The 143,425-nt window shown below is 40.4% G+C and overlaps 8 protein-coding genes across 15 annotated transcripts in view; 5 read left to right on the forward strand and 3 right to left on the reverse strand.

The window, feature by feature from the left end:
* The first annotated feature begins 752 nt into the window (after positions 1-752).
* Positions 753-8,411, forward strand: dram2 (DNA damage regulated autophagy modulator 2). Its single transcript, XM_022742237.1, has 8 exons — positions 753-971; positions 2,635-2,841; positions 4,009-4,076; positions 4,337-4,479; positions 4,565-4,742; positions 5,280-5,362; positions 5,803-5,895; positions 6,713-8,411. The coding sequence occupies exons 2-8, from the start codon at positions 2,711-2,713 to the stop codon at positions 6,845-6,847; spliced, it is 831 nt and encodes a 276-aa protein (XP_022597958.1). The 5' UTR covers positions 753-971; positions 2,635-2,710; the 3' UTR covers positions 6,848-8,411.
* A 636-nt stretch (positions 8,412-9,047) lies between these two features.
* Positions 9,048-14,566, reverse strand: cunh6orf89 (chromosome unknown C6orf89 homolog). The gene is made up of 8 exons (XM_022742241.1): positions 14,431-14,566; positions 13,143-13,415; positions 12,638-12,803; positions 12,330-12,478; positions 11,920-12,071; positions 11,596-11,731; positions 11,198-11,321; positions 9,048-10,890 (listed from the first exon to the last, which is right to left on the reverse strand). The coding sequence occupies exons 2-8, from the start codon at positions 13,329-13,331 to the stop codon at positions 10,808-10,810; spliced, it is 999 nt and encodes a 332-aa protein (XP_022597962.1). The 5' UTR covers positions 13,332-13,415; positions 14,431-14,566; the 3' UTR covers positions 9,048-10,807.
* A 1,615-nt stretch (positions 14,567-16,181) lies between these two features.
* On the forward strand, positions 16,182-23,760 carry nfs1 (NFS1, cysteine desulfurase). Its single transcript, XM_022742157.1, has 13 exons — positions 16,182-16,540; positions 17,551-17,627; positions 17,760-17,876; positions 18,131-18,214; positions 18,808-18,960; positions 19,058-19,151; positions 19,342-19,476; positions 19,845-20,002; positions 20,213-20,318; positions 20,515-20,596; positions 20,912-20,995; positions 21,444-21,533; positions 22,234-23,760. The coding sequence occupies exons 1-13, from the start codon at positions 16,435-16,437 to the stop codon at positions 22,295-22,297; spliced, it is 1,350 nt and encodes a 449-aa protein (XP_022597878.1). The 5' UTR covers positions 16,182-16,434; the 3' UTR covers positions 22,298-23,760.
* A 1,515-nt stretch (positions 23,761-25,275) lies between these two features.
* LOC111219386 (copine-1-like) lies at positions 25,276-51,766 on the forward strand. 5 transcript variants are annotated; one of them, XM_022742043.1, is made up of 16 exons: positions 25,290-25,375; positions 43,525-43,653; positions 43,757-43,936; positions 45,179-45,253; positions 45,417-45,488; positions 46,031-46,114; positions 46,248-46,337; positions 46,430-46,528; positions 46,614-46,700; positions 46,914-46,973; positions 47,241-47,374; positions 47,661-47,715; positions 47,874-47,928; positions 48,515-48,648; positions 48,732-48,968; positions 49,070-51,766. In XM_022742043.1, the coding sequence occupies exons 2-16, from the start codon at positions 43,525-43,527 to the stop codon at positions 49,184-49,186; spliced, it is 1,608 nt and encodes a 535-aa protein (XP_022597764.1). In that variant the 5' UTR covers positions 25,290-25,375; the 3' UTR covers positions 49,187-51,766. The 5 variants fall into 5 exon arrangements, with proteins under 5 accessions (XP_022597760.1, XP_022597764.1, XP_022597761.1 ...); XM_022742041.1 differs by lacking the exon at positions 25,290-25,375 and adding an exon at positions 40,411-40,679; XM_022742044.1 differs by lacking the exon at positions 25,290-25,375 and adding an exon at positions 40,436-40,479.
* Positions 51,767-57,084: 5,318 nt separating this feature from the next.
* On the forward strand, positions 57,085-81,275 carry LOC111219430 (fer-1-like protein 4). Its single transcript, XM_022742108.1, has 50 exons — positions 57,085-57,163; positions 58,724-58,779; positions 61,159-61,247; positions 61,356-61,455; positions 61,763-61,857; positions 62,318-62,362; positions 63,055-63,222; positions 63,330-63,390; positions 63,885-64,016; positions 64,129-64,191; positions 64,305-64,389; positions 64,470-64,638; positions 64,721-64,901; positions 64,995-65,181; positions 65,803-65,882; positions 66,368-66,493; positions 66,620-66,690; positions 67,039-67,126; positions 67,468-67,576; positions 67,924-68,131; positions 69,011-69,143; positions 69,271-69,371; positions 69,542-69,629; positions 69,723-69,839; positions 69,950-70,102; positions 70,192-70,384; positions 70,576-70,700; positions 71,234-71,368; positions 71,562-71,735; positions 72,029-72,139; positions 72,269-72,430; positions 72,524-72,698; positions 72,939-72,947; positions 73,139-73,245; positions 73,381-73,497; positions 73,805-73,844; positions 74,591-74,691; positions 75,321-75,455; positions 75,539-75,658; positions 75,968-76,095; positions 76,186-76,356; positions 76,560-76,714; positions 76,980-77,161; positions 77,276-77,361; positions 77,449-77,547; positions 77,805-77,922; positions 78,688-78,811; positions 79,651-79,958; positions 80,708-80,808; positions 81,095-81,275. Exons 1-50 carry the CDS (start codon positions 57,085-57,087, stop codon positions 81,273-81,275), a joined length of 6,141 nt encoding a protein of 2,046 aa, XP_022597829.1.
* Positions 81,276-84,483: 3,208 nt separating this feature from the next.
* On the forward strand, positions 84,484-96,444 carry LOC111219520 (arf-GAP with SH3 domain, ANK repeat and PH domain-containing protein 1-like). Its single transcript, XM_022742218.1, has 24 exons — positions 84,484-84,609; positions 86,242-86,314; positions 86,425-86,570; positions 87,301-87,375; positions 87,628-87,677; positions 88,262-88,391; positions 88,815-88,900; positions 89,012-89,087; positions 89,710-89,790; positions 89,883-89,980; positions 90,059-90,128; positions 90,719-90,806; positions 91,449-91,497; positions 92,113-92,285; positions 93,054-93,187; positions 93,553-93,644; positions 93,733-93,919; positions 94,313-94,398; positions 94,516-94,631; positions 94,853-94,920; positions 95,008-95,115; positions 95,510-95,783; positions 96,030-96,197; positions 96,330-96,444. Exons 1-24 carry the CDS (start codon positions 84,484-84,486, stop codon positions 96,395-96,397), a joined length of 2,622 nt encoding a protein of 873 aa, XP_022597939.1. The 3' UTR covers positions 96,398-96,444.
* Positions 96,445-101,045: 4,601 nt separating this feature from the next.
* Positions 101,046-132,151, reverse strand: LOC111219521 (CMP-N-acetylneuraminate-beta-galactosamide-alpha-2,3-sialyltransferase 2-like). Of its 4 annotated transcripts, XM_022742219.1 has the most exons (11): positions 132,068-132,151; positions 126,351-126,420; positions 125,054-125,236; positions 115,177-115,543; positions 114,434-114,560; positions 114,208-114,346; positions 112,559-112,752; positions 112,298-112,477; positions 105,165-105,210; positions 104,398-104,517; positions 101,046-104,143 (listed from the first exon to the last, which is right to left on the reverse strand). In XM_022742219.1, the coding sequence occupies exons 4-11, from the start codon at positions 115,325-115,327 to the stop codon at positions 103,976-103,978; spliced, it is 1,125 nt and encodes a 374-aa protein (XP_022597940.1). In that variant the 5' UTR covers positions 115,328-115,543; positions 125,054-125,236; positions 126,351-126,420; positions 132,068-132,151; the 3' UTR covers positions 101,046-103,975. The 4 variants fall into 4 exon arrangements, with proteins under 4 accessions (XP_022597940.1, XP_022597941.1, XP_022597943.1 ...); XM_022742220.1 differs by lacking the exon at positions 125,054-125,236; XM_022742222.1 differs by lacking the exon at positions 112,298-112,477.
* Positions 132,152-134,698: 2,547 nt separating this feature from the next.
* Positions 134,699-143,425, reverse strand: part of LOC111219486 (protein SSUH2 homolog) — an 18,025-nt gene continuing 9,298 nt past the window's right edge. The window contains exons 7-12 of the mRNA XM_022742173.1: positions 143,054-143,116; positions 142,801-142,880; positions 141,710-141,802; positions 139,506-139,611; positions 139,126-139,233; positions 134,699-137,956 (exon numbers count right to left, since the gene is read on the reverse strand). Of these exons, the coding sequence (XP_022597894.1) occupies positions 137,816-137,956; positions 139,126-139,233; positions 139,506-139,611; positions 141,710-141,802; positions 142,801-142,880; positions 143,054-143,116 (591 nt within the window). The 3' untranslated portion in view covers positions 134,699-137,815. The remainder of the gene's footprint in view (positions 137,957-139,125; positions 139,234-139,505; positions 139,612-141,709; positions 141,803-142,800; positions 142,881-143,053; positions 143,117-143,425) is intronic.

Raw genomic sequence — 143,425 nt, forward strand, 5'->3', positions numbered from 1 at the left:
AAGTTGAGCCCTATTTGGATGGGATTTTCATTACTGTGCTTCTCATTAATTTAACTCATCTTTCTGGGCGGTAATTTTACCTTTCCAAAATTACAAGGATGGACATTTTGCAGCACAAAGCAAAGAGAGAATACCATGGCTTACAGTTGTATGCTAAAGGGCCTAAGAACAGGACCATGTAAGAGCTCATCAAATGGGACGATGTAATGTCAGGTACAGGGACAGTTGTATGAAAGTGTGAGGGCAAATACATATTTTGTTGATTTTTGAAGTGGAAAGAAGTAAATATAACCACTGCAGCCAACTAGAAATGAACTCAACAGGCCTAACTCAGATTGGGCAAGCAGAAATTTTACAAAAAAGTGTTTGCAATCTGTTTGCCACAATTACTGTTCGATTCGACTTGCAAAAATGAGCACTCGCTGCGCTGTTGATAATTTAGTGTAAATTGTTCAACATTGTAGCTGAATGCTTTAGTGTTTATCTGCTATAAAAATGTAAAAGCGACTTCATCTGTGTTCACTCTATATCTTATATGTTTAGATTTTACTTTCTAATTGTGCAAAATTAGTTTGTTGTGACTCACTTAAACACTCGAGCCTTGGGAACTAATACCTACATCTGACCTGCCTCTGACCTGCAGTTCCGACTGCGGCCACAAGTGCACAGAGTGGCGCTGTTCCTACAGGTTCACCTGCGAGACAGAATTCAGGACAGATGGGTATAATTTTTTGTCTTGTCATTGACCGGCGCATGCGCACTTCATCATTGACTAAACTGCAACTTCGCTGTGACAACTTAAACGCTCTAATATTTTTTAATGGAAGTTTGGCACACACGCGCTGTAGTACACCGATGATTCTTTACTTGTAACGGAAGTATAAACACAAAATTTGTGTTTTGAAAGAAGTGATTCGGGTGTTTTTTTTGTTGGCGCAGCAGGATTATGGTCGCTGGAGGACTTCAATAACGTGAGTGTCATTATGTTGAGTTAGAGTGACCGCTTCACCTAACCTTATTTCCTCAGTCTAGCAGCTGTGTCCAACTGACAAAACTTTGAAAAAACTGTTGATTTATAACGTTTGTAGACGACGAAGGTTATCGGACGTAGCTAGCTAACGGTATCAAGCTAGTAACTCATTTTTTAAATAAACTAATTGGTCCGTGTTCGTTAACCATTTAGCTCAATGCTACTGTGTATTTGGTGAATGAATATGTTTGTATGTTCACTGGGGGCCGTTATATGTATGTTTGGTGTATGATATTTTCTTAATTGGTGAAACATGGTATTATACGATATGTGTAGCTTAGTTTTTGCTGGATTTTGGTGTGTGAGAATAACAGCAGAACAGTTTTTTTTTTTTATAAACCTGTCTTGTTTCACTTCCCCAGTGAGAAAACGAGGGGACTTTCCTGAACTGATCTTTAACCCCAACATTTTTATGACTTAAAGTTACACAGTAAATCTCTGATGAAGCTGTGGCTTGGCTTCTTTGGGCTTGTGTGGGATGAATTTTGCTGTCCAGGAAATCACATGATCACATCCCGTATTGGTAAATGTTATTTGACTAATCTGTCCTCCCAAACGTGGTGCTTTGACCGATGTTCCGGGATGTACTGATAATTATGACAGGGTTTATTCCTTAACCTTCATATTTATTTAATGGCAGACATGTAACTAACAATTATTTTCATTATTGACTCATTTAAGATAAGATAAGAATAGATATTCCTTTATTAGTCCCACAGTGGGGAAATTTCCTACGTCACAGCAGCAAAGTGGACAGTACAAAGAAAGAAAAACAGCTTGCCACTTAAAGAGAATAAATAATATAATATAATAAAATAAAATATAATACATTATTGTACATTATTTTCTTGAGGAATCGATTAATCGTTATGTCTTGGTTTTGGGAAATGGTGAAAAACGTCCAAACTGACATTGTCAGATATTTTGTTTTGTCCAAAACCCAAAGAGATTCAGTTTACAGAGATATAAAACAGAGCAAAGGAAGAAATACTCAAATTTAAGAAAAGTGAGAACTTGCCAGTATTTGGTATTTGTGCTAGAAAAGTGACTTAATCAATAATTAAGTTATCAAAGTAGTTGCTGATTAACTTTCTGTCAGTCAGTTTATCAATTTATCAACTAACTAAACTAATCACCTACACATAGAGGAAAAGTTATATTCATTGTTCTGTCAGACACAAGTCTGGATTACCAACTAGCCACTGCAAAGGAACCTCAGACTCCCAGGTTTACTCAATATGATTTGGGTCTGCAGGATAATATTATTACAAATTTGTTATAAAATTTGCACTACTGCGGTAGAATATAAACTATTACAGGTCCTCCATCTTGTAGCCTGGTACTGTAGAGGTAACCTGTGTCAAAATATAGTTTAAGACCTTAACTGTTTTCGTTTATGTTATGGTCTTATGACGGTAACGCACTGTCAAACTGCTGAAACTGGAAATAAACATTAATGTTTGCATCAATATTCAACACTGATAATTCTTTATTTATGTCATGTTCTTGAGATGGCGATGAAACAGCAGTACAGATGTTGGTTGTCACTGTGTACAATACATCAGTGTGTTTCAGTGTCTGTGTAATTGTGTTTGTCACTCTAGGTTTGTTGTGTACAGGAGAAAGTGAACCAACAACACACACACACACACACACACACACACACATGGTGAGGAGACCATGTGGTGGTTCCAACAGGGTCTGTGCTTCCTGCCAGCTGCTCTGGTCATCTGGACAGCGGCGTCTTTCGTCTTCGCTTATATCACAGCGGTGTTGCTGAGACATGTGGATCCTCTGGTGCCGTACATCAGGTCTGAGTCTGGACACACGCACACATCACACACACAAGTCTCCTCTGAGTTCTGAACATTTTTCATGTCTGTTATATTTCAGGGTTTTGAAAAGTCTTAGAATTATTATTGTCATTCTTTCACCTTCCTTGTCAGGAGACATTATACACCTGTTGTGACAGTGTTTATGTGCAGGAGGAGGTTCAGTCAGCACCATCAGACCTGTATCAAACACTGTCTCATAATGAGCAAGTGTTGAATCACTGGTTAATCCAGTCTGCATTTATTTAAGTAATTGTACCTAAGAAATGATTGTTAAATCCTGCTGAGAGGTATTGAAAAAACTGTGATATAATAAATAATTGTTGTGCTCACTGCTTTTCCAACATACTTTCAATATTAGGCGAAACAGGTATTAAATTGCATTCTGTTAGGAGGTGAAATGATTTGTTAAGTGTCTTGATAATAAAAGTAATTGATTCTGTAATTTCTGAAGTGAAAATAATGAAAAAATGTCAAAAATTCTTGTGATTCCAGCCTCTCATATTAGAGGATATGCTGTTTTTCATGTATTATTTTTCATATATCATATATTAGCTAAATATTTTGTGGTTTTTGGAGTTTTGTTCAAACAAAACAAGAGATTTAAAGACGTCATGTTTGGCTCTGTGAAGTCAACAATGAAAATAATTAAGTTGCAGCCCCAATTCTGTGTGGTATCAAGACATCTTAGTAATTCTTTGTGAACCTTACAGAAACCAGTGTAGTCAGTGGTTCCCATCTGTAGTGTGATTTTGGTCTGCACATTAAAATGAGCAAATTTGTATTTTTGAATCAAAAGTTTACAATTAAAGTTACTGAAAACAGAGCTGCTATCAATTTTTAATTAATCAACTTTTTTTGATAACTGCAGATTTACCATCAAATTCATACAACTTTTTGAAACAATGGGTCCATGATTTCAGACAAAAGTGCACAAAAGCAGCTTCTCATTTTTAGGTGTCATTTGAATGTATTCAACCTCTGATGCCAAAATATGGTACAATTTTTTCAGTGCCGAAACCAACATGACACTCTGTCCATAATTTTACATTACAGAAGATAAACATTATTTAATTTCACCAAAATCTTTTTTCCCTGTTCAACTCAATGAGCCAAATTTCTCTTTCCCTTTGTTGTGTGTTGCAGCGACACAGGAACAATGGCACCAGAGAGGTGTGTGTTTGGCATCATGTTGGATGTGTCAGCTTTTTTAGGTAACACACACACACACACACACCCTAAAACCAAGATTTTACAGAATAAAACTATTTAAACAATAAAATATATCATTAAATGAAATGGTGCAGGAAGTACAAAGATCAGCAGATGGAAATGTAATCTGTGTAATTTAGTCGCTTGTTACTAAATTGGTTAAGAAATAATGTTAAAATTTTATCCATTTATCAATATTGATCGATAATTTAATTTTTAAAGCCATGTTTTGATTGACTGCTGTTTGTGTGTGTGGTTGCAGGTATGGCAACGGTGTACGTGCGTTACAAACAGGTGCAGGCTCTGACAGGTGTGGACAATGTCAGACTCCACAGACTCAACAGCTTCGGGCTGCTGCTCGGCGTGATCAGCTCCTTCGGGATGTGCGTGGTCGCCAACTTCCAGGTGAGTGCTGCCGGTCCTGGATCCGTTCATCCTGTACAATGTGTGAACACGTCAGCAGTGAATTTGTGTTTGTGTGTCAGAGCAGAAGACCACACTGTTCTCCATGCACCTGGTGGGGGCGGTACTGACCTTCGGAGTCGGGGCTCTCTACATCCTGGTTCAGACGCTGCTCTCGCTCAACATGCAGCCTCACGTCCACAGCAAGGCCATCTACCTGGTCCGCCTCGGCATCGGAGTCTGGACACTGTGCAGCATCATCAGCAGTATCCTTTAACACAGTCCAGCTGTCATGAAATTAATTTTGTTAATTAACATGAGAGTAAGAGCAGAGTCATAGTGATCATAATTACTGAGGAAAGAGAAGTTTTAATAATTAAAGGAATCGTCACTACATTTCTGTTAATGAATAACAGACAAATTCAGGTGTGTGTTTCCTGATCAATCTCTTAAGAAACCTGATCACTGCTCGACTCTCTCCAGAATCAGAAAACAGGGAGGTGTCAGCTAGAGAACAGATTGCAGGAAGGATGCAGCATAATCATTTCTGCCAGTTTTTTTTTTTATGCAAATGAAAATTGAAAAAAATGTATTAGTTTGATGAAAACATAATGAGAACACAACCTGAACATTAGAGAGAAATGTTGTTGAAGCAAACACGTGATGGATTTTCTGAATCTGAATTTCTCTTGTGTATTGAAACAATTCCTTGCAAGGCTTATCATGTTGTCAGACATGCATCCTGCTTTATTAATGCTGTGGTTTCTCTGAAAATAAGCTGTGATCCTTAACAAGGTCGTCAGTGTTCATATCATCAGTCATCATGTACAGCAGTCTGCCAGGAGTGGACGTAGCTCACAAACTACACTGGATTCCTGGAGAGATGGTCAGTGGTTTGTTTGTGTTTGTGTGTGTGTGTGTGTGCGTGTGTGCGTGTGTGCGTGTGTGTGTGTGTGTGTGTGTGTGCGCGCGCGCATCAGAGCTTTGTTTCAGTAATGATACTAAAATTGGTAAAATGAAGTAATGTGAAACAAGTTCTCAGAAGTTAAACACTGTCTAACCACAACCGGCTTTACAGGAACTTTATCTAAATAAAATCCAGTCCAAAACTGAAAGTTAAGACTTAAATCACAAAATATCTGTTATAAGACAAAAAGATTAGACTCTGAACAAACATTTAATGTCAGCTTTCAGTGCTTGAAGTTTAGTTTTTGATAGTCAGCATTACACATTTCAGTCAGTATCACACAAGTATTGAGGCTGGATACACAGCCCTTTGCAGCATCACTGCAACATTTAGGTTTCTGTTTTTAATTATTTTTCCAGGGTTACACGGCTCACATCATCAGCACCGTGTCTGAATGGTCACTGGCCTTTTCCTTCATCAGCTTCTTCCTCACCTACATCAGAGATTTTCAGGTATTTTGTCTCATCTTTTCACCCACAGCTTCAGCTGAAGGTCTGGTCTATTTTGTTTTGTTTCAAGCCAGATTTACTGTAAATCAAGATCTGGTCCAAGATCTGGACCAAGGTGTTCAACACTGCATAGAAAATGTTCTGAAGTGGCTCCTACAAACAAAAGCTTGTTTAAAGGAAATCTTCACATTTTATTTTTAAGTTTGTCCAGATGTATAAAACTGTGTAGGTTAATGACTTAAAGGAAAAGTTTGACTTATTCTTCTTTGGCTTATTTGGTATCTACAGCCGGACTCCTGTTAACCTGCATTTACCATAAATCTGACTTAAATATGAAGCCACAGCCAGCAGCCAGGTAGCTTAGCTTAATATAAAGACTGGAAACAGGGAAACTGCTAGTCTGGCTCTGTCCAAAAGTTCAAAAATCCACCTACCAGCACAAGATCAGTAATTAAAACATTATATCTTGTTTGTTTAATCCATACAAAAAACTAGCTAAAAGAAACTGGCAGTTCCAGCTCCTCTTAAGAACATACGTTTTCCATTTTCCATGTCTGTTTTTGTAGGGATTAACTAAACAAAGTATGTGTTAAAAGAATTCAAGGTGCTGCAAGGCTAGCTGCTTTTATGCTAAGCTAGGCTACCCACGTCCTGACTCCAGCTTCATATTTAGTGTATGGACACAAGAGTGTTATCGATCTAGAATAATCAAGAATAAGACTGTTACTCTTAAAGTCAGCCTCTTCCTTTAAGCTCTTCTTAAAGATCTGGGCTGACAAACATTTCCTAATTATTTTTTAAATCTTTTTTTTTAATAAAGAAAATTAACTTGCGAGCAGAGGTGGATTTGCAGAGCAGCCACCTGTATGACTGGCCACATGGAGGTGTTGTCGCATCACATCATCTCAAACGTGAGGCCAACGAGTCCTCTCCACTGCTGGCAGGAGGAACGTGACCAGCAGCAGCCGCTTTTACACCAATTTTCACTTTTTCTAAACTTGTTTAAAAGCTTTTTATAGAGAATTTCTAAAAGCTGTGGCAGCTCTTAAAGGGTCAGTTCACCAAAACATATCATCTGTCCTTCCTCTTGTGGTGTCTATCAAGACAGATAGTTGTGGATTTATTTCATATCTGCATCAAAAAAGGAGAAAGTTTTCATAGTGAAATTCCATTCAGATCCTCTGTACTGGGGTGCAGATATCTCCAAACCTGAACATCTAAAACCAAAACTATGTGATTGTGCCACTAGAGGTAAGGGTTTTTATTTCATATTTTATCATTTGGATGAACTAACCATGTAAATCCAAATGTAATGCTTTTGGACTTTTCCCTCCAACTATATCGCTCCTTCTCAGTGACTTGTTCCACAAGCTGCACTTTATATCATTTAATTTTGAAGAGCTTTCACTGCCGTTATAAACACCACCTGCTTTTTGTTCTATCACGTGTCTGTGAAGCCCGCCGAGCTTCATTTGGTGGAAATAAAACAATAACTTTAGAATCATGTTTAAATGTCAGCTAATGCATTGATTAACTCTGAAGGGGAAACACTCAGGAGCGCTGAGTTTAGTCTGTCAAGTTCAGCAGACAAGATGCTTTAATATTTTAACTGTTTCTGACCAGTTATAAGTCTGCTTTTATTCCTTGTTTACGAGGGTGTTTGTAAGACTTACACTTTTTTTTTTTAAGAGTTCCCCATTTTTATTGATGTGGGGGAAGTAGAACTGACGATAAGTGAACAGCTCCCCCTGCTGGAGAATCAGAAGTGAGTTTGTGCTAACCTGAAGTGTCTGCCACCAGAAAAATTATACATTTTTACAGTGTTTTAATCATAATTGATTCATAAATTAAAATTTTAATTTTAATATGGATTTGAAACATACATTTAAATTTTTTATTTTACATTTAATTATTTAATTTACTAATGTATGTGTTTCATCTTTATCTCACCAAGGAATTTGTTTTCTTTCTGTAACATCTTGTAAACAAAGTTTGCATTCATTGCTACATCGTTTACATCTGTGTTTACTAGCTAACAGTCCTTTTCTTCACTGCCTTTGTTGGCAAATTACTGCCACCAACTATCAGGGGAACAGCACTAAACTAGCTACAGGAATTTTATCACATTGCAGCAAAACGAGGACACACTCATAAAAACATCTCTATATGGTCACAAACACCTTTAATTTAAAGCAGCTGTTGAGTTTGAAGAGGTGAGGCAGAAGAGCTCTTCTTGGTCAGATTTCTCTCAACACACAATAGTTGCGTTTTAATCATATCATTCATAAATAGAACTGTCTTTAAATTAAATCTCTCAGCATTTTTAAATTGACAAATCTATTATCAGGAAAACAGTCTTAATTTTTCTGATGGCACACTTCAGACTGTACAGGACCTGCCGTCAATTAACTGAGAACAAACTGTATCTACAAATAAACATTAATTAATCAGATAAAACCTACTTACCCTAAATTGTGTATATTATACTGTTTGCTGCAAATAAAAATGTATTTCTTGTTTGTGGTTACTGGTCATATTTTGTCTGCATGTCTTCGTCTTCATGTAGGGAGGATTATTTGCAGGAGTGTTGTATTAGATTGCATTAGGTTTTATCTGTTAAACAATCTTTGTTATCTTCAACACCCTTTTACTTTATGTTGACAAAATTGTTTGTTCCAATTATCTATGCAAAAAAAATTATTAAAGAGTGCAAGTTAAGATAGAATTTATTAACTGGCAAAATTTATACTTAAAGTCGCCCTACATTAACATAAAAACATAATTGGTTAGACAATATAATGTAAACACCTATAAGGAAATGAAGTGTTCAATGTACAGTATTGGTCAACAATTATAACTTCTCCTGTAAAGACATTTTACATTATTACAGTTGTGTTTTACTATATTGTCATTCATTATATGTTTAATTATGGGTGCCCACAGGTTATAACTGTTGGCAAAGACACTAATGGAGACGTATTTTCTTAAAACTACATTATAATGCATTTGAAATGCTCCATTTATTATAAACATCGGGACTTTAAGTTGAGTGTTGCCTATTAACTTGACTGTACGACTTTCCTTTTTTTTCTCCAAACCACATTTTCAACCACTCGCATTTATCACATCTTAAAAATCAAAATCCCACACAGATGGAAGTAAATACATGACAAGTTTTAATTTTCTCAAAACTATGACATTTCTATGCAAAGCGTACATTTTTTAAAGATTCACCCCGATTTTTTGTAGCAGTGATGTTTGGACATTTGAGGATTTTTGGATCACTAAAACAAAATTAGGGAGTGCGTCTTTAAACACACAAATTTGACAGGCTTTTACTTTGGCAAACTGATTTAATATTAGACTTTTTATACGAGCCATGGATGATGGTGTCTCATCAATCCTGATCATGCAGAAAATATAATCTCTACCTCTCAGAATCTGTTGAAGATGCTCTGATGATGATGTTAACTTTTGTCTGCACCCTGTACTGATAATCACAAGTGATACTCAAAATGATAATATTACAACACATTATTATTAAAATTAATGGCTTGAACCTATATACATACAATCATAACAATAAATAATGACACTGAAATAGAGAAGCAGCTTTGTCCATAAAATCTCAAAAATCAAAATTAAAAACGAATCTGAAGCTGATAAAACGTTGGATGAAAACAAACAAATATTTTCAGCATCTGATAAGTTTGAGAAGTAACTGGTTGTTAAAGGGTTAGTTTACCCAAAACCTCTAAATTAAAAAAAAAAAAAACACTCTCTTCCTTCCAGTGGTTTGTTGACAGTTTTATCTGTCCAACTTTTGAGAAATCTGTCACTGCTTTCATCTAAATGAACGGTGGTGAGTTTTAGGAATTCAGTGCCTGTGATGATCCACAGAAAACACTGGAGACAGTTCATAGTTTTCAAATTTCAATTTAAAAATATTGCAGTTTTTCAGTAGCAAGAGCTGAGATTTTAAAATAATGTAGATCATTATGTCTTAATGAGTTTACACAAGATTCATTAAGACAACAAATTTCCCACCGACCAGGGTCACATCCGTTTTGTCTGACCATCTGCCCAAAATCTGATCAACTAATCAATTAGACTAATTGTTGCAGGTCGTTAACATTTAAATCACAATATGCATCACAAAAATTTTTTGTTAAATTCCAATCTAAGTTCCAAGTGTGTTCTCGATACCACCAGAGACACCCAGGATTAAATTTAGGTGTTCGTTGTGTGGGTGAACTGGCCCTTTATCATGGGAGGAGAGAATCAGATGAAGAGCAGAAGGGGGAGATGCAGGTGTGTCTCAGAACTTCAAGAGGTAGTGAACGTCCATGCATGTATTATAAGAACTGGATACCAGACTCAAAGATGGCGACCACCTGCAGACCTGCATATCAGAGAGAGTCACTTAACAAATTAGCACGCAGTGATTCAGAGGTCTGGAACCAGGCTAATGCAAACGCACTCAACAGTGACTCACTACCTTCTGAAACAGAGACACGCCTAATGATTTCATGAAAAGTATTATGTTTGTTAACTGCTAGAGTCCTGCTTGAAGCCATGGCACGAGCACATCCAGAACATCTGAGAGCTGTTAACGCAGAGGGTTTAGAGACTGACGACATTCTGACGTTAAACACAAGGACAAAGCCATAAAGTCATTTGTCAAACCTCTGACCTCCACCCTTGAAACCCGTAGGAAATCCATCTTTTCCAAACTGAAGTCATGTGTGCAGTGGTTTCCAGAAAAAAGACCAGAGGGTTATAAGGCATCAGTGGGCGGGGCCATAAGAAGGCCGACAACCTCCGATACACCTCAGCAGGAAGTCGAACATTCACAGCCGATCTGCATGCTCCCAGCCCTGAACTCTGTCCGCCTTCGCTTCGCTCCACCTGAACATTAAAAGGCCGATCCGTCACAGATGATATTCTGGCCTCGGCCGGGGAACAGCTCCATCTGCCAGTACCGAGGATCAGCGTACACTACATAGGTCAAAGGTCAAAGGGAACAACTGTCAACTGAGTGTTCAGACCAGATAGCTTCAGCAGCCACATGAGATGTTAAAATGATTGATTCTAAGGATCAGGAGAGCAGATTCTGCCGACAAACACCTCAAAGACTACAGGTACAGTTTGAGCAGTGTTGCTATATTATTATTATTATTATTATTAATTATTATTATTATTATTTATTATTATTATTACATATCGGAAAGCAGCCTGAAATTAAGCAGCTGTGAGTCAATGTGTTCAGCAATTTTAAGACAATTTATTATTTATTTATTGTTACCCATGTCTCCAGGTGTCAGCCACAGGTTGAAGGAGCTGCAGTGTTTCTGACAGCGTTGAACAGGCAGAACTCGAACTGTTGGCAGCCCCTCACCCACCACCAGCCAGCCCAACACCCCGACGCCCTGTAACACAGGCAGCAAGTCAGAGTTACAACAAAGCCTGAGGGCACGTGAGTTGTGTATCTTGTTGTATGAACTGACATCCAGGAATGTCTGCAATGTGAAACCTCACTATACCAATACCTGTTGCAAAAGGGTATTGTGTTAAACTTGCCCCAGTAGAATTACAACATGGTCTTTTTTTGCAGTTTTCTCCATCATTCTTGTCAGTAACAGTATCTCTGTCCTCCAGTCTCTCAGTGTGGAGATGTCTGGACGTGAACTCAGCTGGACTCACCTTGCTCTGGGAGTTTGTGCTGTGGGTGACCAGGCAGCGCTGCAGGATGGTCCCTGCACTGTCCAGCAGGGGGCAGAGCTCAGCCTTCGGGAAGAGCCACCTCAACACCTTCTCCCTGGTTCCAGAGCTAAACCTCCTACAGAAACAAATACAACACGCACAGTCAATCAGCAGTCACTATCAAATACTACTTTGTCCACGGATGGGGTACAGATGTTATTTAGCAGATAAAACAGAGCTACATGTTATCCACATTAACCCACATAATGTACAGTTTTATGTTCTGATAACCGTTCAGTGTTTACTTTGAACAGAGTTGTGTACCAGAGCAGGGTGAAGTTGGCGGGTCCCTGAGGGAGGCCGAGGTTGTGGTTCTGCAGCCCGTCGTCCTCCTCCAGCAGAATGGACATGGACCCTGAATGGGCCAAGTAGAGCTCCTCGAGCTGCTGCCGCTGGATGCTGAGGGACTCCCCACCCTGCAGAGACCAGTATGAACAAACAGAAACCAGCATGAACAAGCATGGAACGGTTGGTCCCATACAGACTGACTGGAGACCGTACACCCTTCACCTGAGATAAAACATTCAGCAGTTTAAATCAGTTCACTTTCTGATTCTGTATCAGTGTGGGATCAATTTTATTTTTTTAAAGATGCTGTTTACACAGTCTGCACCCATGGGTGTGACACAGGGATGCCCTTCAGATAGCCAACCCTGGCTTTGTTGACCTCTGACCTTCAGCAGGACGAGCTGCGGCCCCCGTCGCAGGGTCACAGTCCCTCTAAGGCTCTCTGGGACTTCCAGCACCGAAGAGATCTCTGCACAGCCCGAACAGTTGACCAGGCTCTGCCTGAGAGAGCCGGCACTCCACCATTCATGGAAACCTACAACACAAACACACATTTACTACTATGACACTACAAGTCTTAATGTTAAACTAACATTACTTTCTCATTCATGAAAAACTGTGCTTATGCTTTTATGTGTGTGTTTCAGAGAACTGTGGAAACAGAACTAAAGACAAAGAGTGATCATGTTCAGACCTTGCAGGTTGTACTTCTTGGCGATGGGCAGGGACAGCAGACGGACGTGGCTGAGGGGGGACGACCAGTTGTAACAGCCCAGGTTGACGAGACCCAGCTGGGGAGCACTCTGAGGGTAGGTGAAGGCCAGCACCACCACCAGCAGGAAGCCCACTGCCACCACAAACTGCAAAGACAACAGAGGCATTACTAACACTGAGAGCTGTCTCCTTCCTCAGACCACACAAAATTATGAATAAACCTTAATGCACTGTATACTCTACAACAAATAATTAGTATTTTCAAGAAATAAATTCCACTAGCAATTATATAATATAATATATAACAATGATATAATATAATAATGAGGCTTTGCTCAGCTGCAGTGGACAAAAACATTATTTCCACAGTGGAAACATCAGGGTCCACTAAAAAACACCAAAAAAGAATTTAAGTTACAACAATAACAAGTAACAACATTTTCTGTCAAGGCGATGTAATAAGTACGATGTAATATCTGCCTGACCTTGATGGTGGCTCTCAGGATGGGGAACTGGGGGGGCTCTCTCCTGGGCTCGTTGGTCTCCAGGACCTGCTTGATGAACCTCTCGATCTCCCTCTCTGACATGCCGTAGCGGTAGCCCGACTGGCGGAGGATGTCGATGCTCTCCGACAGTTTGTCGTAGATACACGGCTCACTCATCGTCGTTCCCATGGCAGCGGCGACAGTAGTAATGGCGGCTTCTCGATCAAACAAGTCGATTTTCAGCTGCTGTGGGGTCTAGGAGCATGGTGTCACCTGGGAAGTCATCTTGGATGTTAACTGCCACTTCATTACTTTCAACAACACACAATTATCACAACCGGGGAAGGAGTTTGATAGAACTTAATTGAATCTGAATCCAGTTTTAAATCCCTTATCAAATCTTCTTCTCGCGTTTAGTAACTCGTTCATCATCGGGAAACCACAGACGAGAACAGTTTGGCCTGTGATTGTCTTGTGTGAAGGGATGGCAATGCCACAGACATTCCTTAGATTCTTTACTTGTAGACACTGTCTAAAGCTTTGTAAGTAATGCAATTACATCATGGATAAGCAAGGCTGACGTGATGAACGTCATGCCTTTTCTGGCCCTACAATTATCATAAAGCGCTGAATGTACTTTGAGCAAAGTTTGACGATTAACACTTACTGTGTGCCATCTCACAAGATATCAAAATGTTATTTATTTTTTCTTTTACATTGATAGTGACAGTAACATACTATTTGATGTGGCACACAGCAGCGGCACACACCACATAAGCCACTGGAGAGTGGTGTAGGCAGTGGATCATGAGCGATGTGTCGTTTTCATGTGGCAAAAACACATCACACTAAAACCAAGGTGGGCACACCGGCAGCAGTGTCTGTCGGTGGACTGGAGAGATACGCAGTTTATGAATTACACTTAGCATCAGTACATCCCAATTTGAAATGGCACATACCAATATGAATCGGTGTATGGAAACATATACGGAAACATCAGTAATATACCGTTTACAAGTGCTATTAGCCGGTAAAAAGGCATTTAGATGTTATTCACAGGTTACGTGAAGAAAACAGTGAGATGACACGATACTTAATAACACGATCATTTGACTATAGACATTAGCAAAGGCTTAATTATAGTAAGGTATATGATTTAGCGAGGACAAAAAACAGTAGTGGTGTTTAACGTACTGAAAACAGTTCACTGACAGGTTAGCTTGTCTTTGCTAGCCATAGTTGACGTCACGTCCAGAAATAAACTCCAGAAACAAACTGAAAATCTCACCTCAAAGTGAGATCCACCACCGTAGTGTAGAGTCTCTCATTTCTCACGATGCACTCTAAAATAAAAGTTGTTTTGTTTTTTTAAAGATAAACTCAGTTGCTAGTTGCTAGGCATGGCTACCACAAATGAACGGTCTTCTTCTTCTTCTCTTTTTAATGTTTTTTGGCAGTTTTGACGCTACTGTGCGATTTACTGCCCTCCAAAGGATGAAAAATTACACTACATCGATCACAAATCATATTCTTGAATACTGCATTACTACTTACTATATTACTATATTACTCGTGTAATAACAATGAATATATATTATATATAGCACTTTTAAAAGCAGTCAACTTCAAATCACCTCTAGAACAACTTGTAAAAAATTTACAATTTTCTGTGTTGAAATTTTCCTTCTATATTATGGTTTACAGTCTTTTATCGAATGTTTTTATGTTGGTTTCTTGTTCTTTTGTGGGCTATTAACCTATGTTATGCTGTACAGAAGTCTCTATTGAGTGACACATATAATTAGCTGAGGTTATGCTAATTCTGAATATATGCAGCACTTGGTGAAACCCTTAAAAATGACAATTTTACTATGAAAAACACAAAGGTATGAAAAACTGAAAAAGTTTAATTGTGGGCCTAATAGGTTCAAAGAATGAATAGAAAGAATACATGTTTATATAAGAATATATTTTTTTAGTGAATTGAATATCGTGAATGTACACGTCAACATTCTGGTTCAGTTTATTATGCTGAGGCATTCACACTATTGTTCTTCAAATCTTTATATTTAGGTCTATGGGTTTAACCCACGTTTCATAAACTCCTGTTTATAGCCAATTCAAGGACATAGGAAAGCATTGGCCCCGCCTCAAACCGAACCAAAACAACACATATTGGCCAATGAAAGCGGAGATTGTCCACAGGAAGCCACACAGCTTGTTTCCGTTTCTTGTGCAACCATGAAACAGCATCGACACCGAGCTGCGTCAAGTTACAGAATTAAGCTGCAGAGAGGTCAAAACACAGTTAAAGTAAAGTAAAGTAAAATGTTTTTTTAAACTGTTTTTATTATTTTATTCTCTCTTTTATTCTGTTTTTAACAATTAGAACATGGAAAACACAAGAGACAATGCAAAATATAAAATTATAGTAGATACTATATATAATGCAAAACAATTATACACTATTCAAGAGAGGTTTTAAACCAAACCAACAAAAATGAAAACAGCAATGAATAAAACCAAATGAAAACAACTTAATAAATAAAGAAATGAAACAATATAAAATAAATAAAACAATAAAACTTTAATGAAAATTTTATTTTCTTTAAATCTAAATGCATCATTACTTTTCTCATTCAAATTACATGGGTAGGAGCTGCTGGTTAAGTAAAATTAATCTACATGCTAGACTGACAAAAGTTATCATAAACTTTTTTTTCTGAAAGTCATTTTGAGTATTTACTTTACATTTATTTCAAGAGTTTGCCTAAAAATCTTAACAACAATGCACTTAATAACTTTTAATATTTGTATTAATTGGGGATGTGTTTTTTTCTTTGTGTATTTTTATTATTGGGCATGTATTTTTATTGGGCTGTTATTGCAGAGATGCCACTTGAAGTTTCGTTATACTTTGTATAATGACAATAAAGACTATTCTATTCTACTCTATATTTTTTACTTTGAATTTCATGCTCGTCATTTCAAAAATCATTTATTTTGAAAGTCGTGATCGGAAGTGGCCGTTGTTATCGTGTCTGCCTTGACACAGACCAACTCTGTTTTGACCTGGATGTAACTCACAGGCGGCAGCACTTCTCAAACCAAACCAAACTTCACGCACATCAGAATTTTCCTGAAATTGGGAATTATCTTCCTAATTTTTCTCCACAGAAATCCGCCGCTGTAACTGGTTCAAACCGGTTAACATTGGTCGTTTGGTTGCGGTCAGCGTGTTGTTGTTACCGGAGGTCAGCGGGTTTCCAGGTGAAAACAGAGCGCCGTCGAGATGCTTTCCTCTGGCAGGACCGTCTCCTCCCGCCTGCTCAGGCCGGTCGCATGGTTCCCTCTCCGGCTGGGCTCTGACGGGAGAGCCGCGAGCTCTCTGCATAAAGGTAACAGTAGTCCGGAGCAATATAGCCGGTTTATAAGCCTCAGAGCAGCTAGCACAAAGCTAATCCTAAAGTGACGCAGTTTAGTAAGGAGATTGATAACTTCACGGCACCCATGAACTGAGTGATGAAACATTGGGTAATGACATGTGAGAGATTATAAAATACAATGATACTCTAAAATTACTTCAAAAACATTAAGTCCTCAGGACAGAGGGAAAATGAATAGTTATCAAGTTTGATAATACATTAATTATTATTATCATTATTATCATTTATCAAGCAGAAGTGTCTAACAGTCCATGGCTCCAGTTCTGTTTATATATTTATATTGTTTTGTTGCCTTAATTAAATGTTTTAATTCTTTTTTATTTTCTTTTTTTATTTTCTTTATATTTTAAAAACGTGTTTTTTCTGAATATCTGAGTAATTCTTTGGGTTTCAACTTTATGATAATTTTGGAGGAGTTAGTTTGTGGTGCTGTTGAACTGTATTTCATTATACAGGAACCGTTTCTGTAAATGGGGTGGACAAAATAATAGAAACATCTGCCAGTATAACGCAATACATTTCAACAGCACGGCAATCTGCAGCCTCAGGAATGACCATACAATTGAGTCAGCACCTCTCTGAAATAGTTTCAATAAATACTGAACTTTATAACCCTGATGGAAGATATTTTGTTTCTTTTTAAATAATATAACAATATATATAATGCTGCTCTAATAATTAGAATTGACAAAAATAGATTAAATATACATGGGAAAGGTAAGACTAATAATACATATGTAATACAAATATGTTTTGATATCACCATGATATAGTGGTAAATTTTCAGTACTTTAGTTTTCTAGACTCAACTCTACAGACACAGTTGATGAATGACTCAACAAGTGCTGACTAGCTTTTCACAAAAATCTGGCCCAGTGTTTGAGTCCAGGATGGCACAGATTTGATTTAGCTCTTGATTCAAACCAGCTGACTGTCTGCCTGTCTGTTGTTTTGTGTTGCAGAGATGATTAAGAAACATGAACTGGAGGTAGATGAGCTCCGCCCCCTCTATATGGATTTCCAGGCCACCACACCCATGGTAACTGTTACTTACCATGTTGTCACGGTTACAAGCTTTACCAGCTGATGTCGGCCTTAGCAGTGGAGTTTTTTACACTTGTACTCACCTGCACTTACAGTCGAACGTGCATATGTGTTTCTGTGTATGTAGGACCCCCGTGTGCTGGATGCCATGCTGCCCTTCCAGGTGAATTACTATGGTAACCCTCACTCCAGGACCCACGCCTACGGCTGGGAGAGCGAGACTGCCATGGAGGCCGCCAGGAAGGTAGAGAGACAGTGTGTTCAGAGAGAAAAAAGTTTTGAAAAAAAAACTTAAGTACATCTCAACTTGTCATATAGATTCTTTTGTCTCCTTTATTTCAGTGCACTGAAATGTTTCTATTAAAAATGAAGAATTATTATTTCTATAGTGTAAACGCTGTGTGTTCTTTCATGTCCATCACTCCATTAAGTCTGAATTTTAGAGAGAGACATGACTGTGTGTTGTCTTGCTCTCTCTCTCTCTCTCTCTCTGAGCAGCAGGTGGCTGATCTGATTGGAGCTGATCCCAGAGAGATCATCTTCACCAGTGGAGCCACTGAGTCCAACAACATGGCCATCAAGGTCTCACTCTCCACTTCCTCTTCATCACTTCCCCTTCTCTTCTTCACCTTTTCTCCCACCTCCTCTCACCACTAGCTCCTCCTCTTGTTTTGGTTTTTAGTGAGAAAAGATCAAGAACAGAGGGAGAAAGTGTTAAGAATAGATGAGAATGCAGTGTTAACTCACCGAGAGCACTGTAAAAGCAAAACAAGCACACATTTAGAACATAATAAGAACAGAATGTGAATGCAGAGAAAATGAAAACACATCAATGCCATGAGAACATGTAAGAACACAATAAGAACAAATTAAAAACAGAATGAGAACATGTGAGAATGCTCTAAGAGCAGAACAAGAACACAATGAGAACACAGTAAGAACAGCATAAGAAGCGAATAAGAACACATTCGAAATTATTTGAGAACACAGTAAGAAAATGATCATAACTCACTGAGAACACACTTGAAAATGTTCCCTAGAACAGTGCAAGAACAGAACGAAAACATGTAAAGGACAGAAAGAAAATGCAGAAGGAGAACACTGTAAGAACAACTCTGAGTTAGAACCCAGTTTGTATGAGATCAGTAGTGACCCCGCCCCTCCCTCTCCTGCAGGGTGTGGCCAGGTTCTACCAGGCCAAGAAACGTCATGTGATCACTACGCAGACAGAACATAAATGTGTTCTGGACTCGTGTCGAATTCTGGAGGCGGAAGGATTTGACGTCACGTACCTGCCAGTTAAGCAGAATGGGTTGGTGGACCTAGAGGTACATACACACAACATACACACAGTACACACAGAGTGAACACATACTGCATGTACAAAGAACATGCAAAAATCTGTGTGTGTGTGTGTGTTTTCAGCTGCTGGAGGCCTCCATTCGTCCTGACACCTCTCTGGTGTCGGTGATGACCGTCAACAACGAGATTGGAGTCAAGCAGCCTATCAAGGAAATCGGTAACCATGACGATGCAAACATTATTTACTCCCCATTTCATTTAGTTTCATCCATGTTACAATGATTCAGAATAAATCATAACACTGTGACCAGGTTTCTGATCTTTACTTTTCCACAGAGGTCTCTGATCTGATTTAGTTTTCTGATCAAAACTACTGATTTATTGAGCTTTACCCTTCCTGTCCACAGGTAAGATTTGTCGTTCTAAAGGAGTCTTTCTCCACACTGATGCTGCTCAGGCTGTTGGAAAGGTTCCCATCAACGTCTCCGACTGGAAGGTTGACCTGATGTCCATCAGTGGTCATAAGATCTACGGACCCAAAGGTTAGCCCAAGCATTACTCGTTAACTGACCTGAAGAAGCTGAAGAATATCTAACGGGGGGAGTTAGTTTTGATTGTTGTGATATTCTGTAAGTCAGACCTGGTTGACCTGGTAGTGTGTTAAATTTCCCGTGTGTGCGGGGCGTCGTGTGACGTAGTGGTCTTAAGCAGGCGCCCCATGTGTAGAGGCTACAGTCCTCGCTGCAGTTGGCCCCGGTTCGAGTCCCGCATCGGACGGCCTTTGCTGCATGTCATTCCCCCTCTCTCTGCCTCCCCATTTCCTGTCTCTCTACTGCACTATCAATAAAGGCATAAAAAGCCCAAAAAATATACTTAAAAAAAAAAAAAAAAAATTCCCGTGTGTGAACAGGTGTGGGGGCTTTGTATGTGCGTCGCCGACCCCGAGTGCGTTTGGAGCCGCTGCAGAATGGCGGCGGGCAGGAGAGGGGGCTGCGCTCTGGCACGGTCCCCACCCCGCTGGCTGTTGGGCTGGGAGCCGCCTGCAACATTGCCATGCAGGAGATGGAGGTATAAACAAACGTACCCAAACATCCAAAGACTCAATAAATACACCCAAACATTCTGGCAGTTAATACATATATACACACATACATACATACATAAATACATATCTATATATATGTGTGTGTGTGTGTGTGTGTGTATATAAATATATATACATATATATATATGTATATATGTATTAATTATATATTATGTGTGTGTGTTTTTGTGCAGTATGATCACGACAGAGTGTCCATGCTGGCAAATCGTCTGGTTCAGAAGATCATGTCTGCGATCCCTGATGTCATAATGAACGGAGATCCTGAACAACGCTACCCTGGTACAAACACACACACACAGAACTCTTGCAAAAAACACACCAGTCATGTACTTCAATTTCAACCAACATAACATTCAAAGTCCTTCAACTTGATGGTAGAGGTTTCTCATGGAACTCTGTTTCATATTGATATACAATTATTACTGAAATGGATGAGGCAGATGGACTTATCTGACTGTATCTGTGTTTTTCTCAGGCTGTGTCAACCTGTCCTTTGCCTATGTGGAGGGAGAAAGTTTGTTGATGGCACTGAAGGATGTCGCTCTGTCATCTGGCAGGTCAGACACACACTCTTGTTAAAATTTAAAATCCAAAAACAGGACTGAAGCTTCACTTGAAGCAAGTTCTCCTGATGAGTCAAGCAGACACAGATGTAAACAATCAATCTTTTAATTGCAAATAGTTTTTTGAGGAAGGAAATGCATTCAACATGTTTTTAGACTTATGATACACATTGAATTTTGGTGAAAAACACTGAATGTACTGAATTTAAATGTAACTTTGTAAATGTAGCTTCAATTTTGATTGGCCAGACATTACAGATTGGGTCTTTGAAGATGAATTAATATTTGTGTGTGTGTGTGTGTGTACAGTGCATGTACATCTGCTTCTCTGGAGCCCTCATATGTCCTCAGAGCAATTGGAGCAGATGAGGACCTGGCTCACTCTTCCATCAGGTACATCTTTACTGTAATCCAGATACTGATCATAATCCTGATAATAATTATGATAATAATCCAGATTAAAGTCTTGATTCATTCTGATCACAGTCTCATTTTTTAAATCAACTTTACTGGCAACTTTATTTGTCATCTCAGTGAAATAACATTTCTTCATGGGCAGAGTATAAATTTTGATCCTGCTAGTAGTCCTGATCCTAAACAAGTTTAAGATAATTTGTTTTAAAATGTAAAAAAAAACAACAACAAAATAACATTTGTTAGGAGTGTCAATTATATAAATTATAATCAGGTATAATCAGGGATAATAACCCTGATATTAATCCTGTAATACTCCAGAATCCAACAGCAGAGACTCACAGACAGGAAGAGGTTTTTTATTTGTTTTCTGGTTTGATGTCAGTTGACTCACATGTTGATTAATGTAAACCTGTTCGTCTGTCAGGTTTGGTATTGGCAGATTCACCACAGAAGATGAGGTGGACTACACAGCAGAGAAATGTATCCATCAGGTCCGCAGACTCAGAGAGATGAGGTGAGTTCAGCTGTGTTCTAACGTTAGTCTTATTCTGGTATTTTTGTCTAATTTTTAACAGTAATAATAACATTGCACTCACCAAGTTAGGACAAAGGCAAACGGTAAAATTATTACTTCAGATGTCATTGTAAACATCCATCATAGATAGTTCACAAACCTACTTCCTGTTTCAGCTTTGAGTGACCGTACTTACTGTAGTTGTGTGCATAACATTTTCCCGTACTGTACTTACTACCAACCTGGGGTCTGACAGGCCTACTGGCGGAAGTGGGGTGAAGCCTTGTTTGTGGGCCCTCTTCAGTCACTGAATGACATCATCATTAATATTATTCATAAACACAGTATAGAAATTGCCAAGAGTAGGCCCACTGAATCATGACAAATTAGAGCACTAGTTCACAGGTTCACTCACTTTCATTTGTTTCCAACCAAGTCAGACTTATTTTTAGTGATGTTACCATGTCCCCAATTGGAATCTCATAGACAAAACTATAAAAAATAAGACCCAAGTTGTAATAAATTGGAGTCAATCTTTGAAACTGACTCAGTAACTTCATACATACGTGCCTGTCTCTGTCTAACAACGTTTAAAAATGGTAATATTGTTATGGCAAACATCGAATAAACTGTTGATCTGTCTGTCTGTCTGTCTGTCTGTCTGTCTGTCTGTCTGTCTGTCTGTCTGTCTGTCTGTCAGTCCTCTGTGGGAGATGGTTCAGGATGGCATCGACCTGAAGAGCATCAAGTGGACGCAGCACTAGACTCCTCCTACTACTTGCCCGCTTCCTAGCTGATGATGACGACGATGATAGTTCCTAGTGAATTCTGGGAACGGACCAGCTTTTTCTTCCTGTACACAAACACGCACAAACTTCCTGTCTGACTTGAAGTCTGTTTGTAACTGTAGCTCTGTGTCTCTGTAGATCCTCCTGTAGTTGCTCTCTCGGGAGATATTGCTCAGAGAGTTGACCAGCACATGGCAACCTCTGGTTGTTGTGATAACTCTGTTGTACATTAGTCTGCCTGACTGAAAAGTTGTCAGGGGTTATAAGACCTGGGTCCTGTATCACAAACTCAGTTCATCTTACTGTGATTTTCGTTGGGTTACCTGGCTTCAGTGATCCTAATGATGGTATCAAGAAGCTGGTTTTTATCCGGCTCCTTTAGCTCAGAGTTTACTAATTCAGCTCTGAGCACATTCATTTGAAAGTGGAGGGATTCTTGGTATGATATGACACAGCAGTGATACCTGTATGTACATTCTGTTACTGAGGAACCAAAAAGTGAAATTTCAAGAGGCGATGATAACACAACAATAATAAAATAAGAAACTGTAGTAGGAATAACATCCAGATATTGAAAGTGAGAGGGCCGTAGGACTGGAACATTTATCAGCAGTTTGCAAGTGACTGTTATTTTTTGTGTGAGAAAGTGGTGATCAAAAATCTTTCCATGGTGATTTGCTCCGGTTAAAAGTGAGCCAGCTTCATGATACCAGAAAAACCAAAGTTAAACCCAAAGACAGCTGTCGAAACTGCTAATCCCACTTCATGATACAGGCTCTTGTCAAGGTGTCAGGCCACCAAGATGGACAACAACCATCTGTGACAAAGAAAATGGGAACAAAGGGTAGTTTTGCTTCGGCGAGGCTACAGGTGGCAACTGGAAGCAGCAGACTTACTGTACATTCACTGAGTTATCTGAAGATTTGATGATTCACTAAAATATCAGAAGCTTTCACTTGATTCACAGACAAATATATCCTGCTCTATTCACGGGTGATACACTGTCCTATATCTGTCTTCAAATCAGAACTCAGTCTTGTAGTTTCTGTTTCTCCTCCCACATCAGTTTTAATATCCAATCAAACAGTGTTAGCAGCTGCAGTTTCACTATTGTGTTTAAGTCTGGAACACTCTACAAGAAGCAGAAAACAAAGTCGAAACAGCTCCAGTCCAGTTCCTCACATACTTACTGGGGGTCACACTTCTGTTACATACATGAGTCTGAGGTTGATGAGACTCTCAAGGTGATCCTGAGGTCTGTACACAAAAAAATTAGGAAGTAATTTGATACATGTCTGGGATGATTTAAATTCTTGTATTGTGTTCCTCGATGTAGTCGGCTGAGCCTCTAATTCATATTTATAGCATTTACTGTCTTTTACTGATGCTCCCATCATATGCACAATATTATTTTCCAATAAAGTACTGCTTCATGATTATGCAATAAAATTATGTTTCATTTTTATTTAATGTTTGTTTTTACACAGACAAGTATATTTCATTGACCAATGCTACATACCACTGCATTTAAAGTGTAACGTGAGCTAGTTTGCTACGTCAGTCCATAGTTGGGCCCTTATACAAATATACAATTCAACATAAACAATTTCAAAAAACATGATATAACAAAAATACCACAATGAAATAATGATGCATAAAATGAAATAATTTAACCAAAAGCACCTAATTCAGTATTAATTAGTTATAGAAGTGTTACAGGGTTAGTTAAAAATATGACTACTACTACCGCCCACTAAACACCAGCAAAAGTAATGCACATAAAAAAATAGAAAATACATAAAGCAGCAGATTACCTGAGAAGCAAAGTTAATTTTTATTTTACTTATATTTATGATCATTATATAATATGTAGCACACACATATACAGCACACAAGTGTACTACTAATGTTAGTGCAGTAAGTTAGTATTGTATATATAGTCTACTATAGTACTAATACTTTATAATACCCATTATTACTTATTTTTACCCATGTATAATTATTTTATGAGGTCTTACATGTTCAAAATCACCTGGTTGATAACCCTGTGTCAAAAATGAGGTGTGGGTTCTTTTTGACTACCAACCACTCGTGTTAGAGCCTTGACAATGAAGTAAACAAAAAGCTTAAGCTAGATTTTGGCACAGGGCCTGTAGTAGTGGGGGATCAGGCTGCAGGGATTCTCTCCCATTTAGCCACAAGAGAATTAGTGAGGTCCAACACTGATGTTGGGTGGGAAGGTTTGGCTCACAGTCAGGGCTGGATTAACCCCTGTGCAAAAATTTGCTGTGTGCCCTCACTGACCACTCGCCTACTGCCATCTAATCGTTGTCTGCTGAATATGTTACCCTGCTGCCACGAAGTTGTGCAACCTGACTTCGTTTTATGAAACTTAATATGGATTCATTTGTGGTAATTTGATTAAACACAACTTTAATTAGGAATATACTCCACACCAGAACAATATAAATTGAAATTAGCCTAGTAAACATCTTGAACTAGAGTTAAACATAGGGCACCTCCACAAAGCAGGCCAGATGCTTAGCTAATAATGTAGGACTCACCTTAGTTCAGATTGTATGTAAGTGGTGCAAATAACACATTTTGAAGTTATCAAATAGCCCAAAGCACTTTTGTCTGGTTGATTTTTATTTTCTGTTTATTTAATGGCCAAAATGGCAGCATAGATTACATAAGTGTTAATAACAACATATTGTATTAATTAAATAATTGTAATACAGGCTTACCCACAGTTCCTGTTCATCCCAACGGTGTTGGATGGGGTTGAGGTCAGAGTTCTGTGGAGCAGAATGTCATCATATTTTTTTAGGATGACCACATATCTTTCTAGTGTAAACTCACTTCAACCGGCAGGAGGCGTTACCACTCTTACGTCAGGAAAACGCTGTCCGCATCTTCTCGCGTCTGCACGTCTGTTATCGCGGTGTTTACGCCGACATTTCGTGCAGAAACAGCCTTCAGAGAGACGAGCACAGAAGAAAAGGTCCATCGTTCATGAGCTAAACCTCATTGTGTTTGTTGACAAATTTCTCGGTAAGAATCCAGCAGCGGCAGCCCGCTCAGTAACGCACTCACACCGGGAGCCGAGCGCGAGAGGAGCCGTTAAAAGCGCGCATCCTGCTCGCTGCTCTGCTCCGACACACACAAAGCGAGGCTCACGACCAGCTAGGTGGCTAACGTTAGCCTCAAGCAGCTAAGCTAGCAATATCAGCTAGTTAGCCATGACTGTTAGGGTCTCACTGTCGAGACTTATTGTCTGATATTTGTCTAAAAGAACGACTGCTTTGTTAAAACATTCAGACAGTTTTTTTTACAAAATGGTGTCTTCTCCGAAACCACTCGTCACTGTTAGCTAGCTAGCTGATACATTGTTAATGTTTTTATGTGTTTTTCTTTCGCGGTTCAGCTCGTTTTCTTGTTTCTTCACTGTGGGGACTGACGAGGAGGTAGGAGGTGTGTAAGTCTGGTCTCTGATCAGTTGTGTGTTCATCTCAGTTTCGGCTCTACTGCAGCCACTGCCCATTAGGTGACCACGAGTCACGCCCCTGTGTTGTGACGTCACACCCATCACAACTACATCACTTGTTGATATGAGCAGGTAGATGGTGTTGTAGATGAGTGACAGTTGTCATTGAAACAGTTTGGGTTTATTTCAGCCGTGGTTACACACCCTGTTGGTTTACGGATTTTAGCCCTTTTCAGACATGAAATCTGCAAAAATAACGGCTTTCAATAAGAGTAAAGTCAGTCCAAAGGAGGACTGATGGATGGCTGCAGTTCCAAGCTTACTGTTTCACTTTAAAACCATCATCGGGAGCAGGCAGAAGTGATATGGAACCACAGCTGATAAATACATGTTTTTAAAGCAAAACAGAAAGCTTGCAGAAACTACTGGCAGCTTTTTTGTAGCAACTTTACTCTTTTATGTGTTGAATGTTTGTGGATCTCCTGGTTTCTGGAACAAGCTCTGTAACAGTGGCCGTTTGCAACCCGAAACAGGGCTTTGTTATGTAAATAGTTAATATTAATGGTAATAACTTAATGGTTCTATTAAATCACAATAGAACCAGTACAGATAGCCCCGAGGGAGCAGATCGATAAGTGATGGATTTTAAAATGTATTTTGCAGTTTGAACATCTGTTTATCTCTTTGAAGGCCATTAAAGCCCAGACAGTAAGTTGATGTTGGCTCACTGAAGAACCGCATGCAGTTCTGTGCAAAGGTTTTAGGCACTAAAAGTGAGCACCCTTTGAAGACAATGCCATAAATATTTATTAACAAAAGTCATACAAAGTGCATTAAACAGAGAAACCTGAAATCAAATAAACGTTTGGTGTGACCACCCTTTGCTTTTAAAACAACAGGTTGCTCCAGGATCTTGGGAGAACTTGCCACAGTACTTCTGTGGATTTAGTTTCTCAGTGTCTTGTGTCTCATCATGCGATCCCAGACTAACTCCATGATGTAGAGATCAGGGCTCTGTGGAGCTCGACCATCTGTTGCAGGACTCATTTTTCTTCTTGTCTCTAACGATATTTCTGTATGACTCTGCCTGTATGTTTGGTCTCGTTGTCCTGCTGCATCTATCTAACAAATGTATTGTTAGATAGATGTTACAGGTCCGACCTCAGATTGTTGATGTAACTATTTCATAAAAGTAACTGGAGTTTATTCACACAAGAGACTGACATATAAAATTGTCTGTAAGTTAAGTAACAAAGTGCATGTCTGAAAGGGGCTATAGTTGAGTCAGTGAATGATTTCCTAGTATGGTGAATTTGATTCTGTAGTACAGTTTTTCTGTTCTGCTGTTTCTGTTTTTGTTCTTTCTGGGTGACAGTGGAGGATGTGCAGGTCAGTGGATCTCTGGACCATCAGAATCAGAGATTTTATCGGACACTTCTGAAATAGATGGACAGAAAGTGTCTGGAGCACACAGCTGTAGGTGAAGAGTTTAATAAGGTGTAGGAAAAAGGCTGTGTGCTCCAGACCTGCTGCAGATTCTGTATCATTATCCTGTCTATTGAGATTTGAGCTCCAGGTTGGCTCATCCTTGTTGTGAAATCAGTTCTGTCTTTGTTTAGGTTGTTTAGTCCGTGGATGGCGTTCCACCCATCTTGTTCAATTACACTGTTTGCTGTGTTTTGAGGTTGACAACAGGATGTGGACGGTTACTTATTCCACCTTCTAACTGAGAAATCAAGGCCGTCTTTTGCTCTTTATTCCTGGATTTGCTGCTTAGATTTCTTCGTTTTTCTGACTGTTTTTGATGGAGGTTCCTTTCAGTCTCCTTTCAGCTTCATTGTGAGTCTCTGTTTATGTGAGTGTGAACTGCAGCTTCACTCAAACGTTTTAACCTCACTTTGGATACTCTGGTTGTCTCTCTGACTTTATTAGCTGTTGTCGTTTCCTCTCCTGCTATGTTTTATCCTCTTGCTGCTGTTGATGCTTTACACAGACCTTTAGCAGGCTGACACTCAGAAGAGAGGAGTGGATTACCAGGTTGAAAAAATAAATCTTGAAGTATGGAGTGAACTGCTAATCATGTCAGTGTTGGTGTGATTTGTCTGTGCTGAGGTTGAGCACTGCATTCATTGATGGTGATAATTTTGATGTTGTCAGGCATCGTGTTGAAAGGTGTGGTGAACTACATTTTTCAGTAACTAATTTTATGAGCCATAGAGTGGCTAAAATTCGTAAAAAGTTTAGTGAGAAATTCATCCACAATCTTGATGTATTGTGTGACAGTCCAGGATCCTGGGTAGTTAGAGCACAGAAACCTGAGGATGATGTCTGAGGATCCAGAGATGGTTGTGAAACAGAGGATTGCTCAGTTGGACGTGTTTTTATCAGTGTTAGCCGACCTGTTGCTCTGCACCTCTCTTCTGTTTGCTTTCTCTTCTGATCAGCTGCTGTCTTTGTTGCTGTGCTGGCAATCAGTTGCTGATGTTGCTCTGGTTTACATAATGCTAATGTTGCTCTGGTTCATATAATGCTAATGTTGCTCTCGTTGACATGATGCTAATGTTGCTCTGGTTTACGTTTACCTGACATTGCTTTTGATAAAATGTTGGATGATGTTGCTCCTCTTGCTCTTGTTGACAAGTTACTGCTGTTGCTCCTGTTGACATGATGCTAATGTTTGTTGACAATGTATTGCAGTTTTGCTTTTTGACATGTGGCTCGTGTGGTGGTGTTCTACAGCCAGTTTCTGAAAAGCTGCCGGCTGATGTGCTGCTTGAGGATTCACTTCGTTGTTGTTGCTGGTTGCCTGATTGCTGGACAGGTGCTGGGTTGTTGGCTAATTGTTTGCAGGGTGTTGCTGGCTGGTTGTTGAGGTCAGTGGAACATCTGTAGCTCAGCATGTCCAATCTTCAGTTTGCTGCTTTTCTTGTTCTGAGGAAAGTTTGGGTCTAGTTTGATTTGTTGTACACTGCCAGCTTCAGTTGTGATGGGTTTTGGTTTTTGCCAGGTGTGTCTCTCTGTTGTCAGGTAGAAAAGCTGCAACATCTGAGATTTGTTTTCCTGCTGCTGGTCTTTTGTGGTTGGTCTTGGTTGTTGACATTCTTGAGTTTTGCAGTTTATTTTCTGTGTTGTGTTGAGCTTAAAGACAACCTTTCAGTAGTAGGATCGAAATCATACTTCGCCCAATGCTTTGTTAATGTTCAGCACTTTGTTGAGTCTTAATGAAAGCCAGTGATTAAGCACAAACTGATTAAGCACAACCTGCCAACTGCTGAATACACCAACAGATGTCAGGCACTGGGAATTAATCCAAAAGTCACTGTCAGTCTATTCTGCAAACGCTTAAATTCCATCAAGGTGTCTTGAACAGGAATGTTTGTTTTCTTGACTTTTTCACCAGGTTTCAGTGTCCAGAAATCATCTGTCTGGTATACAGTGAAACTATTCATACAGCTTAGTAGCATTGGTGAGTTGCAAGTTGCATGAGATTCATGAAGGTTTACTGTTGCACGAAATATTTCACACTGAGCCAAGTAATTACTTTGTACTGCATGGTAGAAACAGTAATGGTTACTTAAAAAAAACTAAAATGCACACAATTTCTCAATTATATATATGGGCTGATACACATCGCAATTCTGTTGAGATTGAAAGCCTCAGTAATCTTTAAACTAATTGGATTGTATATCATGTTTAAATCCAACATTTCCTCGTCTATTTTAAATTCTAAAAAACTGTTTATTCCACCTCTGGGAATGGGGGTTTCACATGATAGATATCCGACAAGCACTTAGTTTGAAGCGTACTGTAGACTTTAATTTCCAACAAAATAAGTTGCATGAAAAAGTTTCCATGTAAGCCTGGCATTAGTCTGAGCACTTTTAATCCCACAAGATATGGCAAAGGTCTGCAGAAACCTAAAAACACTTGTTGGGTAAAATAGAAACTGAGAGTCATCACTTTATAAACCAATCAGAATTCTCTGGGAGGAGTTAGAAAATAGGACTTGGCCATGGTGCATGCTTGCTTCAGAAAAAGGAAATGGGTATATTTAGCAAACTGACTCAAAAATAAATTATATTAAAAATGACAAATGTTTTAGTCTGTTTTGCACTGTGAAACACGTTACCCTGTTTAAATTGCTCATAATTTGCAATGAATAACACCAGAGACAGCTGAGGAGAAAATGTACCATGTGTCAGTGCAGCATGAGCTCTGTCAGTTTGGAGATCTGTGTGTCTGAGTGTTTGTTCCTCTGGAGACTGTCTCTTCTGTAAGGTCTTTCTTGTTTGTATCCTCTCTAAGAAATTAAGCTCATTATATAAATATTTGCCTGTTGACATCAATGTCTTTCCTTAATTCCTTTATTCTTTATCATGTATGTCTTTTCTATTCTCTTTTAACACTTGAAAAATTTATGAACACTGAAGCTATGTTAATGCTTAAGGTTGCTTCTATTGGGGTCTAACAAAAAGTCTGATGTGCAGCATGAGCTCAAAATTTTCAGTTTATTATACTTATTAAAAGCTGCAGATGGTTGGAGACTGTTTCAGTTTAGGGTTTCTTTACTAGTTTTCTGCAAATTTTGCAAAAAATTAGACCCCCAAACTCCTTCCAAACCCCACTGGTTTCCAAATGTTCGGACCCAAAATAGGTGCAATTTAAAAATTGTTCTTTGGACATTCTGAGGAAACTTAAATCTAAGCAGTGCTGGCTAAGCTTTTATTGGCAAGAGTTACATCTGAGTTCTGAGAAAACATCTGGAAACCACTGGTTCCCCTCTGTCTGCTCTTCATCTGACAGTAGTGTTGCTTTCTCCCCAGGTTGTAGGGCTGTTGTTTAGCAGTCAGTATGGCGGTAGTCATCAGGCTGCAGGGTCTGCCCATTGTGGCCGGCACCATGGACATCAGACACTTCTTCTCTGGCCTCACCATCCCTGACGGGGGAGTGCACATCGTGGGGGGTGAGCATGGCGAGGCCTTCATCGTCTTTGCCACTGACGAGGATGCTCGGCTGGGGATGATGCGTACTGGTGGGTCCATTAAGGGCTCCAAAGTGTCACTGTTGCTTAGCAGTAAGACAGAAATGCAGAACATGATTGAACTCAGCCGTCGCAGGTTTGAGGCTGGCGCAGGTGGTGTCGAGACAGCTGCCCCTACAGCAGGAAACCGACAAGGAGGCGCTGCCCCAATACCCACAGTGCAGCCAGGGGCAGGTGGGAGAAGTGGTAGCCATGGAAACCAGGGTTTCGGTAACACCTCAGCCTCAGTGACGGCAGCAAGCTCATCTCAGGAGCAACAGAGCAACAAGGCAGCAGCCAGCTTGGCCAGCGTTGTGCCCTGCTTCCCCAACAGCTACAGCTCCACACCCACAATCACCACAGCTCTGGCATCGCTCAATGCAGGCCCCCCACCCATCCCTCCACTTCCCAGCATGCCTTCCATGCCCCCCATGCCCACGCTGCCCACAATTCCAGTTCCCCCTCCAGTCTCCTCCCTCCCTCCTGTCCCTACTGTTTCCCCCCTGTCCCAAGGACCTCCAGTGCCTCCTATGTCCCACCTCCCTCACATGTCTTCCCTGCCCCCCTTCAATCCCTCCCTACCTCCCCCTGCAGGACTGGGCTCTGGCCTCCCTCTTGGAACACCCAACCCCATGCTATTTAATCCTCTCTCCCCCTTGGCCTCTCTTGGCCTTCAGGCCCATATGAAGGTTGCCGCTGCTGCAGCCACCGGAGCGGGAGGAGTTAATCCTGATGAGTTGTTTGTCCTCCTACAGAACCTCCCATTCTCCTGCTCAGAGGTGGAGGTTAGGGAATTTTTTCGGGGTCTGGGGGTTGATGGAGTTCGCCTGCTGAGGGATGGGCAGGGTCGGCCAACTGGCAGGGCTATGGTCAAGTTCTTCTCAGCTCAAGACAGCTTCGAAGCTGTGAAGCGTGGAGGTGGTATGATGGGTCAAAGGTTCATTGAGATCACCCCTGCCTCTGAACGGCAATGGGCCAGCCTCAATGACAACGCAACAGGCCATGGTCCTCACAACAGCGGCAAATCAAATAACAGCAACGAATCACAGGACCAGCTGCACCGCCGTGGTAATGCTGGGTCAGGAGGCAGGGATCAGCGAGGAAGGTCACGATCTCCCCACCGGCAGGAGTTCTGTGTCTACCTGAAGGGCCTTCCCTACGAAGCTGACAAGAAACAGATTAAGGACTTCTTTAAGAATTTGGCCATTGTGGAGGACAGCATCTACATTGCGTATGGGCCCAACGGGCGAGCCACGGGAGAAGGCTTCCTTGAGTTCAAAACAGAACAGGACTACAAGACTGCCCTGGGCGCTCACATGCAGTACATGGGTACCCGCTTCATCCAGGTCCACCCAATCAGCCGGAAAGGAATGCTTGAAAAGATTGATACCATCCGCAAACGAGAAGCAGCACAGGGTGATGGCAAAAATCAGGATGGCTTGAAAGCTCCCAGGAATTGTGCCCACATCACCAACATCCCATACAACGTCTCCAAGAAGGATGTCCGTGCCTTCCTGGAGGGGGTGGGGCTTTACGAGGACACCCTGAAGGTTCTGACAGATAGCCATGGTAACGGTTTAGGGCAGGCTATCTTCCAGCTGCGGACTGAGGAAGACGCCCGCAAAGCTGAAAGACTGCACCGTCAAAAACTCAATGGTCGTGATGCCTTTGTCCACCTCGTGACATTTGAGCAGATGAAGGAAATTGAAAGGAATCCTCCTCCCCAGAACAAGAGGGGGCAACGCAACCAGAACCAGCAGAACCAAAATCAGAATCAGCACCAGCAAACCCAGCCCAGTCCCCAGCAGCCCCAGATCAACCCATTTGCTGGGATTAGTGGGGAGGAGTTTAACTTTCTCAGAAACACTATGGGGAACCTCAACAGTGCCCCCTTTGTGACTCCATTCTCTGCCCCAGGAAATGGGCTAGCAGGCCCTCCTCCTCTACCTCCTCTGGCAGCAGGGCTAGGGGATGTGAATTTGGGTGTGGCTCCTCCACTAGTTGCAGGTCTTCCTGGAGCTCCAATCCTAGAGCCCCCAGGCTTTCGACCCGGAGCTGGGGGAGCAGCGTTCAGTCAGGATGGGCTGAGAGGCTTGGTGCCCTTTGACAATACCAACAGAAAAGGAGGTGGAGGAGGACAGAACAGAGGGGGAGGAGCTAACAACAATCAAGGACGTTCAGGGGGTGGGGCTACTGGTGGGCAGCAGGGGTTCACTCCAGGAGCTGATGGTCTCCGTAACCAGCCTGCCCCGGGAGGATCCAACAATCCAAATAGTCAACGTAGTGCCGCTGGCCCAACAATTGTAAAACTTCAGAACATGCCATTCACTGTAACTGTGGACGAGATCATGGACTTCTTCTATGGCTACCAGGTCCTGCAAGGCTCAGTTTGCCTGCAGTTCAGTGAGAAAGGCCTTCCAACTGGTGAGGCCATGGTTGCCTTTCAGAACCACGAGGAGGCTGCTGCTGCCGTCATGGACCTCAATGACCGACCTATTGGAGCCCGTAAGGTCAAGATAAGCCTAGGCTAAAGCCTCACTGAAAACAGACTGACTGTAGATAAAACACGTTACACCGACCTGGACCAACACTCCAGGTGAAAGCCAACACAAAAACCATATTCGAACAATTCTGGACTCAAAACTTAACTTTCAAGTGTTGCCCAGTTTAGACCTTGCCCTGTTCTGTGTGTAGACAATGGCAGGTAAGCCCCGCCCCCCTGCAGTTTGTCCAGTATGACTCTGATCCAGACTTTGTTCTTTCTTACAGCTCCTTCACTGACTCTAGTAGCACAACCTGATGATGATGATGATGGTGATGATGATGATGATGATGATGATGGTGGTGATAGGATTTCGGTCTTTTCTTACCCCTTTTCCATGACAGTGCAGCTTTTTGTGAAATCATGTCCAGAGTTGACACACTGAACATACTCACCTGTTTTGTTGCTATGGTAACATGATGATTATGATATGGAATTGTTGCTGTGTGCGCTTAAATGTGCTGTGTTGCTGTGGTTTAAAATGACTGCTCCTTTGCTATGGTAAAATCTTTACATGCTCTGTTGCTACGGTAAAATTATGATGAAAAGCCAAAGTATGTTGCCATGATAAAATTTTTATGCTCTGTTGCTATGGTAAAATCTTTACATGTCCTGTTGCTACGGTAAAATCTTTACATGCTCTGTTGCTATGGTAAAGTCTGTTGCTATGGTAAAACATGCTGTAGATGAAAAGCTTTTCTACCACCAATGTTGGTGCTCTGTTGCTATGGTAATGTCTTCACATTCTCTGTTGCTATGGTAAAATTATGATATAAAGCTATGTTGCTATGATCAAATGTTTATGCTCTGTTGCTATGGTGAAGTGTTCTCATGCCCCGTTGCTACGGTAAAAATTATACTGATATCAAGCTCTGTTGTAAAAGGCTGACACTCTGCTATGGTAACATGATGATGAATTTCTTGTCACAACAGTGCTCTGTGGATGTGGGATGGACAGATTGCTGATGCGTGTTTTATTTTGTAAATAATGACTTGGGGCTCCTGAATCCTATCAACCCCACCCCCACCTCCTTTCCACAGCACATGCTCAGTAGGTGTTTGGACTGTAGAGTGCTGAGATTAAGTCTAGCATTTTTAGTTGGGTAGCTTTTTGTTTTATGTATGTTTGACAATGTTTGACAACAACCTTAAAATTAATTTTTCTTTCTATTGTCAGTGTGAACAAACTTGTATGATCGTATAACCATACATGATGTGGAGTCTCCTTTGCTTTGGCTAATAAAAGGACATTCCTGATGCACAACTGCTCACCTGCGATCAGCTCTCTCTGATTGTTTGCTCTTCACTGTCTAATGATGGAAACTTACTTGATTCATGCTTTCATTTTTTACTTACTGGGCCACTTGTTTTTATTTATTTTGATAAACCTAAAGAGTGGGATGGTTTTGTTTGGGATACAGATGACCTTCATGTAGATATTTTCAATGCAATGAAGTACATAAAATTAAACTTTGTGCCTCAAGTAATCATTGCTTTGATATCTTGGACTTAGCCACATATTTAATCAAGGAAATACCATCCCTTTCTTTTTTTATTTGACTAAAACAGTGGCTGTCTGGTCTGTAGGATCATGAATCTGGACAGAAGCTTTCATACATTTCCACAATGACATTAAACATTAGATTTGTGTTGTGTTTGGTCCTGGTCTATTGCTCACCAAATGGAGTGGTTTTCACCTGTACTGTCTCCCAGCATTGGTAACCACCTCCTTATTGAAGCTAACAGCTAGGCTACTGCACAGGTTAACAGTTTTACTAGCAGGGAAGTTAGCACATTCTCATTGGATTAATTTGGCATGATTTAGTGTTTTGTGTGTCAGAAAAACTGAAAAAATGCAGGAGCTCATCAGTATTTCTGGTGCTCATGCTACAGCTGAGAGTTGGGGTTGCTAATAAGTTCTTTATATCCTTTGAGTCAATGGTAGAAACTTGTTTCTCGTCTACCTTTGCTTTCCCTTACAAAACTTCTTACTAATATTCTCTTGCAATACTTTTGCACCAGCTCGTCTTGTGGTCACAGCAAGTGGCTATTGCTACTGTCGAAGCTTGGGCTTCCTGTAATGCATGGTGAGGTAAAGCAAAAGTAGCCTACTGCAGGTGAATGTAAGAGTAGTTCACTAAAACTTTCAGAGGGCTCAATGGTGAGCAAATTAATCATCCAATTTTCTAAAGACAGTGCTCACATAGAGAAATGATGCTCATATTAAGGTTTTTCGGTCACTTATCCCGAGGTAAGGATTTAATGATTGGGTATATGTAAACATAGTTTATTGGTTGTTGGGATGAAACAAATGTCATCTTATAAGAATAACAGGTTCTGTCCCTCTTATTCAATTGAAGTGGGTTCGTTGTGGAGTCCTTCCTGTTTCTTCATCTCAGAACAAAAAGAATGAAGCAAAGATGACAGAGGAGAAAGGAAGAAGGGCATTACAGAATGTAACTTAACAACATTATTTAATCACAGATAATTATAAGGGTATCATAAACAATTAAAGTTTTGATTTCATTGATTAATGGTCCTAATCTTATTAGTGACCTCAGCTGCTCTCAGTGTATGTGATGTGCAGATTTAAAATAAGGCCTCTCTATTTAGTGCACACATGAAGTCTTTTATATTAATATTTTAGTACTGAACCATATAGCAGAAACATCCATAGAGGTAGTTTTGTCTGAAGAGGAAACATCTGCTGCTTTCAGGAAATGGTTAACCTCCAAACTGGTACACTGATACCAAAGCACTGGTTGTGCATGCAATGTTGAAGTGTGTGTTTGTGTGGGCGAGGTCTCAATAAAGTGAAATGAAACACTGTCTGATTATTGGTATAGTTGACTGTGTGTGTGTTGTGGACCTTGTGTGTGGGGAAAAAAGGCAGAAAAAAATGTAGTAGAATAAAAGAAAAATCCTGATGACAGATTTTGGCCTCTGCAAAGGACGGGAGTGTGAAGCGAGTGTGTGGGACAGAGGTAGAATTATTGCTGAATGACTCACACTGTCAGTCATTCACCTGCTGAGGTCCCCTCTCCTACTGATCAATAGACAGACAGGAAGCAGGACTTACAGGTGAGTGACAGACACAGAGATATTCCATTTCAAACATTAGAAAAATGATGGGTAGCATAAAAACAATGGCCTTTAAATGTTCACTAGCCTGTAGACCATCATCATCCATAATATTAGATTCACCTTGAATGGAAGAAATCTTGAGTTGGTAGATGATACCCTGTAGACAGTAGATAATGCTCAGTTATTTTGCATGTTAACTAGTGGATTCTGGTCTGTAGATGGTAGCATTTGATTGGTAAATAGCACCCTGTGGGTAGTACATAGTAGCAGAGGTAGTTCGGTCAAAGTTAAAGTACTGGAGTACTTCCTTTTAAAAATACTTAAGAGTTCAAAAGTCATATTTTTATGTAAATGCATTGTTGTATTGTTCCACAGTGGATTTACAGAACTTAATGACTCAGAAAAAACCTGAAGAAACCGCACAATGGAAAGCTTATAGAATAAGCTACAAATCCTGTAGAAATGGCCATAAAAATACAATTGAATCAACAAAAGTACAGCCATTGTTGTTTTTGCCATACATTACATTTACTCATGTGGCAGACGCTTATCCAAAGCGACTTACAAGGGAGGGACATCACTAAAGCTTCAGTGCAATAGGAGACCTTGGCGAAAGTATTAAGTACTACATCTATTTAATAAGTGCAGGAGGAGCGCTTGGAAGAGATGAGATGGTGAAGAGATTCTTGAAGACAGAGAGGGACGCCGCTGCTCTTATAGCATTCGATGGCTTGTTCCACCATCAGGGAACCACCGATGAGAACAGTCTGGACTTCGTTGCTTTGTGTGCAGGGATGGCAGTGCCAGACGACAATTCCTTGGAGGAACGCAGTAGCTGAGAAGGAGCATAAGCATGTATGACTGAATTCAAGTAGATGGGTGCAGACCCAGGACTTACACTGAAGGCAAGCATTAGTAACTTGAATTTATATTTCTTTTTGTTAGACAGTGATGAAGTTTGGCAAACACAGCAAACGTTTAAAACAAGAGGAATCTTTCCTTTTTTCTAAAATTTCAAACATGGATTTAAGATAAGGCCGTTGGTGCTCTGGTGAAGAGTCTTCTGCCTCATCTTTATCTAACGAAGCCATCGTTAGACCTGAGCTGTTCAAAAATGCAGCAGCACAACATGACTGACGGAAAGAGAGGTGCCTGTAATTGGTTTGTCTCCTGTGACAAACACAGCGTGACGAACACAGCATAGTAACAGCAAGTATGCCATAGAAATGTAGTGGATTCAAAAGTACAATATATTGGAGAGAAAGTAATACATTTCCAAAAAAATAATACTTCATTACTGTCCACTCCTGCATAGTAGTCAGTAAGTGGTAGCCTGTAGAGAGCAAATGGTGGCCTGTAAATGGCAAATGGAAATATTAGATGGTGACATGGAGATGGTCGCGTTTAGATAGTAGAGGATGGCCTGTAGCGTTTATGTCGAGGTGGTGGTCAATAGATGACAAATGGTGGCATGTAAATGGTGGATAGAGGCCTGTAGATCATAGCATTTAATTGGTAGATGGTAACCTGTAGATAGATAGACTATAGACAGTACATTGTAGTCGGTAGATGGTAGCGTTTAAAGGACAGATAATGGCCATTATTTGTTTGGCTATTTAATTCCAAGCATATTTTAGGCTAAATACTTTGGTCTGATTTTTAATTTCTTCTCACCATAGCTTCAGTGCAGGTCCCGACCTGTGCAGTAGCTCAGTATTGACCTGTAGTTTGTGCCTTTCCAACTAAACTGTTGATAAATCAGATTATTTGATCGTTAATGCGATATAGTGTTGTTTAACTTTTTTCATGTGGGACCTGATTTCAGCACTACGGGCTGTCCACACGCTCTCAAAGCACAGGAGGAGATTGTTCTCCACATTATAGGCTGAGAGACCAAATTATGATGAATTACTACTCTCTGCTGACTTGTGCAGATGTTGTAGTAGCTGATGGACCATAGATATAATAGATGATTGTCATTGCGCTACTTATCTGTACTGAAATACAATTATGATGCACTTGTACTGTAGTTTACTAGAGTATTTCCTTTCTGTCAAACTTTTCCTTCTCCTCATTTATCAGGCAGATGGATGGTTACATGATGAATATCGAATAAAATAAGTATGAAGAATTGAATAACACACAGCTTCCACTTAAGTAGGTTAAGGTTGTTAAAATCAGTTAGACATTTTCATATCCTGTGTATGAGTTTTTTTCAGTCCTTCAATGAAACTGTATGTTGTTATTCAGATCCATTGTATCATTTTACACACATTTCCCCAAAAGGTCATAGGTTATATGGGGTTAAGTTTAGTTTAGCCAAACAAAGTGAGTTGGTACAGATGGAGAAAGGAAAGTTCAGAAGAACTTAAGAGCATGAGAGCAGTTTTTTTTTCTGGGAGGTGGATCTTAAGACGATGAGGATGAAATGATGATGATGATGATGCCAAAGACGACCAAGACAGGAGCTGAGTGTTTCTGTGTGTGTGTTAGTGATTTTCAGGGTGCAACATTACAGTACATCATTACGTTATGCTCCTTTTTTCATTCTCATAATTGTACTTTCTTCCTTTCTTCTGTGTTTTGGTCTTTCCTTTTCTGTTTCTCATTCCTGATGTGATGCTCTGCAGCTTTTTTTGATTCCACTGTGGTTTTGCTGCAAAGGATGAATAAAATTAAACTGTGTTGTTCTCTGTGAGGAAGATGGCTTGTTCTGTGTTCGGTTTATTCTGTTTTTCCTCTGCTCTAAGAAGGTGAAGGTTCATTCTAGACACTGAGAACAGTAGGTTTCTCTGAAAGAAATCTTAATGAAGGAGTCAATCTCAGCTGACATTGGGCCAGAAGCAAAGGGTCTTACAAATACATAAAAATAAGAAATATACAAAGTTCTATTTTACACATGTAAAGCTGTACATAGGCTGGAAATCAGCCGGCCAGCGCAGTGTCTAAATTGAACACAGTACAGTTAATTTTGTTTTGTTAATGGACAAATCAAATGTACAAAAATGCTGCTGGTCTATATTATGGACATCTATACTATATCATTAACCTACTGTACCTTGTAAAGCTGATGTGGATACGAATCATTTGTCAGAATACCTGTAGTTTAATATATATGTATCATGGTGTGTTTTCTTAGCGACAAGATTGAAATTATCTCATTTTGGACTGTAAATCATGTCATTCCTCTCATCTGTCATTACATCTGATCTCATCAGTCTTTCCATGACTGGAAAGACATGAAGGACCATGGATTAACTAGTGTCATTAAAAAAATCTGCCACTTTGATCCTACTTCCTGTTGGCCTTTTCTCTGTTTTTTTCTGTATTCTTGTTTTTGTGCTCTCCTTGGCTTTATGGCCCCAGTAGCTTGCTTTGCCTTGTAGACAGCATTCCTTATTCAGAGGCTAATGAAATAAGTTGTAGACGCACTGATGGTTAAGGTTGGTAGACTCCAGTAGCCTCTCTTTTTGCCACTGTTGTTGCACCCACCCCACCTCCTGATAGATTTTTTTTAAATACTGGCCTGTAGTGTGATGCAAAGTGCTGGCTAGAAGGAGTTTGTGATGCATACATAACAAAAATACATCTTCCATGCCTAAATAAATGCAATTTTCTCATATTTTGTGTATTAAGGATCATTGACTGTGTGTTTTATTTTATATATATATATTTCATAAACTGCCATTTATCCTAAGTAGCAAAGTACCTCCCTCAAGCTGATTTATTACATCAATCCTGCTGTAAGGAACGATGCTTTATTTATGCTTGTTAATTTGTTGTTGCTGCTTTTATTCTGAAGGAGTCTAGTCGGAAGTTGTACCGTAATTGCTGCTAGTTTTGAAAAACTAGAAAACCGTCAGCCAGTCTCTGAACCCAGAGGGCGTGACTGACAGTCATCTGGTCCAATCAAGACGCGGTTATGGGACTGCCTGTCCAATCAGAGTGCACTCTGTTTGTCAGCCGCTCCCTGTTAGCTAAAGCTGCTGGACGGTGATAAACGGCGGTTTTCTGCCTCAGTGACAGTTAAGTAACAATTTTCAGCTTTGGTGAATCTTTGTATTAAGTCTAACAGAGTGGTCAGGTGAAGGTTAGTGTACTCTCAGGCCAGTTTGCTCGGACTGAAAAGGTTTCGCTTCCTGTGTCGGACTCTGAGCAGTTGTCCTCCGCCTTGCTGTTTGTTCCTGGTGGTCTGAAGCGGATAAAATACAACGACCCTGAAAAGGTGATTTACAAAGTTTATATTGACACAGTGCTCCATCTGTGTGTTTGTGTGTGTGTGCGTGTGTGTGTGTGTGTGTGTGTGAGAGAGAGAGAGAGAGAGCACTGGTGTGTGTTTGGCAAACTGTGCTGGTTGAACTGGCTGACTTGTTTTACAGCTTTAGTTAATCTTCATTCAATCTCACGGTGGTCATCCCCTCAGGTGCTGCTCACTCAGTACATTCAATTTGAGAAGAAAACCGTTACAGGTACGCCACTAGCGCCATTTCAGCAACTCTTCATCTGTCACCTGAAAGCATCGAATTTGATTTGATCAGTAAACTGTTAGGTGTACTTCAGGATCCCAGCAGAGCTTTTGCCAGAAAATAGGAAGTTTGGGTTAAGGTGAGTGACTAAAAGTCCATGATGGCTGTGTTTATATCAGGGATGATTGTGGTTTGCTGAAGGTGAGGTGTGGCTCACACTTGGAAACACAGGAAATTGAACCATTAATATAATGAACTACAGCCACGTCCACTGCAGAAACTGTCTTTCAATCTGTTGAAAGAAGAATAAATTGTTGATTAAAAGTAATTTATTAAACAAAACTTAAATCATTCTCTGGTTGTAGTTTTCTCTAATGTGAGGTTTTGCTGTTTGTCTCCGTTTTTATATAATTTTAAACAGAAGATCTTTGGATTTTGGAGTGTTGATCAGACAAAACAAGATATTTGGAGATGTCACCCTGTGATGGACAATTTTTACTATTCTTTTACAGTTACTTGAGAAAAGAATGGTCAGATTATTAAAAAATTATTGTCAGAGGCACTGCTTGGATCTAACAACTCAAAGCAGGTGCTCATGGTGCGTAGGTAAACATACGACATCCACAGGAATGGGAATGAATTCCTAAAATGAATGCACTCTGCGCTGTTGAAGCATAAAAGTGAAAAAGCCTAAACCTAAAGTTGTTTGCTCTGTTCATCCAGCAGTAATTTCAGCAGTAATAGAAATATTCAGATTTTTTACTCAATTAAAAGTAGCTTTTTAATTTTAATTAAAGCAATTGCACCACAATTTTAATTAAAAAATGTAAGAATTATAAACAAAATATACTTACAGTAAAAAAGTAAAATTAATTTCACAAAATAGGCTCTGTTATTTTTACATTATTATTCATTGGACAATTGGATTATTAGTACTGATGCAATGGAAATGTAATGGAGTAAAGTATAATACAAATAACTTAACCACTGGTTGTTGGGTAAATTAACTTCAGTTGATTGTGATGATTGTCTTTATGTTTAAGGACAATAATGCAATAATAATCAATTTTTGTATATGTTATATAATCAGATATATCCTTATCAGTGATTTACAATTTAAGTATTTTCCATCTCTGTTTTTGGTCAAATTTAACTTGTATTTATTTACACATAAGAACACTGACCCTATCCTGTCTCCATATGAGAGTTCATTTCCCATAACATCATACAGAGAGCACAGTCCTGGTTTAAAGCTGCTGTCAAAAGGAGATTCTCTGAGGCGGCAGCTGTGTCCGTTGGAGGATCGGCAGCTTCCTTTGCATGTGGAGAGGATAAATTTGTGTAGTCATACAGTTTTATCTCAACAGACTGTCAGGGAGAGTGAGTGACACATTGTAATGTTAGGTAAAATTCAATGTAGAAGGGCAAGCTGAATGGGAGGAAGTGAAAAGAACAGAGCTCTTCTGACTCCAGATCAATATTTTCTACCTCACGACTCTGATTTTATTACTGTGGTGCAACGGTGAAGTGACGGTGACATGAGTTGGTTTAGTGCAAAGTGAAGGTTGAAGAATCATAAAGAAGTTTGTTTGGATTCATTGTTGAGCAGGTCACACTGCAGTGATGGTCTGTGGCTGTAGTTCTTGGTTAATAAATGTCGTTAGAGAGGCAACGATTAGTCAATGAAGTAACTAGCTGATAGACAGAAAATAAACCAGCAACAATTTTGACACTGTGATTAAACATTCACTGGGTCCGACCTCTCAAATATGATGATTTGCTGCTTGTCTTTGTCATACATGTATAATCCAATAACCCTCAGGTTCACCGGATTGTCTCTAACTCCATCTGATGTCGCTCAGGACTCATCTGTTACACATGTGGTAGTAAATGCTGGTTTGTGTTGGTTGTTGTTGTTGTTGTGACATGATGACATATTTATAGGACCACTGTAGCTGGTTGCGCAAGTACTTGGATGTGGTTTCACCCGAGCAGAGCAACAAGCTGTGTCTCAGCTCAATTAGTATTATTCAGGTTTTTAGTCTGTTACGTGTTCACACTGGGGAAAATAAGCACTTGATATTTGAACTTGTTGTTGATGAGCACTTTTTTCCTGTAATGTGCAACGGAAATGTTTATGAGGATACAATGCTTATGTATATATTGCATAATTTCCTGTTAGTATTTATTGAACAGGAAGCACAAGCCCATCCTTTTAACCTAATTGCAAAAGCAGTACTATTATAACTTGTACATAGTATTTACAGTAAGTATTATGGAATTATTTGAGCCATGGGTGAAGCTTATCTGCAGGATGCTCCATCACTGCAGAGAACAAAGGCGATAAAACAGTAGCAGTGTCAGTGACTGCATGTTGTACCTCTCTTTCTCTTCAGTAAAAGACGTGAAGATGTCTTAATTTAATGAGTCCGAGGTGTTAGCTCTCCGCTGTCTGTCAAACAGTTTATCATTACATTTTGAACAGTTTTCCAATCGATGAAGCTGTTTGTTTTTGTTCTATACGACTAAATGAGCAATCTGTTGTGAGACTGTTAATCTCCTGAATCCTGATCCAAAGGTCTCTCTCTGTCCCCCCCCCCTCAGATGGCGGACTGCGTCACAAAGGTGGAGCTGAGTGTCTCCTGTTCTGACCTGCTGGATAAAGATGTCGGCTCAAAGTCTGATCCTCTGTGTGTGCTGCTGCAGAAGACAGGAGGTGACAGCTGGACTGAGGTAACATGGCAGTCACACTACAAGATACATGGGTCTTAGTATAATATTTGAGATATGTGAGATAAATAGAATAAAATAAAAAACCCCCCTGTCTGTCTCTCAGCTGGCTCGTACTGAGCGGTTGAAGAACACCTCCAGTCCGTCCTTCAGTCAGCGTCTCAGATTGGATTATCACTTTGAGACAGTTCAGAATCTGAAGCTGGGGATCTACGACATCGACAACTCCACCTCTGACCTCGGCGACGATGACTACCTGGGAGGGATTGAGCTAACACTGGGGCAGGTATGCACCAAACCAGACCAGGTTTAATTAGATTAATGTATTATTAATTGTTATTATTATTATCATCAACAATGTGCTAATGGACACATGAATCTATGTATCCGTCTATCTGTGGTTATCAGTCCAAAATGGTCGTCCTACATCTCACTGTGAGACATATCCACTGAAAGCTGATTGGTAGCTTTTGCGGCCAAAGGACAACCTGTGATGAAATTCAGACATTGTCAGAAATTCTCAAAGTGTGACAAGCAGCCAATCAGAATACAACATGAAATCATGCAAAATATACTAGTCACCATGACATTTCCTACTTTCCATTTTTTGATTTAAAAAAAAAAAAAAAAAAAAGGCACACACTGACACAAATCAGCCAAAGAAGAGTGGTTTGACTCTTGTCTCTGGCAAAGAAGAAAACCTGGTGGAGCTGCATTGTCAAAGCATGAGTGTTGCAGATGGAACATCAAGTATTGACAGGCCTCTGCTCTCATTTAGTTTTTTTTTTTTACATTCACACCGAAGACTATGATTCACCAGGCATTAATTATCTTCCATGCCCCAAACTGTCATCGTGAAGTCTGACACAGATTGAATCCAAGATTTTATTAGACCCATATTGCACATTCAGTAAAATTACATGATCATTGTTGTTGCTCAGTCTAAGTCCTTGCAGTGTGTCAGCTCCTCAGGCTGCTTTTAATGGTTGTTAAGCTTCCCTGTATGCTTCTGTTAGTGATGCTGATATTGAGCTGGATACATTTTTACGTGGAAGTCAAACTAATTCTGTCGAATCTGTCTTCACAATCATCCATCTTAACTTGAGTTCAGTCTCATCTTCAGCCTTTTGTATTTCCAGTTTTCCACAAATATGTCAGTATGTTGAAACAAGATCTCTGAAAACTTGACTGTAAATCTACTGTTTGTTTTGTAAACAAGTGAAACCTTCTCAGCCTGCTGCAGTCTTGACCCATATATGATGATTTATCATTTCATAATCGGTCTTTAGATAAATATATAATAAACAGGTTTGACAGAGATCCCTCACAAGGTTCAGTAGATAAATGTCTCTCAGGTCCACACTGTCCCCTGCTGGACAAACAGTGTCATCACTGTCTCTAAAGCTTAAATGGGCTCCATTTATTTTATCCAAAGCTCCTTTGCCTCTGTCACTACAGTACTGACACAGGATGGGAGACTGTTGTCATGGATACGGCTGAAGAAAAATCTCCTCTGTGTGTCTTTCAGATAGTTTCCAGTAAAAGTGTGAGCAGACCTCTGCAGCTGAAGAAAGGCAAACCTGCAGGGAAAGGAACCATCACTGTATGTAGTGTGTGTGTGTGTTTGGGGGGGGTTAAAATCAAAATTAGAACCTTTAATTCAATTTATGACCAATTTTTTATTAATTAACATAAATATTACTTTGTACCCATGGGGAATCTGTGATCAAAACCATAACGTGTGTGTGTCTGTTTTGTGTCTGTAGGTCTCTGCAGAGGAGATAAAGGACAACAGAGCCATTGAACTTGAGCTGGAGGCTAAAAACCTTGACAAGAAGGTAACTCTGCTCCTCCTCCTCATCTTCCGACTTTTCTTAATCCTCTTCTTCACCTCCACCTCTTCGGGGCTGTGTTTCACCAGCTCTTCGAAAAAGCCGTCATGTAGTTGACCCTGTAAATGTTTAGTTTTTCTTATTCTTGTTAATTATTCTTGTGTGTTTCGAGACCATGTTTAGCCCAACATCACAGTGCCAGGCAATAAACCGTAATCTTGCTCTCACCCACTCTTTACAGTTTGCAATTTCTCCGATCAATATTTATTTGTTTCCCACGTCAGAATCATAACATCACATCCTCTTATCAAGACGAGTGCAGAGAGATTTCACTTAAGTCCCTCCGTCTTTTCCTGCTACTGTTCTTACTTACCTGTTTTAATGGTCAAGAAATCCACATTGTCCAGGAGAAATTTACATTCTAGCTGGAGGAATGATGTTTCTCTGATCCCGACCTTCATTACAGAAACAGGTTTCTTGTTTACATGACGTTAAAGAAAGTCCTCACAGTGAATGAGACAGAAGCGTGTTGTCTTTTATCTGCTCAGGACATGTTCGGGAAGTCTGATCCATTCCTGGAGTTTTTTAAACAAGGAGACGGTGGAAAGTGGCAGCTGGTCCACAGGACAGAGGTACACATGCACACGCATTATAAAGCTGTACATGTAATCCGGACAGGGTTGTTTTTGAGCACACACACACACACAGGCTGATGTCACTGCAATAAAGATGATGGTGAAAATTATGATTTGTGTGTGTTTGCAGGTGGTGAAGAACAATCTGAGTCCCTGCTGGAAGAAGTTCTGTGTTCCTCTGCAGACGTTCTGCGGCAGCGACCTCGACAGACCGTTGAAGGTTCCACCAATCAGAATCATCTATTCACAACGACCAATCAAATCAAATCTTACATCAAAACTTCTATATTAAAACTTCTCCTCCTCCTGCAGGTGGATTGCTCTGATCATGACAGTGATGGATCTCATGATCTGATTGGTTCTTTCACCACAAAAGTTTCTGAGCTGCAGAAAGCTGCACATGGTTCACCGGTGAGCTCACTCATGAGAAAGTATCTGAAGTGTTTCAATCAGCTGGTTGGAGGGTCACTAAACTGTATGATGTGGTGTTTTCCAGGTGGAGTTTGACTGCATCCACCATGAGAAACAGAAGAAGAAGAAGAGCTACAAGAACTCTGGAGTCGTCTCTGTGAAAAGCTGCAAGGTAGAGACTATGTTACCCAGAGTTCCCTGCTGGGAGTCGCTGCTTTGTAAATGGAGGGCAAAATATTGTATAATAGTTATGTCTGTATATGGTCTGTTAATTGTGCTAAAATAGTCCTTTAATCGAAACATTCACTTTAGGCAGTGAAACCATAACTCGTGAGTGATGTGTTTTTATTTATCTGTGCCGCTGTGCTTCTGTGTGTGTTTGCAGATGCTGACTCAGTACACCTTCCTGGACTATGTGATGGGCGGTTGCCAGATCAACTTCACCGTGCGTCAATATCCACACACACACACACACACACACACACACACACACACACACACACACACAACACACACACACAACACACACACAATCAGATAAACACATTGTTGTCTTATCAGTGAAATGATTAATAATCAATTAATTAATTGATGCATTAAAAACACAATTTATGAAGTGATTTTCCATGTGAACAATTTAATTGTATTATGAATGAATGAATGAATGTTTGTAGGTGGGGATTGATAAATGAATGTTGTATGAACGCTGTAGGTGGGGATCGACTTCACCGGCTCTAATGGTGATCCCCGTTCGCCCAACTCTCTCCACTTCATGAGTCCAGACGGGCTGAACCAGTACCTGTCTGCTCTGTGGTCTGTGGGTCAGGTGATCCAGGACTACGACACGTTAGTACACACACACACACACACACACACACAATCCTCATCCCTCATCCTACAACTTAAACCTAAACCCTAGGCTGTAAACTTAAACTCTCCACCTATACCCTGAACCCTAAGTTCCACATCTTGGACTCCACACACTGAATCTAATACCGTAAACCCTAATTCTTAATCATTTAATCCTCCTGCATGAAATATAAACTCTGTACTTTGAACCTTCATAGCGAGTAGAAAAAGTGCTTTTATTTTTGTGGCTGTAACAGTGGTTATTTTGTGTTTCCTGTTTCAGTGATAAACTCTTCCCGGCGTTCGGTTTTGGAGCCAAACTACCTCCAGACTACCAGGTCAGTTCTCTAACCGACCAATCAACATTGTTCTCTACAGGTTTTATTGGACCCTCAAATGTGACCTAGTTCAGACTGTTTAGAAAACTGAAAGTTGGAATGACAACACCAGTTTGATTTTCAAGTTTTTTTTAACTTTTGTGTTATTTTTCTTGCAGGCTGCAAACCATGAGTTTGCCCTCAATTTCAACCCCACTAACCCCTACTGCCAAGGTAAAAATCCTCTGTTCAATATGTAACTCAAGTAAAAGTAGAAATACTGGTTCTGCAGAAAAATGGACCAGACATATTGTTATATATGGCATTATTAGATTATTAATAGTGATGCATTAATGTATAAGCAGCATTTTACTGTTGTAGCTGGTCGTGGTGGAGTTAGTTTTAACTACTTTGTACACAGTTTGGTAGTTTAGTTTAGTTCCCAACCTAAAGGTCGGGTTCCCTCCAAAGGGCCAATAGATGAATCTGAGAAGATGTGAGATGATTAATGGGTTCTGCTCCATCAGTACATGTTTATTGTTTGGACTTTTCTCTAATGTTTGTTTTATTTGGGAAATGACTGCAGCTAAAATTAATCCGGATAAATTGCCTTAATAACAGCAATTTAAAGTCAGATTTTCTATGCAGTTGTGTGGTTGTATTAATGAGGGTTTGAGAAGGTGTCTGTATCTCATATGATAGTCTTTGATATGTGAACACACATATCTATTTTCTAGTGTCACATCTGCCTGGATTGTTTCAGCTGCTCGACAGATATAATTATTTTCATCTCTGACTGCTTCACCTCTGTGTGTTTCAGGTATTGAGGGGATCATTGAAGCCTACAGGATGGTTTTGCCTCAGCTCAGACTGTCTGGACCCACAAACTTCTCTCCTATCATCAACCACGTCGCTTCCATCGCCACCACCGCCACGCAGGCCAACAACGCCTCTGTGAGGACACACACAAAAATGCACAAAGAAATTAACCAGAAACACACGCTCAGACTTTGACCTATGTCTGTGCCTCTCTGCAGCAATACTTCGTCCTGCTCATCCTCACTGACGGTGAGATCACCGACTTTGACCAGACCCGGGACGCCATTGTCCGGGCGTCGCGGCTGCCGCTTTCAATCATCATTGTTGGGGTGGGGCCAGCTGACTTTAAGGCCATGGAGCTCCTGGATGGAGATGACGGTGTGCTGAGGTCGACGGTGGGCGAGGCCGTCGCCAGAGACATCGTCCAGTTTGTCCCGTACAGACAGTTCAAAGATGTAAGGCTCTCTTGGGTTTTTTTTCCCGAAGTCTGCACCAAATACCAAATAGATACTAACGTCACATCTCTGTTAACCCCTCTCTCTGCGTCTCTGTCTAGGCTCCCAAGACGGCTCTGGCTCAGTCTGTCCTTGCTGAGGTTCCCAACCAGCTGGTCTCTTATTTCAAAATGAGAGGCTTTGAACCACCCAAACCTAAAGCTGCTGCCAAATCCTAAACCCAGCCCCACATGACCTAAACCCCGCGTCCTGCATGCCCCACAAAGCTGAACGCCTACCCTGATTTCATTCCAGGCTCAGACCATCATCATTCACCCTCTCCTCTGCCCAACAACCCACCAAGTCGACCACTCTTCAGGGACCAACCTAATGTGTTGCTGGAATCTCAGCCAATCATGACGCAGCATTCAGCTGTCAGCCAATCAGGATGCCAGGGGGAACCCACACTATTTTTTTTTTTTTTATAATCACATTCTTCTTTCTGATGATGATAAAGTAGTAAAGATTATAGATTATAGATTGTATATTCCTTCTGCTGCTTCCACGCTAACTATGCAGATCACGTGTTTACCAACGTGTTTAAAAGTCACAGAGCTGCACACACACACAGAAAAAGTTTCAACTGTCGTCCAGTTTTGGCTCTACATTCTCTATTATTGTTTCCATAGTAACAGTAGGAGGTTACTGATCTGCTCAGAGGTGAACTCTGTTGACTTTTGGGAGTTTTATCATTTACATTGATACAGTTTTGTCCACAGTATCTAGTGGACATTAGAGGAACTGCGACAAGGCACCTCACCATAATCAATTGTTTTTATTACCATTCGCAACATGATGACACTATGCACCCAGGTCCAGCTCTGAGTGGGTGTGTGTGTGTGTGTGTGGCTCTGATTAGCTTTAATAATCAGGTATCAATACTTAGCACTTTGCTGTTGCACTAAATGCTGGAAAAATGTTTTATGAATGTTGTTATATGCCCATTAACATAGCTTTACTATATCATATGCTCTCTAACATAGCTTTACCACTATAGCCTTATAATAAACTTTATTGTAGCCTTACCGTAGACTAGTGTAGCCTTTGTCACTCTCAGCTGCTTCAGCCTGAATATTTCTGGCATGTTCTGTCATGACTCTCGGTGGTTTGTTGATGCTGCAGCTGCAGTGCATTCACTGTTTATGGTGAATAAACAGGGAGAGAAAAAAAACACTTCTGCAGGTGAAAATTTACATTGGGTCCGAACACACTTTAGGACTCACAATTAAGAACAGTCACCAATGATGTGAGTACCTGGGAATTGTAACCACGGTAACCCTCCATCCCACACCGAGAGTCTGTTTGAACATGTCCTCTGTTTATGTACCAAAGACTATTTTCTGATTGACATGGCCCCTCCAGCCTGGGATACTGGCAAACACACACTAACACGCACACACATTTACACACAAACACACAGTGTTAAAACAAGTCAGAAGCCATGTTTACTGCAGCGAAGCCACAGTTAGTGTTGTGAAAGAGCTGCCAATGCTTCATCCACCACAACTTGAAATCACTTAGAATAACTTGTTGTTTTTTTTTTTTGTGCCTTTATTACAAACAGCAGCAAACAACGGTTTAGACTTGAACGTTGCACTTTGTGGTTGATGTGGCAGCCACAGGGGTGACCGGCTTAGAAATAATTTAAAGTCACCTTTTAACCACTAAAGCTGAGCAGTTGTGCTGTGGAATTAACTTGTTTTAGTCAGAGTAAGAGTAAAATTCTCTATTTTTCTCCTTGTTGTCAAATGTTGAGGGACTTTTAGGGCTTTTTTCAGGCCCCACTTTATTGAAGTCAAATATCTGAAGTGCATATTATTTGTAGCTCTGAGGTTGGGGAACAGTCTGGGTAACAAAATAATCAAAGCCAAAGGTCCACTTGCTGGTTTTTGTAGCGTCCAGTCCTCCTAAATTAATGGAACCACATCATGAAAGACTGTGAGATATGGTTGAAAGCTCTGCAAAAAGCCTGTAAGTTAAGATTATTTTGTTGATCATATCAGCTGTGTATTTTTTAGATAAAGAGGTGCAACAGTGTCTGCTGCTTCAGACTGTTTGGTTGTTTTTGGATCGAATTGGTTACGGTTTTCAGACCAAATCAGCTTCCCAGGAAATAGAGAGATGGTCAAGGTGTTTATTTTTTTTTTAAATGTTTTCTAGAGAGACCGATTAAATGATGAGTCTGGTTTCATCCAAAGTTCACGGGAACAACGTCTTTGTTTAATTCTCACCATTTAAGCTTGTGATCTCCAAACTACTTTCTAAAGTTTGTTCAGTGATACAGAGTTGTGGCTGAGGATGAACTCAGTGGAAACAGTAATTTTTACCAAAAAATTTATAAATAAATAAAAAGATAAGTGGGATGAATCTGCTGATGAAGACCGTGGGACAACACACATAAAAACAGTCAAAAAATCAAATTAATGACCTGAGACTTTTTTTCCTTTTTGCTCTTGTGTTGTTTTGATGCTAAAAAGACTCGGATATGTCTGTTTGTCCCTGTCAAGTTGCCATGATGTACTCTTTGTTTTTCTTAGTTGCCAAAAACTTAAAGTGTTTAAAGGAGTTTCACGTTAGTAATTTCAGCCAAAAAATCTGCAGTTGTCTTTTCAAACATGAAGGAAAAGTGAATCTTATGAGAAAATCATAATGGAAATCTGTTCTGAGTTCAGCCGAACATGCCATATTGTCTCTGTAACCATGGCTGCATGGTCACATGATGCTGTGATATCATTTAATAAAAGAAACATCTTGGCCAATTTTTTTACTCAAACCATCATATGGATGATAAAATCTGCCAATCTTATCTTCATGGAGAACTACACCTCCTGTAATGCTTTGCTCTACTGTGCTGCTCACTGTGATCATAGTATTTTACTCCTGTTTCACACTTGTAGTTCTTCACTCTTCTTGACTTTGCTGTTTGTTAAACTGATTGATCCACAGCATTGTGTGACCACCAACCCCACTGCTAACCAACTACTATTAACTAACCAGTATAACTAAATCAGTTATGACCAATGTATCATGTCTGTATGAACGCATACTGATAGAATACAATAATAAAACTATTTGGGGAAAGAAAAAAATCTTTATTTATTGTGTTACAATGATAAGAGCTGCAGTTGTTTAAGGGTATAACATGTAACTTTTCTGCATTTAAATGTCTAAAACTTATGTTACATATTTTGTTGATGTATACTTACACTATCCAAAATGTTTCCAAAAATTTTCAAACCCGGAGAATTTTTTTTCTTTTTTCTAATAAACATGTTTGTTTAAATTGTACAAAAGAAGTAGCCAACATAATATTCTATGTGGAAGTATAAAGGGAATGCTTCACTATACTTCAATATAGCAATCAGCCATAAACAGCTCACAATATGACACAATATACAGAGAAAGTTTTTGTAATGAGAAGTTGTGAAGGTAAAAAAGAAAAAATTAAAATAAACTACCACATAATGGGAAATAGTTTCATCCACACTCCATTCCAGTTGGTAGCGTAATGCACCAATTTGTTGTTTGTCAACCGCCAATAAACCAATAAACGAAGAACAGAAGCACCCAACGGTAGCTACAAGCAGAATCATCACTGTATACAGCGGATGGTGCGTCAAAAGCTGGTCAAAATAGATTTTTTTGTTTGTTTTTTTCATTTATTTGTTTTCCTGCCAATCTAATGCTCCACCGTCCGGTAGGTGGCGGTAGGGCACCTGTAAGCCGGTTGCCAACTCCCAATCAAACCAAAGGAAGAAGAAGAAGGAGGAGGCGGATGGTGCGTCACAAAGTGCGGGAAGTAGAAAATCGGTGAATTTCTTTGCAACTCTGTTTGTTTGTTTTTTCATTCTGATGTGTGTATTCCTCATTCCATATGCATATTGTTTGTATTGCTAACTCATGATGGATCACGATTACGGATCGCCGTTTACAGTTAGCACGGTAAAGCGCAAACGTGTACGGGTAAACCAAATGACCCAAGAAGACTATTGGACAGGAAGAGGGCTAAAACAAGGGTAAATATTGGCAAGGCCTTTCCAGGTCGAGATGGCTTCGAGACAAGCTAGAACTACAGAAAGACTCTGATCTCGTATATGTTCTGCTAGACAGGTAAAAACCCATTTGGCTAATGTTATCGAAATAATAATAACATGCTCTATATTATTTTGAAGATACTGTGTACACAGTGTAGGGAGTTAGGTAACATTAGCTAGGTAGCATCAACTGACGAACTAACGCGAGCAAACGTTAGCTAGCATCGATGGCGATATTGTAAAAATACTATAAGATGATACCGCAATGCTGTTGTTTAAAGTTATAAAGAGTAACATTTTTGTACCATGCCGCATTACAGACACACACGCTGGGTGGCGTGAGGAAATGTTGAGCTCGTTATGAGCTGTTAGTGTCTTGTGCCTTTGTGGAAGGTTTGTTATGAATGTATTATCAAATCGGGGGACATGAGAAATCAATTTTAATTGAAAAGTTGCCAAAAAGGAGGACCAACAACTACTATCAAGAGATCTAGAAAGAGGCCTGTTCTGTCCTGGGCTCTCCTGTCAACCCTGGATTACAACCACCTTAAAGACCAATCACCATAGCTGAATAAATATTGATAAAAGATGCAAGATTAACAAACTGTCTCATGATATTCTCGCTGTGGCGCCTGTGGACAGACAATGTAAACTCAGAAATGTATGTAGGCCTATTAATATATGTACATCTTTTTTCACTTTCTGCTGAACTATTAATTTGAAACCTCAAACTGTTGCTATGGCTGTTACCACCATATTATAAAATTCTTAATATATGTATATATCACAAAAAAGAAAACTTTAGAGATATTAAGTACAGATACTTTTCTTTATATCCTATGTCAACAATACCAAAAAAAATTGGGATGGGCGGTCCATGCCTAAGTCATGAAGGACTACAGTGACATCCTGGATCTGCAGGCAGCCATTCTGTCCCTGCTCCATTGACTGACTCCATAGTTGAGTCCCACATCAGGAGAAGGCCAAGATATGAACAGCTAAAAGTGTTCCAAATGTTTATTATGTATACATTTTCTGCAAAGAAAAATCTGTCACTGGGCTGTAATAGCAGAAGTATTGCTCTGTCTGATAGAATAGTGGTATGGCCGTGGCCAGTATATTTCTGAGAAGGTAAATTATGTCTTTCACCTCACAGGGGCCAGCTCTACACCACAAGAGACAAGCAATGGACAAGAACCTGGTTCACCTGAACCCCAGTGTTCTGAACTCAATGGTCAACTGAACCAGCTATATTTTATTTTTTATTTTTTAAGGCACTTCATCTATCAAACCCTTATTGTCTGCACATTTGCTACCTCACAAAACTGTGTTAAAATGTTCATAGAGTCAATGCAAGGCAAAAAGTCTACTCTAAAGGAATGTTTATTTTTTTAATCAAATCTGAATAAAGGCCTTCTAATGTATATAAAAAACATTGCTTCTGTCTATAATTACTCATACTATTATAACATGCAAGACGTCCTCTGCAGAGAGTCCAAATACTTCTCTGGTCCCTCTCCCTCTGGCTGCCTCTTCCTCTTGTCATACCGCTCACATCTGCTGCTCTGCACGCTCCACTGCACGCTCCACTGCAGACAGCTCTTGGTGAGTAGGAAATGAATTTTGATGCTGAACTAATAATGTTTCTTTTAAACTTTTAAGCAAACAGTTGTTTATATTAACATTGGCTATTTAGCAAAACTTACATAGCACCTTTTTCACAGTCGATTCTACTAAATATATATACAGACCCTTTCCAAAAAATTAGAATATCATGGAAAAGTTGTTTAATTTCCATAATTCCATTCAAAAAGTTAAACTTTCATAGATTATAGATTCAGGGCCCACAATTTAAACGATTTCAAGTATTTATTTGTTTATTTTTACATAATTTGGGCTTCCAGCTCATAAAACCCACGAAAACAGGAATTCAAAAAATTAGAATACTGTGAAGAAATCAGCCCAAATTTTGCAGGGCATGAATGTTTTAAACTGAGTGTCACGCACTAATCATCTACTAAACTCAAAGCACCTGCACAAGTTTCCCCAGGTGTCATTAAATTGCTTCAGTTTGGTTCAATATGGGGAAGACTGCAGACATGACAACTGACCAGAAGACCATCATTGATTCCCTCCATATGATGGGTAAGCCACAAAAGTTCATAGCTAAGGAGGCTGGCTGTTCACAGAGTGCTGTGTCCAAGCATATCAATGGAAAGTCTAGTGGAAGGGCAAAATGTGGCAGGAGAAGATGCACCAGCAAAAGAGATGACCGTGGGCTTCAGCGGATTATCAAACAGAGAAGATTCAAGAATCTGGCAGAGATCCAGAAAGAGTGGAATTAGGCGGGAGTCACAGCTTCAAAAACCACCACATTCAGACGCATCCGGGAGATGGGCTACAACTGTCGGGTTCCTCGGGTCAAGCCACTTCTGAACCTGAGCCAACGTAGGAAGCGTCTCAACTGGGCCAAGGAGAAGGACTGGACCGTTGGCCAGCTGTCCAAGGTCCTCTTTTCCGATGAAAGTAAAGTGTGCCTTTCATTCGGGAATCAAGGTCCAAGGGTTTGGAGGAAGACGGGTCAGGAACAGAACCCAAGCTGCTTGAGGTCCAGTGTGAAATATCCACAGTCAGTCATGATTTGCGGTGCAATGTCTGGTGCAGGTGTTGGTAAACTCTGCTTTCTCAAATCCAAGGTCACCGCAACAGTCTACCAGAATGTTTTAGAGGACTTCATGATTCCTTCTGCTGAGGATCTGTATGGAGATGCAGATTTCATCTTCCAGCAGGACCTGGCCCCTGCCCATACCGCCAGAAGCACCAAAACCTGGTTTGATGCCCATGCCATCACAGTGCTTGACTCACCAGCCAACTCGCCGGACCTAAACCCCATTGAGAATCTATGGGGTATTCTCAAGAGGAAAATGAGGGGCACCAGACCCAACAACAAAGAAGAGCTGACAGCAAGCATCAAGGAAATCTGGGCTTCCATAACTCCCAGGCAATGCCACAGGCTGATTGCCTCAATGCCACGTCGCATCGAGGCAGTGATTGAGGCAAAGGGATTCCCAACCAAGTATTGAAGACTGACATAGAGTTTTGAAAGTACCATATTTTGATTGATTTGATGTGATCCTAATTTCTTTCTTTTTTTTCTGCAAAAACTGAGAAGTAAATGGTGATTTCTTCACAGTATTCTAATTTTTTGAATTCCTGTGTTCGTGGGTTTTATGAGCTGGAAGCCCAAATTATGTAAAAATAAACAAATAAATACTTGAAATCGTTTAAATTGTGGGCCCTGAATCTATAATCTATGAAAGTTTAACTTTTTGAATGGAATTATGGAAATTAAACAACTTTTCCATGATATTCAAATATTTTGGAAAGGGTCTGTATAAGTTTATTGAACTGGGTTTCTCAAGTTTACTTAACTCAGTTTTAAATTTTCAAAATTGATTAATCAACAAATAGTTTCAGCTCTAATTAAATATACTGCTGGGTTGTTTGATCTACCACAAAGCATCGTATTTTATAGACTACATTTTTTTGTATGTATATGCTGTCAAATAAATGTATCCAATAAAAAGAACAATATGTACCACTGAAATGTCATGGAGTAAAAGTATAAAGTAGCATAACAAGAAAATACTCAAACTAGTACTTTAAATTGGAACTTAAGTAGAGAACTTGAGTAAAGTCATATCTATCTAAAAACTAAAACTTTGATACTAATAATTGGGAACTTTTACATTGTTTTATTGAAGAGATGCAGCTGACTACTATAAGTGTGTGTGTGTGTGTTTTCTAAGGAGGAAACTAGTTGAGCAACTCTATTTGCTTTCTCAAACATTAGAAAAGACCTGCCCACACACACACACACCTCCCATCACCCTGTAGGACAGAAAACACACACGGCAGTTAGTTTCCAACTGCTGAAGAGATAAGACAGACAAGAACAGATGAGACGACTTCAGAGGGACACGATGTAGACAGGCAGGTGAACATACAGGTGAACATACAGGTGAACAAGTAAGAGGATCATCATGTCCATCATCGTGAACCTGAGGAGGATCTCAAACCTGCCGGGACGATCTGACAGAAAAGTTGAACTCAGCTTCAGAGGTCAGTAACACACTGTGTGTTATAATGGACTCTTCTCTGATAGTGTATGTTTTATTATAACCTGTAGCCTACCTTATGTGGATGCCCTGTCCATATACTTTTGTCCACCTGTTGTCTTAACCTGGTTTAGGCCTGTTTTGATGACGGGAAAGCATAATGCAACAGTATACAATGATACTTAAGACAATAGTGAGCTTCTAGCTTTGTATACAGATCCTTTACTTGAGTAAAAGTTGAAGAGCTGCAACGATCATTCGATTAACTGATAAGTCGATCGACAGAAAATTAAATGGCAACTATGACTGAATAATCGTCTGAGTTATTTTTTAAAAACTGAAAATACCTAAAGTTTGCTGTTTCCAGCGCTTCTGTTAGAATTTGCTTTTGCTTTCCTTGTCATATTTAATAGAACATTGAATATCTGTGGGTTTTGGACTGAAGGTAAAATTAAGATATCTAGGAAATTATGTGAGGACTTTTGTCTATTTTTTGACCTAACTCTAACACACTAACCCTAACTGTTACTTGGTTAATTGAAAACATAATTAAACAGATTAAGATAATAATTGTTAATTGCAGCCCTAAAAAGTGGTTATACCACACTGTAAAAATATTCCACTGTAAGTAAAAGTCCTACATTAAAAATGCCCTTAAGCGAAACAGCAACATTAACATTAAAGAGTCAATAAAGTATAAAAACTAAAAGTACAGAATATCCCTTCAGAGTGTTATATCATTATGTCATTAGTGGATTACTGTTATTGTTACATTCACGTATAGTTAATATTTTAATGATGTAGTTCATCAATGTGGAGCTGATTTTAATTACTTTATATCCTGTTAGTTTAAAGAATAGATTTGTACATTGAATCTTTTTTTTTTGAATCATCACTCCTGTTCATGCAGATCTTTAAGGGATCTCTTCTTTGCAATATAATTGATGGGGGCACGAGTTCTCTCACGTACACTTGTACATAGTTTTAAAGGTACTTGTCAGATAGATTATTCCAAACATGTTGGAGAACCTGCCACAGTTCTTCTGTGGATTTAGTCTGTCTCAGTGTCTTCTGTCTCCTCATGTGATCCCAGACCCACTCCATGATGTTCAGATCAGGGCTCTGTGGGGGCCAGACCATCTGCCGCAGGAGGCTAAATAACAGAAACAATTCCCTTTAATGCAACAGTTCAACTGCAGCACAAACTACAATTTCCAAAATTACCATACAGTTGAAACAACACCCATCTAAATAATCATTTCTATAAGAACGAGCATTATAACCATTATTGTTGTATGAGACTGCATTGTATTGTACTTTTACTTTATATTTTGAGTGGTTATCCACATACCTTTGCCTATATATTGTACTCTAATTTTGTGTCTACAAACCTTTGGCTATGTAGTGTACTTTGGTTGATCAGGTGTCCATATTATTTTTCTCATATAATGCATTTTGATTGGGTGTTTGTGGACAGTTTAACGCATGATTTGATTAGTGTCACCAGTCAAAGCATCAGTACTGTTGCTATGGTAACCTGTCAGCCGGTCTGTCTGTCCCCCAGGTTTCACCCATAAAACCAGAGTCCTGCAGTGTGAGAACGTGGCCGTCTTCAACGAGGTCAGTGGTCCCGATGTGATCTGTCTGTCCACTGTGGACACATTCACAACAACTAGAACCAGTCAGAGCTGACGTGCGGTCAACTGCTCTTCCTCTGATGTCCACTAGTTGCTGCTGTGATGGAACTGTCACTGTACTGAAGTGCATGAGAACAAGTTTAAGTATAATATGTTCAGCTCTCAGCGGATCAGTGAGCTTCCTCTGATGTCAGTCTGGAGCTTTACAGACGGGTCATTTCAGGTAGAAGCAGCTGTGAGAACGATGAGCTGCTGAGATTTCAAATCACACACAATCATCTGTGTGTGTGTGTGTGTGTGTGTGTGTGTGTGTGTGTGTGTGTGTGTGTGTGTGTGTGTGTGTGTGTGTGTGTGTGTGTGACACCAGGTAGCTGCGATTATTTGTCTGCTTCAGACTGAAACTATTTTAATGGGGCTGATAGTAAACTGTACCACTCCTGTAGTGCAAACACACACCTACAGTGGACGTGACTCTGCTTTATTCTACTGCACTCTATAGAGAAAAAAATGTAATGCCCCTGAATTAACCGTGTTTATGCAGGAATTACCCTGCCACTAGTGGCATGACTGTACTGATGGCAGTGTCAGCTGGTTGGTCCACCACTTTGATCCAAACTGAAATATCTCAACAACTATCGGATGCAGTCCTGACAGTCCCCTGATGTTTCCTCTGGCGTCACCAGGAGGTTGTCGTTTTAGTTTCTAATGGAGGGACTATCATGAAATTTACTACAGAAATGTTTGGTCCTGAGGATGAATTTTAATAACTTTATTAGTCTTTTGACTTTTCATCAGGCGCAATCATCACGTCCACATTTTAAATTGTCCGATACTTTGGTTCATGATTAAATACCTGCAAGTTGACATTCCCATCAGCCTCAGCTGTGCTTTGTGTTTGTGCTAATCAACACACTCAACTTAGATTGTGAACACGGTAAACAGTCCAACAATCTGTATGTTTGGTTTGTCGTTGTGAACATGTAATTATGTTGTTGTCAATATGTGGCTGAAAGCGCTGCTGTACTCACAAGCAGAGTGGTTCGCAGTGCAGTTAGCAGAGCAGCAGCTTCAGCTTTCGTCCTCCATCAGTGTCTATACAGGTTACATTTTGGCGGGTAGGTAATCAACGTGAAATGGGGGGAAAAGAAAATAAACACAAATCAGGTTTCTATACAAGTAAACTGTAACCGCAAATACATTTTGTAGGAAACGACAACGTTCAGAGGTAACTTTTATTTGAGAGAGTGTACACGTCATTGACTCTACTAACTCGTTCTAATGTAGGAATTTTTAAGGGTAATATAGAGAAAATACATGTAAATTTCAAAGTCACAATTCAGACACTCAAAAAAAATGATGGACTGTCAATATAATGCACTTGATAGTAAATGTGGAATGATTTGGACACAGCACACGTCTTGTTAAGAAAGACCACAGTAGGTGGACAGTGAAGGCATCACCAAAGTCACTACAATTCATCCTGAGGGGAACATCAATGTCTGAAACAAAATTTCATGGCAATCCGTCCAATAGCTGTTGAAATATTTCAGTCTGGACAAATAACTTTAATCTCACACCTCTGAATTCAGGCATCTCCATAGCAACAGCCACTGAGACTCATGGGTAGTGTTGTGTTTAGAGCCATACGGGCCAAACTGAAGGGAAAACATTTCTTCCTGACGACAAGAACAGGACATGACATTACAGGAGATTCTGTGTGGTTCAGAGTTTTAGGTCCAAAATGTTTTGTTGAACCGAAGCCTCAACCCATTTAATTACGTCATTGTCAGATAATGTGATTACAAAAACCTCTGTGATGTGAACACAGCAGTGACTTCTGAGTCTCTCTGTTCAGCGACTGAGTCAGGCTTTATTTGTTCTTCAGGTGTGACCAGGTGTGTGTGTGCGTACCTAACACTAGCACACAGTGATTAATGGTTACTTTAGTTTTTTTGTTGTTGGAAACAGAAGTTAGCAGTTTGCTTATTTGAGCAAGACACTTAACTCCAAATTGCTGTGTGTGTGTGTGTGTGTGTGTGTGTGGGGGGGGGGGGGTAAATGCAAGGCCCATTTACTGTACATAGCTACTTCCTGGTCTTTCCATCTTATCCAATGGCCTTCTAAACATGTGACTGAAGCTCCGTACTAAGGTCATGTGATGACACCTGAGCCATCTCCATTCACTGAAGAAGTCAGTGAGATGTGGTTGAAAGCTCATAAAAACATAAAATTGTGACCTTTGAAACCCCAAAGTTTAAGAATGAACTTTCATGCTCAGAACTTGTTTGTGTAATTTTACAGTAAAAGTAATGTAATGTGTGTGTGTGTGTGTGTGTGTGTGTGTGTGTGTGTGTGTACACAGCATTTCCGTTGGCCTTACTATGGTAAATGGGTCAGAGATGAAGTTTTGTCCATCAGTGTTTACAACTGCAGTAAAGTCTTCTCCAACAGGTAACACACACACACACACACACACACACACACACACAATCAGATAAACACATTGTTGTCTTATCAGTGAAATTTAAAATGTATGTGTGTGTGTTTGTGTTTGCACAGACTGCTTGGCAAACTTGTTGTCAGTCTCCAGCATGTTGTTACCACAGGGAGGCTGTTGCTACGGGAACCGCTTACTGATGCCAACTACAGCCTGACAGATGTAAGGACACATACACACAAACACACACGTCCTCCAACATAAATGACCACACAGGCCGTTTGTTGTTAATTGAAATGAAGTGATGTTGCTTAACAATAAAACATGTTTTGAGTTGTAATAAGCTGCTTACACACACAAAGTATGGGGTTGTTTTTCAAGTGAGGAAAGTCACAAAAACACACACTCTGTTGTATAAGAGATTACAGATCTTGGTTTATTCTCTCTCTCTCTCTCTCTCTCTCTCTCTCTCTCTCTCTCTCTCTCTCTGTCTCTCTGTCTCTCTCTCTCTCTCTCTCTCTCTCTGTAGATCTATATAGAGGTGGACATCCGTTATCAGCCAGTTGAGGGAACTGCAGGAAGATGGGAGGGACTCGACTTCCTGAGGGTTGAAGACAATGATGAGTGAGATCATGTCCACGTTGGACCAGATACTTTTGAAAACACACTTTTCACACCAAACGATAAAACTGGTCTCTGGTTGTATATGAGGGACGCATAACTTTTAGTTCTCATTTGCACTGACAGGAACACTTTATTTAAACCCTTAGATTTGGCCCCCAGGATGAATGATTTCGTATCTTATACCTATAATAATCATCATTTGTTTGTTGATTATATTTTGTATTATTATCTTATCTCAGGTTATTATCTGCACCTGATAATAAACTGACTAAAGTTGTCAAATAAATACAGTGTACTAAAAAGTACAAATTTTGCTTCTGAACCGTAGAGAAGTGGAAGTACAAAGTAGTAAATAAGATAGAAATACTCAGGTAACGTACAAGTATCTCAAAATTGTACCTCAGTACAGTGTACCATTCCTCCTTCCTCATTTTGTTTCTCTTCCTTCCTTCGTCCTCAGATCAGCTCTGGTCATCAGGAATGAAGGATTTGATGACCCCAACAGGTGAGAGTTGACACGACTCACATGGTAGTTCTTTTAGCTAGACCGACACTCAACGCTGATACTGACATATCTGTGAAAAAAAGTATCAGTCAGGCTCGAGTGTGAACACACGATCATGATCCTGACCCCTGACTCCTGGAACCAATATAGGAAACATCTGATCCCGATGTCATCTGAGATTTTATTTCATATCCCTGTGATAAAATATTAAATGGTTCTCACATACACACACACACACACACACACACACACACAGAATTTGGTACACTTGTTTGTTTTCATCTGTTTGATAAGAACCTCTTCCTTCTTTTGGCCCTTGTTGGTAAAGCAGTTCAACCTCTGGGGCAATGATAGAAATGTGGGAAAAATCAAAGCCGCCAAGTCACTGGGCAAGTTTTCATCCAGATGCAAATTGTTATGTGGATAACATTTTTCACTCCAGTTTTTTTTTACATGCAAATTGAAAATGTGCAATAAAACAGGTGGATGGAAACACACTTATATGGCGCTCTCTACCTCCGCTCAAAGACTTTGCAGATTTTACTGCATTTTGGCCTGATCAGAGTTACAGACAAATTCGGCAAGGAGTTCATTTCCAGCTGTGCAGACTCCCTCACAGAATGCCATACTATTGTACTGCAGGGCACACATAATATCTCTCTCTCCCTCTCTCTCTCACTCTCTCCTGTCAGTGAGAGGACTGTCGCTCGCCCAGATCAGCTGGAGAGAGAGGCTCGTCGTCTGGGGCAAAGCCTGGTCCGGACTGGGGATGAAGATGAAGATGATGATGACGACGATGATTATGATGAAGACCTGATGGACATGGAGGCTTCCAACATAATCTTCACTCCACTGCTGAGGTCTGGTCACCTGACTATCTCAGTTTTATCAACTTGTCTAGGTGCAGTAAAAGTGATCTGCTGTCAACAGTGTGTGTGTGTGTGTGTGTGTGTGTGTGTGTGTGTAGTCGTTGCAGGCCGTTGTCCAGAAGTGTTGTTGCAGGGACGCCCAAAGTCCAGAGCTTCCAGGTGAATTCATTCATACATGTTTAACCTTTGTTCCAGGTCTATGCTACAGTGCCAACAGTAGTAGTTGATATTTTCATAATAAAAATGCGTCAGATGATGAATTATCACCTGAATCTGCAGCGTCCCTCGGCTTTATGGGGTTTCAGCTCATTGTTCAGCGGTCCAGCCCGTAACTTAACTGTGTTCATTTACTCTCACCACTCTGAGTTGTTTTAAGTCACAGCAGGCAGCTGTTTTCAGCTAGAAACACTAAAACAATCCACTGCACACCAGCTCCTCAGCACCAAACAGAAGATAGACTCAGTTAGAGACTATCTGGTGAACATAGTGGAGCATTTAGCTGCTGGAGAGCCAGATATTTTCTTTCAGGAGTTGGTAGGGACCAAAAGCGGAGCAAACAGAGAGTGAATATCAGACTTATATTAGCTTTTTTAAATCACTGAGGTAGGTGTGTGTGTGGGTGTGTGTGTGTGTGTGTGTGTGTGTGTGCGCAGGTGAATGTGAACATCCTGGAGGCTCAGAAACTGGTTGGAGTGAACATCAGTCCTGCTGTTTTCGTCAGAGTTGGAGATCAGAAAAAACACACAGCGACGCAGAAATCCACCAACTGCCCGTTCTACAATGAGGTACAGGAGAGTGAAGAGTACAGTAGAATACAGCACAGTAGAATACAGCACAGTAGAATACAATACTCTACAGTAGAGTAAATACAGCTGTTTAATTCCTCTCCTTTTGCAGAACTTCCAGTTTGAGTTTCAGGAGGCTCCACAGATCCTCTTTGATAAAGTCATAGAGATAAAGGTAGGTTCTGCTGTTTTGTTTGTTTTTTTCGCTTCTGTTTCCATCGCCGTTGCCATGGTGACATACCTGGGTGTGGTCAAATTAAACACCTGTGATGTGACCCCCCCTCTCAGGTGTTCCACAGGCGTACTCTGGCCTTCCTGATGACCCACATTGGAACCTTTAAGATTGACATTTCCACTGTGTACAACCAGCCAGGTACCAGCACTGTTCCCATCACAGCACTCTGATTAAAATACTGCAGTACTCACTGACCTCTGACCTCTCTGCGTCTCCAGACCACCGCTTCTACCAGAAGTGGGCCCCTCTCACCGACCCGGCGGACACCAGGTCAGGGGTCAAGGGTTATGTTAAGGCAAGCCTCAGCGTGCTGATGAAGGGAGACGCTCTGAACATGCCCAGTCTGCCGCCGACCTCCACATCTGGAGCCAGTGAGGACATAGAGAAGTCAGTGATAATAACAATAAAACCTCCACTTACGTTACACTGGTGCGCGCAGCTCTGGGTTCTGATGCTGTTATTCTTGCAGGAACCTGCTGCTTCCTCGTGGTATGACCTCAGAGCGTCCGTGGGCTCGGTTCCGTGTCCGGATCTACAGGGCCGAGGGTCTGCCCACCATGGAGGCAGGTCTGATGGCCAAGATGTCAAAGGTCACTGACCGGACAGTTTTCATTGACCCCTATGTGCAAGTGACCTTTGCAGGACAACAGGTACTCAGACATACATATATATTGTTGTCTCTGGTTCCATAGTTCCTGAAACGTTATGGTTAAAAAGGTCTACTTGTGTGTTCGTGTGTCCAGGGGGAGACGTCAGTCGCCAGCGCCACCAGCTGTCCAGTTTGGAACGAGGAGATCTCCTTTATTGAGCAATTTCCTCCTCTGGCTCAGCGAATCAGAGTCCAGATTCTTGATGACGCCAAGATGGGAGACATTGCACTAGCAACACACTTCCTGGACCTGCAGCAGATTTCTGACCCCACCAGGAACGGTACGACCAGCAGTTAACACATGCTCAGTGATACAATATACAACCGTTTTTTACTTTAGTGGTATTCTGCTGAGCATGAGTCCTCACCTGCAGAGGTGTCACATTAGAGACTAGTGTTTATTTCTGATTTCCCCTGTTTTATAAGTATATTTGATCAGATTTTAGTAAGAGATGTCCCTATTTTCTGATCTGTTGCTGTTTAATTTGGTGTTGATGGAAAAATTTTACTCTTATTGAATATAGGTGTTTCTACATAGCTGTTTTTTAATAGCTTATAGGCTACTATGAATGAAACACTTTCTGCACACATACTTCAAATTAAAAATCTTTCAGTGGGTCAAAGGCGATGTTCCCGCCATTTCCTGGTAGACTTTTATTATAAAATGTTTGCAGGAAGTGTTGACCGTTTAACCGACAGCAGCAGTAATCAAAAGAACTGCAAAGTAGAAACAACCGGAGTAAATGGAAATCGGAGTGGAAATGTGGAATGTGTCTGTACATTATACTGAATTTATATTTTATCTTACTTGCTTATTGCCTGAATTGGCCATTATTTGAATATCAGCTTTCATTTAAGAATTTAAAGTCACGGGGAAATATCTGTCTGTTTTTTGTCTGCAGGTTTTAACCCCACCTTTGGCCCATGTTGGGTCAACTTATACGGTTCTCCGCAGAACTCCACCCTCGGAGACGTCCACCAGGTAAACCACACTCAACATTTAAAGCAATAGTAGAAGATTTTGGGAAATACATTTATTCACTTTCTTGCTGAAAGTTAGGTAAGAGGTCTTGTTGTTGCTATTGCCAGGCATCCAACAGAGACTTCAGGAAGTCACTGCACCTGAACAAAACCCTCCATGAAACCACAACTTGACTTTTTAACCCCTCGTTTTAAACAAACAAGATCCAACATGTTTATCAATGAGCTTAAGAGGTGTTGATTGGCAGATTTTATTAATTCTGGACAGAGGTAGGCTAGTTGTTCCTACTGTCTCCAGGCTTTGTGCTAAGCTAAGCTAACAGCTACTGGCTATGGCCTTATATCTATCGTACAGACATGAGAGTCGTATCAATCTACTCAGCTAACTCATAGCAAGAAAGGAAATTATTATTAGCAAAGTATTTTTGTGGGATGTGAAGGATCATAAAAGAGTAATCCAGACTTAGCCTTATCTTTCCTCTCCAGGCTTTGAACCAGGGTCTGGGTGAAGGAATCTTTTATCGTGGTCGAATCCTACTCGCCCTCTGCGTGGAGGTTTACGCCTCCCCCTCCGCTGTCACCACAGATACAGCCTCAGTCGCCATGGGAAAGGTACTTCTAATTCTTTTTTTTCATTACAGTTGGGCTCTATAAACACTCTATATTGTGTCTATATTGTGACCTTAACAACACTGATATGATCTCTTACGATGACCTTCCTATTTGTGTGTTCTAAAGGTGAAAGGAGCGCTAGGAAAGCTGGGACTGAGGAAGAAGAGGAGCAGCAAGAAAGAGAAGAAGGAAGGTCGGTCCTAAGTGTCTGGCACAGATATTAGTTAAGGATGCGTTTAGCCTCGTTTAGAACAATGATTGGAAGCAGGGGGAAACTGCTAGCCTAGCTCCATCAAGAGAGAAAAAAATCCACCCTCCAGCAACTCTAAAGGTGTCTGATTTACAGGCTGTATCTTCTTATCGTGTGTGAGTTTCTTTAAAAATGAATTGTCTCACAGCTAAGTTTTACATGTTGAAATGATGCTCTGCTCCAACACAAATGTCAGTAATGTCTGATATTTTAGTTACTTTACCTACTGCAAAATGAAATAATCCAGTGGGCAGAAACAGCAATTGTTTGTTGTCGTAGCATCCGTGGCTGCCAGTGGAGTGGCAGATGAGTCTGGGGAGGCGGGAATTGAGGTACCAGAGGCTGTTACCGTGGAGATTGAGGAGATCCACCCACTCCCTGAGGTCAGTGCTCTCACCACCAACACCATTTCTGTTCACGTGAAAATTTGGTATCAAGGATTTCTTTTGTATGTCTCCCAGTCTTTCTTTCAATGTATATCAACGTAAATCATCTGCCATACGGTTTACATTAGAATTTAGGAGGTAGAATAAAATAGACAACAATTTCAGGCTTACAATATCATCTGCAGAGCAATCACAAGACATACCTTTAAAACTAGACATTATCAAGCTAAGAGGATGGATATACAGTAACAGACTTGCTGATGAGAAGGTATCCCAGGTAGAAAACAGAGTGACATGCTGCAGGTTTCAGGTTTTTTCTTCTCGTTTTTCACCCTCAGGGTTTCCTGGGGCAGAGGGAGGATTTTCTGCTGTTCGCATCTCTGTTTGAAGTCACTATGATAGACCCGTCTGTAGCAACCAGACCGCTGTCCTTTGAACTCTCCATAGGTAAAAAGTGTATTCTCTGCCCTGGACATGAGACTCGCCCACAGACACACCTTTACTACTAACCGACCTCGACCTATCAAGGCAGCAAAACGCTGCTTTTCAGCCTGGTGTTAAGTTCGTCTTTAAGTAGAAATGTTATGACATATCTGTAGCAGCAGCTGGTATTAAAGCTTTTAAATAACAACATCATTGAAATTGAACCCAAACCTGTAAATTGATAGCAAGACAAACGTGTTACTGTTGTCAAGAGAAATTCCCAGGTTACCAACCAAGCTGGGGAAATTCTTTTCAATTTGTTTTCCCAACATCAAATCCTTGATCTTTACCAGTTGTCCTGACTCTTACAGGGAATTATGGGAAGGCGGTGGGGGTTGGGAGATCCAAGAAGAGCCAGAGCCGGGAGGAGCTGAGGAGGAGCAGGGAGGATCTGAATGAAGAGACGCAGGGTCTGCTGGAGTCAGAGGAGGAGCTGGACAGAGAGGAAGTGCTGAGTCCCGAACCTGAGAGCAGATCAGTGTCTGCTGTCATGAGACCCCAGCCCACTGAGTATGACAGGTAAACGCACCACTGCACCTACACAGGTAACTGGCAGTCCAGCCATCTGTGCAGGGGCAGCAGGCTTAGTAAAGTAGCCTACACATCCTCCTCTCCAGCCACCTCCTCCCGACTGGATATAGTCCCTCCGGTGGCCAGGCTCCATGAGGGGGCCACAGTTTCTCCTAATCCGGACAAGGACAAACTTCATTCATAGATGTTCTTGAAATGCTCTTAGCTTGGCCCCTCAACCGGTGCCGTGTCTCCTTCAGCGAGCCAATCAGGCTGTATGCCTGCCTCCTCCACAGATGGCATGTCAGTAAGGATTCAGTCAAGGTCAGCAGTCCTCCCCACAAGTGTTGAGTCCTGCCTCCCCTTCCTGAAAGTCCTTCTCCAATTCCTTCCTGAACTTCTCCCATACCTGAGCTTTTGCCTCTGTCCCGGTTTCATCACAGTTCCATTGTTACTCAATAAGGATTCAAACTTTATGTTTCGCCCACAGCTTTATTCGACAACCGCCATCTTCACCCGCTCCCAGGTTCACAACAACAAAACGCACTTCCTGTTCCTTCCTTCTCAATAATGTCCCTTCACAATAAGAGTTTGTGCTTACTTAGTGAACTGAAATAATAATAAAATGTACACAAATGAGTCTGTATCTTAACACCATCCCTGCACGTCGACTTATCAAAGTGTCCTTGAGCAAGACACTGAACCTCAATTGCCCCTGATGGTTAGGTCAATGCTTTGAATGGTGGCTTGCTACCATTTACCATGATATGAATCTTGGAGGGGTAACTACCGCACCTACAGGTACTTCTGCACAGACACTTCCCACTTCCTGTCTGTCCCTCTGACTTTGTCTCTCTGTGTCTTTTTACTCGTCCGTTGATCACTCAGGTCGTTCCAGTGTCTTCCCCTCCAGCCCCCCTCCATGAAACAGAAGCCTTGTCTGTTTGTCTGGACTCAGTTTGAAGATCACAGCTTTCGTCTCTATCAGGCAAACTGGCTGAGCAAGATGGCCGACAGGCTGGTGAGTGTCAAGTGACCTTTCAGTTCTGTTTAATTAACACATGAAGAAGAACGGCATGGTGTGTATCTGGTAATGCCTGCAAACTGTGCACATGTCTTGTCTTCTCTGCTGTCCATGCCCTGTTTAGGAGATTGGTCTCGATGAGGTAGAACGTCTCCTGAGGAGGCCGAGGAGTAACGGGAAGGAGCGTTTGGTGGAGGTCCTGCTGGAGGTGGTGGCCTCCTGCAAGTCAGTTTCCTCTTGAAACTTTGAGCAGAATAGATTTAGTTTGATTTGTTTTGTACCCATAACCATCTCCTTGTCTGTCCCGCTGTCTGTCTCTTTTTCTGGCTGTCTCTCTGTTCTTCTCCCTGTCTGTCTTCCCTCCTTTACCTGTCTCTCTGTCTGTCTCTCTGCAGACAGTTCAGTGTTTTCTCAGACAGGAGGTCTCAGTCTCGTCCCAACAACCTGGACAAATGCAGGAAGGAGTTCATCAAGAAGAATTTGGTGAGTCTGTTCTCACCTGTCTCTCTCTGTCCACCTGTCACTGTGTACCTGCCCAGCTGTTGCCTGTGTGACTAAATGTCTGACCGTCTCCAGGTCCTGCTGGCCAGACAGGCAGTGAGGGCCAGGCGCAGGATCACTAGGCGGACGGCCAAACAGCGGCTGATGGATAGCAGGAAACTCTTGAAGAAACTCCGCCTACTGGCAAAAGAGGTCAGAGGTCATAGAGAGATCATCATCACAGCTCAACACAAAGATATCAGAGTTTGCAGTACGTACAATATATCTGACACCCCTCCTCTCACGCACCACGCTCTCTCCAGCCCCAGACTACCATCCCGGATGCGTTTCTATGGCTACTGAGTGGAAGCAAGCGTTTGGCTTACGTCAGGATCCCCGCCCACTCCATCCTGTTCTCATTGGTGGAGGAGCAGAGGGGGCGGGACTGTGGCAAAGTCACCACCCTCTACATGAAGGTGATCGTCAATGACACTTGCTGTTTGCTGTTCATTCTCTAAAATCATCCATGACTTTCACTGGTGCGTCTTTCTCTCTGTCGTCCCAGTCTCCAGGAGGTTCAGCAAGTGAGATCTTTGCGAAACTGGAGGTGTATCTGTGGCTTGGTCTGGCCAAGTACAGTAAAGAGGCCACCAACTGCTTGCCGGAGGACTTCCTGCCAGTCAATGAGGAGGAGGAGGAGCAGAGGAGGCTAGTCCCTGTGGGGCAGAGGAAGCTTCCTGTTAGTCTGTCCTGCCAGGGTGAGTCAGGTGACCTCCTCCAGCAGGATGTTTGCTCAGGACTTCTTGTCTGTTGTTAGAAAAAACTCTACTTCAAAATAAAAGCCCCATGATAAGTTTAATTTTGACTCGTCGACCATGAAGCTTTAGCTGAACTCATCTGCAAACTATCTGTCTTGGTCAGATGAAAGTAGATTTTGCTCTCTCCGCAGACAGCAGATACTTTCAGCTACGATGTCACCTGTACCAGGGGCGTGGCCTGATGGCAGCAGATGACAACGGCCTCTCAGATCCCTTCGCCAAGGTCCTTTTCTCTACCCAGTGCCAGGTCACCAGGGTAGGTACAATTGCCCCATTGGTTAAAAGATTCAGTTGTTGTCATTGCATAAGCATTTGATTTCAAATTCATATTCACATGCATCGACCCGCTCCAAGAAGTCAATAGAGCAATTCATTCTTTCAGTGTAAGACAACTATATGAAGCAATTAGGGTTCAACATGAGATATTCACTTTTTAGATATAACTTTACATTTATTTTTGATAGTGTCCAGTGTTTAGTATTATTTCACAAAATGAGTATTTGTCTCCTTTAAAATAAAATTAAGCTTGTTTTTAATCTAACAAAAAATAGTCTGTGCAGCAATGTGTCATGTTCTAAAAACACTGGATCCTACATTTCCCATAATGCAGCAGCATAGCATCTTTCATTAGTCTTTCCCTTCCTGGTAACGATACGGCTTTTAAATTTCACACCATCATCAGTTTGTAATGCAAATGTTTTACTATGACCAGTAAACTGAGCTTGATGTGTGAAGGTGATGGAGTGCCCCTTAATGCACACATTTTATTTTCCATGTTTGTGTGTTCAGGTGTTGTCTGACACACTCTCTCCAGCCTGGTGTGAGTGTTTGCTGTTCGACAGAGTCCTGCTGGAGGGAACGAGGGAGGAGCTCCAACGAGACCCGCCCCTCATCATCATCAGCATATTTGACTACGACTCAATGGTAACACTGATGTTCTTCTTCTTCTTATGATATCATTATTTTTATTATCATTACCCATTTATTCAGGAAATAAGGTCATAACAGCTTCTGTGCGTGCGTGTGCGTGCGTGTGTATGTGTGTGTGTGTGTGCGTGTGTGTGTGTGTGTGTGTGTGTGTGTGTGTGTGTGTGTGTATGTGTATGTGTGTGTGCAGGGTAGTCCGAAACCTCTGGGTCGGGCGTTTGCTGAGCCAGAGTTTAAAACTGTGGAGCAGTTCTACCAGAAGCCCCGCCTCCATTTCTATGACATCAGCATGGGCAGGGCCCCCGCCGGCGAGCTGTTGGCTGCCTTCGAGCTCATTGAGCTGGACTACTCTGGGTTTGGAGAGGTGACACCTGTTAATCAATCAATCAAAAAATTTTTTATGAAGTTTATGAAATGTAATGTGACGAACATACAAACTTATTTGGAACAGAAAACAAAGGCAGATGGTGAAATGATTACTTCACCTGTCCAATACAGTTTTCCTGTGCAATGACCAACATTTCAAATGACATCACTTAACTGACTGAAATAATGGATAAAACTAGTTGCTGTAAACTGTAACTGTCCTGTAACAAAAACAAAATAAGCATGAATTAATTCTACAGAGTGAATTAAAATATCATCTCGTCACCGCAGCCGTGCCTCCCCAGCAGTGTGGACCCTCAGGAGCTGAGCTACATGGAGGAGCAGAGGTGTTACATCATCCCAGATGGAGTCCGACCTGTTCTGAGGACCTTCAGGATCGAGGTCTTGCACACGCACACACACACACACACACATACACACACATACAAACACACAAACACAGGCATTTTTGTGTTTATGTGACACCAGATTTACAGGCTGCTGCTTGTGTGTTTCTGTGTGTGTGCTCAGGTGCTGTTCTGGGGTCTGCGGGAGCTGAAGAGGGTGCAGCTGTTTGAGGTGGAGCGCCCCATGATGAGGGTTGAATGTGCAGGACGACAACTGGAGTCTGAAGAGATCGTGAGCTACAAGACTCACCCCAACTTCAAAGAGCTGGTCCGCTACATCGACGTGGTCAGTTTCTGTCATTAGTGATGGTTACTGTAAATGCATGCGTACAGAATAGGGACACAGCTAACGTCCTGTTTTCCTGTCTGGTCCAATCAGGAGCTGCCGGAGCAGGCCTACCTCCACCCTCCTCTGACATTGTTTGTGGTGGAGCAACGAGCCTTCGGCCGGCTCGCTCTGGTCGGGTCACACGTGGTCCAGAGCCTCATGGACTACGCCCCACCCGAGCTGGGGGCGGAGCCTGAAGAGGAAGAGGAGGAGCCCAAACCAAAAGGTAAGAGCTACCAAAGAAGTCATGGAGGTAATAATTTGTTTTGAATACTTTTTTTTCACTAGAACTATAAATGTTTATCATTGTACTATTATCATTGTAATGAACGGTCTCATTACAATGATAATAGTGATAGATTCATCATCAAAATTATTAGTGATATTTGAGACAGTGGGTCCTTGAGTTCTTTTCAGGCAGGGTAGACAATTTAGCTAGCAATGAAATGCTAACTTGCCTTCGAAGTACCGCTCTGCCTTGCTACTGTTCTACTTAGCCAGGCATGCTAGTGTTAGCGGCTTGTGTATCTTTGTGTTAACATTTTCTTGGGCTGAATTGATCTAAAATTTAAATATTATTGATTAAAATCTCTAAACTCATCGAATGAGTTTTACAAAGATCAATCTCAGTTTTTATGGACTAAATTTCTTTGTGTGTTTCTCTAGTGAAGCAGAATGCGATGAAGATCAATACGCTGATGTCAGTGAAGGATATCGGACTCAGTGGCCTGTCAATCAAACAGTCAAAGATTCCCATCAACCCCATCAAGCTGGTTAATGTACGCATGTTAATCTCCTCCATTTTCTTCTTCTGTTAAAAACACAAAACCAAAACTGTTCAGACAAATTTCAACCAGATTTAAAGATTAAAGAATGTGTTGATGCTGATGCTGGTCCTGCCCCCTCAGGCTCCTCTGAAGAAGCTGAGGAGGAATGGGGAGGAGCTGGAGGAGGAGCCGCCAGAGATGGAGGAGTTGGACTGGTGGTCCAAATACTACACTTCCCTGGAGGAGCTGGAGAGACAGGTGACCCTCAATTTTTGTCCATTATCCTTTAATCTGCCTTCCTACAATGCTGAAGTGCCGTAGTATGCCTTTAAATAATGAATTAAAGAGCCATCAGACATCAGTTTCTCACAGAGGTTATCAAATACGAGATTGTTTCCAGAATTAGACAGATCATCGCAGGAGAATCAACAAAAAGGCATATCACTCTAGAAAGTTCAACAACAGACTACACATTAAAATGGAGTTTCCTTACAGGGAGAGGAAAATAATTACAGTAATTAATCAGGTCTTTACTCAGCGTGTGTGATGTGTGGATTGTGTGCAGGCTGCTGAGGAGGAGGAGATGGAGGAACAAGCAGAGACAGGTACAGTTCAACTCTATTATTTCAGACATAATTATGTGTATTTTCCTATAATTGTCTATATATTAAAAAAAGAAAAAAAATTTAAACAGCAAAGAGCAGCAACACATACATCTGATATTTCCAATCAGCACCTTGTGTTGCAATCAGAGCTGTAGTGTGTTGTGCTGCAGTTCCTCTAACGTCCACTACATTCTGCTGTACTAAAACTCCACTGAGGTGAATGGGAAACCTTCAACTTCTCTCTACAAATAAAAAGACAATACAGTTTTTACATAGGTTCAGCTGTGATGATTTAGCTTTTTTCAGAATCTGTTTTCCATTAAAGAGGTACACCATGTGTTGTGGTTGAACATGTGATTCCACAAAGATTTAATTATTAATTTGAGCATTAATCTGACGCTCTAATGGCCTCCACTCTCCTCGGAAGGATTCCCGTTTGATTCTGGCCCCAGGCTGAAGGAACATTAGTGAGGTCCATCACTGATGTTGGGCGATAAAGCTTGGCTCGCACTTGGGATTCCAGTTCATCCCGTAGTTGTTCGATGGGGTTCAGTTTAGTCAGGGCTTTGTGTGTGAATCAACAACAGGAGAACTTACTGTGACAATCCAAAGAATAAATGAATATGAACAATAAGATAAAAATACTACAAAATGAGATATCAGCACAAGAAATTGAATGGAAAACAATGGTAATAAAATAAGGTTTTGTTTGTTAGTGTTGATAAAGTTTTCTTTTTTTTGCTCAGATGGAGCAAATCTGACCATGGCAAACATCGAAGAGGAGGAGGAAGAAGTTGTGGTGGTGGAGATTGAGCCTCCCAAGCGCAAGAAGATTGCCACACTAAAGGTTTGAGATCACTGTGATAGACAGTTTACAGTGCAGTCTCACAGTCCAAGCTTAATCAGCTCTGCAGATGTGAATGCAGATGTGTCTCTGGTAGTCAGGGCAGCAACTCGACCCCGACCTGCAGGGGGCAATCCACCATTTTCCTGCTACTCCTGGCAACTTTGCACTCAGCTGAAAGCTGCCCCAGTGCAACTCGGAAATCTTGGGTTGCACCTTGAGATTCTGTCAATGGAAAATCTCAAACAGATTTGGTGCCAAGGCACATGTGGGCTACACAAACCCAACATACACAAATGTATTTATTGTTTTTATGAAAGAGACCTTAGCCCAGTCAGACCCAAGCATAATAAAGCCCTATCCAAAAAGTGGTGAACTTGGTCCACTTGAATCCACAGGGGGATCCTACCAGACCTGAACAGTCTGCATATAGTTTAGATCCAGGCCTACACTGGTCTCAGGCCTCGGATACCAGGAACCCAGGTGGGCCCATAAAGACCTTCAGTTTAAGACAGAAACATAAGAGACTGGATCGTGATGCTGGTAGACAGGGAAGTGAAAGTCAAAACAGATTTGTAGTAACTGTAGATGTTTTAATTTCTGCCTCTGTGTGTGTTTGTATGTGTGCTCAGCTGTATGGAGGTGATCTGGAGTCAGAGTTCAGTCAGTTTCAGGACTGGCTGCAGATCTTCCCACTGTACAAAGGCAGAGCGAGTGCTGAGGACGAGGAGGATGATGAAGAGGAGAGGTTTATGGGAAAGTACAAGGTACTGTGGATGGAGAGCTGTTTATCTGTCTGGCTGTCTGTAACTCTGAGAAGAGGTCTTAACTCTATACTCTTTCTCCTCAGGGCTCCTTCCTGGTTTATCCGATTGATTCAGGAAATGAGGAAGACACCAAGTGTCAGATCATAAATGGAATCCCCAAAAACTCACCGATCAAAGTTTTAGTGCGAGTCTACATCGTCAAGGTACCTGTCTCACTGTCCATCCACAGCCTGTCTTTGTCTTACTGACTCGAGCAGTCCAACATATTAGAAAATCTTCTTTACACTGACTTTACGCTGTTGTTGCATTCAAGACTTTCAATGATGCTCAGACATCTGAGATTTGAGAGTTGTTGGCAACGAAGCCCTTTTCATGCAAGAAACGACCAACTTTACATTCTCCCTTTGACAACTTCCCGCCTCCAGCTGCAATATGTTTGTTTAAACCCAGGTGGTACAGTGGATCCTACTGTGAGTTCTACTTTGTCTTCTACTGACTCTGTTTGTGTCCAGGCCACCGGTCTGGCTCCCACAGACCCGAATGGTAAAGCCGATCCATACCTGGTGGTCCGAGTCGGAGAGCAGAGTCTAGACACCAAAGATCGATACATCCCCAAACAGCTCAACCCTACGTTCGGAGAGTCAGTACCTGTCTGTACTACCTGTACCTGTCCAACTGTCTCTGACTGCCTGACTGTCTGACCGTCTGTATGTCTGACTTTGTCTTTCAGGGTGTTTGAACTCACGGTGTCTTTCCCGCTGGAGACAGATGTGGTTATCATGGTGTTGGACCACGATCTTGTGGGGTCTGACGACGTCATTGGCGAGACGCGGGTCGACCTGGAGAACCGGTTCTACAGCCGCCACAGAGCCTGCTGTGGCCTGGCTCTTTACTATGACACGTTAGTACTAGAACTACATCACGTTAATCTATGACACATTACACAACCCGGCTAAAGGCTGCACTAAGAGCGGGAGACCGTACATGAGTATCAGTACATTAACTATGTATGTTATGTATTTCGTCAGTAGAGTACCTGTCGCTTTTAATGTTTACCTGTCTACCTGTTTGCCCCTCTACCTGTCTCTCTCTCTCTCTCTGTAGTGACGGTTACAACATGTGGCGTGATGCGAAGAAGCCATCCGCCATCTTGGCTGAGCTCTGCAGGAAGAATGGCATCCCATCCCCAGAGTACAGAACATCTGAGGTCAAAGTGCTCAACAAGATCTTCAAAATCCCACCAGAAGCAGTGCCTGAAGGTAGGACAGACAGACAGACAGGTGGAGGGACAGACAGGTAGAGAGACATCCACGCCAACACAGTGGAGGTGAAGAGTCTATAACTGTCCGTCTGTGAACACACATACAGAATATATCATGTACCACAACAACTTCTGGGCTCTGTTGCTGCTACTAGTAAATCCTCCTGCTCTACCAGTAGTACCAGTTGTAATACAACTGACCGCAGTATTAACAGCTCTAACAGGACTGTTGTTATTGTTGTTGTTGTTGTTGTTGTTTTCAGGTCTACTGAAGAAGAACCAGCGGTCTCCAGAGGAGGAGGCAGAGATGGAGGAGCATGCAGCCCTGAGCGTGCTGCAGCGCTGGGCGGAGATGAACGAGTTCCTCCCTGGAGCCCTTCCTCTGGTCCCAGAGCACGTGGAGATCCGGTCCCTGATGAACCAGGACAAACCTGGAATGCCACAGGTATTAACCGCAACACATACACAACAACAGTACGGTTCAATCAACAGCAACAACAACATAATGATAGTTTTATCGCTAAGTATCATCAGCAGTTTGTGTATGTGCGTCTTGCAGGGTTACCTTCATATGTGGGTGGACATGTTTCCTAATGATGTCCCGGCCCCGCCCCCTGTTGACATCAAACCCCGGCAACCTGAACAGTAAGTCAACATATCGGTGAGTTCAATGGAAAGGAAAAGAGAAGGAGTTACAATATGTAACCTGTGTCTTCGTTTCTATGGCGACAGGTATGAGCTGCGTGTAATCATCTGGAACACGGATGACGTGTTTCTGGACGATGTCAACCCGTTCACCGGTGACCCGTCCTCCGACATCTATGTTAAAGGGTTAGTTTACACACACTTTGTCCATTTTTCAATTCTTGTGGTTCCCAATCTGAGTTTCATGAATCAGAAATGTTGTAATGATGATTTTACGTCCTCAGGAGCCAAAAAAAAGATTCAAAACTGCTGAAAATAAAGTTGTGTTAAGGGAGGTACTTAACACAGGTACCAAGAGCTTGGAGGGCTGCGGGTCGGGGCTAAGTAAACAGTTGTAGGCATTTCTTTGATTGGCTCAGTGATCTGTTGTGTTTTCTGTGCAGATGGATAAAGGGACTGGAAGGAGACAAACAGGAGACCGACGTCCACTTCAACTCTCTGACAGGAGAAGGAAACTTCAACTGGAGATTTGTGTTCCGCTTCGACTACCTTCCCACTGAGGTAAAAACACACTGTGTGTTTCCATCACCTCAGAGGTCACTACACTGACTTACCCTAACCCGAAACCTAAAACTAACCTCATCCCTATAACCAAATCTTAACCCTCAAACATGTCCCAAGGTCTAAACTGGTCCTCACAAAGATACATACATACAAGTACACGCACACACACCTGGTGACACATGGACCTGCTGATGATCAACACTTCCTGATTCCTTAAAGATCTCTTGATCTTCACTCTAGTAACTTTAGAGCTACAACTAATCATTATTTTTCTTCTCAATTAATCTGTCCATTGTTTTTACGATTTAATTGGGTCCCAAGGTCCCAAAACCCAAAGATATTCAGTTTATAAAGATATAAAATCAAGAAAAACAACAAATCATCATATTGAACAAAATTTGTTTTTTTTTTAACAAAATTGTCAAAATTGTTATTAATGATTATTATTAATATTATTGTTTTTTTCATTCAGCTAATCAGTTAATTAGCCAGTTGTGTCACCACCAGGATCACATTACCAGGGTATACAACAAATATCAACATTTAATCCTGATCCCATCCCTGTTCCCCAGAGGATGAACCCAGATCTTAATGAAATTACATTTTTTATCTCCACCACTGGTTCTAGGCTCTAAGTGTGTGTCTGCTCATATCGTGGCTGTAATTAACACTGCAGCCACAGTGAGACAGATTTTTTAGCAGAATTTTACTGAAACAGTTAGTGGTAGTGGAAACCCAGTAAATCCTCCTCTCGTCCTGTAGAAAGAGGTGGTTTATAAGAAGAAGGAGTCCATCTTCTCTCTGGAGGAGTCAGAGTTTCGACAGCCGGCTGTTCTGACGCTGCAGGTCTGGGACTACGACCGCATCGCTGCCAACGACTTCCTGGGTGAGACAGACAGACTGGACAATCTGTATACATATATATATATATATATATATATATATATATAAAACACTTGACACTTCCTCCACACTTACCTTTTATCTTGATAAATTCAATATAATTCATGTATTAATCATTTTTACAGCACTGTTATAATATGTCCACCTCTCAGACAGACTGTTTTCATTCAGTATTTTTAATACTAATCACTTCTGCTTTGCTGTTTTGTTTGTTTGTTTGTTTTCAGTACTAAACTGCAGTCAGTGAACACAACACTTCCTACATATTTTCAAATTAAAAGCAATTTTTAAGCATGTAACGCCTTCTGTTCCTGACAAGCTTTTAATCTGCAACATCTGCAGATTTGTGTTTCACTAAAAGTAGCTCAATAACGTCACAAAAACAACAAAGTAGAGTCAACTGGAATTAAATTGATTACTGAATGAGTCTGGGGTAGTATTTGAGACTTAACCATCTCTTTATTTAAGAGTTTACATTATAATCCACAAATGTCACTGTCAACAATTTTACTTTAACTTTCTATTTTCTGGTTTTTGAGAGAGCGAATGTTTTCATTTAATTTTTCAAACATAGTGAGCAGAACAAACTAAATTTATTTCCAAACATGGACAAATAAAACATAGATATTTGTTTAAATTGGGGGAATTGAGCCTTTAAATTGAATATTTAACAGATGCTTTAATGTTTAATGTGTGACCTGAGTTGTTCTCATGCAGCCTTTTTATTTAAGATTCAGGGGATATAACAGCTTCACCACAAGCAATACTCTTTAGACTATCATTCTCCTCCTCCTCATCATTTCTTCGTGCCTCCTCTCCCAGGCTCCATAGAGCTGCGTCTCAGCGACATGGTGCGAGCAGCGAAGTCGTCCAGTAAGTGCACAATTGACATGGCGAAGGATCGGGCTGGCCCCCGATTCTCCATCTTTCGCGCCAAGAAGATGAAGGGCTGGTGGCCGCTGACCCGCCTGAAGACGGCCGAGGACTTCGAGAAGGAGGAGAAGGAGAAGGAGGCGGCCAAGAAGAAGGGAGGCAAGAAGAAGAAGAAGAAAAGCAAAGACAAGAGGAGCAAGTTGAGACAGGAGGACATCCAGTACACTGACAGCAGCGGCAACACGTTCCTGTTAATGGTAAAAGAAAAAGAACACTAATGAACTCTAAAGCTGATAAAACACAGTAACTACATGTTTAATCAACATTGGTCTGAGACCTCAATCTGACTTTTACACATTGTTTTAACAATATAAAAGGATTTATGTGTCATTTACACGACCGCTGTATCTGCACTCTGGTTCGTAGATATGCAATTTATATTTTACTAATTTATGGTTTCTGTGTTTGAATCTGGATGGAATGAGAAGGGGAAATTGGAGCCATTTTGAATTTTAAAATAGGCAGATATCTTTTGGATTTACAGTATAGATGGCCTTGTTATATTTTAAAGTAAAAGAAACTTCCAGCAGCTAAAACTGTATGATCCCCCCTTTCCTGGTAGGCTTTTAATATGAAATATTTGCGCAGGAAATGTCAAGTTTAAGTTACAGTAGCTTAAGAGCTGTCACAAAAGAGCAATATTACTATTGAGTAGTGTTGAGGATGATGTGACTTAGTGCTGTGGAAATGTACATTATACTGAATTTACCATGTGAGACAGTAAGTACAGGTAATTTCACCCTCCTCAGTGTCACGACTAAAGTTAATCTAAATGTAAATATTAATTCTAATTTAAACTCCAGTTTAATTACTTCAGTGACACTGAAACTGTGTGTGTGTGTGTGTGTGTGTGTGTGTGTGTGTGTGTGTGTGTGTGTGTGTGTGTGCGTGCGTGCGTGCGTGCGTGCGTGCCTGCGTGTGTGTGTGCGTGTGTGTGTGTGTGAAGGGGAAGGTGGAGGTTGAGCTTCAGCTGGTGACATTGGAGCAGGCGGAGGCCAACCCTGTGGGACGGGCCCGCAAGGAGCCGGAGCCTCTGGACAAACCAAAGTATGACACACACACACACACACACACACACACACACACACACACTGTTAAAGGACAGGTTCACAACTTTTCAAGTCCATCTTAAAACAATAGTCCGGTGTTCATATGGACACTGAAACTGTTTATTCTTGCTGTAATTATTCCTTCTGTTCACACGGGACATTCAAAGATCTCTCCACTGTTTTCTTTCACTGTGAAATGTATTAGTTTTAAATGTTGGTGTGACCGAACATAAAACCATGTCCAGGTGTAAAAAGGTGTAAACAGTGTCCTGTCATCCCTCCAGTCGTCCCACCACCAACTTTACCTGGTTCATCAACCCAATGAAGACCTTCATCTTCCTCATCTGGAAGAAGTTCAAGAAGTACATCATCGCTTTTGTCATCCTCGCCATCCTCGCACTCTTCCTCGCCCTCATTTTGTACACGCTGCCGCAGCAGATATCTTCCCTCATCATCAAAGGATGAAGAAACCTGCGCAGAGTCTTCATCGCTTCCTGCTGGATGTCCCGGACTGTCTCAGGTTTCTGATCCTGAACTGATGCAGTTTACGAATAACTGACGTCATATTTACTCCTCAGCCTGATTTCTGCAGAACTCAATCAGTAAAGCTCATGATTCAATATATTTAACATGGACTGCACTACATTACCCAGCATCCTTGTTGATGTAAACACAACCTGGGTGATGGGAGGAATAATCAGGGATCTGTTTTACTGTTGGATTCATCCGTCACCAGAGGAAATTACTGGACACTTATTACTTCAGGCTTAATATATATATATATATAATGTAATTTAACTGTAAAACTGTATTGTATAGTAGCACTGGACAAAATTACAGCACATATGTGATGTGATAAATCAGCACCTTTCCTAAACTAAAACATAACTGTATTGTATACAAGTCTAATTTTGTTGATTAGATACATTAGATGGTCAAAATTTTTTATTTTGAAAACAAATAAGTCAGTGAAATAAATAAGTATATTAATTTTTTGTTTAATTTTGTACTGACTCCTAACTGAAGTTGATATTCTCATTCACGCCAATTTTTAGAATAATCGATCTGAAAGTTGCCGCTATTTCTAAGTATATAAATCAATATTAATATCAATCAGAGGCTGTGATTCTGTTGGTCTGTCTGCAAGGAGTGAACAGACAAACCCAAAACACGCAGTTCAATCATTATTTAAACAGAAAAAAACTGAAGAACTAAAGTGCATCATTCCCCAAATTACAAATTAATAACAAATAAATATTATATATTTTTACAGTATTTTGGGTGAATTTAACCAAAATACAATGGATGAACTTCCATTTAGATTAGGTTGTTAGTGAAATCCATGTGGGATGTCCTTAAACTTGCACAACTGCACATTTGAAAAAGCAAACACAAAAAGTTTTCTAGAGATTTAATACTTTGGTTTCAAAATGCTCCTCGGGTAGAGTTTGAAATTACTGTTAGCATCGCCTACAGGCTGCTGTGTTCATTAGAGCCACCGTATGAACAAACATCCTGATGGTTTATCTGTTCTAAAAATGTAAAGTTTTTCCTGAGGGTGCGGCTGGGGGAAAAGTCACTGGGGTCATTGAAATCTGAAGGGATCGTCCTCTGGAGAGCAGGAACGAGATGCAGAAATTTCATGATGACCTGTCCCGTAGATGATGAGATATCTGTCTGTGGACTGGAGCGTACCAATCAGCTTCATCAGGCAGAAACATAAACCTCGTTAAGTGGAGCTGACTCTGTCTGGATCACAAAAACTACTTTTTGTTTTTTCATAATGAGATACTTGAATATGATCATGAGAAAAACACAGTTTGACTTACAAAGATGAGGGGAGTGGAATAAAAGTCAGGACTTGCACTGACTGTCACTTCGTCCTCGTGTTCTGTTTGAACAACAGGAAGTCAGAATGGTTTGTTTACGCTCGCTCTGATTGTTTCCTCTGGGACTCTGATGATGTTGGATCATGTTGAGACACGTTTTGAATCGTTGTGTCAGAGACTTGAAGGGAAGTGATGTCTGACGACCAGTTTACAGTTCAGTTTGTGCCACGTTAGCGGTCTGACTCCAGGATGACAGTGCCGGTCTGTCAGTCGGTCCAGCACTTTGGTCCAGACTGAAATATCTCAACAACTGCTGAATGGATCACCATTAAATTTTGTACAAACGTTAATGGTTCACAGGTGATGAATCCTATTGCAGTTGGGGATCCTCTGATTTTTCCTTGACCGCCACCATGAGGTTGACATTTATGGTTTTGAGTGAAACAACTAGTGGAGGGATTGTATACAGAAATTCAAAACAAAAGTTAATTCATGAATTGTGATAAGTCTGATGGTCCCTTAACTTTTCTTCGAGCCCCATGAAAAGGTAAAAATGTCAGTGTGTCCAATACTTTGTTGAATGATTAAATACCCAAAAAGTTAATTATATTACAATCAGCCAGCTGTACTTTGTGTTTAATTTCAATTTCACAAATGTTAGCATGCTAACAAAGATGGTGCATATGGTCAACATTACACCTGCTGAACTTCAGCATGTTAGCATTTAGCTCAAAGCACCACTGTATCCTAATGCAACCTCATAGAGCCATAAGCATAGAATCAAAAATTAGAAACTGAATTAATTTCTCCTTTCATTGAAAAACTAGTATCTATAATTAAAATAAATGAATAAATAATATTGATTTTCAGATTATGGTAGTTTCTGTTCCAAAGCATTTCTTGTTTTTTCTTTCTTTCTTTGTAAAAGAAATTTACAAAAAGTTAAAACATGTTGCCTGGAAAAAAATACGTTAAAAATCGAGGTGAAACCTAGTTTAAGTTTTCACTTAAAATCAGTTTGACACTGATTTAACAGACGCTGGTGTAGTATGTTAAATTATTTGAGGGATGCTGTGTTTCCCAGTCTACCCAGTGTACCTCTGTGCTCAGTCAGCAGTGCGCGCCGCCGCGGCAGTGGGCTCAGCCGCCGTGCACCGTGAACGCGCCTCTCCATGCGGTTTGAATAAAGAAGGAAAAGCAGAAAAAATCAGTTGATGGTGCAAAAGACATGAAGCCGATACTGAACCAGGGAGCAGAGGCCGGTTTTATCCTCTCATCTGAACCCGGTCCCGTTGTGCGGGAGTCCGGTTCTCATCTCAGCGTCACCGCTCTTTGTCAGCCGGTTCACACACGGGAGACCCGGGCGGGTTTGTGGGATTTCTCTGAATGAAGACGCTCCACCGGAGAGAGACTCGTTGGTTTGAATACGTGAATGACTCGGGGGGATTTTTTCCCTGATTTTTCTGTGGAATCGGCGCCGGTAGGTTTTTTTTTCCTGCAGGATCTTTATCACCTTTTGTTCGGAGAAAGAAGCGACTGATGCTGCGGTGAAGTCACACTGACCGAGGAGTCACCGGATCCGGTTTTAATTATCGCTTTTATCAGCCTGTTAATGCTCATTCCTCCTAACGAGACTGTGGTAGTGTGTTAACAGCGCCGATGGGGTTATTTCACCGTTGAATTGTGGACTTTGAAATTATTACAATTATTGTTATTGATATTTATTATTATTATTATTAGCAGCTTTGTGTTTCGCCTGGTTTCTTCAGTCTTTTGTGTGGAACTGGTCTGTCAGTCCCGGACTCTGTCAGACTGTCCCGGTGTGTCCCGGATTGAGGAGCATCATGCCGGAGTGTGTTTCGGTGTCAGACTTCGTGCAGGAGGTTCAGGAGGACTGGAGCTCCCCCACCACCTCCTCCTTCACTTCCAAGATGATCAGCTGCAGGAACACCGTCTACCTGCTGGAGGAGGTCAGTACTGACAGGGGTGGTGATGATGTAGTAGTAGTAGTAGTAGTAGTAGTAGTAGTAGTAGTAGTAGCAGTAGTAGTAGTAGTGGACGGAAGATGTGCTGTTACTCATTCAGAAGGTTTCAGCAGCTTTGACTCATGTCAGCAGATGAATGGGAAGAACCAACAGACAGTCAAGTGCTTATTTCTCTTCTAGCTTATAATCAGGGCTGGACTAACCTGCTTGGGGGGCCCACATCACAAATGAGCTGCTGTGGACCCCATGTAACCCCCCCCCCCCCCCCCCCCCCTCTGTGTGTTGTTTACAGTTCTTTCCATGTTGGAGTCAGCTCTGTTGCCAACATCTTCAACACAGTCTCCTAGAAGTGATTTTGATATCATATTAATTTGCAACAGTTAATAAAAACTGTTGTCAATATAAACGGTTTTAAAGGCCCTGCACGCCCACAGTACACCCACACAGCGATATCGCTTACTGTGGATGATCAGAGCTGGTTTTCAGGAGTGTGAAACCAACTGGTGACAGAGTAACTGTGTATTAAAATAATCAAAAAATATATTTACCAGCTATTTGCATAGTAGACTGTAAGTAACTTTGGCAAGCAACTCGCATGGCTTAAAAATAAATAAATGTACATGTATATACAAACAGTAGAAAGATAACTTGACTGAAAGTGTGTGGCATGTCTGCACATTGTTTTATAATGACCAAACCAGCAACACACACACACACACACACTGCTGGTCATCAGAGTCATTGACCTGAAGACCTTAAGGTCCTTGACCCGCCTGAAAACCAGACACCTCGAAACATTTTACCCACCCGCCCACCCTCCTCTGCCTTCTCTCACTACCGCATCATGCTTGAAGGGTTCTAGCATCATTCAAAAATTATCCCTGTTAACACAACCACCTCCCTCGCCCCCCTTTAAACCCCAACAGGGTTGGCATATGTTACCACAGCAACAGGTTAATCCTCATTAGTATTCATTGTTATTGTTATCTAATGTTAATGAGGAGGAGCCAGAAAGATGATTGTTAATGAGGATACGAGTTAATCTGCAGCCTGCAGATTAACTCATAATGATGCTACATTCAAGGAAGACTGGGAAAGTGAGCTTTTATGAGAAAACCTTTATACATAAAACACCTTGTTGACACCCACATGACCATATAGTGAAGTGTTCATGTTGGTCTAAAACATCCACAGTCATCCATGTCAGCTTGATAGATTAGATTGTCATCATCGTTCTTAGAGACGAGCATGTCTGTTTAAATTTGCAGAACAAGGAAATTATGTCTTTGGGGATGAAATTGTACAATTAATGCCTTTATTTCATCTTGTGTCTCTGCTGCTTCATGTGGAGATTTAGACTGATGGGAAACAGGTTTACACACACAGGAATGTAGCTGTCTGTTGTCAGAGAACAAAGCTCGTCCTCTGTGTGTGTGTTGAGTCAGCAGGTGAATTGCTGCCACCCCCACCCCCCCTACATGAACACACAGACACACACACATTCAGCAGATTCAGATGGATAATTAGAACATGACAGAGAAAGTGTTTAATGTGTGTGTGTGTGTGTGTGTGTGTGTGTGTGTGTGTGTGTGTGTGTGTGTGTGTGTGTGTGTTAAGGTTCTGGACAGTGACCGACTGGTGTTGCAGAAGATGAAGAAAGCTGCTAAAGCCAAATACACATCAGGACAAGGTATGCACAAGCACACACATGCATGGGCACACACACACACACACACACACACACACACACACACACACACACACATACATCCCTGTACTAACACAGTGTCTCTTCGTCAGACCACGTGTCTCACCTGGAGCAGTACATTAATTCGATGGAGAAGCTGTCGGTCAACTGTCACTCAAACGGAGAGACGGAGGTCGGCTCCGCCTTCTGTCGTCTGGCGGACTTTTCTAAAGAGCTCGTGTCTCCAATGAAGAACCTGGTAGGTGACAGCAGTACAACATCACAGAGGTCAAAGGTGACAACACCTGTACCTGGTAGGAGTCGCTGCCTGCAGGTGGTCAGAAGCTGGATGAGAACTCTACATTTCTTCAGCTTTTAACCAACTTGGGGAACTTTTCACTAAAAACCATGTAGGTTTTAACTTGTCCAGTAACTGATTTAAACTGTAAGTGCTAAACTGGTTATACCAAACTTCTATTTGAAAAACAGCCAATTAATTAAGATGAACTAATCCATCCCAAACTTCCCAGAGATATTCTTTGACTAAAAACCTGTCAGCCACAGAAAACCAGTTGGTTCTTAACTGGTTAATTTCACCTTCAGTTGAAACACCCTCTAATTGAAAAACCTTTGCTTCCAGTTGTGTCTCCTGGGTCGCACCTAGTCCCTTTCAAACTTCACTGAGAAATCCCCCTAATTTAAAACTTTTAATTACTGAACTGGTCCTTTCCAAACTCCGGCAGAAAAAACCTCGAACATCTTGAAAACCAGTTGGATCTTATCGGATCCAGTCCAAACTTGAAATGGAAAAACTTCTAATTAAATACTCACTGGGTCCGAGCTGTGTTGGGTATTATCCCTCACTGATATGTATTATTTTCATTTTACAGTGGAAGTTGATTTAATTGTATTTTTCAAGCAGATGTGCAACATTTTAAACATCAGTTTTGTGTGTGTTTATTTGTGTGCGTGTGTGTTTGTGTGTGCAGTTAAAGAGCATGCTCCACAACATCAACTTCTTCCTGGACTCTCTGGTTAAAGGAGACCTGAGGGAGGTGAAGGGGGTGAGGACTTTATCTTTACCTACTGTTTAGTTATCACCTGCATGGTTCATATGAACTGCAACAGGGACAGACCTCAGATCAGCATGGATGGGTCGACGGGTGTCTCACCACAGTTCATGTCACATCATATTTGCTTCACGTGGCCTCAGGGTGGCGCTGTCTGTCAGCTGACTGTTCTCAGTGAAGTTCATGATGGCTGTCAGATGCTGGACGTTTACATTGTGTGACGTGTCTCTGTGTTTCTCTCTGCAGGATCTGAAGAAGCCTTTCGACAGAGCATGGAGGGACTATGAGAGCAGATTGTGAGTGATGGTCAAACATGTTCTGTTTGCTCGGCTCGACTGTTGAACGCAATTCTGGATTTTCTGGATGTTGAAAACTGAATCGTATGTTCATGTTGCAACAAAATACATTGTATGTCCTTATTTATCCAACAGAGAAAGTTCTCAAACAGTCCTTACAGCTCAAAACTAACTAGAAAACAAACAATCGAGGATGCCTGCACAGCATTGGGGTAGAAAACGTGTTTCAACAGCTTATTTAGAAATAAAGCTTCTTGCTGGGAACCTGTGAATTATTCTTTAGAGGTGAATTTGAACTTATTTTTATTCATACCACACGTAACCTTTGATAGAAATCTGTCAGCTCTGTCTGAACAAAGCTAAAGCTACGCTAAGCAAGTCATGCTGTTGTGAAGAGCGCTGCTGCGCCCATTCTGTTTATTATATTCATAATATTAGCATGTATGAAAAAACAAACTTAAACACACGTCCAACACAGAGCCTTATCTATATTCATTACACAGCCTTAAACACACAGTAACGGTGAGAACTGTCTGACCTGAAAACGGGTGTTTGTTCAAAACATCCATATGTGTGTTTTGCAGTAAGCAGGTGGAAAAGGAGAAGAGGGAGTTGGCTCGTCAGTATGGGATGGTGAGGAGCGAGGTGAGCGGAGGAGAGATCGCCGAGGAGCTGGAGAAGGAGAGACGCTCCTTCCAACTGAGCATGTGTGAGGTCAGTGACCCCGCCTCCTCCTACTCATCACCTTTACCTGGGGAACATCCCTCCTTCTAACACACGACATCACTGTGCAGTTTTATATCAAAGTGGACAGATAAAAGATTCAATTGATTAAAGTGTATTAATCCCAATTTTCAGATTTTATTTGTTTTTCAGATTCACCATTGAATTAAAATTGGTGGATCTGTAGGTGTGATTAAGAAAAGTAGCATAAACAACTTTCTTTCTTCATTAGCGAAAGATTTCTCTGTGTGATCTGTTATTTCCTCCTTTAATCTGTATCATGGATAATATTTTCTGAGAGAGGAGGAGAGTGTGAAATAATTACATTTTACTTGTTTATCATTATTTCCAAACTATATAGTTTGATGTCAGATATTACACAACACGTCTCCCCCCCCCCCCCCACCCCCCCAGTATCTCATTAAGGTCAACGAAATTAAGACGAAGAGAGGAGTCGACCTGCTGCAGAACCTCATCAAACACTACCACAGCCACAACAAGTAAGCACACACACACACACACACACACACACACACACACACACACACACACACACACTAACAAGCCCACATGCACTAAAAACTTGTGTGTGTGTGTGTGTATGTGTGTAGTTTCCTGCAGGAGTGTGTTTCCACCACTCAGAGGTTGAAGCAGTACATGGAGGAGCTGAACGGAGTCCTGACCACGGTACGACAACAACTAACAGCCTGTACACAACAACATGTTCACAATGACACAATGTACTACTATATATTTGTTTTTAAAAAAAGAGAAGAACCAACCCAAAAAAGAGACATAAACTCATTATAAAACATCACATCTACTGCAGCAGTTTGGATAGTTCATTTGAACACTGACATTTATTAATTGTACTTTAATCCTCAACACAAGCAGCATTTACATGGTTAATTCAGTCTATGTGTCAAATTCACCCTGTGTGGCCATGCAGATTAAATTATTTAATCCTGTTCATCACAAACTGTATCAACTTTAAAAAACTAATTGTATGAATAATGGAAACGATAATGTCTTCTCTACACACCTACCTCAATCCAATGATCAACAATCAGCCAATCACACGAGTGCTGATCACAGTTTCAACACTCTTACACGTGTTGTCTTGTTTTCAAAATAAGAGCACACTGTTATTCAAGATAACGTAATCCAAGAAAACGTCAAACTTCTGACTGTATTTGATGAGCAAAGTCACCTGGATGAGAATTAACAGGATCATTTCAGCCTGATAATGGCATGTTAGCCAGGGCTCAGGTGAGCTGCTCAGGTGAGCTGCTGTTGTGTGTGTGCGCAGGTGAAGCAGCGTCAGGAAGAGGAGAAGAAACAGCTGTGTGCGCTCAGAGATCAGCTGAGGCCGGTCGTCCACACAGAGCAGGTCAGAGACACAAACACCGACACTAACTGACGTTATCACACTCTTCAACAGGTGATTAAAGTGTGTGTGTGTGTGTGTGTGTGTGTGTGTAGGACTCCCTCCCTAAGCAGGTGTACAGTATGCATCAGCTGCTGGGAGACAAACAGTACGGAACAGAAAGATCAGGATTCCTCTATAAGAAGAGTGACGGGTAAAAGAAGCACAAACACACACAATGAAACACTCATCGTTAGTAATATGACTGAACCTGAGTCTGTTTGTGTTTCAGGTTGAGGAAAATGTGGCAGAAAAGGAAATGTTCAGTTCACAACTGTTATCTGACCATCGCACATGCTACTGTAAGCTCACCTGTGTGTGTGCGTGTGTGTGTGTGTGTGTGTGATGAGCTGTAACTGCTGACCTTTCACATTAAGGTTATAATCCGAACCAATTTTTTAAAAAATTTTTTTGGGGGCTTTTTGTGCCTTTAATGGACAGGACAGTAGAGAGACAGGAAATGGGGAGGCAGAGAGAGGAATGACATGCAGGAGAGGGCCTCCCGAAGCAGGAGTCGAGCCGGGGGCCAGCTGCAGCGAGGACTGTAGCCTCTATTTATGGGGCGCCTGCGTAACCCACTGTGCTACGTGATGCCCCCCGAACCAATTTTTTATACTATTTATGGTCTGCATTTATTCAGCAGCAGCCATTCAATGTACAGACAGGTGACATTTTAAAGGAAAAACCAACATAAAGTGTCTCAGAAAGGTGTCACATACACATTTAATCAACATTTAGGTAAATATAAGGGTCCTGGACTGGATAGATACCCAATATTTTGGGACGTGGGTCGGATGTTTACATGTGTATTAACTTAATACCTTTTTCTGTCAGTCAGCTGTTAATCACTCTGACCTGCGCTGACCTGTATTAACACCCTTCTCTCCCTCAGCCCAATAAACCTCCTACCAGACTCAACCTGCTCACCTGTCAGGTCAAACCCAGTGTAGAGGACAAGAAATGCTTTGACCTCATCTCTCGTAAGACACACACACACACACACACACACACACACACACACACACACACACACACACACACACACACACATAAACATACACTGGTATACAGACAAACAAAGAAAATATAAATAGTTAATAATAAAACTACAGTGAGACACACACATGCAGGATATTATTATATTATAGTTATATATTGTTTATATATTTTATATATACTTGTAACTTATGTATGATTTTTTTTTTTCTGCAGGAGAGATATTTCAATTTTGTTCATTTGTTTAGTTTTTCACTGGTTTGATTTGGACTTTGTCTTGAGTGTTTCTAATTGACAGGAGTCAATACTAATCGTGTCACATTGGTTAGAATCCCTGAGGTGTAATATGTTTGCCCATGCTGAAAAAGGCGTTTACACTGAGCTCAGAGACGGACGTTCCAGATAATAATAATAATAATAATAATAATAACAAATAAAAATAAAGAAGAGAATTGTAAGATATCTGACTGGTACCGGGAACACAGTTGCTATGAATGTTAGTTGGTCACACAAGCAACCTGAGCTCGAAAATCTTTAGCTGAGGCTCTGTTGTTACTGTCTGGACCTACAGTTTAACACTGGCACATTCTTGTAGTGTGATATATCAGAAACACTTTGTCCTCCAGATAATCGGACCTACCACTTCCTGGCTGAAGATGAAGCTGAGTGTGTGGCGTGAGTAACAAATAAACTTTGTTGATTTAGTCTGATACTGGTGTCATCTTGTATTTATGTTGATTATCATGAAAATGAAAATACAGTATTAAATTATAACTCTTGGACTTTTGAAGCAAAGATTTTTGTCCCTATCAGTCGGTCCACTATTGAGTAAGAACAGTAAACCGCTGCAATGTAACCAAACCGTGCACAGTACGTCAAAGTGCTTGTTTTTGCAGCTGGCAGGTTCACATTATTATTGTAAGTGTAAGACAACATTACGGAAGTGACTCATATAGAGACGGACCTTTGTGTTAAAGAGTAAAATCATTTTTTGTTGAACCACCCACAGCCATAATATCCCCACCAGACTCCCCTGACGAAAACAGTAATATTACCTCGCAGATGCTGTTTTACCGCTGCCTCTGTCAGTTAGTTAGTTCGTTTTGTTTTGTGGTGCTTTTACTTTGGTGAAGGATCTGAACATTTCTTCCACAAAGTCACACAACAACACAAACAACCAACCGATTCAGGCAGCTGCAGACCAGCATCTCCCGTGTTCTTTTTCACACAGCTATCCTTTAACATGTGTTTGTATTTATTGTGTGTGTGTGTGTGTGTGTGTGTGTCCAGCTGGATCTCGGTGCTCAGTAACAGTAAGCAGGAGGCTCTGAGCATGGCTCTGGATGGGGGGAGGAGAGGGGGAGGAGGAGGGGAGAGCAGTGTGGAGGATCTGACCCGGGCCATCACGGATGACATCAGACGGATGCCAGGAAACAACAGCTGCTGTGACTGTGGAGCTCCAGGTAATGAATGAATGAATGAATTCATGCATCTTTTCCCACTTAATCTCCATCCTACTTCAGCAAAACATTCACGTTCCAGCTGCAGCAGAAATTTCTTAGGATGTCTTAGTCCAGCAGGACATATTTAACCCAGATGTGACACATCCTTATCTAACTATTGTTAGTGTCTCGCCTGTTGTCCTTCGTCACACGTACTTGTCTGGAGCTGGGTTTCTCCTCTCAGTTATGCTTCTCCCTATATTCTTATCTATAAAACTTCGGTTACCATAGCTGTGGAGGATAAAGGCGGCTCGACCAGACACCATCAGTCACCAGCAGTCATGGTCGAAGCCAAACAGTGAGCCAATGTCTAAAAATGTGAAGGTTGTAATGAACTGTTGTTAGTAAGATACAAAATAAGATGAACTGTAGACGTGAGAAAAACTCCTTCACACTGAGAACAAAAAACATTTACAGTTAGACATCCGACAAACATGAGACAAACAAATCATTTAAAAACAATTATGAGTCATATAGATCATAAGTTGAAATGATAACAGGATTGATTAATTTATTAGTGAACCAAAAGAAAATGAAGGAGGGTGGAATTACCTGTACTGCAGCATCTCACAAGGTAAATTCAGTGTCATTTATTTATTTATACAGGAACAGTGAACACGCAACTCTAGCAAGTCTCTGTGTTTAGAGCCTTTAACTTAATAAACAGTAGCCTAGTTGGTTCTTGATAATTTTAACTCTCTCTCTCTCTCTCGCTCTTTCTCTCTGTAGATCCTGGATGGCTCTCGACCAACCTGGGTGTCCTGACCTGTATCGAGTGTTCAGGCATCCACAGAGAGATGGGGGTCCACGTCTCCAGGATCCAGTCTCTGAGTCTGGACAGTCTGGGGACCTCAGACCTGCTGGTAGGTAACAAGCTAAAGAATCAGCAGTCCTGCAGCGAGCTGTAGGTTTATTTGACCGGACACGAGTTCAGTGTTTTCTATTTTCACGTCAGTTTGTTGGAGGGCGGCTCAGCTGATGCTTTGTCTTTGCAGTTGTGAACAAAACAAAACAAAAATAAAAAATCTGAAAGTGAGCTGAGCTGCAAATTGTAAAGTCAGTTTTATACCTGAGTAAGCTGTGCATGCAAAAGAATTTGAAGCTCTGATTGTTTCTTACTGAAATGCACCCTGGGAGTTGTAGTTTACTTATTACCTTACACTTTTATGTCTACAGTCTTGATCTTGGTTGCGAGAAAACTCTTTCTTTGTCTCTCTCTTTCTCCCAGTTGGCCAGAAATGTCGGTAACTCTGGGTTTAATGAAATACTGGAGGCGAACTTGCTGAGTCCGTCACTGAAGCCCTCCCAACACAGCCACATGTAAGAGGAACACACACAGGTGTATGTTATTCTAGAAGAAAATATTTCATTTTGATAAATACTGATTCTGTGTGTTTGCGGTGCGCAGGGCAGAGCGTAAAGACTTCATCCTGTCGAAGTATCAGGACGTTCATTTTGTCAGGCGGACTCACAGCTCGACTGTAGCGCTGCGATTCGGCCTGCAGGAGGCGACCAAGAGCTGCGACATCTACAGTCTGATCCAGCTGTACGCTCAGAGGACGGAGCTGAGCCAGCCGCTGCACACACACATACAGGTCTGTGCACATGGAGTAGTATACAAACAGGTACACACATATGCAGGTATTTAGGACACACACTTAAAGGTAGACTCACACACACACAAGGTACACACGTATAAGTGTGTGCACAGATACACACCTAAAAGTACACACACATAAAGATATATACACAGACACACACAAGTATACACATGTCCAGGTATATACACAGATATGTACATACAGGTTACACACAGACAGATATACACACATACAATATACATATATATAATATACACACAAACACAGGGACAGTACATGCACATACAGATATACACACACACATATAGGTACATGGGTACACACACTCACACACACAGGTTCATGCAAGTTAAACACACACTCATAAATATGTTTCCATGCCAACAGGAGAAAGGGGAAACTGCGCTCCATCTAGCCGTCTTACTGGCTGACAGAACGTCGTTGCACATCCTGGACTTCCTGGCTCAGAACTGGTCAGTCTGATCCGATGTTTACGAGTTATTAAACCTCAGTGTGTGTGACTGTGCACACCTGTCTATTAACCTCTGTTTACCTGTGTTTTTTTTTTTTTTTAATTCTATTTTTTTTAGCTCCAATGTTGACATGCAGACATCAGCGGGAAACACAGCGCTGCACTACAGCTGTCTGCACAACAAGAGTGACTGTGTCAAACTGCTGCTGAGAGCCAGAGCCAACACACACATCAGTAATACAACCACACAGTCTCATATGTTATTGTACTTGTGAGGGCAGTTCTGTGGTCAGTGCTATAGCGAAAAAGGGGAAGACATAAAGGGGAGGACATTTTTTGTGAGCATTTACTTAAAATCCGTCCTCAGAGACAGAAGTACACAAACACTTCCTGTTGATGATTATGTTGACAGAGGACATCTTAGTAACGTTAACACTTTGTTTGTGTGTGAACAGAGAACGAGTTAGGAGAGACCGCTCTGGACGTGAGCCGCAGGTTGAAGCACAGTCACTGCGAGGCGCTGGTGAGCTGATCACTCCGATTACAGTTACACTTGTTTACATGTGACTGTTTGTGTCGACTGACTATACATGTGTGTGTGTGTGCGCAGCTGCAGCAGGCACAGTCCAACCAGTTTGACCATCACGTCCATGTGGAGTACGAGTGGAGGCTTCGTCATGACGATCTCTATGACAGTGACGATGACTTTGATGACAGGGTAACTATAGCAACTGAAAGCCTACTTATTTATCTGCTCATTCTTTCTTTGTGAGAGTCTTAAACTGCATAATTGATGAAGCAATAAAGAAGCGCACAGGTTTGGTTTCAGAAAACGAGGTGAAAAGAAATGCTTCATGACACTTTGATTTTTTAGATTACGGATTGTCGTTCTTGTATTTGAATGTTTTTCTTGCTTTCTAGTATCTAGAGGATTATTCCTGGTTATGGAAGAATTGTGTTGCTAATGTGGTGTCTATTATTTACCTCTATGTAGTTGTAACATATTTTATTTTGGCTCAACAGTGTCTATGTGCATTGAACCATGTATTAGCTTTAAACCATTTATTGCAAAAATAAGACTTTAATACCTTCCATCATTTCTCCTGTTTCAGAATGGTCCAGTGAAGAAGGAGCGCACTTCCTCCTCCTCATCCTCCTCCTTCACCTCCTCCTTCTCCTTCACCTCCCGTCCCTTCAGCTTCAGCCAGTCCATGTCCTCCTCCGTCACCCCGCCTTCCTCTGCAGCAGCAGGAGGAGGTCTGCTCAGTGTGGGGAGGAGGCTCGCCATGGCCATGGAGCTCCACAGCCGGCCCACTGGTTCTGCTCCAAGCCCCCCACCACCTCCCCCGTCCTCTCCTGCGCCCCCGCTGCCCCCAAGGGTCAAAGGTGAGTTCAGAGTATCTGCAGGAATATGACTTGACCGTTGTATTGATTGAATTGGTGCTGTGGAAATGTACGTTACACTGTATTTATCACGACAACCGGTAAACACGGAGAAAGATCTGAAGTTTGGAGCGACAGCAAATGAAAACGAGAGCAGATCATAAACATGGAGGCTTCTTACTTAAATATGGAGACCTCTCTTTGAAAGCAAAAATTAGTCTTCCATCTCTGCTCTCTGTCGTCCTCCAGCTCCCAGTGTTCCTCCTCCTCCCCCTCCTGCTGGGGGAGAGGGAGTGGGTGGGGAGGAGGAGGAAGAGGGAGAGGTCTTCTTCCCCCTTACAGGAAACAGAAAGTCAACCCCTCCCCCTCCCATCGCCGTCCGCCACAAGAGGAGCTGTTCTGAGTCCAGCAAGCATGGTAACATCTGAGAGACACACTGCAATTAATCTGTCTGAATGATGCTGTGTAATTAAGTGTGTGTGTGTGTGTGTGTGTGTGTGTGTGTGTGTGTGTGTGGGTGTGTGTTTCTGCGTGTTTCTGCTTCTGCAGATTACGGGTTGCCAACCAGTCCCAGGATCTACAGTGGTCCAGACTCCTCCTTTAAGAAGTGTGTGTGAGTATCTGAGACAAAAACACACTGAAACTCACAATAAACACATGCAAGAGAGAAAGGGCTCTGATTGGATCAGTAGTGGAATGATGTCATGACGGCTCAGGTACCAACAGGCAGGACTTTACATGTTTTATACACAACAAACTACATATTCTAAAAAAAAAAAAAAAAAAACGTGCCCCTTCCTCAGTAGCTTTAGTGAAAGTAATCAGAGAACACACTAATAAAAGAGGCAGGCTATGAAACAGGCTATGGACGCCACAGCAGCTGTGTGCGTCAATAAGAAACCTGTGACATAACGTGGGTTTCCATGCACATGTAGCATTAATTTTAACCAAACTTCCATGAAATCCTGCAAAATAAAATGCAAATACATGCATGTTTTCCATCCATTGCTGTCCATCCACTCCTGTCGCGTGCCATTAAAACCACTGCAGAACAAGAGGGCGCAACTAGATGATGTAATTAAAAGAGCACCAGTCAAACCTCCATCAGTGGAAAACTATGCAGTAAACATGATGGAAATACGGCTTTTATCTTTGTTTCATGTAGTAATTTAAGAAAAGTAACAGTCCACTCAGATCGCACGTTTTCTTCTGTCGCTACTTTCAGTCTTTTCAGGGGAGCGGAAGCTTTAGTGGTTGTTTAGGTCACATGCTGCATGTACGTCATGATTTATCCGCCAAGTCTGTCCCCATTGCACTTTGTCGCATCAACGTTTCCACTTCAGGCTCACCTGAGTTTTTTTTGTGATATTTCAAGATTTGGTGGTTGGAAACCCTCCTGTAGAGGGTTTATCTGTTCAGAGTTGAACAAACACGCAAGTTGCCCGTGGAGAAAGAACATGAGGTTTAAAAAATCAATTAATTAATTAAATTAAATTTCTCCTAAAAGAAATTGTCACATTGTAAAACCTCTTGAATTAATAAATCTATAGTGGCTTCATCTTAACGCACCTACGTTTGTCTAAATTTTATTTGAACTCAATTTACTTTATTTTAAATTCTAGTGAGATCCCAAATTGACTAAAATGATGTAGCAGATGTAGAATATTTCCATTTGATGGAAAGGTTGGGTCATAAAACTACAAACAAAAATTTGGGTTTGAATTTTTCACTCAGTGGAAACATCATAGAGCTTCAGTGAAGATCTGCAACAACAAACACAAAATGTTCTCCCACTAGATTTGAATGAAGTGAGGATAATATAGCCTAAGGGTAAATTTATAGTCGTGTCCTCTTTACATGGACTGAGAGACTGTACTGTCTCCTGGTGGACTGAAGCTGAATTACAGGTCTGAGTCTTGAGGTTGATGTTTAATGGAAACACCACAGATGATAAACCCGTCCCCTCCCTCTGTGTCTATGTCTCTCCAGTCCAGCTTCTCCTCTCAGCTCGCTGACTGAACGACCAGACAGAGGTACGATCCAGCTTCTTCCTCTCAGATCCACGTCGGTTTTTTCTGTCTGGAGTCTGTTGAATCCAACAGCTGTGATGAATGTTAGCTCACAGTGCAGGCCCAGTGTCCTTAACCAGGGGTCATTTATACTTTTATGTTTTTATTATATTTGCTTGTCTTTTTTATGATTTACTTTAGGGCTGCAGTGATGAGATCATCAAGAGAAAGTTAACAGTTGTGAAAATTTAGTGATTCAAGTTTCTCTGATGTGAGAATTTACTTCTTTTCCTGGTCTTACATTATAGTAAATGGATCATCTTTTAGTTTTGGCCAGACAAAAAAAAACAGTAGCAAACAAGAAATGGCAAAAAACAAAACTGGACATTGTCAGTTAATCCAGCTTTAAATATTTCTCTGTTTTTCTTTGAATTACATGTTCATTAAAATAACATGAATGTATTCATCTCTCTGAGGTTTTCGGAGGGCGGACAGTGACGGTAGCTCCTCCCACTTCCTGCAGCCTGCCAGTAAAGCTCCGCCCAACGGGTCTCCCACAAATCATCGCTCTCAGAGCTTTGAGAGCGACAGCAGAGGCCCTGCCCCCCAGCCACTTCCTCGCAGATCATTGGTCAGTTCCTCAAAAACACCTGTTACTTGAAGGGTTTTAGTTTTAACGTTAACTCACAAGATATTTCCGCTTATCTTTGCATCAAAAGTTCAAACCGTTTTCCAATCTGACCAATCATCACTTCATTGTCTGCATCACATAATCCAGAGCCACTAGTTACATTTGCTTTGTCACTAATTGTAATTTCTGATAATTATAAGTATGCAATATTATTACTATTAGTATGAATATTTTCCGAATTATTTTCTACTGGTCCATCAGCCTCGAGGCACAACGAGTCGGCGGGTTCAGGCGCTGTATGACTGCCAGGCCGACCACCACGATGAGCTGAGCTTCTGTGAGGGACAGGTGCTGGTGGTCCTGGGACAGGAGGACTGTGATTGGTGGGTACGTATCGTCGTCCTACTCCTATGGATGGAGAAAATTGAGTAAGGTGGCCTTAGCTGTCCTCTGAGTTAATGTTAATCTGACTCTGACTGTTTAAAGCTCAGTTGGCAGCAGGGTTCATTTCATTGATGAAAACTGTGACAAATAATCAATTTTTTAAAACTTTTTTCATGATGAAAAGTAGCCTTTCAGAACAAAATCTATAAATTAATGAATCACAAAATGAATCGAGGAATGAATAATGGACAAATAACTGAATTAGTAAAGTCTTATGCAGCAACTTTCATCAGTCTGCAAAACCACACACTGTAGCTCCTAACTTCTTGAGTTGTGGCAGAAAACGTGTTTTATGAAGTGACGTTTGACTTTTGACCACCAAATTCTGATCAGTTCATCCTTGAGTCGAAGTGAACGTTTGTACCAAAGGTCGCCAGAGATCATGTTCATGAGGATGGGACAGACAGATGGACGGATAACCAGAAAACATAACGCCTTCGGCCATAGCTGTCGCTGTCACAGGCAATAAAATGACCAAAATGTGACAACGTAAAACCAACGTACATTATTTGTCGAGACTAAAACTAATGCTGAATGAAGATCAGGTGGCAAAAGGTTGGAATCAATGTTCACATTTCTTTAAATCAGGGGTTTTCAAAGTGCTGTCTTTAAGTTTACCCCAGAGAACATGAAAACATGTCTTACTATACAATGACTTTTTTATGTCTCACTATACAATTACTTTTTTTTCCCTTACTATACTATTAGTGCAGCAACTGGAAAAATGCAATGGTGAGGTCGATAACCTCCCAAGGTCACCAGAGCTCAGATATAAATGGCCTCCATGTTGCAAAGTTGTCCCCTGTAGTTCTCTGGCACTAACCGTTGCTTTAAATTTCCTTTAAATACTGAAATGTAAACGTGTGTCTCTGTGTTTGTGTGCAGCACGGTTACGTAGAGGACGAACCAGACCAGAGAGGTTTGTTTCCGTCTTCCTTCGTCCAGCTGCTCTCAGACTGACGTGAACCTGGACCAGGACAGGACCCAACTAGACCCTGGACCAGCACAGATTCAAACCACAACAAAGCCAGGAGAACCAAACCAGAACCAAACTGAATCAGTACTGAGCAGCAGAAGCTGAACCTCTGATCTTGGATGGACCAGGTCAAGCATCTGGTTCACATCATCACAGTCCAGCCACTGTTATCAGCTGAGTTGTCACAGCAACTTATGTTTTCTGTTACCATGGAAATGTTACAGATGACCTTTCAGTGAAGATTCTAGACCAGACTAGATCTTTATGTGGCTCGGGTCATGTGGTAATGTTGCTATGGATACGGCCTTGCACAGACTGATCAGTGATGATTTAAGGTTGATGACAATAATATTATTTATTTATTTATTTAAAATGAAAAGCACACGTCTAACGGCAAGACACTGAAACTACAATCCACTGGACTTTTATTTCGAAGTTCATTTGAACTACATTTTATTTATCTTAATGTATTTAAAGTTATTGATCCTGTGGCAATGCCACCGTACAAGCCGCTTCTGCCCCATTTCAGGCTTCTACTCTTGGAGGGGCAGGACCTGAGAGGGTGCGTCCTTTAATGGACCAGATCCGAGAAGTGACACTGAAGACCAAAGGACAAAAACCAGATGTCTGCTCTATATTCAGGTCAAATCAGCCTTTGTATCAGGATGCTACCTTGTTGACCCATTATCATGGATTTGATCTGTAAACTTGGACTTCAGACGAGGTGAAGCCTGAAATGAGACACATCTGTTGCTTCCAGCTGCCTTTGATGTCCCAAGATATCACAATGCCTCAGTGAGTAAGTGCCACAGTGTATTACTGCCACTATTACAAAAATGTTTGCTTTCTGAGCACAGAAAAAAAAACATCTCCGTTAAACTAGTTACAAATGTCAGTGAGATTTTGAATGAGTTTTTTTTCTTTACTTTTGGAGCAGAACCCCTCTGGTGGCTCTGGTTTCACTTGGACTCACATGATCTAACGAGATAGTGATGTTGTGTTGATAACAAGAAAAGTAATTCAGTATAATGTAAGAATGATAAACATGAAAAATATCTTGCTATAACATGAAAACTGAGCAGATTTTTTTGTCATGGTGGCCGTAAGTACAAACCTTTCTCATCTGGGTTTGATCGTCTCAACTTTTACCTCCAGAGTTTTTAGGACTTTCTTGATAGAAAAAAACCCCTTGAATTCTGTTTCATATTTTTTTTTAATTTTATTTCTTTCAAAGTGACAGCGGTTGATGTTTTCTGTTTTTGCTGAAATGTCACAGTGCTTCCGTCTGTCTGGCATCTATGAATGAATGAACGGATGAATGAACGGATGATCAGTAGGTGTTTGAAGCAAAACTGACATTTGTTTTATCAAACAGAGTCACAGTTTAAACATGATGCGCTGAATTAAAGCTATGGTAACTGAACATATATCGTACTTACATCTTGTTTGGTCAGTGGACGTCACTCCGTTGTAAATTTACAGATCACATACAAACGATTATGATGGAATTACAAGCAGCTGATTGGTTGATTTGAGTTAATCTGTACTTTCCTGTGTCCCTGATGGAAATAATCTCTAAATTTCCAGACTGCAGGGAATCTAAGAAGCACAACTTTGGATTTATACTCACAACAAACTGATTTTTTTTAAAGTGTAAGGAACTAAATCTGTTTACAGCAACTTACAGCCTGCTTGCATCCAGATGTTAAGTCCAGCTTAGGACACTGGAGGACTGCTGCTCTGTCATTTAGTGGCTGAACTCAGGTTTATGGCACATTCAGGCATTCCTCGTCAAATCGTAAAGTAGATCATTTCCGAGTTTACTAGCAGGACGTTTTCCTGGAGAAGCCAGCAAAGTGTTAAATCTCAGCTTTGAATGAAAACTTTTAAAACAAGCAGCAGATGTTTCAAATTAAAACCACAGCTTCTGATGACTCAGCAGTCAGCTTTAAGAGACTACGTGACTTGTTCCAGACAAACAAGATTGAAGTCAAACTACACTGTATACTGCAGCCGAGCTAACGACAGAGCAGCAGGCTCCAGATGATGATTCAGCATTCATGATTATTTATAAGGCCTCAGTTTGCTTCAAACATAGTGCTGGTTGGATCGTCTGACAGTGTCTGAAACCTGCATCCAACAACAGTGACTGGCCAGGTGGGCAGAGGTGTGAAAGTAAGCAGATTTTAAACTTCTCTCTCAAGCTTGACTTTTTATTCCACGTGAACACCACAATAAAAGCACAGTGTTTCTTGGTGTTGAGACTACACTCACACAAAAGAAACAGTTGTTGGAGAGGGTTCTGGGAGGCACTGTGATGCAGCCACGAGGAGACTATGACTACAGGCTTTTTACCCTTTAAAAATGGTTAGAAATATTTTGAAGTCAGACCATATGTTGTACTAACACATTTGTTTGAAGCAGACTGAGATCTTTACTGAGCATCAGTCTTAGGGTGATTTCACACTGGTAGGATTTGTGGGGTAGAGAGAATGCAAGCACAAATTTACAGTCTAAACAAGTCTATCAGCCCTAAAAATGGATGACCATAATGGGATTCAGAATTAAACAAACTCAGTGAAAACATCCTGAAACTCCTCATAGTGCAAACAAAGCCACAAACATTTAGATGACTGTTATTGATAATATGCAACAGTTTTTGTACATTCACAGTACAGGTGTGAAACAGCCCTCAACATGCTGTTATCTCCCTTTAACAGGAAGTCCAGCAGTCAGCTTACTGACTCCTCTGCTACCTGCTGGACTGGTCAGCCTCTCCTCATTCATATGGCTGCTTATTTTTGGTTGGACTTTAGATTTTGTTTCTTTTTTTGAAAGTACATTGCACTGCATCCATGCACAGCCCTCACTCGTAAAGTTACTGATTGTTTGACTTTGTCCTTGTTAAGTTTTACTTAATAAATCTTTAGTTAAAAGTCGTGTGCAGTCTCCTTGTTTTTGTCACTCCCATCAACTGAGCAGTGACTCAGGAGTTACATCAGTCTCTCAAGTGTTCATGAAGTTCAGCAGTCTGCAGCTTTATCACTGAGTCACATCTTTAGCTCTGATCAGTTAGTGTTATTATTTGGCTTTACCACTTAACATGAACTTTGTTAGCTACTGGAGGCAGTAAACTGTCATTAAATGTTGGACTATTCCTGTAAAAATGTATCAAATACTAATAAAGTTTTCCTGTTTTGGGAAATCAGTGATCGTAAGCTGAAAACCTACAGACTGCCGAATCATCATAACCACAGGCTGAGAACCTCACACAGGCTCCTCCCACTTACTGCTTCCAAGAATGGTCAAGACAGTAAGTGATCTTGGTTTAGGTTAAAAAAAAAAAAAAAAAAATGAAAATAACATAAAACTTAAAAACTGTCATCCTGTTTCTGTTTCCAGTCTGGATCCTCTAGATCAGGATGGTTTGCATTAAGATAAGAATAAATGGATGGATTATAAACGATATATATATAAAAAAAAAGTCTTGTAAATGTTTTGACAGATGAGTAACAACATGGTTTCTTCTTCAGGGCAAAGTGCTTTGATAAAAAAAAAAAAAGAAGAGGTTATCCCTGTATAATGTCTATAAAATCCAATGAAAAAAGATATAAAAAGTCTGTGGTTTTTTCCCGCTCAGAGCAAAACTTGTATGGTCGATCCACGCAGTCGTAGATGGCAGGACGGCTTTCTGTGTGAAAAGTGGAGAGTCCCAAAAAAAACAGTCTGTATTTGTTCAAGTTGAGCTGGAACTCATTTAAACCAGCAGGAGTCTGCACAAGGAAGATCTCCGAGCCCCCCCCCCCCAACCAGCTGAAGGTAGCAGGTTTAGCTCCTCCTACCCCCAACAACTCTGTCCACAATTGATCTACATTTCTAAAAATGTCTTGGCCCAACAACAGCCTCAATCCAGCATATCCGGATGATTTATATCAGTCCATTAGTCAGCAGGTCAGTAGGTTAGTCTGCAGGTCAATCAACGGTCAGTCTATTAGTCAGCAGGTCTGTACGTTAGCTTGGAGGTCTGATTGTCAGTCCACTGGTCTGCAGGTCTGTCTGTAGGTTGATAGGTCTGTCAATGAGCAGTCTGTGAGTCTGTCACTAGCTCAGTCTGTAGGTTAGCAGGCCACTTGTGTCACAGGTGCAGACTGATCTTGCCTTCCTTGGCGAGCTGGTGAATGACCTGCGTCTCGAAGTCGGCACTGTGGACGCCGGTCTTCCTGAAGGCTCCGGCGTAGCGATTCTCCTCCCAGTAATGATGCCAGTTCCCCTGCTTGTCGGCACCGTAACCGAACACCGACACCTGAAAACAGACAGACCGGAAGAGATGCCATGACATTCTACAACATAATATACTGTAATGTATGAAGATTTTTAATATGTTACAACCATGTTTCTGTCTGTTTTGTTCTCATAATGTGATGATGCATTTAAGATCAGAGACTGTTTGGAAAACTCCCCTTAGTGATGCATTCAGGGACAGATAAAAAAGAAGAATGTGAATTTGGTTTAATCAAATGTTATATTGAATGTGGGTGTTGGACTCCTCCCACTTACCTTGTCACAGGTATGCAGAGCGAACATGATGGCCAGCATGCCTGTGGAAGGGTAGCGACCATGATGCTCGGTCCAATGATCGTGAACATATTTAAAGAACACCGGGTTCACCACCAGAACCTGCACACACACCATGGTCAAATGTTTTAATGTGTTAGTGCTCAATAGCTCTCACTTCAGTTTTCATGTGTTATTATAAGCATTTGATAAGCACCTGCAACAGTTTGATTTCCTAAGTACAAATAAATCATCTGGAAAAAGCTTAACTAACAGATAAAACTATGTGCTTTGGTGCAAGAATCAAAGTTATTAAAACAAAATATGGAGTGGAGACAAACATTAAAATGAGAACTTAAAAATCTCAAATTAGACTAAAACAGAAACTTTCCCAAAACAAGAAAATAATGAACAAGAATTACATCTTCGCATATGTATAAATTTGTGAGTTATGGCCAAAAACAAATTTTGTGAGGTCACAGTGACTTTTGACCACTAAATTATTATCAGTTCATCCGTGAATCCAATGAGTTTTTGTGCCAAATCTGAACAAATTCCCTCAAGGTGGTTTGATATATCACATTCAAGAGGCCAAAATCATGTTTCGTGAAGTCACAACCTTTGACCATTAAATTCTAATCAGTTCATTTCTGAGTGCAAGTGAATGTTCATGCCATAAAGGCGTTACTGATGTTATGTAAAGGTATAAAAATCCAGAGGGATTGTAAACGATGTGATATAGAGAAAGCATGACTGAGCATTTACTTTACCTTGTCTTTATCAGCCTTCACTCTGTCTTTAACCCTCATGTAGGTCCTGAACAGGCACACAAACAGAGACAACCAAGACAACTTTTAACTTTTATTACTTTTTTATGTTCATTTTATGTCTTTTCTTTTCATGTGAAGCAATTGGTGCAGGTCATTCCTTTGTTGTAAAGCACTTTGTGCGACATTTCTTGTATGAAAGGTGCTATACAAATAAAGTTTATCATTACTATACTATGACTTCTTTGTGCTTTACTGTACTATGACTTCTTTTTGATTTACTATACTATGACTTTTTCTATGCCTTCATATACAATGACTCTTTTATTCCTTACTATACAATGACTATTTTAAGCCTCATCATACTGTGACGTTTTTTGATATTTTTGAGCCTTAATATACTATGATGTTTTTTTGACGATTCATGCCATTATACTATGGCGTTTTTTTTCATTTTTCTGCCATACTTTCTTTTGACGTTTTTTAGCATTTTTATGCATAATTATATCATTTCCTCTCATGCCTTGCCATACTATGACGTTTTTATGACCTTTTATGCCTTAAAATACTATGATGTTTTTTTGACGATTCATGCCATTATACTATGGCGTTTTTTTTCATTTTTCTGCCATACTTTCTTTTGACGTTTTTTAGCATTTTTATGCATAATTATATCATTTCCTCTCATGCCTTGCCATACTATGACGTTTTTATGACCTTTTATGCCTTAAAATACTATGATGTTTTTTTGACATTTTATGCCATACTATACTATGGGGTTTTTTGTCATTTTCCTGCTATACTTTCTTTTGACGTTTTTTGGCATTTTTATGCATAATCATATCATTTCCTCTCATGCCTTGCCATACTATGACGTTTTTATGACCTTTTATGCCTTAATATACTATGATGTTTTTTTGACATTTTATGCCATACTATACTATGGCGTTTTTTGTCATTTTCCTGCTATACTTTCTTTTGACGTTTTTTGGCATTTTTATGCATAATTATATCATTTCCTCTCATGCCTTGTCATAATATGAGGTTTTTATTACCTTTTATGCCTTAAAATACTATGATGTTTTTTTGACATTTTATGCCATACTATACTATGGCGTTTTTTGTCATTTTCCTGCTATACTTTCTTTTGACGTTTTTTGGCATTTTTATGCATAATTATATTATTTCCTCTCATGCCTTGCCATACTATGACGTTTTTATGACCTTTTATGCCTTAATATACTATGATGTTTTTTTGACGATTTATGCCATACTATATACTATGGCGTTTTTTGTCATTTTTCTGCTATACTTTCTTTTGACGTTTTTTGTCATTTTTCTGCATAATTATATTACTTCCTCTCATGCCTTGCCATACTATGACGTTTTTATGACCTTTTATGCCTTAAAATACTATGATGTTTTTTTGACATTTTATGCCATACTATACTCTGGCGTTTTTTGTCATTTTCCTGCTATACTGTCTTTTGACGTTTTTTGGCATTTTCATGCATAATTATATCATTTCCTCTCATGCCTTGTCATAATATGAGGTTTTTATTACCTTTTATGCCTTAAAATACTATGATGTTTTTTTGACATTTTATGCCATACTATACTCTGGCGTTTTTTGTCATTTTCCTGCTATACTGTCTTTTGACGTTTTTTGGCATTTTCATGCATAATTATATCATTTCCTCTCATGCCTTGTCATAATATGAGGTTTTTATTACCTTTTATGCCTTAAAATACTATGATGTTTTTTTGACATTTTATGCCATACTATACTCTGGCGTTTTTTGTCATTTTCCTGCTATACTGTCTTTTGACGTTTTTTGGCATTTTCATGCATAATTATATCATTTCCTCTCATGCCTTGTCATAATATGAGGTTTTTATTACCTTTTATGCCTTAAAATACTATGATGTTTTTTTGACATTTTATGCCATACTATACTATGGCGTTTTTTGTCATTTTCCTGCTATACTGTCTTTTGACGTTTTTTGGCATTTTCATGCATAATTATATCATTTCCTCTCATGCCTTGTCATAATATGAGGTTTTCTTTACCTTTTATGCCTTAGTATACTATGATGTTTTTTGTCATTTTCCTGCTATACTGTCTTTTGACGTTTTTGGGCATTTTTATGCATAATTATATCATTTCCTCTCCTGCCTTGCCATACTATGACGTTTTTATGATGTTTTATGCCATACTATACTCTGGCGTTTTTTGTCATTTTCCTGCTATACTGTCTTTTGACGTTTTTGGGCATTTTTATGCATAATTATATCATTTCCTCTCCTGCCTTGCCATACTATGACGTTTTTATGATGTTTTATGCCATACTATACTCTGGCGTTTTTTGTCATTTTCCTGCTATACTGTCTTTTGACGTTTTTGGGCATTTTTATGCATAATTATATCATTTCCTCTCCTGCCTTGCCATACTATGACGTTTTTATGATGTTTTATGCCATACTATACTCTGGCGTTTTTTGTCATTTTCCTGCTATACTGTCTTTTGACGTTTTTGGGCATTTTTATGCATAATTATATCATTTCCTCTCCTGCCTTGCCATACTATGACGTTTTTATGATGTTTTATGCCATACTATACTCTGGCGTTTTTTGTCATTTTCCTGCTATACTGTCTTTTGACGTTTTTGGGCATTTTTATGCATAATTATATCATTTCCTCTCCTGCCTTGCCATACTATGACGTTTTTATGATGTTTTATGCCATACTATACTCTGGCGTTTTTTGTCATTTTCCTGCTATACTGTCTTTTGACGTTTTTGGGCATTTTTATGCATAATTATATCATTTCCTCTCCTGCCTTGCCATACTATGACGTTTTTATGATGTTTTATGCCATACTATACTCTGGCGTTTTTTGTCATTTTCCTGCTATACTGTCTTTTGACGTTTTTGGGCATTTTTATGCATAATTATATCATTTCCTCTCCTGCCTTGCCATACTATGACGTTTTTATGATGTTTTATGCCATACTATACTCTGGCGTTTTTTGTCATTTTCCTGCTATACTGTCTTTTGACGTTTTTGGGCATTTTTATGCATAATTATATCATTTCCTCTCCTGCCTTGCCATACTATGACGTTTTTATGATGTTTTATGCCATACTATACTCTGGCGTTTTTTGTCATTTTCCTGCTATACTGTCTTTTGACGTTTTTGGGCATTTTTATGCATAATTATATCATTTCCTCTCCTGCCTTGCCATACTATGACGTTTTTATGATGTTTTATGCCATACTATACTCTGGCGTTTTTTGTCATTTTCCTGCTATACTGTCTTTTGACGTTTTTGGGCATTTTTATGCATAATTATATCATTTCCTCTCCTGCCTTGCCATACTATGACGTTTTTATGATGTTTTATGCCATACTATACTCTGGCGTTTTTTGTCATTTTCCTGCTATACTGTCTTTTGACGTTTTTGGGCATTTTTATGCATAATTATATCATTTCCTCTCCTGCCTTGCCATACTATGACGTTTTTATGATGTTTTATGCCATACTATACTCTGGCGTTTTTTGTCATTTTCCTGCTATACTGTCTTTTGACGTTTTTGGGCATTTTTATGCATAATTATATCATTTCCTCTCCTGCCTTGCCATACTATGACGTTTTTATGATGTTTTATGCCATACTATACTCTGGCGTTTTTTGTCATTTTCCTGCTATACTGTCTTTTGACGTTTTTGGGCATTTTTATGCATAATTATATCATTTCCTCTCCTGCCTTGCCATACTATGACGTTTTTATGATGTTTTATGCCATACTATACTCTGGCGTTTTTTGTCATTTTCCTGCTATACTGTCTTTTGACGTTTTTGGGCATTTTTATGCATAATTATATCATTTCCTCTCCTGCCTTGCCATACTATGACGTTTTTATGATGTTTTATGCCATACTATACTCTGGCGTTTTTTGTCATTTTCCTGCTATACTGTCTTTTGACGTTTTTGGGCATTTTTATGCATAATTATATCATTTCCTCTCCTGCCTTGCCATACTATGACGTTTTTATGACCTTTTATGCCTTAATATACTATGATGTTTTTTTGATGATTGATGCCATACTATACTATGGCGTTTTTTGTCATTTTTCTGCCATACTTTCATTTGACGTTTTTTGGCATTTTTACACATAATTATATGATTTCTTCCCATGCCTTGCCATACTATGATGTTTTTCTGACCTTTTATGCCTTAATATACTATGATGTATTTTTGACATTTTATGCCATACTATACTATGGCGTTTTTTGTCTTTTTCCTGCCATACTTTCATTTGACGTTTTTTGGCATTTTTACACATAATTATATGATTTCTTCCCATGCCTTGCCATACTATGATGTTTTTCTGACCTTTTATGCCTTAATATACTATGATGTATTTTTGACATTTTATGCCATACTATACTATGGCGTTTTTTGTCATTTTCCTGCTATACTTTCTTTTGACGTTTTTTGGCATTTTTACACACAATTATATTATTTCTTCTCATGCCTTGCCATACTATGATGTTTTTATGACCTTTTATGCCTTAATATACTATGATGTTTATTTGACATTTTATGCCATACTTTCTTTTGACCTTTTTTGGCATTTTTCTGCATAATTATATCATTTTGACTCATGCCTTGCCATACTATGATGTTGTTATGACCTTTTATGCCTTAATATACTATGATGTTTTTTTGACGATTTATGCCATACTATACTATGGCGTTTTTTATCATTTTTCTACCAGACTTTCTTTTGACGTTTTTTAGCATTTTTCTGCATAATTATATCATTTTGACTCATGCCTTGCCATACTATGACGTTTGTATGACCTTTTATGCCTTAATATACTATGATGTTTTTTTGACATTTTATGCCATACTATACTATGGCGTTTTTTGTCATTTTTCTGCCATACTTTCCTTTGAGGTTTTTTGGCATTTCTATGCATAATTATATAATTTCCTCTCATGCCTTGCCATACTATGATGTTTTTATGACCTTTTATGCCTTAATATACTATGATGTTTTTTTGACATTTTATGCCATACTATACTATGGCGTTTTTTGTCGTTTTTCTGCTATACTTTCCTTTGTTGTTTTTTGGCATTTTTACACATAATTATATTATTTCCTCTCATGCCTTGCCATACTATGATGTTTTTATGACCTTTTATGCCTTAATATACTATGATGTTTTTTTGACATTTTATGCCATACTATACTATGGCGTTTTTTGTCGTTTTTCTGCTATACTTTCCTTTGTTGTTTTTTGGCATTTTTACACATAATTATATTATTTCCTCTCATGCCTTGCCATACTATGATGTTTTTATGACCTTTTATGCCTTAATATACTATGATGTTTTTTTGACATTTTATGCCATACTATACTATGGCGTTTTTTGTCGTTTTTCTGCTATACTTTCCTTTGTTGTTTTTTGGCATTTTTACACATAATTATATTATTTCCTCTCATGCCTTGCCATACTATGATGTTTTTATGACCTTTTATGCCTTAATATACTATGATGTTTTTTTGACATTTTATGCCATACAATACTATGGCGTTTTTTGTCGTTTTTCTGCCATACTTTCCTTTGTTGTTTTTTGGCATTTTTACACATAATTATATTATTTCCTCTCATGCCTTGCCATACTATGACGTTTTTATGACCTTTTATGCCTTAATATACTATGATGTTTTTTTGACATTTTATGCCATACGTTACTTTGAAGCTTTTTGGCATTTTTCTGCCTAATTATATCATTTTGACTCATGCCTTGTCATACTATGATGTTTTTATGACCTTTTATGCCTTAATATACTATGATGTTTTTTTGACATTTTATGCCATACGTTACTTTGAAGCTTTTTGGCATTTTTCTGCCTAATTATATCATTTTGACTCATGCCTTGTCATACTATGATGTTTTTATGACCTTTTATGCCTTAATATACTATGATGTTTTTTTGACATTTTATGCCATACAATACTATGGCGTTTTTTGGCGTTTTTCTGCCATACTTTCCTTTGTTGTTTTTTGGCATTTTTACACATAATTATATTATTTCCTCTCATGCCTTGCCATACTATGACGTTTTTATGACCTTTTATGCCTTAATATACTATGATGTTTTTTTGACATTTTATGCCATACGTTACTTTGAAGCTTTTTGGCATTTTTCTGCCTTAATATAATATCTCCTGTGATGCCTTACCATATACTATGAAGTTTTTATGACCTTTTATGACTCAATATACTATGATGTTTTTTTGATGTTTTATGCCATACTATACTATGACGTTTTTCTGCTTTTTCTGCCATACTTCACCGTGATGTTTTTTGGCATTCTTATGCCATATTATCCTTTGATGTTTTTTGGCATTTTTATGCCTAATCATATTATTTTCTTCTCATACCTTGCCATACTATGACGTTTTTATGACCTTTTATGCCTTAATATACTATGATGTTTTTTGGCATTTTTCTGTCTTACTATACTATCTCCTTTGATGCCTGACCATACTATGACTATATTATGACGTTTTATGCCTTAATATACTATGATGTACTTTTGACGTTTTATGTCATACTTTACTATGACTTTTTATGCCTTACTACACTATGACTTTTTCCAAACTTACACCCTTGTCTACATGTATAAATTCACATTTTGTTCTCAATATCTATTTGTACATAAGCATATAAACATGCATATTATCTGTGTATATGACTGTCAATATACTGTGCAGGTAAACAGACTAATCTTACTTTTATTTACATGATAGGTGTACTTGTTATTTCTAATATATGTATATATGTAAATATTTGAGTGCAGAAATACACATTTCAAGCCATGAGGAATGGATTTATGTACTGTATGTTTACATTTGAATACTGTCCAGTAAATAGTAAAACTATTTTCATGCATAATACGTGTATATAAAAGTTTCATTTTTTCTACTTTACTGCATGTAAATATATATGTTTTGCATATATACATAATTTTATACATATGGAGAATTTTGAATAGATTAGATTAGATTAGAATTAGATTTTGTGATGATTTTGTATGTCATTGTCGTACATTTTGATCTGGCCAGTGGACAGCGCGCTGGTCAGCCACTCCAGATCTCTTAGCTTGAACGGCAGCAGGACAAGGCTGACTCCTCGTGCAACATCTACTGCGCTCTCCGGGTAAAGAAAGTGATGTGTAGTCCGATTCCCAACATCTTTCTCAAACCCTCGAGTCACCGCCTTATTCATCCTGAGCAGGAAGAAGATGAGGTGAGTAAGATGAAGAGAAGGGGTAAGACTTGCCTGTGTTTGTATGTGTATATATACGCACCGGATAACGGAGCTGTGGGAGTCGATTAGATTGCCGTGTCCGGACTGTCGCAGGTTGCCAGAGTTGCCGACCACCGCACAGCTACGGCAAAGTGAGGGGAGGGGCCTTAAGTCCACAGTGGGTGGGGAAATGACCTGGAACATCTTCGACATCACCTCCTCTAGAGTCTGGTCATTACCGGACCGTTGAAGACCCTGTGGAGGAGTGGAGCATATCACATTATTTTATATTGTTTTGACATTATTAAGCTTTATATTAGTAAGCTGCAAGTCTGGCTCCATCAAAAGCTCCCAAAGCATTAATTCTTCTTTTGTTTTTATTTTTTGGTGTTTTAGACGTAGGTCTGACCAATCAAGATCTATGAAGATGTCACTTTTAGTTCTGGTAAACTGTGTTGGACATTTTTCACTATTTTCTGACTTTTTTTTTTTTTTAAAGACTGCCTGGTTAATTGATCCATTATGAAAGTAAATGTCAGATTAATTCATTATGAAAATAATTGGGCAAGTACATTTTTTACAGTTACAGTGTAGCTACAACATGCTGTTGTGATTTGTTTTAGCTCAATCAGATACACACACACACACACACACACACACACACACACACACACACACACACACACACACACACACACACACACACACACACACAGCATATACAGTATACTGCATACTGTAGATCAGACTGATGTTAGCAGCATCACCACCCCCTCCTTTTAATCTGCTAATGGTTTCTGCTGCAGGACTTAATCTATAAATGCAGGAAAAAGACTCAGACGTTCGTCTCCAGACTGCTGACAGCTTCCACAAAGACAAATTTAAGACATCTTACATTTCAGTTTTTATAAAAACAGATCTTCATTAAAGGTCCTGACAATTTATTGAAACTCACTGTATGGACATCATGCAGTATATTACACATCCTTCTTTGGCCATCTAATATGTTCTCAATTTTCTCATCAATTCAAAGCTATCAGGTCACTTCCAGAGTGCCTGTAAATATTTTCTGGAATAGGACTTACACTTGATCACCTTTTTACGATTATCAGTTACTAAAGATCTTTTGTGTGATTTACTTAACTGTTAATGTAAATTATCCATAGTGATATCATGATTATCTGCAGTTTAATCAATGACTGTGGAATAAAATGATGTTAGTACAAGAACTGGTAGAATAAGTGTATAATGATTTAATCTGACAGTGATTTGAGTTGCTTCTCAGTACTTGCAGGAAAGCTGCTCTGCATAATAAAATCTCACAATCTGCCTACAATCTGATTTGCTTTATGTAGATTGATTGATTTGCAAAAAGTTTAACAGCTCTACATTTGTAAATTGTTTCATTAATTGTAGTGAATTAGGGCACAGTAAAAAATGTGTAAAGCTTGGACCAAAACACTGGCCCAAATAATGACTTTTTCTTTGAAGGCCAAACTTTATAGCAGGTAACATGTTCACATAAGCAGATAGTAGCCTGGACTGAGCTAATAAAATTATCCTTTTTCATCCAACTTCACTTTTTAAATCAGATTTCAAATCTCAGACTGATAAAATGGCTCAGGCAGGTTTATATTTTGTACGTTCTAAAATAGGAACAGAACCAGTAATATCATTAGAAACTGCACTGTTCCAATATTTTGTCCTTACCAGCCACCACCTGAGTGCGTCAGGGTCAAAGTTCTTATTGGTGTCTCGGAGGATGGGCTGCTGTTTGGGGTCGTAGCGTAGGCTGAACCAGCTTGATGACCCCATGTCTGAAATACAGGAATCGGAACAACCACAAGACCTGAAAGAGGATGACACAGTGGAGTCAGACGGACACAGAGAGGGGAATCATGAGATACACAAGAGTCTGTGACCTCCTGCGTGTTACCTCGGGTCATGCTGGGAGTTGTCTACAGGCTCCTCCCCCTCAGACTCAGGCTGGGTCGTGATGGGAGGAGGGGGTGTCTCAGGGGGATCAGGGGTCAGGTCAGCAGGAGGTGCTGTGACTTCAACCACTGCAAACACAAACAGAGAGTTAGAGAAGAGTGCATCATGGGAGACTGTTGACATCTTTATGGTAGAATCACATCACTACTACTTCTGCTACTGCTGTTATACTACAACAACAACACCAACAACTACTCAAGGCTGGATTACCACCCAGGTGAAGCAGGTGTAACTACACCCTCAAATTCAGGTTGTACCCCGTCTCCAAGCATATTAAATAAAAAATGCATCAGAGGAGTGAGGGACCAGCAAGTGTAGCCTGGCTACGTAGTAGGTGAGACAGAGTGTCTGGGGACACAGGGAAGACTGACAAACCACTGCTCAATGTAGCATGAATATAAACCTGGTGGTCAGAGCTAATAAGCCATGAGCAGCTACTGTCAGACTGTTTAACTCTGCTGGCAGTCTGGTGGAGCCTTGACAGAAATTAGAGTCACATTTATGGTGCTGTACCTGTGGAGTCATTGTGTGGATAGCTGTATTATAGCTGAGCTGGTAGCTCTACTATGAGAGGCTCTCCAGTGTATGTGTGCATCTGTTATTGTAACAATAATCTAAGTGATTATATGTACGACACAGAACAGAAAGTCTCCTCCAGTGATGACGATGACATCAGCTCCTTACCTGTCTCCCTGCTGGCGGGCTTGGCCCGGATGGTGGGTGGGGATAATGACAGAGGCAGGAAATGTCTCCTCTGGATGCTCTGACTGGCGAGCATGAGGAAGAGGATGGCGGCGATCACCACAGCAACGCACAGCTTCCTCCTCAACAACATGGCTGGACGGACAGTGGGTGGGCAACAACAGGAGGAAGGATGTGTTGTTGAGAAGTCAATCAGCCGTTCATTCTGCTATGTCAGCATAGTTAGACTGTGTCATCTGCACATTTTCCTCTGTTCTGTCGTCTCTCCACTCGGCTTTATCTCCATGGAGCCTGAGACTTGTGCACAACGCCGCTTTCTTATTGGTGGAGACGGGATCTGTGTTCACACCTGAGTCAGACAGAGAGACACAGCAACATCAGCTTCATCAATAATAAACTTGTTTTCTCTTTTATAACAAACTAATCATCTATTAAACTAATTAGCCATCCCAAAATATTTATAAAACACAAACTAACTGTCCATAACAAACAGTGTGCTCAACAACGACTGACCACAGCTTCTCTTCACTCTGAGAAAACCAGAAGTCAGAAACAGCAAAAACAGTCAAACTTCAACACTTAAAGTTCCCTTAAAGTGTTCCATTGTTAAAACCAGGCGGAGATGTTGTTGCTAATGAAAGAGATGACTGAAAAGTATTGTTCTAACAGGATAACATCATCATCTACAACAACACCACACACTCTATTCTACCTTGAAAAACATTGGAAGAAAGAGGGCATTTTTGATTTCTGCTGATGATTGGAGTCACCCTCTTCCTCCCCATCCACCCCCACCCCACCCCACCTCCCCTCTACTCCTGCAGGAATGTCTCCATGCAGCTAGACTCGGCCTCTGCATACCAATCAGATCTGGCTTCAGTTCAGCTTCTCCTGTTTCAGCTCTCACTCTCCTCCTGTCAGTTTCAATGTCTCTCTCTCACTCCGTGTGTGGGTGTGTGTGTGTGTGTGTGTATGTGTGTGTGTATGTGTGTGTGTGTGAAGTCTAAATCAGCTGACCTGTATGTGTGTTTCTTCATTACTGTGTTGTGTAACTGATAGCTATAACAGTTTATTTCATGTTTGTTTGTAGTAACTGGTTCAACACACATAGTCAATAGTATTATTTTTTATTTCATAAATAAGGTGATGAAGAGTAATTACTGTATTTAAGTATGTAACGTTTCATTTAAATAAGTGTTCAAGGCCCAAAGAGGTAAAATTATGTCCAAACATCCAAAAATTACCAAACAAATTTGTGAACTAGAACTTTGTTTTTTCACAACCCTCCAGATTTAACTCACAAATGAGCTACTTTTTTACTCCAGTAAATTTATCTGACAGCAGCAGATACAACTTTCAAAGTTTTACATGAAAACCTATGATAACCTTAAAATAAAATAAAATTCAATTTCAAGTACAAAAGGCAGTGTCTAGTTAGGGGTCGTGTTTCTATGAGTTGTTAGCAGTTGAACCAAAGAGATTTCTGTAATTGTTCAATTTAAATAATGTAAAATATGGTAAACTTAAAAGTAAAATTATCTCACAAAAAAAGCAAAACTTAAAATCTCATGTCTAATATTAAACATACATGTTACTGTTTGACCATTTTTCTACAGAAATACTTTTGATACTGTAAAAACATTTAGCTCGTAACTTCTATTTCTTCACTTACTCTGAATACTTCTTCCATCACTGTATAATTGTGATGGCAGTTTCACATGTTAGTCATGTCCAAACAGCAGTCATGTCCAAACAGCAGTGCAAACCACAGAGCAAACAGAGAAGAGTTAAGCAGAGCAAACACACACACACACACACACCTCTGACATCGGATAAGGGGGGGGGGGGGGATGAGCCATTATCGCCATGTATAAATGATTTCAGGCCTGAACCAAAATAAATGGCTATCCATCCAATAGTTCAGATATTTCAGTCTGAACAAAGGCTAAAAAGGTGCCTTCTGAATATTCATGTTATATTTTGATGCAGATGTTCATCTTCACCTTGCTTACCGTCATTTAACACCTTTACCTACTATAGCTCACCAAGTTCTGCCTCAAAAGTTTTTTATTTTTAATTTTTTGAAACTTAAGTTTTTATTGAACTTTTACAGGCATGGCACAAGACAATCTCAACATGGTACTCCACACATGGACAGATAGAATAGGTGACAGACAGACACTCGATACAAGAAAAATAACCACACACATCCAAGTACAAGCATCCAGAAATCCATACCTTTAACAAAAAATAAAACCAAAATATCAATCCGCCTTTATATAATCCCAAAACCTACCCCAAGGGGGCATATATCCACTCTTTCACCCGTGGAGCCTCAGGTGCTTTCCAGTGTCTCAAAATTACCCTGCATGCCGTCGATGTACCCACAGAGACAACAGAGAAATCACTCCTGTCCGCAGTGGGCAGCCGGGATCTATCCCCCAGTAAGCAGAGCTCCGGGTTCAAAGAAATTTCTGATCCAAACCAATTACTCAAAATGTTCAGGACCTGAGTCCAGAAAGACCTGATCAAAGCACACTCCCACATACAATGAAGGAAAGTTCCAGTTTCTTTTTTGCATTTCCAACACAAATCATCACCCAAAAGTTTCATTATATACAGTCGAGATGGTGTATAATAGTATCTATGTAAAACATTGTACTGTGTAAGTTTTCCTCTCACTTCTCTCACATATTTTCCACAGTCAGCCACAATTACAGCCCATCGTTCATCCTCAATCTCCCCACCAAGGTCCCTCTGCCAAATCATCTTTAGCTGGTTGGAATCACTGCTGAGAGAAGAATTAGCAATTTTGTAAAATTGTGAAGCGTTACGTTTAACAGGCGAGAGTTTCATGTATTCTAGCACCACATTATCAGCATCATTGTATGGCCATGAGCCGATGCAACTCCTCAATTGCAAAAATTTCCAGAAATTACCTTTCCCCATCAAACCAAATTTCTGCATCATCACATCATATGACAATACACCACTTTCAAAAAGATCACCAATCTTGTTCAAACCTTTTGAATGCCATTGTTCCCAATAAACTGATTTCCTTCCAATACAAACATCAGGGTTATACCACAGTGAAGAGTATCTCTGTAGGGTGTGCGTAACTTTAAACATTTTATGCACCCTGGTCCAGACATCCCTTGAGTGCAGAAGTATTGGATTCGTGATATTTGACCTTTTTTGAGAGAGCACCTCTATGGGCTGGAAAGGCGAGCATATCTCTTTCTCCACCTCAGTCCAAGCCGCATTGTTGCCCGACGTTTGCCAGTACCTCGCAATTTTGGCCATCTCAAAAGCTAAATAATACAGTCTAAAATCTGGGAGGCCCAGCCCTCCCTTCTCCTTATGTGTACACAGCTTTCTCAATTTTATTCGCGGTCTTTTCCCCACCCATAGAAAATGCCTTATCATATCATCCAGTTGTCTGAAAGTGGAGGACGGTATCCGCATTGGCAACATCATTGCAACATAGCCGAACTGCGGGGCAACTATCATCTTTACAACATAAATTTTCCCCCATAACGTGAGTTTCAATTTCCCCCACTTATCAAGGTTCCTTTTTATCTTTTGAGGCAAGGGGTTAAAGTTTAATGCTACCATTTCGCTTATATCGTCAGAAAGTTTGATGCCGAGATACTTCATCCCTTTGCGCACCCACTTAAAATTAAATTTCTCCACCATAAACGGAGTACACGGCCTGGAGAGAGGCATCGCCTCCGATTTGCCCGTTAATGGAATAACTGGAAAATTGTGAAAATGACCGTATTGTGTCCATAAGATGTGGCAAAGAAGACAAAGGATCAGAAACCACCGCTAGAATATCATCAGCATATAACAATAATTTATGCTCAGTTTCACCTCCCCTCACTCCTTTAATTCCAGGGTGAACTCTAACTGACACCGCCAAAACCTCCAAAAAAAATGATAAACAATAATGGGCTCAATGAACATCCCTGTCGAGTTCCCCGGGTCAGATTAAAGAAAGGGGAGATGATCCCATTTGTCATCACCGCTGCCTTAGGTTCTCTGTACAGCATTTTTATCCATTTAACGAAATTAGAGTTGAAGCCAAAATGTGATAGGGCGGAGAGCAGAAACGGCCACTCCACCCTATCAAAAGCCCTTTCTGCATCCAAAGAAATGGCAGTGATAGGAACACTTTGGGATTGACTCAGCCACATCAGATGTAACAAGAGTCTAATATTGACAGTTGAAGTTCTATTTTTCATAAAACCAACCTGATTTGGGTGAATGATACTGGGCAGAACCACCTGTAAACATGTTGACAAAACCTTTGTAAGAACCTTACAATCAAGATTGAGCAGACTTATAGGTCTATAGTTGGAGGGATCCACCGCATTTTTGCCTGGTTTGGGAATCAATGAGATTACAGCTTCATTAAAGGTTGGAGCAACACGACCCTTATCAAACATCTCCCGATATACCCTCTCTAACACCTGTACAACTATATCTCCAAAAACCTTATAATATTCCACCGGGAGTCCGTCATACCCTGGTGGCTTCCCATTTTTCACTGAATAAATCGCCGTCCGCATTTCAGCTGCGGTTATGGGCGAGTCCAATCCAGCTGCCTCCTGAGGTTGGAGTTTGGGCACTTCTATATTCAGGAAAAACTGCTCTATATCCTCCAGTGAGGCGTCGGGGGCCATGGAAGACGTATACAACCTTTCATAATATTGTCGGAATATCCTATTAATATCATTAGCGACGAAGAATTGCACATCCCCCTGTTTTATAACTGGTATAGTGTTCCCAAATGTTTTCTCCTTCAACTGCCTCGCCAACAATCTCCCAATCTTTTCTCCCCCTTCATAAAAGCTTGTTTTTAATCTATAAAGTGCGTACTCTGCTTTTTTATTATACATCTCATGTAAAGAGTATTTAAGCTTGCAGAGTTCCTGAAATTCCCCATCAGAAAAATGTTTTGACAGGTCTAGCTCCTTATCCTTTATTTCCCTCTCCAACTCTGTGATCTTAGCAAGATTCTCCCTCTTTTTCTTAGAGGCATGTGCTATGAATTTCCCCCTTATATAGGCCTTAGAGGCTTCCCAAACAGTAGCTATGTCCTTAGTACTGCCGATGTTGATTTCAAAAAAGGTCGCCAAATCCTCCGTTATCACCTTCCTAAAAGTTGAATCTGACAATAACCCAACATTAAGTCTCCATCTACCTCTCCTCTCAGCCCTCATAGTGGCTTTAAGAACTAGCTCGACAGGTGCATGATCAGTCAGGGAGATCGCCTTTATATCACAGTTAGCTACATTGTTCGTCAGTGAAGCACTAATTAGAAAAAAGTCTATCCTGGAGAACGTTTTATGGCAATGGGAGAAAAAGGTAAAATCCTTCACATTTGGGTTCGCCAGTCTCCATATATCCACTAGGCCTACATCCCTATTCAGCATATGCAAGGCCTCTCTCTCCTTCATTAGGTGAGGGGGCCTGAATGAACTCCTATCCAACACTGGATTCATAATGTCATTAAAATCCCCAACTAGGATAATCTCACCCTCAGTGTCTCCCAGTAGTTTATTTAACTCGTGGAAAAATCCAGGGTCCCCCTTAGTAGGAGCATAAATGTTACACAATACAAGAGGCACTCCCTCCACGACTGCTTCAACACAGACAATCCTCCCCTCCGCATCTTTGGATTGCTTTAGCAAAATAACACTTATGTTCTTGTGAACCAAAATTAGAACACCATTAGGTTTGCTCGAAATCGAGCTATGGAACACATGTCCCACCCAACCTGTTTTAAACTTCTCCGCCTCCAGACCCTGCATGTGAGTTTCGTGTACAAAAACTACATCTGCCTGATTGTTTTTCAAAAATGTCAAAATCTTCCTCCTCTTAACAGGACTGCCACATCCATTTATATTCCAGGAAAGAAACCTTACTGATCTACTAGACATGTTAATCTAGATCAGAAAATTCAAACAAACAAACAAACAACAACAATAAGAAGTAAGAAAGAGAGAGGAAGAATATGGAGTAACTACAATGTACTCTAAGTGCCCGTCCGCAACCATTCACAACAAAAAATGCTATCAATTTTGGTCCCGTGATGACCAGTTGCTGCCATGTATCTGCCTGATTTTGAACATGAAACACACAGTAACGATCCAGTGCATTGTGGATTGGGCAGCAGACCAAGGCGGGGGCCTTGGCGGTCCGATCCTCAGTTACGGAAACTGTTTTTTTGGAACATGGAACGTCACCTCTCTGGCGGGGAAGGAGCGGGAGCTTGTGGAAGAGGTCGAGCGATACCGGCTAGATATAGTCGGCCTCACCTCGACACATAGCGTCGGCTCCGGAACCCAAGTCCTTGAGAGGGGCTGGTCTCTCCTCTTTGCTGGAGTTGCTCCGGGTGAGAGGCGGAGGGCCGGGGTGGGCTTTTTGGTGTCCCCCAGGCTCTCTGCCTGTATGTTGGAGTTTACCCCGGTGGACGAAAGGGTTGCGTCCCTGCGCCTTCGGGTCGGGGATCGGGTTCTGACTGTTGTCGGTGCTTATGCGCCGAACAGCAGTTCAGACTACCCGCCCTTTTTGGAGTCCTTGGGACGGGTGCTGGAAAGTGCCCCGAAAGGGGACTCCATTGTCCTACTGGGAGACTTCAACGCTCACGTGGGCAATGACAGCGTGACCTGGAAGGGTGTGGTGGGGAGGAACGGCCTGCCCGATCTGAACCCGAGCGGCTTTCAGTTATTGGACTTCTGTGCTAGTCACAGCTTGGCCATAACTAACACCATGTTCAAGCATAAGGATGTCCACAGGTGCACTTGGCACCAGGACACCCTAGGTCGCCGGTCTATGATCGACTTTGTAGTGAAGAGAGGAGCAGAGTTGTCAACCGACCACCACCTGGTGATGAGTTGGATCAGATGGCGGGGGAAGACGCCGCGCAGACCTGGCAGGCCCAAACGGGTTGTGAGGGTCTGCTGGGAAAACCTGGCGGAAGAACCTGTCAAGATGATTTTCAATGCACACCTCCGGCAGAGTTTCGATCGCGTCCCGAGGGCAGTGGGGGACATTGAGTCCGAATGGGCCTTGTTCCGCTCTGCTATTGTTGAAGCGGCTGTTGCAAGCTGCGGCCGCAAGGTAGCTGGGGCCAGTCGTGGCGGTAACCGCGATGCGCGTCTCGGCCTCTCCCAGCCTGCCCTGCATGGCCGCCACCGTAGTACTCCGCCGTTGTTCGTTTAATAGACGAGACGTCAGTTGCGACGCTTTGCAGAGTAGTATTTAACTTCGAAACTTCTGCAAACAACTTCTCCAAACTGTCGGGCACATTTACGGACGTCTGGGGAGCGTCAGCAGCGCGGTTATCCTCATGCGCCGCTGCTTTTCCGAGCAGACGCGCGAGAAGAAGTTTTAAAGTATTTCGATGTCGCCATGTCTTCTAAGCCTCGACTCGACCACAAATACACCGCTTGTACTATTACAAAACGTGGAGTGGGTGTTAATTCACATAAACATGTGCGTCATCAGGTAATAACTCAAAAATAGCATGTGCGGGACAAGAGCTCCCCTAACTTGCGGCCATCTTGGATGCTGCACCCACATGACTCCTTATTTTTTCATTTTTGTTTGTTTTCTGCTTATGCTCAAAGCCTTATCTATGATACTTTAATTGCATACAATTCTTTAAATTTTCAGATTTTAGTGTCAAGCAAAGCTAAATCTTTTGAACTCTGGGATAGTTTTTAATACAGCACAAAAAACAAGATTTTCATAACTCTCTAAACACGTTTTTATGAGCGACAACATCATCCATGCGAAGGCAGGACACAGAGAACAAGGAGATCAACATGAGGAGTTGTTTTTGTGTCAGAAACTGTGTGAATCACAAAGCTAATGAGTGGAAAATGCTCATTGTTTCAAGGAGGAAACCTGCCTCTTAATTTATGTCCACATTTACTCAGAAACACGAAAAACTAAAACAAGAGACACATTTATTGAGGGTTGAAGACAAACATGTTTTGTATTTCCTGTCTTAAAAAGGGCGTCATATCACTGAAACCACAAGTAGCATCACAGCAATTATACCATACTTCTACAATGACAGTAATTGTTATTTTGTAAGACCAGAGGAGATGTGTCAGGGCAGATACTGATTGAGAAATGTGTGTGTGTTGATGTTACAGTTATCTGTATCCTCTCAAGGCATGAAATGGACGCACTCTTGAGACAGAGGCTGAGTAAAATTCCTGAGATAAAAGAAAAGTTCCTGGATTGGCATCTGCATTAGCATGTCAGCGCAGAGTCTGACTGTGTGCCATGTTGACTGTGCAAACTTGTCCGGGTACAAAGGGCTTTAACACAGGAGCAGCTCAGAAAAAACTGATCAGCTGGTCTGGATCTGAAAGTCCACACAGAAGGCAGGAATTCCCCGATCAATATCTGTTAAAAAATTAAATAACTATTCATACATTATTGGTAAACAGAGTGTTATTTTTCTTGAGTCTTTTTCAAACTTCAGTCTAATGACTTGCATATTTAACACTGTGCTGCTGCAGTATGTTAATCTGAGACCATTCAGGTCAGACATGCATAACATAACAGAGAGGCTCAGAACCAACTTTTGTTTCAACAAACTCTGAGGACTCGAGGACTTCCACCCAGAACTGAATGATGTACACTTATGACCTAGCTTGGTCTCATGGACACATATGGAATTGAACTGAGCATACATGCACTGAATACAAGAAAACAGATCAAAGAAAATATAAAATGGACAAATACTTTTGAATGAATGGAGATTGTAAATCGTCTATAGCTGCACAAACATATGACAGGCAAGGTTTTACAGCCACATTATGGTCTAGACGCCCCTTAATCAATGGTTATACAGCTGGAATTTGGTACTTTCATTTGATGATCTGGAAAAGGTGAGGTTCAAAGATACATTCTTAGGTTGTATAAAAGGAAATGTGTTGACACCAGCTCCTCAGCTGTTCTGCTCACTACCTCAGCTTTGTTTGTTTGTTAATAAAGTCTATTTAATCCACTGGTTCTGAGTGGCAGAGTTTTGTAACTTTATGTGGCACAGGAAACCCACCACAAGTGCTGTTCGGTTGAACTCAGCTGTGTACAGGTCCTCTGTACAGCAGCCACTAGCCACCGATACACAGAGCGCTCATTCGCTGATCCGACATGAAATCCCAACACAATAATCACACATGGGCTCACAAAGCAACACATGAAAGCAGGTCACGAGCTGTGATACATAAAAACGCCTTGCACATGTTCGGATCAATCACATTACATTCATTCTTGACAGATATAAAGGGAGTTGTGCAGAGGTGCGCTTACACGTTCAATATTACAGATGACAAGACATTAGATTTCTTGTATCATTTCTTGTAGATTTTTTTTTAAAAAAATAGCTTTTTAACAGAAAACTAAACTTAAAATTTTGTTGCTTCTGAGGGAGCACAGGTCTTTTTTCTCCCCATGATTCTAATTTAGAGCTATCCATCAAACTATTGGAAAAACCTTTTTTATCAGAAACAAAGCTGAAATAATTCAAATTAATGGTCAGATCATAAATCAATAGTACGGTTACATTACCCAGGAGACTCTAGACTTTCTGTCTTGAGGAACATTCAGGAGAGGAAACTGTGAGAATTTATAGTCAGGAAAATGACTAAATACGTGGTGACACTGAAGTGAGTTAAAGCCATGTTGATTTTCAGTCTGAATGAGATAAGAGACAGCCAGACTGAGCTCGTCCTCACAGGACAGATGTGACTGCAAAGTTAGATTAGATTAGAAACCCAGCTACTCATACTCATTTGGTTGGCAGAGAACTCAGATAAGTGAGTGCATGTACATGAGTGATACAGCTTAGGCAGGTTTAGGGTTCACATGGTTCCCTGTGCTGAGAAAACCATGTGACAGCACTCCTTCCCGTCTCTCTCTGTGACCTCTGACCTCAGTGTTGACACCAGGATGGAAACCAGCTGTGCTGCAGAAAACAGCGAGTAGAGAGCGAGGCTGCGAGAACGGCGACTGGCTGGAAAATAACGATACCACATAAGAAGACTGATGTCAGTTCTCACACAGGCTGCCAGAGGAATGAGGACTAAAACGTGTTACTTTTTGCTGTTTCACAGATATGAGGGAACAATCTGCTCCTGCCACCTGTTTCACTTGTGTTGTGTTGTTGTGTCTAAAGCAGCATCTAAAGCAGAAAAAAAATCCTAGTGTTTTTTTTTTCAAATATTTACAAAGGGTCAGTTCAGTCAAATTACAAAAAAAGAAAAACATTTGTCCTCTCTTCCAGCTGGTGGTGTCAGCCTTGTCAAATAATTTGGTTTTATTTGTCTATGTTTGGAGATTGTTGTTTCTGAGTCTCCACCCCAATACAACAGAGGAGACATTTTTGGAGACATGTCAATTTTATGACATTAGAGCTGCCATGATTAGTCGATTAATCAATTAGTCAATTGACAGAAGATTAATTAAAACTAGTTTGGTTAACAGTGAATAGTTTTGAGCCAATTTTTAAGAAAAAATGCCAAATTTTTCTGGTGTCCGCTTCTTCAATGTGCAGATTTGCTGCTTTTCTCGGTCTTTATCTTGAATATCTTGATTTTAAACCACTGGTCAGACAAAACAAGACACTTAAAGATGTTACTTTGGACTCTGGGAAGCTGGAAATTTTTCACTATTATGTGATGTTTTATCAAATAAATCATTAGTCAGATTAATTGATAATGAAAATAATTGTTAGCTGTTGCACTGGTGGACTAAACTGGGCATCAAATGTCAACACTGTTTTGATATCAACCAAAATCTGTCCATAACAAAGAGAATTTATAAAAGTCAAGTATTTCTAGTACTTGGGGACTTATTCTTTGATCAACTTAATTTTGTTAAAGTTCTTTACACCTGCTGGCGTTTAAACAACATTTACAAAATGTCAACTTGTTTTTAGTCATCAGGGTAAGGTATTAAAAGACGTATTGTTCTGATATCAACAACGAAACTCAGGAGTTGTATTAGAACTAGAAATTATAAAAATGTCAAGTGATGTCCTTCTGAAACAGCCTGAAAGCTCAGAGCGAGTGCGTTAGCCTCACTGTGTTATTCCTGCTCCAGTGTGTTGGAGGAATAAAAACAAATACCTTCACACTGAGCTGTGAGGGACGTGTCACAGAAAGGTTTCCAGGTCCTGATGAGGCAGACTGTCACAGACTGTAAATAAAAAATAAAAAAAATCTCAACATCTTTAGTCACGTGGTATTTGCTTTTACACATATAAACTTACTAATGTCACTCAAAACCACAGCTGTCACTTCAATAGACACGTCATTATAATTTTTTCTTTGCAGCTGCGAGTGTCTTCTCATGCTCCTGAAAGTCAGTGTGGGATTCATAATTAACCTAACTAATTCTCACGGCCTCCTGAGACACATAAATATGGGCCCTGATGCTGACATGAGGATCAAATAGATGCAGTGAAGCGAACATGTGCACGAGATTTGACGGGTTGTGAGCACACAGTCATCACAGAGATCTTTACACAGGAAGTAACAACCAAAATAATACCACAGACCGATCTGTTTTTTTTCAATCCAACAACAAAGTGAAACTACAAACTGAAACATGTTTGATTTTGAGTTTCTGAACTGTTCACTGAACTGCAGAAATGAAATTCCAGGGAAAAAAACTGAGGAAAACTGAATATATTATGAAAACTGTTGAACTGAACTGTATGAAAATTATGTTCTTTTATCATTTCAAGGAAATTAAAAGAACATAACAGAAGGTTTCTAAAAAAAATGGGCATCTTTAAATTAAGCGTTTGAATTTATAAAAACTCAACAGGCCTTAAAATTGTAGCTTCATTTTCCCTTTTCCTTCTTTTTTTTAATCTCAATTTCATATTTTAACAGTCTCAACCATTTTATAATAAACAATCTCAACACATCTTTTCAATCTCACAGCTTTAACTGTAAAGGATTTCACTTTCTAAACAGATGTGTTCAGCTTTAATCAATAAACATGTCCAGCAGATCCTGAATAACCCGGAACATGAGACACCGAAACAAACATTATACTACTTCCATGTCTAAAAGTTTGACCAAATTCAAACTAACATGTACTTTGTTCAAAGTAACTCGAAACCAACCCCAATAAAGTCAAAACATAATATGCAGACATATTCAGTTCTAGTCACAAATTGACATCGCCTAATTTGCTTCGTATGTTGCTTCAATCTGCTTGAATTCTGACACACAAAATCCTGTGGCTCTGCAGTATGCAGCCAGTTTGACAGAGGGGAGTAACTGACCCCAAAAAAGCATTGAATTGTTTACATCCTAGTTTGTAGAACTGCAGGTGAAATAATAGAAGTAGCACAGGAGGAGGGGAAGCTGACCGGCTGCAGTGAGTGAAAGGACAGTGACACAATTTAATAAGTGGGTGTGTTTCATTTAGAACTTCATGCTAACTCTCACAGCTTTCACTCACATCCCAACCCATGTTATGTTGTTGTCAGGCCGAGGGCTAAATCTGGCATATGTGAAAATCTAACAGGCATTGTACACAGCAAGCAGACGAGTTTGTTTTAGGAGTGCGAGGTTCAGTTCTGCTTACACAGTGAGATTATTAAATTAATGTAACAAAAAGAAGGCAAACTCCACAGTCCTCTGCTCCGATTGAGGTGGTGTTCAGGTTTATTATCCAGCCCTACATGAATGTTTCAGTTTCCATGAAGACAGCAGAGACAGGTCGTCATTATTTCTGTTAGGAGTCACTGACCAGCAGCAGGATGGAAAATTAGTCAAGCTCAAGTGTGCAGCTGAGAAATGACCAAGGGAAATGGACACACACACACACACACACACACACACACACACACACACACACACACACACACACACAGTGAGGTCATTTTAAAGAGTGACTTCAGCAAGTGTTGTTACAGTGCTGACTCAAAGACAGACAGACACTCATGGCGGGTTCAGACTACATGACATCAGCCTGGTAACAGCCTGACCCAAACAAAAATGGACATCAGGCGCGCCAACTGATTGTTACATCCAGTGTAGTGTATCATAATGGACAACATCCGACAGCACATCAGGGATGCCTTCCTACGTCCAGACAAAAAGAGTAGCATGACAATTTTTTTTTGCCCCCCTCTCAACATTTTACATGAAGCACTCGCCAGGAAGGCCATCGGGCATATCGAGACAATTCTCATGAAAATATCCATTAAGTTTTTACTGGCGCTGTTGTGTCAGTTTCTCTACGGTCCCTCTCTGTGTGACTGTCATTTGGGGTGCGCATGACAGCATACTTTTTTTTTTTTATGCGCTTAAAGATCTGTGCTGTATCTACGGTGCCTGGTGGCTATAAAAGTTTCTCAACATGATGGAACTACTCATAAAGTCAGTCTAACATTTGATTGTGTGGTTAGAGTTGACTAATGTATGTAAACTTGCCACCATAAAAACAGCGATTACATAATCTTGAAACAAGCCACAACTTAACTGTGTTTTCATACAGTATTACAAACAGTACACCTCACCTCACCCCGCCTTCCAGGCCAACTCACTCTCCAGTCTGCAGTCTGCTCTGTAAAGATGACATTTATTTCTTGTCTGTCTGTCCTGGAAGAGTGCTCTCTCCTCTGCTATTCTTTTTGATATTTCTCCCTCTCTTTTTTTCCTTTAGTGTTGACTTTTTCATTCCTATGAATCAAGGATCTATGGATAAAAGGAGTCATATGTTGGACATGTTTTAGAGACCTCTGAGAAATCTGTCTTTTTGGGCTGTAGAGATAAAACTGCCTTGAAGACAGACAGTCAGTCGGGTCTGTCACAATCCGTTTCTGTAGTTCAGATTTAGAATCAAGCCTCTATAATTACATCTGTCCAAATACAGAGGACGTTTGACTCACAGACCACACAATCTGTCTGCCTCTGTCTATAATTATGTTTCAGTTGAGTATCCTAGTTTACACACAAACACACCCAGAGAGATTATATACAACACACATATACAGACACAGCATGAGAATATTACAGACACAGCAAGAGATAAAAGGTATAAATTAATTCTTCACTTGCTTAATATTTCTACACAAACACTACATGACATAAAACAAAGTAACCATAAAAAGGTCATCATAAAGCAAGACAGCGTTATATATATTAAATAGACCAAAAGGTTGATAAAGTGGCATGAAATACAAACAGGTGAGGACCAGAAGAGCACACTGTAGAAATATTGTAGGATTACTATACATGGTTTTATACAAACACTGAATATAATAGAAACACTATAGGAAACAACATGTACAGAGAAGTACTTACAAAACAGGATGACTGTGCTCCACAAACATACCCTCCTGATGACCAATATGTTTGCTAGGAAGCAATACATTTTATCTCAAATTACATATCGTCCTGAAGAGTAGTAAAAGTTGCATCAGTGGATAAATGATTGTCTATCTTAAGTTTTTGTTGAGTAAATATGAAAGAGATAAAACTAGAGATGGTGTGCGAAATAAACCAGAGGTATTCTGGTATTATTACCTGTCTGCTCTGTTCCTAGCTATGCTACACTTACCCAATGAGGAACTATGTTTTACTGAATCTTTTCCTATCTGCATTTTCATTGCAAACATAAAGTTATGAAGTAGATGGTATAATAGGCCTTCAACAAGATAACTACAAGGTGCTGGCAGATGGCATAAGAGATAATAATGCAGCTGAGTCTACACAATCTGTGAGTCAGACAAATGTTATGGGAGTGGTATGTGGTTGTGTATGAATAAAAGAGAAATAAAGAGATAAAGAGTATCTCTGACACATTAGAATACAGTTGAAATACTATAAGAGACAACAATACAGTGAAGAATCTAAAGGCCAAACAACAACTGTCCCAAAAAGACATTATCTATATAGGAATACGAAAGAAATAAAGTCACCACAGAGCAGCAGAGTACAACTTACTCAGAACAGGAAGCTGTGGTGAACATGACAACGAAGGAGGACGCAATGAGATAACTACAGTTCAAGTATTGTAAATAATAAAAATAAACCAAATGGATACTACAGACACACCCAGGGTTATAATGTTATAGACATACTGCTAGTACTTATATAGCAAAGTAAATATTGTACACAATTGGAGATTAGCTTCTCAAATGTGAATATTTTCTCATGTCTTTTACAATAGTAAACTCTATATGTTGTTTTTTTTTTTAGCTGTTTATCAAACAAAACAAGCATCTGAAGACGTTACCATGGGCTTTGGGGAATTGGGACAGGGTCATTTTCTGACATATTACTGACCAAATGACTAATTAATTAAGATAATGACAATAATGGATGGTCGCAGACGTACAGTTGAAGTCTCCGTAGACCCAACAGACACATATGCACTCAGCTGCCAGTTTATTAGGTACACCTAATTAAAACCGAGGTAGTCTAATTCAACAGTACTACAATAATATCAATTCACATACTTTGGAGAAAGTTTAAGTTTAATGTTCAGTTTTTGTTGAAACTGTGTTTTTTTTTGTAAGGATTTAATTCCATTTGATGAGTATTCTCAGAGCTGATGTTTGTGCTGCTGTTGAAATGTATTCCTTTATACTGAGAGATGTCTCTCATATGATAAAAAAAATACAAATAAAATAGAGATTGAGCTGCAACAATTAGTCATCCACACAATGAATAAGCAATTATTTTGACAATGGAATATTTGTTTTAGTCATTTTTTATAAAGGAAAAAAAAAATTGTGCTTCTCTTTGTCACATATGATAAACTGAATACCTTTGTGTTTTGGACTGATGATTGGACAGAACAAGGGCATTTAAAACATCTCCTTAGGATGTAGTAAATTGCATTTTTTGGACAGTTTATAGACACACAGTTAATCGACTAACAGAGGAAATAATAACCTGCTTAACTGATAATGAAAGCAACTGTTAGTTGCATCTCTAAACTAAAAATTATAACCCTCATAAAGGGAAACCCAAACAAACTGGCCATAGCCTCCATATTGCGGTGCTAAAGGAAACAAAGGTTAAACTTGGTGAGGCCAACTTAAGTTACATGGGTCAAGTATAATAAAGGTCAAAATAGACCACAGCTGCGTAAGCTGCAGCAAACTACAGCCCGGGTTATAACGGTAAACTGAGGGAGACGCTATATTTAAGCAGACCTACAATAACATAACTACAGGGTGGCAGCTAACAGTTCATGTAGAAGTGAGTGAAAAACAGCCCAAATTGTGAGCTGGCGACACACTAAATAAGATTATAGGGGCACTGTACAATATGTGGTGATCGCGGAGAGGTCTCACTTTATAGAAATATGAAGTTACAGTAACGCCACCGCAGAGCCAACAGACAGTGTGTAAGCGCTATGCGAGTATTATAAGCACATCACAAAGAATTGGTTAAAGAAAGTAGAGACAAAAGTCTGAAGGTAGTTCCCCTCTCCTGATCCTCCTCCTATTCCTCTGTTTCTGCTTCTTGTCGGTCTCACACTCCTTCACTTTTCCGCTGCTACACACCAAATTACAACAAACCAACCAACTAAACCAACTGCGTCAACCAGAGTGAGAACGACACGCGGAGAAATCAGCTGAAAACTGCATGAAGTTTGGTGGGAAGTTTCCGAAGTTTCTAGCTGAAGTTTCCACCGCGCTGCCAAACACACACACACACACACACACACACACACACACACACACACGACACACACACACACACACACACACACACACGGAGCTGTACTGAGGCCTTGACACACACTGACCCGGGAAACAGTCGGTAAAACACCACAAAGCTCCGCTGAAAACAAAACGAGGAGGACTCACATGAGGCGGCAGCAGCGGCCGGATGGTTTTTCTTCTTCTCATTGTGTGAAGCAGCAGAGCTGTGAGGCTGTGGTGATGCAGAGCAGCGAGGCCCCGCCCGGGAGGGGGAGGACCTGGAGGGGGAGGGAGGGAGGGAGAGGGGGGTACTTTTCTTTTTCTTTTTTCTTTTTTTTACTTTTATTTATATGCGGTTTGGTGTGTGGGTGTGTATAACTATGTCTGACACAACTCCAAAACCCATTTTAAATGGCTCTGACCTTCTACAGTTAACCATAAAACACATAAAATTGTCAATCAACTGATAAATATGGGAAATAAACAAATGTAAATGAAATTACGTTAAAAAAACAGCAGCTTTGTTTCATTAGCATCACAAAAACAAATCACAGCAGTAGTCACAGTTTTACATCACGTTTTTCATGTGGTTTTTGTCATTTGATTTAATTTTAAGCTGCTTAATTTCTTTTTTTTTTCCAATTAAGAGCATCAGAGCAAACAATAAACACAATAGCTGACATATTATCACCACATAAATTAGTTGTGTTGCTAACACATGAGCAAACAATTGCTGTCACATCCAATTTACACAACAAGGCCATCTCATTTGAGTTGTTTGTGCACCTGATGAAAAATAATTGAATCCATTGTTGAAGTTTTTCAGTCACACGATGCAGCTGTGTTCAGCAAAAATAGCTCTTAAACCCCATAGGGATACTACCGGGTCAGCAACAAACAACCGGCAGATACAGTTTCTAGCTATTAAATGTGGAGCATTATCAGCTGAAGAGCCAGGTATTTCCATGAGAAGTTGGTGGAGACCAAAAACAGAGTCAATATTGGACTCATGTTTGCCAGGTGGTCAGAAACATGACTTAAAAACTAAAGGTATTGTTGAGCCGTAACTTCTGGATGTGTAACTAAGCAACTATTTGCTGACAAATCAATAGGTGGTGCGTTCCTGTGTTTGTTTTTATTCTGTTGATTTGTCCAATCTTTCAGACACTGAATACATTGATCATCTGAAACAGTTTGATTCAGGAAACTCACAACTGATGACTGACAACTATCAATATTTTATCTATTTAATTAAGCTGATGGTAGCTCAATGAATTGTTGATTACATTGCCAACTTTTTAATGTTTACAGCTGACAAGTTTCAAAACAAGAATCATGTAAAAGGGATTATGCACAGGATGTCAAGCTAAAAGCCTGTAGCTGAAGCCTGCAGGTTCCTGGTACGAAAAGTCAAAGTTCATCACAGTTCATGTAGAAAAACATTGAAATAGAGAAACAGCATGTTTTTTTTTATTGAAGTACAGACATATGGGAAGCTGGTGAGGAAAACTGTAAAAGTTATTTTGCATTACCATAACCCTGTGTGGGTGCTAGTATGTTTCACATTTAAAGTTACAAGAAAAACGCTTTAAGGATGATAACTAACTGATGTGTTTGGCAAACTATCTACAGTAATGTTGGCTGGGGTTGCGCGAGTATGAACTTCCCCAAATCAAAAAATTTGACAGGGCAGAGCTTCTACATCTGCTATGGTATTACACATTTCCTGCCTATTTTCACTGTCAAATTATTAATTATTTTTTTAGTCAAATACAAATGATTCTGTATGTGAGTGAATCACATGAAAAATAACTTAGTAAAATCACTCAGTGTGATCAGGGGATTCCCTTGTTTATCTGACAAATTTGAACATGTTAAAAGCCTCAGATCAGCTGACAGACACATGTTTATCTGGCAGGGCTCGCTTTTAGCAGACAGAGGAAGATTCATGCAGGAAATAAAACACAGGGAGGAAACTACCGTCATTTTTAACCAAGAAGAGGAAAAACAACAGGAATGTAGATCTCCAACAATCTATGTGCATAGTTGTTTTGTTGCTGTGCATGTTAATCTTACAGTAACAGCAGCAGGAAGTGAGACTGCAGGCTGATTGGTGGAATTAGTCGAGCTGCATGAGTGACAGGCACAGGAGAGATAACAAAGACAGAGAGAGAACTGACTCAACTATCTTCTCCATAGTTTCCATATACGTTATGTATGTTCACTAAAACACACCAAAGTAGTTTCACATTACACAGAGTCATGTGATCCCTTGTTGATATGAAATACTGTTGAATGTAGCTTTACAGTGTGAATCCTGAATGTTTCAGTTCAGGTGGATCTGGTGGCCCCTTGTGGTAACTTCTGCTAAAATTAGATTTCAAACTTTTGCATAATCCTGACAGAGAATACAGACACTAACAGACAACAGAACAGTCAGTCTGTAATAACGAGTGAAACACAAGCAAACATGGCTCAAGCAAACAACCCAAAACCACACCAACTACATCATCATGCATCTTCTGCACAAAACTAAACAAATAAAACACAGTAACCTGCCGCAAAAAAAGAAATATGTTAAAAGTACTGAAAAATTAAACCTCTAAGCTACAAAAATTAGGGGGGAAATACACAAATAAGTACAAAAATAGTAGTTCTTCCAGTCTAACTGTCCCTAAACGGTCCTCCATCTCCCAATTTCTGTACAAATTATTAATGGTACAAAGAAATTTGACTTTTAAGTTTGTCTAATTGAGTATAATGATCAAAATGGAACTAAAAGTTGGATTAAATATGAAGGACTGTTGAGGTATATTCGCCCTAATTATGGTTTCAAACACCTGTTTTTGGAAAATGACTTTCTAAAGATGAAAAGCACTTAAAAATAATCTTGTTGGGTAAAATTAAGCCTGAAACATGAAATACTTCCATTAAAGCAGAACAGAAACCCCACTTCCGTATAGCTGATTTGTGTCACATACTCTTTACTTTGAGCTTCTCCTTATGTTGAACACTGCTCTTGTAAAAGACGATTCAGTTTCTGATCCGTTTCTGAGGCAAAGGTGTTGGAGGAAACTTTTTACTTGTTTTCACTAGTCATGAATATATTTTAATTTGTGGCAACAAAGCACATTACAAGAAACTCCTGCTACACACAACCCATACTGCAACAGTAACTGTAGGAGCTGGTTCTTCACGTCAGCCCTTACTCAACCTAAAATGAATACCTTCTGTTGTGAAACTGCATTTACCAACATGGTGAAGTAAAGAATCCTGGGTGTCAACCTGAGATAAGTAAGTAAAAACATGAGTTTTTGGATGAGATCATAAAATTTTAGATCCCAAACCTCTCACAGTTACTTGATGTTTGGTATTAAGTGACTGAGCTGCTTCGAGCTCTGTGACTCTCTGTACTTCCACATTCATTGTCAGTTTATTATTGGAAAATATCCTCTTTCATTTTTTTTCCAGCTTCCTGATAAAGTTCATTTTGAGGTGAACTCTCTCTTATCTTATTTTGTCAGCAATTCAGATTACTTTATTCCTTTATCCATTATTTGTCAGATAACATTTTACAGCATTCATCAACCTTAGAGCACAACTGTCAGAAGCAGGTGAGAGGCAGTTTATATTCAACAATTACATATAACTGATACTCTACTAATACAAACGGAGTAATAACATCAGGTACATCAGGTTAGTAGTAGCAGAGATATTTGTTTGTCACAGAATGGTTTTAAGGCATTTAAACAGCTAGACATTTAGACATTCCACTCAGCACCATTTAAGTCTAATGATGACGCCAAAGTCAAACTAATACTGTGTTCAGAGAATTCAAGCATGCGTTAACATCAGAAAATTAAGCCGACTGCTGAAATGTTTTACACTGGTATTAAAAAAAAGTCTTCAGAGCGTAAACAAGAACTAACATGGATATTAAACAGCTGTGAGAACATCAGGTATATTATTTATATAGACCTATTTCTATGCTGCAAACTACGGATATAATGTGATAATGTCATTTAGCCTAGGCTAAGTAAGGCTTTTACTAAACTGTAAACATGTAAACATGGAAAGATGACAAACCAATCTTTGCTACTGAGCAATAGCAATTACTGTTAGTGTTGTTCTGAAGGTATTTCCAGAAAATATTCAGTATGCTGCATGACAAAAAGACTTTCCTCAAGTTTGTGCACCTGCTTCTGAATCAAAACAAAGACAGCAGCCTGCTATCTTCTGCTCATTCGCAACTTGGGAAACAGTTAAATAGTCCTTTTAAATGAAATCTTTTTTTATGCAGCAGAGATAACATTTTTTCCATCCAGGTGTTCAGAAGAGTCTTCTGTGTTTCTGAAAATACTGTCAGAACAGCGGTGAGTGTGTCAGAAATCCTCAGTTAATTATCTCTCAGAGACACAAATGGTTACCTCTGTAATGTGCTAAGACATGAATGGCACAAACTGAGCTAGTTAAAAGTTAGCTCACCGCTTACAGAAGTTCACCAACTAGCCGCGTGAGCAGTTAATATGTCATCAAGCTTTGAGGATTAAAATATTTTCACAGACATGCAAATGAATTTTGCTTCAACGCTGGCAGGCTTTACAAATCAAAAAGTATCAGTCTTTGTTTCTGGTATGATTTTTGGTGATCTCCACAGTTTAAACAAACTCAAGTGGTTTCTACCTTTAAACCACAGAAGAAAGACACAAGTAGAAACCAGATGAACAGTTTCTATTGTTATTTTATGACATGAGTCACTGTGGAGTTCGCCTGCTCATATAATAATAAAAAGATTTATATAGCTCCTAATATATATCTATCCCTATCAGATTAAAACTTCATACATCTATTTTTTTCCTTATTATTTCTTATGTTTTACTTAGATTTCACCTGTCATTTCTCACATTTCATCTATTTGTTCTTTTCCTTAAACCTTCTACTTGTTCTTGAAACAGCAGCATTTTGGACATAAACTAGATTTCCACTCAATACTGAGGATATTAAATGGCACATATTGGCACGTGTTTGAGGTTAACTGTTCAGCAGAAATGCTTTTTAACAAGAAAAATATCTTTGGTAAGTGATCATGGCATCAGAGACATGATGATCAACACAGGTGTCCACACAGAGACGATAATGGACTCTGAGGAGGCAGATTTAACCAGAAGATCTTTCTTCTATACTATTGATAAAAAATCTTAATTTTCGATATCAACAATTCAGGTCTGTCAAAGATTAAAGACAAGACAAAATGTACTGCAAACGTCCTAACACGAGGTAGAGGCTGAGAGTCAGAACTAGGCAGAAAGTTCAGGAAGTACAAAAACAAAAAGATAAATCCAGTTGCTGCAGGATCTTTTTGTTTTTTAGTGAGGAGCACTGATGTTAGCGGGGACAGTCTACAATTCAGACTATGCGTCTTTATAATACACTGTTGGAAGTTCACTGTGAATGTGAACAACTAATTAATACAAATAATTCTAATTGAAATGTGGACAAAATGTCAGAAAAGGCTGCTGTGGTTTTACCTTTGATGCCAACAAGGAGAAAGTCACATGTTACTCTCCCTTTTACTACTTTAGTTTCAGCTTTGCCTTTTACTTTACAGGTGGCCACAGTAAACAATGTGTGTGTGTGTGTGTGTGTGTGTCAATGTGCATGTGTATGTATCTTAATCTGCAATACTTGGACCCGACAGAAAAATCTGACACCCCTGGATTAACATGTTAGACCTAGACTTAGAATTAGAATTAGAATTTAGATCTTAGAAGATCTGTACAGTGATTGGTTAAAATTTGTCCAGGACAAAGAGGCTAATATGAAAGATAGACAGTAATGAGTGAGTGAGTGAGTGAGTGAGTGAGTGTGAGTGTGTGTGTATGTGTGTGTGTGTGTGTGTGTGTGTGTGTGTGTCTACAGGATGACACAGCAGCAGGTTGCTGGGTAGTTGTCAGCGCTGACTTGGTGCTCGTTGCCGTAGACAAAGTAGACGTGACTGTCGCCTTTCCACTTGTAGTTCACCTTAGTGATGGGGATCAACTCAACCAGCTGCCTCTGAGATGGAGAGAGAGAGAGAGAGAGAGAGAGAGAGAGAGAGAGAGAGAGAGAGAGAGAGAGAGAGAGGGAGAGAGAGTAATTTTAAAGGAATAGTTTCAACATTTTTGGGAATACTCCTACTCTTTCTTTCTCAGATGGATGTCAGTCCTGTGTCTGGTGTCTGTGTGCTAGGTAAGAGTCAGGATGCGATTAACCTAGCTTAGCATAAACACTTGAAGCAGGGGGAAACAGTCAGCCTGACTCTGGCGCTGTTCAAAACATCCACTCGCCCACTACTATATTGAATCAACCATTTTGTAGTGCTGTTCAGATTTTCAACATTTGTACAGAAGCTGAACCCTACATCAATCAAGCTAGACCATCATGAATTGTGGCATGTCTTGTGAAAGTGCTGTAGAAGAATAATTTGTCTCGCTTACACAACAGGTTAGGCAGTAATGTTGGCTGAGAGAGCCTGGCATGCATAATACTCCTCAGATGTTTCCGACTGTGCAGTGACCCATCTCCTCCTCTGCCTGAGCAGCAGGTTTTCATAAATTATTATCAAAACGCCTATCATACAGTGATAAAAACGCCTTCTTCAAATACTTGAGAGAGATATAACAAAAATGGGGCTATTGTTGGTTTGAGAAAAGGTAATTTTAAGATAAGATAAGCTGTACTTTATTTTCCTGAGGGGAAATTTGCCACAGGCAATAGTGCAATTCATACAGAGTGAACCACTTAAAACAACCCAAACTGACAAAAATAGAGTAAAGGTTTCTCTGTGGACACAAAACATACATAATACATAAAAGACATCTTGTAAGATACCATGTATTTTAATGCATTTTGCATCACACATGATGCAGATGCTCTGCTGTCTGCACTTATCATCTAGTGAGTCTTCTATGTAGCAAACATTATATAATGGACGAGTGAGTAAGTGGAACAACCTACCTGCCAACTACCTTGAAAAATTGTGAGCAAGTGTACTGAGGAGAACTGGTGCTGTTTACTGCACTTTGTGTTAACTGATAAATAAAAACTGTTCATGGCTTTAGTTTTGAAAGCCTCACTTGACTTTCAATGCCTAAAACTTTTGCATAGTACTGTATATTGCCTCCTCCTAAATTTCTTAAAATATTTTATGAGGGCTACAATAATTTTCTCTTGAGGTGGCCTACCTGCTGCAGGATCCTGGAGGTCTGGGAGTACTTGCTTTGGTGGTCTCTGATCATACGCTCGGAGGCCTCAGCGATGGCCGGGTTTGGGAATCCGAGCACTGGGTAGAGCTGAGAGGAGACAGACAGAGAGACTGGCACACAGTACTGACAGTAACACAAACTGCTGTCCACATTTTTTGCCAGTCCTCACACCTTCAAAGGGCTGTTTGATTGATAAGACTTGGTTTAAGAGTTACAGTAGAATCAGGACTGGGTTAGGGCTGAAGCTTAACATTTATTTGTAATGGATAAGGTTAGGGTAAGGGGCCAGGGAAATGCATCATGTCATTGAGTGTCCTCACAACTAAAAGACCAACATACATATGCGTGTGTGTGCGTACCAGAAACTGGTTGTTCTTGAACAGCTCCTTTCCGCTGACGGAGCGAAGATCGTCAACCTTCAGACCAGAGTTCTGCTCCACCACGTGGTCCTCTACATGGTTAGTCCTAAACACAGAGATACACAAATATATAAACACATAAACACATTTATTCACATATAAACACATACAGACGTGGCAAAAAGTGTTGGTTTAACAGAACAGACACGTTGCTTTTGATTTTCAGTGTAACATTTTATTACATAAATGAAAATAGCATGGACAAAACTATTCGGGCACTGATATTTATATTTTGTGGCAAATTCTTCATAATATTAGCAACTGTGGTCACAGGAGCATCAAGGTACTTGGAGATGGTCTTGAAGCCTTTACCTTAACCATGGTTGGCAATTATTTTCTTCCTTGTCTCCTCAAAATACTCTTTTCTTTCTCTTGTCTTGTTCCCTTGCAGCTGTAATGATTGCCCAATGAGCATTTTTCTCAATTGAAATAGGCTGAATGATTGATTATAAGATTGAAGACACATGTGATACTGATTGAAGGCAACAGCCTGCTATAACCTGCTAATTTATCACCGCTTTTAAAGGGTACCAAATTTTGTCCAGGTTATTTGTCCAGGATCTTTGCAGAATAAGGAAAAATTCAGCTCCTTTCACAGCTTATGTTTCACAGACAGAAGAGCTTTTAATTTCAACACATTTCAGGAAGAACAGTACATTCTTTCAATGAGGTGTAAGTATAACAACACTGGCCACGCCTGTGTTAACACACACAAACACACACATACAAAAGATACTGTATATACACATACTGTTCTAAATACACATACTGTATTTCATTCATCAGTTTTTAAAACATTTTAAATAGTGTACAGTATGTATTTGCATCAATTCAAATTCACATGCAGTTCTACTTTTATGCCACCAGAGGGAACCAGCGTCATCAATGACAACACTGTCCAAATTAATTAATTTTGTATCTGGTTCAGTGTTTGTTGCTTTCAGCCCACTAGGTCAGGTCTGTGATCAGATCTAGTACCAGCTGTAGAGCAACCTCAAGGACCATCTTCACTGACTTCTGTAACCTCTTCAAGGACCATCTGAACCTTCTCAAGGACTGCCACAACCTCCTCAAAGACCACTGTAACATCTACGACTACTGATTACCCATGAAGCTTTTTAAAGACCCCTGGAATCATCTTCAAGGATTCAGGGAGCCTCCTCAATGACCTCTGGTACCCTGTCAAAAAACCTCCTCATGGACAATTAAAAAGTCCTCAAGGCCACAAGAAACCTCTTAAAGGACAAATGTAATATATTGAAAGTACTCTGGAATCACAACAACCCCTGCAAGCTCCTTTAAGGCCCCATGAAATCAACACTGGTGAAATTCACTTCCATTATGCCGGGCAGACCAAACTGGTATCGGAGGAAGGGAAACTGTCTGTTGATGTTACCAAAGAACAACTAAAACTCACAGAGTTACATCTCACCATCTCTCAGTTCCCCATGTACCAGTTGTTCTACTTCATGATCGGGTTCTCACACTAGGCTTTGCAAGATAATCATACATCCAGGAACATCTACCTGGACTAATGCAACATCTTCAGTGACTCCGGGAACCTCCGCAAGGACCTCTAGGAACCTCCTTGAGGGCAATGTGAACCTTCTCAAGGGCCCTTATAAATATCATTAAAGGAACAAACCCAACAGGACTATAACATGACATCTGGAATGCTTAATGACCCCTGGCAGCTCTATAAGGCCCTGCCTATGGTACCTGCTGAACGACAACTGTTCATTGTAACCTCTCTTCTCTCCTCTTTCACGGTCTCTGAGAACATCCCCAAGGACCTTTGGAATCCCTCGAAGATCCCTCTCAACTTAAAATGCCTTAAGAGCCTTCCTCAAGGACTCCAGACATCTAAAGAACGCCTGGAACCTTCTAAAGGACCATCTAAACCTTTTTGAGGACCACTGGAAACCCCCTAGAACCTAGGAATCTCATTAAGGACAACTAGAACATCTTCCAGGACCACAGAAACATATTCAAGGACTGTAGGGACTGTAGAGGACCACTGAAATCTCTTTCAAGACCCCAGGTACCTTTTCAATGATCCTTGTAACATCATAAAGGACTTCTGGAACTTGTTCAAGGACCCCTGGAAACTCTTTGAGACCGACAGTTGTAGTATCAGTACTCACCACTCCACTTTGAGCTGGATGAACGTCAGCAGCTGACGTTTTCCTTTACAGGTTGTGCACTTCTTCACCCCTTGAGAATCACAGTCTGAGCACCTACACACACACACACACACACACACACACACACACACACACACACACACAAAGAATGGTGTGACTCTGTTATGGAACAGTTCAAAACTTTTAGTTTTTTACGCTGCAATACCACAAGAGGCCACTGGGAAAAATTGCCTGCAAGCCTGAGTGGTGGCACCGTATCCAGGTCTGCTGCTACCTCACAGTAAGCGTTGAACTGGATGAGACATGGTTTGCTAAATATTTTATTGTGAAGCAGTCACAGTTACCGCAGCGCATTTATCACAGCGTATATAGCGCTGACTGTGAATGTTCATCAAAAACACATCTATAAAACAAGAATACAGTAGTCTGCTGCATTTTTATGCAGCGTATCAACAAGGAGGAGCAACCACAAGCCAACCAAGCTAACAAACTCTAATTCAAAATCAGATGATGGCTGCAATTATTATTGATTAATGTCTTTATTACAACAATGTGAGTTTGTTTGGTTGCACTTGGGAATGGGACATTCTGCACATACGAATACACGAATACACATTATTTACCATTAAAACCGTCTTGTGTTTAAACATGTAATTTAGTAAAAAGAAATCCCTCATGTTTGACAAAGTATTCGGTGGTGATTAAAAGATACTGAGAAGTAGCCTATTGATGCCTTACATGACAGTACATTAGTTGCTTTTAACAATAAAAATGATCAATATCAGTATTGATATCAGGGATACTGGCCCTGACATTACTTGACAAAAAAGACTGAAATCTTAAGGAGTTCAATTTTAATTCGCGAGGTCAGGGGTGTTGAGATATATCTGAGGGGTCATTAGATGATTAGAAAGATGCGTGTATGTATCAGCTACCAAACATACATCTATTTTTTTGACTTTTCTTTGAGAAAAGCTGGATAGATTTACTATAAACAAATCTAAGAGGGGAACAACACTCAACGATATGAGCAGACTTCAGATTTCAGTGTCACAACCCAAAAAACCCACTCCTGGACGCCCCTGCAGTACCTGTCTCTGCCGGTACCGTTACAGTGAGTGCAGTTTTCATCATTATTTGTCCCAGAGCCATTACACCAGCTGCACTGTTTCTACAAAGACAGACAGACAGAGACTCACACAGAAATATGAAAATGTCTTGTTTAAATGCATTCACATTTAATCACTTTTATCTGTTTGTTTCTAATTTTATATCCACATCAAACTTTTAATGTTGCTTTGTAAAAAAAAACGTAAACTTAACATAAAAAAAATATATACTTACGTATCCATTTCCATGGCAATCTTCACATGGAATCTCCCCTGTGCTGTGGCAGTCTTGGCAGTCCTACACACACACACACACACACACACACACACACACACACACACACACACAATGTTACCTTATGTTCTAATTTAATTTAGGATCCCTGGAGCTTTCACATAAAACCTCCTCAAAAGCCCCCAGTAACCTCCTAAAGGACAGCATGGAAGCTCTTCAAAGACCCCTAGAACATTTCAAAGGATGCTGGAACCCCCAAGTCTCCCAAGAGGATCTTCCAGGGCTCCTGGAACCTGTTCAGAACTTCTTGTACTCAAATCTTGGGGACATCAACAACCTCAACAAGGGACCCTATAACAGCTTTAATGACTT

The sequence above is a fragment of the Seriola dumerili genome, unplaced genomic scaffold (assembly GCF_002260705.1).
Source record: "Seriola dumerili isolate Sdu_G_001 unplaced genomic scaffold, Sdu_1.0 BDQW01000066.1, whole genome shotgun sequence".
NCBI classification, from domain to species: domain Eukaryota; kingdom Metazoa; phylum Chordata; class Actinopteri; order Carangiformes; family Carangidae; genus Seriola; species Seriola dumerili.

Bases quoted from the DNA above. Each gene is read 5' to 3' on its own strand.
- dram2 (XM_022742237.1), top strand. From the start codon at position 2,711: ATGTGGTGGTTCCAACAGGGTCTGTGCTTCCTGCCAGCTGCTCTGGTC. The intron at 2,842-4,008 runs GTCTGAGTCTGG...TGTGTGTTGCAG, and splicing joins CCTCTGGTGCCGTACATCAG to CGACACAGGAACAATGGCAC. The intron at 4,743-5,279 runs GTATCCTTTAAC...CAAGGTCGTCAG, and splicing joins ACTGTGCAGCATCATCAGCA to TGTTCATATCATCAGTCATC.
- cunh6orf89 (XM_022742241.1), bottom strand. From the start codon at position 13,331: ATGGGAACGACGATGAGTGAGCCGTGTATCTACGACAAACTGTCGGAG. The intron at 12,072-12,329 runs GTCAGAGGTCAA...TGGTCTCTGCAG, and splicing joins CGCAGCTCGTCCTGCTGAAG to GGTGGGGAGTCCCTCAGCAT. The intron at 11,322-11,595 runs GTGAGTCCAGCT...CCTGTGTTACAG, and splicing joins GCACAAACTCCCAGAGCAAG to GGCGTCGGGGTGTTGGGCTG.
- nfs1 (XM_022742157.1), top strand. From the start codon at position 16,435: ATGCTTTCCTCTGGCAGGACCGTCTCCTCCCGCCTGCTCAGGCCGGTC. The intron at 20,003-20,212 runs GTATAAACAAAC...GTTTTTGTGCAG, and splicing joins TTGCCATGCAGGAGATGGAG to TATGATCACGACAGAGTGTC. The intron at 20,996-21,443 runs GTACATCTTTAC...TTCGTCTGTCAG, and splicing joins CTGGCTCACTCTTCCATCAG to GTTTGGTATTGGCAGATTCA.
- LOC111219386 (XM_022742039.1), top strand. From the start codon at position 30,660: ATGGCGGTAGTCATCAGGCTGCAGGGTCTGCCCATTGTGGCCGGCACC.
- LOC111219430 (XM_022742108.1), top strand. From the start codon at position 57,085: ATGTCCATCATCGTGAACCTGAGGAGGATCTCAAACCTGCCGGGACGA. The intron at 69,144-69,270 runs GTGAGTGTCAAG...TGCCCTGTTTAG, and splicing joins GCAAGATGGCCGACAGGCTG to GAGATTGGTCTCGATGAGGT. The intron at 80,809-81,094 runs GTATGACACACA...TCATCCCTCCAG, and splicing joins GAGCCTCTGGACAAACCAAA to TCGTCCCACCACCAACTTTA.
- LOC111219520 (XM_022742218.1), top strand. From the start codon at position 84,484: ATGCCGGAGTGTGTTTCGGTGTCAGACTTCGTGCAGGAGGTTCAGGAG. The intron at 88,392-88,814 runs GTCAGTGACCCC...CCACCCCCCCAG, and splicing joins TCCAACTGAGCATGTGTGAG to TATCTCATTAAGGTCAACGA. The intron at 96,198-96,329 runs GTAACATCTGAG...CTGCTTCTGCAG, and splicing joins TTCTGAGTCCAGCAAGCATG to ATTACGGGTTGCCAACCAGT.
- LOC111219521 (XM_022742220.1), bottom strand. From the start codon at position 115,327: ATGTTGTTGAGGAGGAAGCTGTGCGTTGCTGTGGTGATCGCCGCCATC. The intron at 114,561-115,176 runs GTAAGGAGCTGA...TTGTGTTTGCAG, and splicing joins GCCCGCCAGCAGGGAGACAG to TGGTTGAAGTCACAGCACCT. The intron at 104,518-105,164 runs GTAAAGTAAATG...GTGTGTGTGCAG, and splicing joins TGAAGGCTGATAAAGACAAG to GTTCTGGTGGTGAACCCGGT.